Below are 144179 nucleotides of genomic sequence, written 5' to 3' on the forward strand. Positions count from 1 at the left end.
ATCTCACTGCAGGTAATTAGAGGTCGTTCTAACCGCAAGGTTAGGCAGGGAAAATAAAGCACACTGTCGCCGTGTGTCACGAGAGGCTTGTTCCCAGTACATTAGGGGCCGAGGTTAACAAAGGCTCTATGTTATCCGCTGTGATGCCCTCAGTAAACTCTGTTTCATGGCTTTCCCCCGATGGCTGAGCTGCTTAAATCAGTGAGCAGCACAGTCCGACCGATCGGCAAGGTTCCAGATTATGGTTGAACAATACAGGCTGTGGGCAATTAAAATCATCCAAGGGAAATGGTCAAAATACTCACCAGCTACAGACCACCTTTACACCCGCTACAGACCAGCTTTACACCCGCTACAGCCCCACCTTTACACCCGCTACAGACCAGCTTTACACCCGCTACAGCCCCACCTTTACACCCGCTACAGACCAGCTTTACACCCGCTACAGCCCCACCTTTACACCCGCTACAGACCAGCTTTACACCCGCTACAGACCACCCTTACACCCGCTACAGACCAGCTTTACACCCGCTACAGCCCCACCCTTACACCCGCTACAGCCCCACCTTTACACCCGCTACAGCCCCACCCTTACACCCGCTACAGCCCACCTTTACACCCGCTACAGACCAGCTTTACACCCGCTACAGACCACCCTTACACCCGCTACAGACCAGCTTTACACCCGCTACAGCCCCACCTTTACACCCGCTACAGACCAGCTTTACACCCGCTACAGACCACCCTTACACCCGCTACAGACCACCCTTACACCCGCTACAGCCCCACCTTTACACCCGCTACAGACCACCCTTACACCCGCTACAGCCCACCCTTACACCCACTACAGCCCCACCCTTACACCCACTACAGCCCCACCCTTACACCCGCTACAGACCAGCTTTACACCCGCTACAGACCACCCTTACACCCACTACAGCCCCACCCTTACACCCACTACAGCCCCACCCTTACACCCACTACAGACCACCCTTACACCCACTACAGCCCCACCCTTACACCCACTACAGCCCCACCCTTACACCCACTACAGACCACCCTTACACCCACTACAGCCCCACCCTTACACCCGCTACAGCCCCACACTTACACCCGCTACAGACCACCCTTACACCCACTACAGCCCCACCCTTACACCCACTACAGCCCCACCCTTACACCACTACAGCCCCACCCTTACACCCGCTACAGCCCCACCCTTACACCCACTACAGACCACCCTTACACCCACTACAGCCCCACCCTTACACCCACTACAGCCCCACCCTTACACCACTACAGCCCACCTTTACAACACTACAGCCCCACCCTTACACCACTACAGCCCCACCCTTACACCCACTACAGCCCCACCCTTACACCCACTACAGCCCCACCCTTACACCCACTACAGCCCCACCCTTACACCCACTACAGCCCCACCCTTACACCCACTACAGCCCCACCCTTACACCCACTACAGCCCCACCCTTACACCCACTACAGCCCCACCCTTACACCCACTACAGCCCCACCCTTACACCCACTACAGCCCCACCTTTACATCCACTACAGCCCACCTTTACACCCGCTACAGCCCACCTTTACACCCGCTACAGACCAGCTTTACACCCGCTACAGACCAGCTTTACACCCGCTACAGGCCAGCTTTACACCCGCTACAGCCCACCTTTACACCCGCTACAGACCAGCTTTACACCCGCTACAGACCAGCTTTACACCCACTACAGCCCACCTTTACACCCGCTACAGCCCCACCTTTACACCCGCCTGGAGAAGTGGCTTAATTTTTTTTTAATTAGTTTTTTATAGGATGTGGGCGTCGCTGGCAAGGCCAGCATTTATTGCCCATCCGTAATTGCCCTTGAGAAGGTGGTGGTGAGCCGCCTTCTTGAACCGCTGCAGTCCGTGTGGTGAAGGTGCTCCCACAGTGCTGTCAGGGAGGGAGTTCCAGGATTTTGACCCAGTGACGATGAAGGATCGTCCGATACACTTCTACGTCAGGATGGTGTGTGACTCAGAGGGGAACTTGCAGGTGGTGGTGTTCCCATGCGCCTGCTGCCCTTGTCCTTCTAGGTGGTAGAGGTCGCGGGTTTGGGAGGTGCTGCTGAAGAAGCCTTGGCGAGTTGCTGCAGTGCATCCTGTAGATGTTACATACTGCAGCCACGGTACGCCGGTGGTGGAGGGAGTGAATGTTTAAGGTGGTGGATGGGGTGCCGATCAAGCGGCTGCTTTGTCCTGGATGGTGTCGAGCTTCTTGAGTGTTGTTGCAGCTGCACTCATCCAGGCAAGTGGAGAGTATTCCATCACACTCCCGACTTGTGCCTTGTAGATGGTGGAAAGGCTTTGGGGAGTCAGGAGGTGAGACACTCGCCGCAGAACACCCAGCCTCTGACCTGCTCTTGTTGCCACAGTATTTAAGTGGCTGGTCCAGTTAAGTTAATGTCTAACGCCACGGCACTGCACTCCCTCGGCACTGCACTGTCGACCCAGTATTATGTGCTCAGTTACAGAGCAGTTCTTAAACATAAGAACATAAGAATTAGGAGCAGGAGTAGGCCATATGCCCCTCGAGCCTGCTCCGCCATTCAATAAGATCACAGCTGAGCTTTGACCTCAACTTCACTTTCGCGCCCGATCCCCATACCCCTTGATTCCCCTAGAATCCAAAAATCTATCGCTCTCAGTCTTGAATATACTCAACGACTGAGCCTCCACAGTCCTCTGGGGCAGAGAATTCCAGAGATTCACCACCCTCTGAGTGAAGAAATTCCTCCTCATCTCAGTCCTAAATGGCCGACCCCTTATTCTGAGACTGTGACCCCTGGTTCTAGACTCTCCAGCCAGGGGAAACATCCTCCCTGCATCTACCTTGTCAAGCCCTGTAAGAATTTTAAATGTTTCAATGAGATCATCTCTCATTCTTCTAAACTCTAGAGGGCTCTAAATGCAAGTCTTTCTTTTCTTTAGAAATTTAAGGCGTCTTTCTCAGGTGCTAAGCGGGGGCCTGAGCTTCCAATATGGTGGGCAGGAAGCGCGTGCTCATTCCGAGCCGCCATATTGGTGTAGGTAAAACAATATAGGCGTCCAAGGCCCATGGCTGGAAACAGGCGTTAGGCCCTTTTTGGATCTGAGGCCAATTTGTCACTCTTCCGTCACCTGCCTTAGCGATCGGTAAATCTCCTCAATGGCCTACCTGCGGGAGCAGGAAGACAGTGAATATGTGCTGTGCCATATTAACCTTTGATCGAGTTTTGTGTGAAAATCCATTGTCTCATTCGCACGCATTAACTTGCTCGTTTCATAATATTCCAAAGCTGGGCTCCGCTCTGATGTTTTACTGTGTTTGTTTTCAGTTTTACAGAGATTAAAGATCCTGTAGGCATCACAACCCACACACATTCTGTACACAGAAGCCACTGTGCCTTCGATGGTCTGTGGATTTTTTTCCGCTTTTTCCGATGTTGTCTGACAAATCGTTTAAAATCAATCACATGCCAACTGAGGCAAGGCATTTTTGTGGCTCTCTCTTATTTTTCCGCACTGGTTCCAACAAATACTTGCATTTATATATAAAGGGGGGAGAATTCGGTTGCTTTGCGCCTCCCGTTAGTGACCTCTTAGGGCGCTAACGGGGCACAAAGCCACTAGCGCCCGGGTGCGGCGCCGCCAACGCCTCCCGCGAAATTCAGCCGGAGTTTAGCGGCAGTGGTAACCGTTAGCGCCCTGCGGCGCTGCACCGCTGGCGATGACGTGCCCCGGCCGCGATCTTCGGCAGTGCCCCCTGACTTACCGCCGGACACGATGTCCGACGGGGTCAATTTCAATTTTTTCAATTTCAATTTTATTGGTCACATAACTAAATACAAGAAGTGTAATCTAGTCAGTGAAATGCTTTTTTCTTGACGAGCCGAGGCCACCAAGCAGCAAGAACACTTAGCTGTCTGGTACGCACGGAGCTCGCAAGGACGGCAGCCATCTTCATCGGCGCCATCACAAAAAAACACATACCGACATATACACGCATGCATACTTTAAATATAAATAAAGCAGACATAAAATAAATAAAAGACATAAAAAGACAGCACATAAAATGAACAAGCAATAATGTAAAAAAAGTAATTTCTACAGTAATTACATTGATATTTCTACCCAGGCTTCTAGAATAATCTCTGGTTACAGGGTGGCCGCACTGGGAGAGCATCGTGAGGAACTCACAACTTATAATTAAATAAATTTAATTAATTAATTAATAATAAAATTAAATAAATAAAGTGCCCCCTCAGTCTTTCTCGATGTTTCCATCTTGGTTTCTCTCGATGTTTCCCCTCTCTCTCTCTCGATGTTTCCTGTCTTTCTCGATTCTTCCTCTCAGTTTTTCTCGATGTTTCCCCTCGGTTTCTTCCACACACCTGGCCTGCACATTACCCTGGCTGTCCAACTCAGGGGGGGTCTACCTGCGGCCGGGGTGGCGCTAATAAAGGCAAGGTGCCGGGCGGCCATTTTTGTTGCTGGCCGCCTGCCAGCACCTGCCCCCATTGCCGACCCCGGCCTCCTGACCAGCCCCCCCAACATGGAGTGCCGGCTTCTCTTGAATGCCGGGCTCTTTTGCCGGCACTCCCGATCCCTGGTGGTCCAGCTGGGCCCCGGGTCGCGCTGCACAAGGCCCCTCCCCTTTAAGAAGGGGAGGAAGGCCTGCAGTACTGCGGCACGATATTCCCTCGTAGTGCCCCGTAGAGGGAGGCAGGGCGCTTCCAGTAGCACCCGCTTCCTTCTTGGGGCGCTACCGATGAATTTTGGCCGCGGGGGTGCTAATTTTTTCGGGAAAGTTAGCGCCCCAAAGGGGGGTTGCGACTCAATTGTTCCCCCATAGTGCCTTCAACATAGAAAAAATAGTTCCAAGGTGTTTAACAGAGGCACTCGTTAAGAAGGAGTCTGAGCAATGTTTCTGTTAAACTGCGCGGCCGCGCAGCGGCCCGGAGCTCCCGCGCAGCTGGCCCGCCAGCTTTTAAACGGGAAAACCGCACACGTGCGGAAATTTGAAACGGGTCGAGCAGCCCCTTAAAGGGGGCCACGCACCCAAAAAAAAAATGAGAGGATACTTTGATGCTGAGCCAAAGGAGATAGTCGGAGGGGCGACCAAAAGGTTGGTCAAAGGGGTGGGTTTTAAGGATGGTTGTTAAAGGTAGAGAAGAAGTTGGAGAGGCGGAGGAGCTGAGGGAGGGGATTCTAGAGCTTGGAGCCTAGATGGCCGTGTGGAGCGTTGGAGGGAATGGACAAGAGGCTGGAGTTAGAGGAATGGAGAATTTAGCGGGTGGGCGGTTTTAGGGCTGGAGGAAGTTAGCGATCAGGCAGAACCAAGCCAAGGAGTGAGTTTAACATGAGGATGAGAATTTTAAATTTCAGACACTGGGGGGGTTACTGAGAACCAATGTAGGTTTGCGAGGACAGGTGTGATGGGCAGACTGGACTTGGTGCGGGACAGTAACACGGGCAGCAGAGTTTGGATTAGCTGAAGGTTACAGAGGGTGGAGTATGGGAGGCCGCCCAGGAGAGCAGTGTATTAATTGTGTCTGGAGGTGACAAGGCATGGGGAAGGTGTTCAGTAGCAGGTGGGCTGAGGTAGGGGTACAGGCAAGCAGAGTTATGTAGGTGCAAGTCGGCAGCCTTGGTGATGGAGAGGATATGAAGTCAGAAGCTCATCTCAGGGTCAAATAGGACACCGAGGTTGCAAAGGATCTAGCTCAGCCTGAGATTGTGGCCATGGAGGGGTGACGGCGAGGGTACGGAATCTATGGCGGAGACAAAGATGGTGGCTTTGCTATTCTCAATGTTTAGTTAGCGGAAAATTTCAGCTCATCCAAGACTAGATCAGGACAAAGCAAAAAGGAAGTGAAGGGCTGAGAGAGGTGACATGGATGGATATGAGTGTTACTTCCGGTAAATTAATTCAAAGTAGGTTCTCATGAGCGATTTGGACTTGATTTGACTCACCTTGAGTCACCTGCTGTCCATCGTGTCAGCTGTGGCTCAATGGATAACCCTCTTGCCTTTGCGTCAGAAGGTTGTGGGTTTCAAGTTCCTCTCGAGAGACTTAGAATCATAGAAGCCTGTGCCAGCTCTCTTCAGCTAGTCCCACTCCCCCGCCCTTTCTCCGTAGCCATGAACATTTTTCTCCGTCAGGCACTTATCCAATTCCCTTTTGAAAGCCACGTGCCTCCGCCACCCTCTCGGGCAGTGCATTCCAGATCCTAACCAATCGCTGCGTAAAAAAGTTTTCCCTCATGTCGCCTTTGGTTCTTTTGCCAATCACCTTAAATCTGTGTCCTCTGGTTCTTGACCTTTCCATCAATGGGAACAGTTTCTCTCCATCTACTCTGTCTAGACCACTTATGATTTGAACACCTCTATCAAATCTCCTTTCAACCTTCTCTGCTCCAAGGAGAACAACCCCAGCTTCTCCAGTCTATCCACGTAACATAGAGATAGGAACAGGAGTAGGCCATTCGGCCCTTCGAGCCTGCTCCGCCATTCAATGAGATCATGGCTGATCCTCGTCTGAGATCATAGCTGATCTTACCAGTTCAGTACCCCGTCCCCGCCTTTTCTCCGTAACCCTTAATCCCCTTAGCCTTCAGAAATATATCCAATTCTCTCTTGAAAATATTTATTGAATTAGCCTTCACAGCCCTCTGTGGCAGGGAATTCCACAGGCTCACCACTCTTTGAGTGAAGAAATTCTTCCTCATCTCTGTTTTAAATGATTTGCCCACTATTTTTAGACTGTGGCCCCTGGTTCTGTGCTCCCCGGCCATTGGAAACATTCTCTCTGAATTCAGCCTGTCCAGGCCTGCCATAATTTTATATGTTTCGATGAGATCCCCTCTCAATCTTCTAAACTCCAGTGAGTACAAGCCCAAACTATTTAATCTCTCTTCGTAGGTCATTCCCGCCATTCCAGGTATCAGCCTGGTGAATCGCCGTTGCACTCTTTCCATGGCAAGAACATCCTTCCGCAGATGGGGCGACCAAAACTGTACACAATACTCCAGATGCGGTCTCACCAGCACCTTGTACAGCTGTAGTAAGGTATCCCTATTCCTATACTCGAACCCCCTTGATATGAAGGCCAACATACCATTTGCCTTCTTAATCGCCTGTTGCACCTGCATGCTCTCCTTCAGTGACTGGTGCACAAGAACACCCAGGTCCCTCTGCACTTCCCCATCTCCCAATCTATTGCCATTTAGATAATAATCTACCCTCCTGTTTTTACCCCCAAAGTGGATAACCTCGCATTTATCCACATTATAGTGCATCTGCCACGTATCCGCCCATTCCCCCAACCTGTCCAAATCGCACTGTAGCCTCCTGACATCCTCATCAGAGCCCACCCCTCCTCCTAGTTTAGTGTCGTCAGCGAATTTGGAAATATTGCATCCAATTCCCTGATCCAGATCATTTATATATATTGTGAACAGCTGGGGTCCCAGGACAGATCCTTGCGGCACCCCGCTGGTCACTGCCTGCCACTCTGAAAACGAGCCGTTTATTCCAACTCTCTGTTTTCTATCCGCCAGCCAGTTCTCTATCCACGTTAATACTTTGCCCCCAATCCCATGAGCCTTAATTTTGCATGACAATCTTTTGTGTGGAACCTTATCGAAGGCTTTCTGGAAGTCAAGGTACACCACATCCACTGGCTCTCCCCCATCTATTTTACCAGTTACTTCCTCAAAAAATTCCAGCAGATTAGTCAAACACGATTTACCCTTTGTAAATCCATGTTGACTCTGTCCGATCCTTTCCCCATTTGTCAAGTGCTCCGCTATTTTATCCTTAATAATGGACTCTAGCATTTTGCCCACAACCGATGTAAGGCTTACTGGTCTATAATTCCCTGCTTTCTCTCTACCCCCCTTTTTAAATATTGGGGTAACATTAGCTACCCTCCAATCCACGGGTACTGTTCCCGAGTCAATGGAGTTCCGGAAGATGATCCTTAGAGCATCTGCTATCTCCAGGACCACCTCCTTAAGTACCCTAGGATGTAGTTTATCAGGCCCCGGGGATTTGTCGGCCTTCAGTCCCCTCAACTTACCCAACACCATATCCCTAGAGATACTAATTTCTGTCAGCTCCTCCCTCTCATTAGTCCCTATGTTTGCCGATATTCCTGGGAGGTTATTTGTGTCCTCCTTTGTGAATACAGAACCAAAGTATGAGTTTAATTGGTCTGCCATTTCCTTATTCTCCATTATATATTCTCCCGAATCGGACTGCAGGGGACCGACTTGGGATTTTACCAGTCTTTTCCTCCTGATATACCGATAAAAGCTTTTGCAGTCTGTCTTTATTTTTGCTGCAAGTTTACTTTCGTATTCTATTTTCCCCTTCCTGATTAATCCCTTTGTCCTCTTCTGCTGTAACTGAAGTCCCTCATCCCTGGAACCATTCTTGTAAATTTTTTCTGCACCCTCTTTAAAGCCTTCACATCCCTCCTAAAGTGCGGTGCCCGGAACCAGTGTTTTATAAAGGTTCATCATAACTTCCTTGCTTTTGTACCGTGTTTGCGTGGGTTTCCTCCGGGTGCTCCGGTTTCCTCCCACAGTCCAAAGATGTGCAGGTTAGGTTGATTGGCCATGATAAAAATTGGCCCTTAGTGTTAGGGGGATTAAATACGTGGGGTTACGGGGATAGGGCTTGTGTGGGATGGCTGTGGGTGTAGGGACCGGGTGCTAGGGTTTGGATGATCAGCCATGATCTCGTTGAATGGCGGAGCAGGCTCGAAGGGCCGAATGGCCTACTCCTGCTCCTATGTTTCTATGTTTCTATGTTTCTATGTACTCTATGGGCTTGATTTTCATTGAGCCGTGGAGTCGGGCTTGGAGGCGTGCGGGGGGGTTAAAATCGCAAAAACTGGCGGGCGGGACCCCCGCCTGGTTCCCGACTCCGAGCAATTTTAACTCAGGCGTGTCTGATGGTCCCGACTCCGTCCCGCATCCAACAGGCGGGACTGGTCTTTAAGGCCCTTAATAACCACTAAATGGCCTCTATAATCCTATTTTAACAGGCCCTTGCAAATTTAACTCTTTTCCCACGTAAAACACGCCTGGTGGGAAACACGAATGTGAAACCTGGCGGGAGCACTATTGGATTGCTGACTGTCAATTGCAGGTCAACCATTAAAGAGGAGATTTGATCAGCCATCATTTGCAAGTGGCAGGACTTAGTGGTCTCAGGCCTGGGGCAACTTTTACAAGGCTTAACCACACCTGTGGAAGGTTGGAGCCTCACGCCCATCTCCAGTGTGGCCTCCTGGGAAATCCTTCACCACCTTCACTCAGCGCTTCCTCAATGGAGGCATATACCAGAAGCATGGGAGCCATTTATTTCCTTCCCTTCTGGGCATTAGAGGAGCTCGAGCACCAGCCGTGGCACCAGCAGAACCATGAACAACAGCAGCACCAACAGCAGCAGCATCAACAGGAGCGCCAAGCTGCTGCTCACCCACCTGAAGCTGCACAGGCCAGAAGGGGCCAGCGCATGGAAGCCCGTCGGCGCAGGAGATACCCCCCAAACAGGGTCTACAGACACAGGGTCAGCTACCTCAACATGTCTGAGCAGCAGTGCCAAAGGCGGCTCCAACTTTCGCGCGAGGTAGTGACTGACATCTGCGCAATGCTACAGCAAGACCTGCTGCCCAGAGGACCAGGTGGACAAGCATTACCAGTGGCCATCAAAGTCACCACCGCACTCAACTTTTTTGCCTCAGGCTCATTCCAGGGATCAGCAGCAGACATCAGCGGCATTTCCCAGGTGGCTGCACACACTTGCATCACACAGGTAACCGATGCCCTCTTTGCCATCGCGCACAATCACATTCATTTCACCAAGGATCAAGCAAGTGTCATGGCGCGAGCGGTTGGATTAGCTCATCTGGCAGACTTTCCAAGGGTGCAGGGCGTCATTGACTGCACACATGTGACCCTTAAGGCACCCCATCGCAATCCAGGTATTTTTGTCAACCACAAGGGCTTCCACTCCCTTAACGTTCAGCTGGTGTGTGACCACAAGAAGGAAATTTTGCATGTTCGTGCCATGTACCCTGGCAGTTGCCATGACTCCTTCATACTGCATCAGTCTAGTGTGCCTCCGCTATTCAGTCCACCAGACCAACTTCACGGATGGCTACTTGGAGACAAGGGCTATCCCCTGAAGACGTGGCTGATGACACCGTTGAGGAGACAATCCAACGAAGCTGAGGAGAGCTACAACTCCAGTCACATGTCCACCAGAGCCATAATCGAGCAAACCATCGGTTTGCTGAAGATGCGCTTCAGATGCCTGGATAGATCAGGTGGAGCCCTGCAGTACTCAGCAGCCAGGGTCTCCAGGATCATCGTGGTTTGCTGTGCACTTCACAACATGGCACAGCGTCGTGGCTTGCAGATTCCTGAGGACCAAGTGGCTCCTCACATATCCTCCTCAGATGAGGAGGAGGAGGAGGAGGAGGAGGAGGGTGAAAACGAACATCCTGCAGAGGCCCATCAACCAGCGGCAGCATTACGCCGGGTGCTCCGGTTTCCTCCCACAGTCCAAAGATGTGCGGGTTAGGTTGATTGGCTATGATAAAAATTGACCCTTAGTGTTATGTGGGGTTACAGGGATAGGGTGGGATATGTGTTGGTGTAGGGGTTACGGGGATCGGGTGGGATATGTGTCGGTGCAGGCTCGATGGGCCGAAATGGCCTCTATCTGCACTGTGGGGTTTCTGTGATTTCTGTGATTATGGGGATAGGGTGGGATATGTGTTGGTGCAGGGGTTACGGGGATTGGGTGGGATATGTGTCGGTGCAGGCTCGATGGGCCGAAATGGCCTCTATCTGCACTGTGAGGTTTCTGTGATTCTGTGATTCTGTGATTGCTGCCCGGGATGCAAGGAACGCACTCATCCTGGCCAGATTTGCTTAGCTAGTCAATCAAACACTTTTGCCTCGCTGCTTCTTACCAGAGCATTGACAATGGCCAAGAACCAGAGGATTCCAAGCACTCTGACCACCATACTGACAGTTGCAAGTATTCCTAAGGCCTCAATGTGGAAGTCCCAATAGCGAAATAACAGATGCCACAAATGCAACATTTGCCATCAGAATTTTATGTACAATTACGACGTGATGGCATTTTTACACTAAACACAAAATTCCACCCAAGTGACTACCCTTGTGACTATTTGTGCTTTATCTTTCTCTTACACGTGCTCCTACGTAGTGCTTCCCCTGTGGCTTCAGCAGATGTGGAGGCCCCTTGCTCACTTTCCTGCTGCTCCTGTCTCGACACCGTTGGTGGGCGTCCTCTGGGGTTGCGAGTCTGTGAGGGCTCGTCAACAGTCTGCTGCTCCTGCGGCTGTGCAGGGGTTGAGACGTCTATCTCACTTGAGTGTGGACTGTGGTGGGGCTCTGACCGAGGGCTCTGCAGTGGCATGGAAGTGTGAGCGCCTGGGGAGGAGCCCCCACTTCCTTGAGATATGCCACCAACCTCCCTCTCATGGGTCAGGTCCCCCTCAGCGCCTGTAAGTGGCTGGATAGCACCTTGCTGCACATCAGGGGGGGCCATGGGGACCCGTATCTGCAATGGCAGTCCTACTCCGAAGGACTTCCATGAAGGTCTGGTTTCCCTGTTCAATAGATGCCCATCGCTCCTCAACAGATGTCATTCCATTCTGAACAATGACCATGTTTTCCATACCCTGGTGACTAAGCTCCTCCATGGCCGTAGCTCTCCCCTCCTCTACCATAGCCATCCTCTCCTGTATGGTAGCCAGCCTTACCACGGAGGTAGCAATCGTTTCCACGGAGGTAGCCATCCTTTCCGTGGTGATGCGTTCATGCGCCAATGACTCCACAAAGGCACTGCTCATGTTCGCTATGGACTCCTCCATTCGCTCCACGCTTGCAGCGACCCTAGAGACAAAACCTGCCAGAGACTCCTGCATCTGTGCCTGGAGTTCCATCACCTCTGATCTTATGGATGGACCCAAAGGCAGAGGGTCGACATGCTGCTGAGCCAAGCTGGCAGAGTCCTGCGCCCTCCGACTAGGACTCTCCACTGCTGTCCCTGTCTCCACAATCTGCTGATGCTCACTTGTGAGCTGTGATACACCAGGTGACAACACTACTCTATGTCCCGAAAGTCCCACCGAGGTGTGAGTGTCTGCGCTGGTGCTGGGTGCGCTGAATTCTGGTGACGCTGCGCCCTCAGAGGTTGCAGCTTCCTCTGAGGAGTCTGGCTGCTCAACCTCTTCTTCCTGGCTAGGGGGGACAGATGCTTGTGATGGTCCTGTGGGGGAGTAAAGGAAAGAGCCAGAGATGTGATGCAAAGGCTACATGCGCATAGCTTTTTGCAGATGCTCATAAATCCATCTGTTACAGCTTCACAATCATTATCAGCGACTCATGCAATGTCAAAGAGAGAGATGGGAAACTTTTCTGTCACCAGCTTGCTGTGTTGCACCCGTCTGTCTGTCCCCCATGCGCGAATCATCCTCAATGCCCATGATTTCCAGGGCGGCCTCCACCCAGGGGGTCAGGTGGGCTACTGAGGGTGGCCCTCCTCCTGTCCTGGCTCGCTCTCTTTTGTTGTGAGCTCTCTTTTCCTGCAATGAGGGAGACAAGTGGAGGTTGAGTGAGAATGAAGGAGTGAGTGTAGAGATTGCACAGCATAGATACTTAGAAGGAGACAAAGATGGAGTGAGGTTGCAAGACCAAGGGCCCTCCCTGTGTGTTGTCAGTTGTGTTCAAAGCATCAGAGTGATAGGAAGTGTGATGAAATATTCCATTCATCACTGCCTGTGACTGTGGTCGGTTTCAGTGTCATTTCCCTTCCTCCCAGTCCTCATTGTATTATTTATTGGAATGTGCTGGAATGTGCTGTATGTAGGGCTCCACCCATACCTGGCCCCTTTTGTAAGCTAGCTCAGTCTGGCCTCAGTCTCCAGAAGGAAGATACCTCTCTCTCTTACGTGTTACTTTCTAAGTTAATAAAAGCCTTGTTTTGTTTCGCTAACATCGAGTCTCGGAATTATTGAGGCACATCAATTTTATTAACTTATTTTTCAACACTATGGATCAACTCCTGAAACCCGAACGTTTGGATTTGGATCAACATGCTCCGGACGCATCAGCACGCTTCGGACACTGGTTTGAGTGTATGGAATTCTTCCTGGACAATTCCGCAGCCGTCAAAGACGCTACGGACGCTGCGAGGATGAGACTCGGAATTCTGCGGAATTGGGTAAGCCACCGGGTTTACCCCCTCATCCAAGACGCCGATACGTACCTGGCCGCCTGCGACATCTTAAAGGTGCACTACCAGCAGCCTACGAATGAGGTGTATGCTAGGCATCTGCTCGCTACTCGCGCACAGCGACCTGGGGAATCAGTGGAGGAGTTCCTAAGCACCCTGAAAATGCTTGGCAAAGACTGCAAGTGCCGAGATGTAAAAGCCGCAGTGTACACTGACGAGCTTGTTCGCGATGCCTTTATCACAGGCCTCAGCTCCACTTACATCCGGCAAAGACTGCTGGAAAAAACGGGGTTGGATCTGAAACAGGCTGCGGACACCGCACGATCCCTGGATGTGGCCCAGAGAAACTCGGACGCCTACTCTTCAGCCCGCGCCGTCCATGCCGCCACATGTGCACCGAGGGCGCCGCCATCTTGGAAGGCATCTTCCCCGCCCGGCAGCCCGACACCGGCGGGGCCCCGCTCTCCCCCCAGAAGCCCTACGACAGCCGCGACGCGTCAGGGACCCAACTGCTACTTCTGCGGGCAGCCAAAACACACCAGAAACCTGTGCCCGGCGAAAGGCACCACCTGCTTTAAGTGTGGTAAGAAGGGGCACTTCGGGAAGGTGTGCAGAGGGAGCCCCGCTGGAAAACCAACCGCCGGAAAACCCGCCACCGCCGCGTGTGCGCTGTGGGAGCGGCCATCTTGGACGCCATCTTGCCCGACCTCGTGGGGTCCGCCATCTTATGAGCAGACAGCGTGGACGCCATCTTGTATCGATCAAGGCCCTACAGTGGCATCGGTCACAGTGGACCAGACCAGGCCGCACCCGCTATCCAAATCAATGGTGGACATCGAGGTAAACGGGTGCCGGGTTAAATGTTTAATTGACAGTGGAAGCACAGAGAGTTTTATCCACCCTGAACTGGCACAACAACTCTCCCTAAAGGTGGTCCCTGCTCAGGGTACCATCTCTATGGCTGATAAAACCCAGACATCGACCATTCTGGGTTACTGCACGGTACAATTGGGCGATAACGGAACTGTATACGATAATTTTAAAGTATTAATCATGAAGAACCTATGTGCGAGCGTGATCTTGGGCCTGGATTTCCAGTGCAACCACCAAAGCATCACGCTCAAGTACGGTGGGTCCCAGCCGCCCCTCACAGTGTGCGGTCTGGCTACCCTGAAGGTAAAGCCGCCTTCGCTATTCGCGAACCTTACCCCTAACTGCCGGCCAATAGCGACCAAAAGCAGGAGGTACAGCTGGGAGGACAGGCGGTTTATCGCGACCGAGGTAGACAGGCTCCTGAAAGAGCGCATTATTGAACGCAGCAACAGCCCGTGGCGCGCCCAAGTGGTAGTGGTAAGGGGTAGCGAGAAGAAACGGATGGTGATCGACTATAGTCAAACGATCAACAGGTACACCCAACTAGACGCCTACCCGCTACCCCGCATATCAGAAATGGTGAACCAAATCGCCCAATACCGGGTGTTCTCCACCATCGACCTCAAGTCAGCGTACCACCAGCTCCCTATCAGACCAGAGGACCGCCCGTACACCGCCTTCGAGGCGAACGGACGCCTCTACCAATTCCTCAGAGTCCCCTTTGGGGTGACGAATGGGGTCTCGGTTTTTCAGAGGGAGATGGACCGCATGGTCGATGACCACCACTTGCAGGCAACCTTCCCCTACCTCGACAACGTCACCATCTGCGGCCACAATCAGCAGGATCACGGCTCGAACCTCGAGAGGTTCCTGGAAACCGCACAAAAACTCAACCTCACCTACAACGAGGACAAGTGCGTTTTCAACATCACGCGCCTCTGCATACTAGGCAGCGTGGTGGAGAATGGGGAAATCGGACCAGACCCCGACCGATTGCGCCCCCTACGGGAGCTGCCCCTGCCCAACACTCCCAAAGCCCTGAAAAGGTGCCTGGGGTTATTTTCTTATTATTCCCAATGGGTCCCCAACTACTCCGACAAAGCCCGCCCCCTCTTGAAAGCATCCGCTTTTCCGCTCTCTGCTGAGGCCCACGTCGCCTTCAAAAGCATTAAGCAGGATATTGAGCGGGCCACGCTACAGGCAGTGGACGAGAACACTCCATTTCAAGTGGAAAGTGATGCATCTGACTTCGCCTTGGCGGCCACCCTCAACCAGGCGGGGCGGCCCGTAGCTTTCTTCTCGAGGACCCTCCAAGGCCCCGAGATCAGACACTCCTCCGTGGAAAAGGAGGCCCAAGCCATCGTGGAGGCAGTGCGCCACTGGCGCCACTACCTAGCCGGCAAACGCTTCACCCTACTTACCGACCAGCGGTCGGTAGCGTTTATGTTCAATAATAAACAGAGGGGGAAGATTAAAAATGATAAGATTCTTAGGTGGCGGATCGAGCTCTCCACCTTCGAGTACGACATCATTTACCGGCCAGGGGCCCTTAACGAATCCCCTGACGCCCTCTCACGAGGGATGTGTGCCAGCGCCACCGGGGATCGGCTACAGACCCTCCACAACGACCTCTGCCACCCAGGGGTCACGCGGCTGTTCCACTTCATAAAGTCCCGTAACTTACCCTACTCGATTGAGGAAGTTCGGTCTCTGACCAGGAACTGCCGCACTTGCGCTGAGTGCAAGCCTCGGTTCTACCGCCCAGATAGAGCCCACTTAATCAAAGCTACACGGCCCTTTGAGCGGCTCAGCTTAGATTTCAAGGGCCCCCTCCCGTCCGTCGACCGCAATGTTTACTTCCTGAACATTGTGGACGAATACTCCCGGTTCCCATTCGCCTCCCCCTGCCCAGACATGACCAGCGCCACGGTCATTAAATGCCTCAACAGCCTGTTCTGCCTGTTCGGTATGCCGAGCTACATCCATACGGATAGGGGGGCGTCCTTCATGAGTGAAGAGCTACGCCAGTACATGCTGTCCAAGGGGATCGCCACGAGCCGTACCACCAGCTACAACCCCCGGGGTAACGGCCAAGTGGAGCGAGAGAACGGGACAGTATGGAAAGCAGTCGCTCTAGCTCTAAGGACCAAGGGCCTCCCTATCTCCCGCTGGCAGGAAGTCCTTTCGGATGTGCTCCATTCGATACGGTCGCTATTGTGTACGGCCACTAATGCCACGCCTCATGAACGAATGTTTGTCTTTCCCCGGAAATCCACCTCAGGCGTATCCATGCCGTCATGGCTCTCCACCCCAGGTCTGGTACTCGTGCGAAGGCATGTGAGGGGCCACAAGATGGACCCTCTCGTGGAGCCAGTACACCTACTCCACGCCAACCCCCAATACGCATATGTCCGGCACGCCGACGGAAGGGAGGACACCGTGTCCATAAAAGACGTCGCCCCAGCCGGCATCGACAACAACCATGGCAATAGCAGCAACAACGATCACAGCAACTCTTACCCACCCACTACTCTTTCAGCACCCCCGGAAGAACATCGACCAACAACACCCCCACCAACTACCCCTTCAACAACCCTGGCGGCACCCCCGGCAGAGACCCAGGAGGCTACCGGGGACACCCAGCCGACACCCGCGGCACCACAACAGCCACGTCGGTCGCAGAGGACTATCAAACCCCCGAACAGACTAAATCTATAGAAGGGGTGAATGTGATGAAATATTCCATTCATCACTGCCTGTGACTGTGGTCGGTTTCAGTGTCATTTCCCTTCCCCCCAGTCCTCATTGTATTGTTTATTGGAATGTGCTGGAATGTGCTGTATGTAGGGCTCCACCCATACCTGGCCCCTTTTGTAAGCTAGCTCAGTCTGGCCTCCGTCTCCAGAAGGAAGATACCTCTCTCTCTTACGTGTTACTTTCTAAGTTAATAAAAGCCTTGTTTTGTTTCGCTAACATCGAGTCTCGGAATTATTGAGGCACATCAGGAAGTGTGAGGGTTGCATTGGGGAATAGTTATGTGAATGTGAGCATAGAGAGAGAGGGAATGGGTAAGGGTGCATGGATGTCAGTGTCAAGTGGGATGTGGAGGAAGAGATTGCTAAAGCTGAGTGCTGGTGAGGAAAGGCAATGGGGATCAGATTGAGGGTGATGGGAAATTCATACTCACTTTTCCAGTGCGCTGAAGGTCATGAAATCTTTTCCTGCACTGTATCCAGGTTCTGCGGGTGACTCCCAAGGAGTTGACCTCCTCAACCACCTGCATCCACACTGCCTTGGTCTGAGTGGGAGGCCTCTTCCTCCCTGATGAAGGGAACAGCACCTCCCTGTTGGCCCGAGCCCCATCCACCAATGCCTGAAGTGCCGCCTCGTCAAAACGAGGAGCTGCTCTTGCCCTCCCGCTTGTCATCTTTCCTGCAGGTCCCTCTGACACCAAATGGAGAAAGCTTGGAAGCCTGCAGAAGAAGCAAGGCTTGCTGTGGACCTTAAATGCAGCAGCAATGATGATGTCATCGGAGGGGATTTCAGTAATGAAAAACCCATTTTCAAAGGCTTCCCACACATTGGAAATCAATTGGCCAATTGAGTTAAAATTGCATCAATCTCCCACATCCATTTAGATTCATGTGGGAAACACGAAATTCGGATAACACGACAACAGCCCACACCTGAGTTAAAATCCAGCCCTGTGCCTTTATTTATGAAGCCCAGTATCCCGTATGCTTTTTTAGCCACTTTCTCAACCTGCCCTGCCACCTTCAATGATTTGTGCACATATACCCCCAGGTCTCTCTGTTCATGCACCCCCTTAAGAATTGTACCCTTTAGTTTATATTGCCTCCCCTCGTTCTTCCTACCAAAATGGATCACTTCCCTCTTTTCTGTGTTAAATTTCATCTGCCACTTGAGCACAAAGATCTGACGCTCCAGTGCAGTACCGAGGGAGCGCTGCACTGTCGGAGGTGCCGTCTTTCGGATGAGACGTTAAACCGAGGCCCCGTCTGCCCTCTCAGGTGGATGTAATAGATCCCATGGCGCTATTTCAAAGAAGAGCAGGGGAGTTTTTTTTTATTTGTTCATGGGATGTGGGCGTCGCTGGCAAGGCCAGCATTTATTGTCCATCCCTAGTCGCCCTTGAGAAGGTGGTGGTGAGCCGCCTTCTTGAACCGCTGCAGTCCATGTGGTGAAGGTGCTCCCACAGTGCTGTTAGGGAGGGAGTTCCAGGATTTTGACCCAGCGACGATGAAGGAGCGGCCGATATATTTCCAAGTCAGGATGGTGTGTGTGACTTGGAGGGGAACTTGGAGGTAGTGGTGTTCCCATGCGCCTGCTGCCCTTGTCCTTCTAGGTGGAAGAGGTCGCGGGTTTGGGAGGTGCTGCCGAAGAAGCCTTGGCAAGTTGCTGCAGTGCATCTTGTAGATGGTACACACTGCAGCCACGGTACGCCGGTGGTGGAGGGAGTGAATGTTTAAGGTGGTGGATGGGGTGCCAATCAAGCGGGCTGCTTTGTCCTGGATGGTGTCCAGCTTCTTGAGCGTTGTTGCAGCTGCTCCTGGCATGCTCTTTTGTCCTGGGGCCAATATTTATTCCTCAATCGATATAACAAAAACAGATTATCTGGTCATTGTCACATTGCTGTTTGTGGGAGCTTGCTGTGCGCAAATGCGCTGCCGCGTTTCCTGCATCACAACAGTGACCACACTTCAAAAAGTACTTCATTGGCTGTAAAGCGTTTTGGGACGTCCAGTGGTCGTGAAAGGCGCTATAGAAATGCAAGTCTTTCTTTGAAAAGAATCAAAGATGCCAAAGGAATTATGAATCAACCACAAAATATTTTAATACGATAAATCCATCTTGGACCTTCTCCTGGTGTAACTCCTCAAGGAAAATCTTTTCTATCAACTATCCAAAAAAGCATCAACCCAACCTTTTAAAAAAGGTCCATTTTTATTTACTTCACAGAATTCCTGGCTGAAAAGCAAGATATTCCTGACAGCGAGGCTCTGTTAAATTGGGAAACTGCTATCCAATGGACGGCTCCTGGCGTGGTGCTGGTCAATCCCCGGACCGAGTGAAGCAACATCAGCTGGGGGGCTACAACTGATCTCGGTGACACCCGCCACCCCCCTCCCCCACCGCAATAGAAAGGGGAAAATCAAACGAGGTTCCCACCCCCAAATCACTCTCCGGAGACACCTCCTGCAAAGTGCGTACTCGGGGATGTCTGGCGATAAAACCAGCGGTCTTGGCTACCGGAACAGGCCGCGGACACTCAGGCCCAGTAATGCCATGGCGCCGTGCCCCTTCTTTGGGCGCTAAACGGGCGCCGAATCCTCCAATATGGCGGGCAGGAAGTGCCTGCTCATTACGAGCTGGAAGAGCGCTGCCTGCCATATTGATATAGGTGATAAAAATAGGTGTCCCCTGGAACAGGTGTCCCATCAGGTGTTGGCAGCTCGCCCTTTGATGATACCGAGACCCCAGTACCAGGTGCGCCTCGGGCCAAACCATCCAGGTGCAAGCCTGTATTCACCAGCAGATTAATTAAGAACATAAGAAATAGGAGCAGGAGTCAGCCATTCGGCCCCTCGAGCCTGCTCCGCCATTCAATGAGATCATGGCTGATCTTCTGCCTCAACTCCATTCACCGGCCCTATCGCCATATCCCTTGATGCCCTTACTGGTCAGAAATCTATCGACTTCTGTTTTGAATATACCCAATGACTGAGCCCCCCGCCCCCCGCCCGCCTTAGTGTCCGATTCCCGCATATAGAATGGCCACTTCAGCGAGGGCGGCAGAAGGCTGAGGCACTCGCCCAATTGAGAGTCCCGGGTAGGGAGGGGAGAAAGTTAAGCAACAAGTACACCATCGGCAAAGGAGGGAGGGGGGTGGGGGGGGTGTCTTCCCCGAGCTGGAAATGGCTAACTCAACATGGGCAGGTTAACAAAAGAGAGCCTGTTTCTTCGCCTCGTCACGTCGGCGGTGGCGATAATGAAGAGCAGACCCCCAAACTCATGCCTATTCAAAGCCCACATTCCTTGAAATAAAAACATTTCCACAGCCACGAACAACTTGACACCGGGATTTGCTTGGCAGGGAAGTGGGCAGAGGTTTAAAAGTCCTGGACAGCGCGTTAAAAAAAAAAAAAAAAATTTTGACTGATAGCCAGCTGAAGGAAGAAATGTGGAAGGTCATTCATGGACTGCGGGCTCTCTCAATGGAACTTATTATATGCTGATGGCTGCAGTACTCCAGCCCACAGCAAAAATAAACATGCAGTGCCTCCGTGCAGGTCGCTGCTAACCTTTCCTGGGTATTCCTTTCAAAATCACTATCGCCGCTTTGAAAGAACCAACGTATGGAATGAATTATTTTCTCATTTCTGCAGTAGCACTGTAAATAAATAATACCCTGGAAGGCAAGGTAGCTGCGTGAACTATAAAGTGTCGATTGCTTTTAACTTCTCCCGGAGCTGCCAACTCTCCATATGACTATTATTCTTTTATTATGACCTTGTGCGCCATGCATAGGGCATAGTTGGGGTGGTATGTATGGTTGTGTCACGCCAATTTTCTTTTTCCAACATTCGACCACTGTATTTGCTCATGTACAACTGTACAATCTCATTAAAGGGGCCATGCACCCAAAACAAAATTAACGGGAACGTTGTTTATGACTCCTAATTCTGGTCTCCCCTGCGAGTGGAAACAACCTTCTCCACCTCTATCGAACCCCCTCCATAATCGTAAAAGACCTCTATCAGGTCACCCCTCAGCCTTCTCTTTTCCAGAGCAAAGAGCCCCAGCCCGTTCAATCTTTTCCCGCCTTCTCCAGTGCCTCTATATCCTTTCTATAATACGGAGTCCAGAACTGTGCGCGGCGCTCCGAGTGTGGTCTAACCAAGGTTCGATACAACTTTAACATAATGTCTCTGCTTTTCAATTCTATCCCTCTAGAAATAAACCCTAGTGCTTTGTTTGCTTTTTGTATGGCGCCTTTCAGACCTGAGAACATCCCAAAGCACTTTACAGCCAATTAAATAATTTTGAAGTGTAGTCACCGTTGTAAGGTAGGAAACGTGGCAGACAATTGCGCACAGGAAGGTCCCACGAACAGCAATGTGAAAATGACCAGATCGTCTATTTTAAATGTTAATTGAGGGATAAATGTTGGCCAGGATACTGGGAGAACTCCTGTGCTCTTCTTAGAATAGTGCCTCTGACTCAATAGGTCCTGGGTTCAAGTCCCACGCCAGGGACTTGGGCACATTAATCTACGTTGACACTCCAGTGCAGTGCTGAGGGAGTGCTGCACTGTCGGAGGTGTCGTCTTTTGGATGAGACATTAAACCGAGGCCCCGTCTGCTTTCTCAGGTGCATGTAAAAGATCCCACGGCACTATTTGAAAAAGAGCAGGGAAATTCTCCCCGGTGTCCTAACCACCTCCCTTGAGATTCAACGGCATTACCATCACCGAATCCCCCACCATCAACATCCTGGGGGGTCACCATTGACCAGAAACTTAAGTGGACCAGCCACATAAATACTGTGGCTACAAGAGCGGGTCAGAGGCTGGGTATTCTGCGGCGAGTGTCTCACCTCCTGACTCCCCAAAGCCTTTCCACCATCTACAAGGCACAAGTCAGGAGTGTGATGGAATACTCTCCACTTGCCTGGATGAGTGCAGCTCCAACAACACTCAAGAAGCTCGACACCATCCAGGACAAAGCAGCCCGCTTGATTGGCACCCCATCCACCACCTTAAACATTCACTCCCTCCACCACCGGCGTACCGTGGCTGCAGTGTGTACCATCTACAAGATGCACTGCAGCAACTCACCAAGGTTTCTTCGGCAGCACCTCCCAAACCCGTGACCTCTTCCACCTGAAGGACAAGGGTAGCAGGCCTATGGGAACACCACCACCTCCAGGTTCCCCTCCAAGTCACACACCATCCTGACTTGGAAGTATATCGGCTGTTCCTTTATCGTCGCTGGGTCAAAATCCTTGAACTCCCTCCCTAACAGCACTGTGGGAGCACCTTCACCACACGGACTGCAGCGGTTCAAGAATGCGGCTCACCACCACTTTCTCAAGGGCAACTAGGGATGGGCAATAAATGCTGGCCTCACCAGCGACGGTCACATCCCATAAAAAATGAATTAAAAAAACCTGGCCAATATTATTCCTCGACTACCACCTAAAACAGATTATCTGGTCTTTATCATATTGCTGTTTGTGGGGGCTTGCTGTGCGCAAATTGGCTGTCGCGTTTCCTACATTACAACAGTGACTACATTTCAAAAAAGTACTTCATTGGCTGTAAAGCGCTTTGGGGCGTCCTGAGGTTGTGAAAGGCGCTGTAGAAATGTAGAGCACATATACCAGAAACGCTGTCTACGGAGGTCACGGTCCATCATCAAAGACCCTACCCACCCCAGCCACAGTCTGTTCGCCCTCCTGCCATCTGGGAGACGCTACAGATGCATTCGCACTCGTACGACCAGATTTAGGAACAGCTTCTTTCCCAGGGCTGTCATCCTACTGAACTCCACAAATAAACTCTAAAGCCTGCACATCTGCCAATGCACTTTATTATGGTTATGTTTATGTTAATATACTACAAGCCAAATGTATGTTGAATGTTTAAATGTCTTAATCCAAATGTACACTCTCGGGAGCCGCAAGCCTACATTTCTTTGTACTGCACTTGTGCACTAACAATGACAATAAAAGTTGATTTGATTTGATTTGATTTGATTTTTTATTTTTCCAAATGAAGGCATCCAAACTGCCCTGCTTGTCTTATGAGGAAGCTGCGGGGAGTTATCTGCCACGTCACATTAAACCGCTCCGCTGCAAACCCAGCGGCGCGCGGTGAATCCACGCCACAGTCCTGCTAAGCTCTCCTGCCGGTTTAGCGGACACAGCTTCAATGTGCCTCTTACAAAGGCTCACGGGCCGAGAGCTAGCGTATCTGGGTCCTGGCCTATTTTCCAACCCTTATTATTGCACTTCTGAGAGATTTAAGGCAGGAATGCGTCGGAAGGGCCAAGGAGCTTTGGCCCCATTGCTTATTCAGATAAGGAGTGGAGAGGCTTTGCGGGAATATAATAAGTGATTTTAAAAGGCCGTAAGACAAAGATCCAATCTGGCCCTTCACTTGTGATATAGGACAATGTTCACATTATCCAGCACAAACTTTCACCCGCAGTTTATTTTACATTCAAAAACATCTTGATCTGATTATGAAAATTACAGAAATAATTGAAGTTCTGCTTTTATCGGGTTAAACATGAAAAACTTTTCTACAAAAATGGTTCCCATATTGTTTCCTCCATCCCACATTTCCGACCACGGAATCCATTTCATGTTCTGTGTACTCATATCCTTCTGGTTTCATTCCACAAAGAGCTTAGGAAATAAAAGAGAGACTTGACTTTCTATAGCGCCTTTCACGACCACCGGACGTCTCAACCAAGTGCTTTACAACCAATTAAGTACTTTTTTTTTTGAAGTGTGGTCACTGTTGTAATGTGGGAAACGTGACAGCCAATTTGCACACAGCAAGCTCCCACAAACCGCAATGTGATAATCTGTTTTTTAGTGATGTTGATTGAGGGATAACTATTGACCAGGACACCAGGGAGAACTCCCCTGCTCTTATAGTGGCCGTGGGATCTTTTATGGCCACCTGCGAGAGCAGACGGGGCCTCAGTTTAATGTCTCATTCGAAAAACAGCACCTCTGACAGTGCAGCACTCCCTCAGCACTGCACTGGAGAGTCAGCCTAGCTTTATTTGCTCAAGTCCCTGGAGTGGGACTTGAACCCACAACTTTCTGACGCAGAGGCGAGTGTGCGACCCACTGAGCCACAGCTGACATGGCAGCTTAGGGTCAGAATCTGCGACTGCGCTCTTTGCGGCCTAACTCTGTGCTAGAAGGACACGTGGTAAGAAATGTTGATTCCACCTGATTGCTGTTCCACACATGAAGAAATTGAAGAAAACCTCAGCAACCATAAAAGTCTTCGCCCAGAACTAGTACCATGAAGAAAAGACGTCAAGTGATGCCCTGTTTTCTAGTGCGGACTGCCCTGGCGGGAAGGGGGTGCGTTTGTTTGGTCTGTGGCGCGTTATTGAAACCCGCGGTCCAAGTTCACCCAAATGGAAACCAGAACTCAGGGCAAGCGTTTTCAGTGGGATTTTTTTCAGTCTTCTCCCATCTTCTCAGAAGCTGCACCTATCACTTGCTTCTTTTTTTCTACAAGGACATTGAAGCCAACTGTGGTCCCCATATCACTGCCCTGGCAAAAATATGGGAACTCAATACAGACTGGGCACTGAACGTGATACCTTCCTGTCTTTAGTGTCAGTCACCAAGACCTAGTGGATATATTTGGCTTGGAGACGGTGCAACAAAGGTTCACTAGATTGATCCCTGGGATGAGAGTGTTGTCCTACTTAGAGAGATTGAGTAGATTGGGTCTATACTCTCTGGAACATAGGAACAGGAGGAGGCCATTCAGCCCCTCGAGCCTGTTCTGCCATTCAATAAGATCATGGCTGATCTGCGACCTAACTCCATCCACCCGCCTTTGCCCCGTATCCCTTAAAACCTTTGGTTAACAAAAATCTATCAATCGCAGATTTAAAATTAACAATTGACCCAGCATCAATTGTCATTTGCGGAAGAGAGTTCCAAACTTCTACCACCCTTTGTGTGTAGAAGTGTTTCCTAATTTCACTCCTGAAAGGTCTGGCTCTAATTTTTAGACTCTGCCCCCTAGTCCTAGAATCCCCAACCAGCGGAAATAGTTTCTCTCTCTCTACCCTATCTGTTCCCCTTAATATCTTGAATACTTCGATCAGATCAGCCCTTAATCCTCTAAATTCCAAGGAATACAACCCTAGTTTGTGTAATCTCTCCTCGTAACTTAACCCTTGAAGTCCGGGTATCATTCTGGTAAACCTACGCTGCACTCCCTCCAAGGCCAATATGTCCTTCCTAAGGTGTGGTGCCCAGAACTGCTCCCAGTGCTCCAGGTGTGGTCTAACCAGGTTTTGTACAGCTGCAGCATAACTTCTACCCCCTTGTATTCTAGTCCTCTACATATAAAGGCCAGCACTCCATTAGCCTTTTTGATTATTTTCTGGAGTTTAGAAGAATGAGTGGTGATCTCATTGAAAAGTAGAGGGCTTGACGGGGTAGATATTGTTTCCGTACCTGGAGAGTCTAGAACTAGGGGGCACAGTCTCATGATAAAGGGTCGGCCATTTAAGACCGAGATGAGGAGGAATTTCTTCACTCAGAGGGTGGTGAATCTTTGGAATTCTCTGCCCCAGAGGGCTGTGGATGCTGAATCGTTGAGTATATTCAAGGCTGAGATCGATAGATTTTTGGACTCAAGGGGAGTCAAGGGATATGGAGATCGGACGGGAAAGTGGAGCTGAGGTTAAAGATCAATCATGATCTTATTGAATGGCGGAGCAGGCGCGAGGGGCCGAATGGCCGACTCCTGCTGCTAATTCTTATGTTCTTAGTTCAAGGCATAGAACTGGTGGAAAGAAAAATCACTAGGCTAATCCCTACTGTCAAAAGGTTGAGTTAGGAGGAAAGAAACTAAGACAGAGCCTTATTGAAGTATAAAAGAGAGATGAGGTGTCTCTGGAGTACAGCGTCAAGGTATGCCAGGATAATAGAACAAGGGTCACAGGTTAATACTGTATGAAAAGAAAATTTCGAACATATGCCAGCAAGAATTTCACACAAAGAATGATGAAAAACTGGAATAGTCTTCCTGATAAGAACATAAGAATTAGAAGCAAGAGTCGGCCATACGGCCCCTCGAGCCTGCTCCACCATTCAATAAGATCATGGCTGATCTTCGACCTCAACTCCACCTTCCCGCCCGATCCCCATATCCCTTGATTCCCCGAGAGTCCAAAAATCTATCGCTCTCTGTCTTGAATATACTCAACGACTGAGCCTCCACAGCCCTCTGGGGCAGAGAATTCCAAAGATTCACCACCCTCTGAGTGAAGAAATTCCTCCTCATCTCAGTCTTAAAAGGCCGACCCCTTATCCTGAGACTGTGACCCCTGGTTCTAGACTCTCCAGCCAGGGGAAACAACCTCTGAGCATCCACCCTGTCAATCCCCCTCAGAATCTTATATGTTTCAACAAGATCACCTCTCATTCTTCTAAGTATATAGGCCCATTCTACTCAATCTCTCCTCACAGGACAACCCTCTCATCCCAGGAATCAATCTAGTGAAGCGATTAGTGTAGTGTTGATAGAGTAGTGGAGGCAAAAACCTAGCGCTCGTTTGGGGAGTCAGTTAGATACCATGATGGGGTAATGTGGGTCTCTTCTCTGGATGGGTGCGCTAACATGGGCCAAAAGACCTCCCCCATCTGTATCTATCTAATGATCTTGTGATCTGTGTGGTTCAGTTCCACACTGAGCTTACTCACCGAGCCTGATGGAGGAGTTCTATTCACATTAATATTTTAATATTTTTATCAGACTGACAAGTGTAGCAACAAGTCGGGAAAGGGACAAAACCCCTCACAGGTATGGATTTCAGTCATTACCGAGAAGAAGGTAGTATGGTGATAAGGAGGTGGAGGCAGTCTTACTTCCCTGCTGAGAAAAAGTACTTTGCAGGGTAGATAGCATAGGAATTGCTAGACAAAAAAAAGCCCAGGTCCATCTAGTTCGCCTTCTACCACCCTCATATTCACCTGATCCAATGATAATGGAGCTGTTGACTGATCACGGCGATCAATCTCTATCAGTGGGTCTACAACAGACCCAGACATGAGGCGAGGAAAACCCCCAGCGGTGGAGAGCTTTGGGAACCACAGGTCCAAAGTCACCTGCTCCTCTCCGGAGCAACACTAACTGCTTCCCCCCATCTCCCGAGGAAGCCTGTTCCACAGATTGACCACTCGCTCACTGAGATATTGTTTCTGCAGATGAGTTTTGAATTTACCCCCTTTTCAAGCGCAGGGCGTGTCCTCTGGTTCTGCTGTTCTGGACAGGGTGAGACAGCTTGTCACAGTCGACATTATCCAGTCCCTTTAGAATCCTAAAAACAACAATCACATCATTAGAAGGCAGATGGGATGCTTTCCTTTATTAGCCGAGGCATAGAATGCAAGAGCAGGGAGGTTATGCTTGAACTGTATAAAACACTAGTTAGGCCGCAGCTAGAGTACTGCGTGCAGTTCTGGTCACCACATTACAGGAAAGATGTGATTGCACTGGAGAGGGTACAGAGGAGATTTATGAGGATGTTGCCAGGACTGGAGAATTTTAGCTATGAGGAAAGATTGGATAGGCTGGGGTTGTTTTCTTCGGAACAGAGGAGGCTGAGGGGAGATTTAATTGAGGTGTATAAAATTATGAGTGGCCTCGATAGAATGGATAGGAAGGACCTGTTTCCCTTAGCAGAGAGGTCAATAACCAGGGGCCATAGATTTAAAGTAATTGGTAGGAGGTTTAGAAGGGAGTTGAGGAGAACTTTTTTCACCCAGAGGGTGGTGGGGGTCTGGAACTCTCTGCCTGAAAGGGTGGTAGAGGCAGAAACCCTCGTTGCATTTAAGAAGCTCTTGGATATGTAGGATTTCGCAATAATTTCGAAATTTTCTACAGCTCCGAAGATTTATTTTTAATTAGCGAATACCTGGGTAGAATACACCTTTAAAAATCCAGGGATCAAAAATGGCCATCAGACCTCGTGGCAGAAGACACAACACAGCCTGTGTGCTGTGAAAAGGAAAATCAAAGATGGCTGACAAAGGATTTTTTTTTTTAAAACAGCCCCTGAAGTAGTAAGGTATTTAAACCGTCAATCAAATGCGGTTTGGGAAACTGCTACAATGTTGACTCAAAAGATTAAGTGCTTGAGACTGTCAGCATGAACAAAGGAACTTTGTTTACACGAAGGCTTTACAATATTGACTTAAGAGATCAAGCACTTGAGACTGTCAATCAATTGCGGTTGGGTGTGGCCACAGGACAATCAGATTGTTTACACTAACCTCCAAGGGCTGTTTACTCAGCAATTAAGGAAATAGACATGTTTTCTTCAAACGGAGACAGCTTTATTCAACCCATCACAACGAATGGGGATATATTCAAAAACCCATCACAAGGGAAATGGGTAATTTATCCAAAACCCATCACAATGAATGGGACAGATCAATTCCCTTTTGTATAGCACAGATACATCCGGATTTGGGCGGGAAGATTTCGGCTCCAAATGGGGTATAAGATAGCTTCTCAGGAAGCCATCTCGCACTCTCTCTGCAGCCTCGCCTCTGTGCCCTATCTACAACACAGGAGCCTGCCCAAAGGAGTGAAATACCAGCAGTTACTTTTAAACACTGGGGTATCTCCATTTCAGGGTGGTGAAGAATCTAAGACCGCAGGGGCACGGAGCTGGCGTTTCACTGGTGAGCATAGTTTTTCTGGCCCAGCACATGGCAACTTAGATAGGTATTTAGGGGTGGGAATTAAGGGGGATTTTGTTAAAACTGTAATTTTAGTCAATTTTCCCTCGTTGTGTCCGTTTTCTCCTCCCCTGTTAAGTAACAGTGTTGCACTAAGCAAAAGAGTGCTGTAGTGGACACTAAGTGTACTGTGAGAAGGAAAGTGCTGTATTTAAGTAAAAGAGTGTTGCACGAAGCAAAAGAGTGCTGTAGTGGACACTAAGACCTAGAAATTCGGTGGGCTGCACCACCAGTTAACGCCTAAAGAGGGCACTCAGTGGCTTTAGCGCCACTCGCCGCGCTTCCCGCGATATTTAGCAGGGCGCTAATGGTGGCGTTAGCCTGTTGCGCTGCGCCACCACCGATGACATCATCAGTGTGTGCAGCGCCCCGATACCGCCCCGATCGCGATATTTGGTCGTGCCCGCCTCTGTAACGCCGATCGCAAATCGCGCCCGGTTCATGGGGCCTACCTGTGGCGGTAGTGGTGCAAATTAAGGTGGAGGTGCGGGGCGGCCATTTTTTTGGTGGCCGCCTGCCAGCACCTCCGCCCCCGGCCTCCTGATCCCCCCACCCCCCCAGGGAGTGCCGGCTGTGTCCCGAGAGCCCGGCACTTCTCCTCAGTGCCGGGCACTTTTGCCAGCACTCGCGATCGGTCATCGCGCTGGTGCAGGCCCCTCCCCCTTAAGAAGGGGAGGAAGGCCTGCAGTACCGCAGCGCGCCGTGCCGCAGCAGGTGGCGTTGCGGCACGTTGCGCTGCGATATTCAGTTTCAGCGCCCCAAGAGGGATGCGGAGCGCCTCGAGCAGCGCCCCACGTCCCTCTTGAGGCACTCCAACTGAATTTCCGGCGGGCGCAACTGCTCCGTACGCAGCGGTAATTCCGGCGCCCAGGCGAGCTTGGCGCCCCATTTGGGGCTCCGCCGAATTTCTAGGCCTAAGTGTACTGTGAGAAGTAAAGTGCTGCACTTGTTAAAGGTGCTGTATTTAAGTAAGAGAGTACTGTATTAAAGGTGCTGTATTTAAGAAAAAGAGTGTTGCACTAAGCAAAAGAGTGCTGTAGGGGACACTAAGTGTACTGTGTTAAGTAAAAGTGCTGTATCGAGCACAGGTGTGTTGTATTCATTATTTTAAGTTGTTTTCTTTTTGGTTCAATAAATACTGGTCTGTTTTGCACCCAACCACAAGTCTCGTTTCTGTCTACATCGCTACCGAATAAGTCCGGCGGTCAGAACCACTTCGAAACTGCACGGGGCTCTGGAGCAGCTCAGAGGCTTCTGACTGGCCAGAGACAATAACCCCATCCCCGCTAATAATTCCTACAGATATGCACTCGAAGCGCCATAACCTGCAGGGCTACGGACCAAGAGCTGGAAAGTGGGATTAGGGTGGGTGGCTCTTTGTCGGCCGGCATGGACACAATGGGCCGAATGGCCTCCTTCTGTGCTGTAATTTTCCGTGATTCTATGAAGGATTTGCTTTTCTCCTTCTGTGAGAATGTTGTTATGTCTGGCTCTCAAAACCACAGCTGCAGGGATATGAGGCAACAGATCTCATGGCAGCATTATTTAATCAGCTTGTACACTCCAAGAAAGGTTTCAAATGCCTACAGTTTAAAGAAAGAAAGACTTGCATTTCTATAGCGCCTTTCACGACCACTGGACGTCTCAAAGCGCTTTACAGCCAATGAAGTACTTTTGAAGTGTAGTCACTGATTAGAAGGATGTTCCCAATGGCGGGGGAGTCCAGAACCAGGGGTCACAGTCTAAGGATAAGGGGTAAGCCATTTAGGACAGAGATGAGGAGGAATTTCTTCACCCAGAGAGTGGTGAACCTGTGGAATTCTCTACCACACAGGGCAGTTGAGGCCAATTCATTAAATATATTCAAGAAGGAGTTGGATATATTTCTTAAGGCTAAATGGATCAAGGGATATGGGGAGAAGGCAGGGACAGGGTACTGAATTTGGATGATCAGCCATGATCTCAGTAAATAGCAGAACAGGCTCAAGGAGCCGAATGGCCTACTCCTGCTCCTATCTTATATGTTTCTATGTAATGTGGGAAACGCGGCAGCCAATTTGCGCACAGCAAGCTCCCACAAACAGCAATGTGATGATGACCAGATAATCTGTTTTTAGTGATGTTGATTGAGGGATAAATATTGGCCCGGACACCGGGGAGAACTCCCCCTGCTCTTCTTCAAAACAGCGCCCGTGGGAACTTTTACGCCCACCTGAAAGGGCAGATGGGGCCTCGGTTTAACATCTCATCCGAAAGACGGCACCTCCGACAGTGCAGCACCGCCCTAGATTTTTTGTGCTCAAGTCTCGGGAGTGGGGAGTATGCACCCGCGACCTTCCGACATCAGAGGCGAGAGTGCTAGCCACTGCGCCACAGCTGACACTAGCTTAGCGCGTGGAAGGACTAAAAGAAAGAAATTGTACACAATTGTTCAGCCAAGTTCGGTGATGTCTGTAAACGAGGAGACTCCTTTGTTCCTTTTATCTGAACTGCATTTTCTGGCTGTGATCGAAAACCATCATTTACTGTCGGGTGCACATCGTCAGGCCTGTGAGATCATGTCTGAGTGAGATCCTCCGAGATAATCTCGCAAGCAACCACCAAATAACCACATCGACTGAGGGAGGCACATTTTTAAAACTTAAACATGTACCTTCTGCTCATTGTGATCATGGGAAGCAGTGAGTGCCTGTATGTTATAAGTAGAACGGCACATTGACGTGGGCGACGAGCAATAAAGTCCAACAGGTTGTGCCACGTACACCTTTCAGAGCAGTTGCCACGAACAAGAACCAAGATTCTAGCCAAAGAATCAAGTACAATAAACCCTTTGAGATTTTAATATGTTTGCCCAGTCTCTACTTCAGTCCAATCAGAGTGAATTTGTTTCTCTGAGTCAGGTCACAAATGCCGCACCTTCCCAGTGAATTGAAGCATTAAATTCCCACCATCGCTGGAGGTTACCAGAACCCTTGTGACCCATTCAAGAACATAAGAGTTAGGAGCAACTCCAGCACTCCCGCCTGATTATTGAAACATATAAGATTCTGAGGGGGCTCGACAGGGTAGATGCTGAGAGGATGTTTCCCCTCGTGGGGGAATCTAGAACTCGGGGGCACAGTCTCAGGATAAGGGGTCGCCCTTTTAAGATGGAAATGAGGAGGAATTTCTTCTCTCAGAGGATCGTGAATCTTTGGAATTCTCTACCCCAGAGAGCTGTGGAGGCGGAGTCACTGAATATATTCAAGGCGGAGATTGACAGATATTTGAGCTACAGGGGAGTCATGGGTTATGGGGAGCGGGCGGGAAAGTGGTGTTGAGGCAAAGATCAGATCAGCCATGATCTTATTGAATGGTGGAGCAGGCTCGAGGGGCCGAATGGCCGACTCCTGCTCCTATTTCTTATGTTCTTATCTCCATATCCCTTGATTCCCCTAGAGTCCAAAAATCTATCGATCTCTGTCTTGAATATACTCAATGACTGAACATCCGCAGCCCTCTGGGGTAGAGAATTCCAGAGATTTGGTGCTAGTGGCCATAGTTCCGTTAGATTTAAGGTAGTTATGGAAAAGGACAAGGATAGACCAGGAATAAAAATTCTAAATTGGGGAAAAGCTAATTTTGCTAAGCTCAGAGGGGATTTAGCCATAGTGGACTGGAAACAGCTACTTGAAGGTAAATCAGTGTCAGAGCAGTGGGAGGCATTCAAGGAGGAGATCCAGAGGGTTCAGACCAAATATGTGCCCTTAAAGAAAAAAGGTGGGACTAACAAACCTAGAGCCCCTTGGATGTCTAGGGACATATAGGGTAGGATAAAGAAAAAAAGGGAGGCATATGACAGATACTGAGGGCTAAATACTGCAGAATCTTTAGAGGAGTCGGCAGAAAGTGCAGGGGTGCAATTAAAAAGGATATTAGGAAAGCAAAGAGAGAGCATGAAAAATTCTTGGCAAGTAAAATCAAGGAAAACCCAAAGATGTTTTATAAATATTTTAAGAGTAAGAGGATAACTAAAGAAAGGGTAGGGCCTATTAGAGATGATGAGGGTAATCTGTGTGTGGAGGCGGGAGACGTCGGTAGGGTTCTTAATGAATACTTTGCGTCTGTTTTCACAAAGGAGAGGGGCGAAGCAGACATTGCTATCAGGGGAGAGGAGTGTGAAATATTAGATGAAATAAACAGTGAGAGAGGAAGTATTAAGGGGTTTAGCAGCTTTAAAAGTGGATAAATCCCCAGGCTCGGATGAAATGTATCCCAGGCTGTTAAGCAAAGCGAAAGAGGAAATAGCAGAGGCCCTGACCATCATGTTTTAATCCTCTCTGGCTTCTGGTGTGGTGCCGGAGGACTGGAGGACTGCTAATGTGGTACCCTTGTTTAAAAAGGGAGAAAAGGATAGACTGAGTAATTACAGGCCAGTCAGCCTAACCTCAGTGGTGGGAAAATTATTGGAAAGAATTCTGAAGGACAGGATAAATCTTCATTTAGAAAGACACGGATTAATCAAGAATAGTCAGCATGGATTTGTTAAGGGAAAGTCGTGTCTGACAAACTGGATTGAATTTTTTGAGGAGGTAACAAGGAGGGTAGATGAGGGTAGTGCGTTTGATGTAGTGTATATGGACTTTAGCAAGGCTTTTGATAAAGTTCCACATGGCAGACTGGTCACGAAGTTAAAAGCCCATGGGATCCAAGGCAAAGCGTCAAGTTGGATTCAAAACTGGCTCGGAGGCAGGAAGCAGAGGGTAATGGTTGATGGGTGTTTTTGTGACTGGAAGGCTGTTTCCAGTGGGGTTCCGCAGGGCTCAGTACTAGGTCCCTTGCTTTTTGTGGTATATATCAATGATCTAGACTTGAATATAGGGGGTATGAGTAAGAAGTTTGCAGATGATGCTAAAATCGGCGGTGTGGTTGATACTGAAGAAGGAAGCTGCAGACTGCAGGAAGATATCAATAAATTGGTCAGGTGGGCAGAACAGTGGCAAATGGAATTCAATCCGGAGAATTGTGAGGTAATACATTTGGGGAGGGCTAACAAGGAAAGGGAATACACATTAAATGGTAGGACACTGAGTAGTGAAGAGGAACAAAGGGACCTTGGAGTGCATGTCCACAGATCCCTGAAGGTAGCAGACCAGGTAGATAAGGTGGTTAAGAAGGCATATGGAATGCTTGCCTTTATTAGCTGTGGCATTGAATACAAGAGCAGGGAGGTTATGCTTCAACTGTATAAAACACTAGTTAGGCCTCAGCTAGAGTACTGCGTGCAGTTCTGGTCACCACATTACAGGAAAGATGTGATTGCACTAGAGAGGGTACAGAGGAGATTTACAAGGATGTTGCCAGGAGTAGAGAATCTTAGCGATGAGGAAAGACTGGATAGGCTGGAACAGAGGAGGCTGAGGGGAGACCTTATTGAGGTGTATAAAATTATGAGAGGCCTAGATAAAGTGGATAGAAAGGATCTATTTCCCTTAGCAGAGGGGTCAAAAACCAGGGGGCACAGATTTAAAGTAATTGGTGGAAGGTTTAGAGGGGATTTGAGGGGAAATTTCTTCACCCAGAGTGTTGTGGGGGTCTGGAACTCACTGCTTGAAAGGGTGGTAGAGGCAGGAACCCTAACCACATTTAAAAAGTACTTGGATGTGCACTTGGGATGCTCTAACCTGCAGGGCTACGGACCAAGGGCTGGGAAGTGGGATTAGGCTGGATAGCTCTTTGTTGGCCGGCACGGACACGACGGGCCAAAATGGCCTCCTTCCGTGCTGTAACTTTCTACGATTCTATAAGATTCACAACCCTCTGAGGGAAGAAATTCCTCCTCATCTCAGCCATAAAAGACTGACCCCTTAGCCTGAGATTATGACCCGTAGTTCTAGACTCTCCAGCCAGGGGAAACATCCTCTCAGCATCTACCCTGTCAAGCTCTCTAAGAATTTTATACATTTCAATGTGATCACTTCATTCTTCTAAACTCCAGAGAATATAGGCCTCAATCTCTCCTCATAGGACCACCCTCTCATCCCAGGGATCAGTCTGGTGAACCTCGGTTGCTCCGCCTCCAAGGCAAGTATATCCTTTCTCAGGTAAGGAGGCCAAAACTGTGCACAGTGCTCCAGGTGTGGTTTCACCAAAGCCCTGTACAATTGTAGCAAGACTTCCTCACTCTTATACTCCCCTTGCAATAACTGCCAACATGCGATTTGCCTTCCTAATTGCTTGCTGTACCTGCGACTTTCTGTGTTTCAGATATCAAAAGAACAACTTTTATCAAAAGCCACCAGACACTTGGTGGCCTTTGCTGATGATTTTTGCTTGGCTTAATTCAGTTTCTGCTTTTTGTCAATGACCTGGTGCTGTAACTCAAACAGGACAACGTCTTTGTTGGTGACCACTCTAACAACTTGCTAATTGTGCACCTGAAAAACAAGCACTGACCCGATCACTTCAGGCAGATTACAGGGCATGTGCTGGTGAATGGTTATGTTGTCGTCGTCAGCACTGCGAGAACTGAGTCAATAACAATCAAGTGTGTTTTTTTTTAATTGTGGATGTCACCGGCCAGCATTTATTGCCCATTCCTAATTGCCCTTGAGAAGCAGGTGGTGAGCTGACTTCTTGAATACAACTGTAGATTACTAAGTCATTTAAGAGTCAACCACATTGCTGTGGGTCTAGAGTCACATATAGGCCAGACCAGGTAAGGACAGTAGATTTCCTTCTCTAAATGACTTTAGTGAATCAGATTTTGATACTAGCTTTTTTTCAAATTCCAGGTTTATTTAATTGAATTTAAATTCCCCAACTACCATGGTGGGATTTAAACTTGGGTCTCTAGATCATTAGTCTAGTCCAGTAACATAACCACTATGCTACCATGCCCCTTGGCACTGCCAGCTTAATATTGCTTTACTATAAACATTGAAATCTTTGATTTTCTAATCACAGATGATCTACATTGGGGCAAAGAAGAGGTGGTGATGGCTGGAGAGGTGGTAAAAGGGTGAGAGTCCTAAGAAAGGCTTTCAACCCAGTCCTAGCCCTCTTTAGTACGTTATAGAGAAGTTCCATCTCTTGCAATCCCAAACCTATAAAGCCAGCCCACATTGTACAGCATCAAAGAGATATAGCCAAGCTCTCAGTCCTGCTGAAAGTTATGACTGGCACGTAACGAGAAGAAATGCAATCCTTAAGCCAGATGTCTATGCTGCAGCTGCATTTCAACATGCTGAATCGATCCAAAAAGCACACAAAGAACTCCTGCGCTGAAACCCAACACTCCTGCCTGTGAAACTCTCCATGACACCATTATTACCTGGAAATTTGTCACTTGTATTTAAAAGTTTAAACAAGAGTTAGCCATGTTTTGCAGATCAGGGTTGTTGTTGGTCCATCCATTTGGAAAATGGAAAATACGTGACGTGACATGCGATACTTTCCATTTTTGAGTCCAGGCCAAACATTTCAGCATTAGAAATCCATTCAGGACAAAACCCCTTCCCCTCCATTTAATCTTTCTTGCACTTACATTCACGAGATGCAGAGATTCAGCAGACAGTGGCCCAGAAATTCAGGTCGGGGGCTTCCCGTGGGTGCAAGCCTCCGACCTGCACTTACCTAGCGCGCCGGCCGTTGAGCTGTGGACCCGCGTGGGATTCTGATCCTGGGCCTGCTCCAGCTGCCGGCGCGCAGTGCTTGCGTATCCCAGGGCGCAGTTAGTTCGAAGCGTCCCCTGGGATCACGTGGGCCATGGAGAGCCAATGGTAGCAGGGAATCTCTATTCATAGATTTGACAGGAAGAGCTGTCAAATCTATGAATACAGTTCAGCCCCAAAACATAACTAAAACTTCAAATACATTTTTTTTTTAATCACATTTTTAAAATAATTATAAATTACATAAAATAACTATTTTAAACAATAATTAAAATGTTTTAAAATATTAATTACAGTCTCTAACAGGGCTAAAAATAAACTTACCTTTCTTTAAAGTATTTAAAAATAATAAACCTGTGGAAAAAATGTTTTCATTTAACTTAATTCACCACTTACCTTGTTAAAAGCAGGCCTTGCGACTGCTTTTTATAAGCGTAGCTGCTGGAGACTTACCCTCCCGGAGAAACCTGGGGAAGAACCGGAAGTTCCAGGCGCATGCGCTGCCTCTCCGGCGCACGCGTTCGACCTGTGAACCCCTTCCTTTAAGGGAACGGAAGTTCCGGTTTCCCGCGCATGCGCAGTGCATGCACGAAACCGGCACTTTCGTTGGGCCCATGCGTGAGTACCCAGCGCGTACTCACCCGTGGGGACCCGAAGTTCTGGCCCAATATGTTTTCATTGAGACTGAAAAAAGGTTACCTTGACTACACCGCAATAGCACCGAACGAAAGGAGAGTAGCGCGCTTACGCACACAACAGACTACACCTTTGGTAATGTCAAACAAAAACAGAAAATGCTGGAAATACTCAGTGGGTCCAGCAGCATCTGTGGAGAGAGAAACAGAGTTAAGGGTATACTTTCCTTAGAGGCGGTGCAACAAAGGTTCACTAGGTTGATTCCTGGGATGACAGGTTTGTCCTATGAGGAGAGATTGAGTAGAATGGGCCGATACTCTCTGGAGTTTAGAAGAATGAGAGGTGGTCTCATTGAAACATTCAAGATTCTGAGGGGGATTGACAGGGTAGATGCTGAGAGGTTGTTTCCCCCTGGCTGGAGTGTCTAGAACTAGGGGTCACAGTCTCAGGATAAGGGGTCGGCCATTTAAGACTGAGATTAGGAGGAATTTCTTCACTCAGAGGGTTGTGAATCTGTGGAATTCTCTGCCCCAGGGGACTGTGAATGCTGAGTCTTTGAGTATGTTCAAGGCTGAGATCGATAGATTTTTGGACTCTAGGGGAATCAAGGGATATGGAGATCAGGTGTAGGTTTCTCAAAATTCCCACATTCCCCAAAGTTATTAATAAAGGGACCCTGAAGGAAATGGCTTCTGGACCTTGTGGCAGAAACCTGCAAGATTGAAAGCAGGACCCTGAAAAACAGCAGGTCAAGTTCAAAAAAAGGCTTTGGAAAACCTGACATGCCCAGGCCTGTGGGAGACTTGTTATTTTTGAAGCCAGACAACTAGATGATGCAGTATACGCATTCTTCATTTTGAAACAAATCAACTCAGGAAAGACTTAATCTTGAACCCATCAAACCTTTGCATAAATAATCGCTTACAGTTCAAACTGGCTACCAAGCCAGGAAGATACCGATTCACGTTATGCATAACAAACACCGAGGCATTAAAGACCATTTAGCAACGGGGCAACCACCCAAAAAGCAGTTAAGGTGAACGACTATAATCACCTTAGACGAGCTCGCCAAAATTAGACAAAGAACTAGCCTTGATTTGGCACGCAGATAACAACCTCCAAAAGAGTATAATTGTAGGCCCACTGATAACCGAGGAGGGGGGCAAAGCGGAGACAAACTGCTACGGAGACGAGCAAGCAGAGAAGGGCAGTGTGGTGAAGCGTTGGGGACAAGCAGGTACACGCTCAGGTCCGGGGTTACTCAAAATGCAAAGAAGCAGCACGGAACATCGCGGCGAGGAGGCACGGTGGGGCAGGCTCGACCGAAGATGACTAGGCCGCAACCGCAGCCTTACACGAGGAACGACCACGAGCACTGTGGTAACAAAGGGCCGGGTAAACCATACCTTCAGATCATTACCACTGCACAGGTAATGATCTAGGCTACCGCGACCAAGCCGACACCGAAGACAGTCAACTGAACCCCAACCGCAACAAAACCTCGATGACCAGACCACCACCAGATGAACAAAAACTCGAAGTTTTCCACTCTACAAGATAAAGTACCCAACAAAGACTTTACTCCCTATCTCTAACGGAGAAAAGAGGGTACTTTAATTAGACAAATCCACCACCTCGCCCTGGGACCACGTGGCGACGGCAGGCCTCAAAGGACACAAAGAGCGAACCCCAAAACCGCAACCGGCTTAATTGACAGGATTCGACCTGTCAATAAACCCTCATTGGTGAGCATAATCCCTGGCCCCTCACAGCACAATTTAGTTAGATATTGGGGGTGGGACAATGTTAGGGGGATTATTAATGTGATTTTTCCCTTGTTGTGCAGTGCGTTCCCCATTCTTAATTAAGTGTACCTTTATATGCCTGTAACTATTCCAGTAATTTTCAGTGTTGTAATTTTATTGTGCCTTTAATAAAATACGGTTTTCTTGCACCAAACCAGTTGTCTACTCCAATTTGTATCGCAGCCTGTGCCTAAGTCCGGTGTCTAGAACCACAGGGGTGTGGGAGCGATTCGAACCGCTCAAAAACTGTCGGGGGCAAGCTGACTGCGGACACCAAAACCCCTACAGGGCGGGAAAGTGGAGTTGAGGTCGATGATCAGCCATGATCTTATTGAATGGCGGAGCAGACTTGAGGGGCCGTATGGCCGACTCCAGCTCCTGTTTCTTATGTTCTTAAAGTTTCAGGTTGATGACCCTTCGTCAGAACGGTAATGTCAATCCTCGCAATTACACCGCCATCTTACTTTACAATATAAACTAAATGGTACAATTTTAAAGGGGGTGCAGGAACAGAGTCCTGGGGGTGTATGTGCACACATCTTTGTGGCAAGACAAGTTGAGGAGGCTGTTAAAAAAATGCATACGGGATCCTGGACTTTATAAATAGAGGCATGGGGGGTGATTTTGCCAGTGGAGGCGTGTTGAAGGTGGGACAGCTGCTTGTTGGGTTTTAGTCCCGCCTCCATCGACTTCTGGCCAATCCACGCTATTTTCCCTTGATTGACCTTGTTAAACCCGCCCAGTGAGCTTAGCAGGCCAATTAGGGGAAAGCCGGTGACAGAGAACGTCAGCGTATGACATTTCATCTGTCAAAAATTTTTGACTGATGAATTCTCATCGTTTGACAGCTTTGAGAAGCTGTCAAACACCGACATTCTCTGTTGTTTGGTGAGTTCTTGTACTCAAGGTTCACCAAACCCTCCTGTCACCTTTGGTTCTTCTGCCAATCACCTTAAATCTGTGTCCTCTGGTTCTCGACCCTTCCGCCAATGGGAACAGTTTCTCTCTATCTACTCTGTCCAGACCTCTCATGATTTTGAACACCTCTATCAAATCTCCTCTCAACCTTCTCTGCTCTAAGGAGAACAACCCCAGCTTCTCCAGTCTATCCGCTTAACTGAAGTCCCTCATCCCTGGAACCATTCTTGTAAATCTTTTCTGCACCTTTCTAAGGCCTTCACATCCTTCCTAAAGTGTGGTGCCCGGAATTGGACACAATACTCCAGTTGAGGTCGGACCAGTGTTTTATAAAGGTTCATCATAACTTCCATGCTATTGTACTCTATTCCTCTATTTATGAAGCCCAGGATCCAGTAAGCTTTTTTAACCACTTTCTCAACCTGCCCTGCCACCTTCAATGATTTGTGCACATATACCCCCAGGTCTCTCTGTTCATGCACCCCCTTTAGGATTGTACCCTTTAGTTTATATCGCCTCTCATCATTCTTCCTACCAAAATGTATCGCTTCACACTTTTCTGCGTTAAATTTCATCTGCCACGTGTCCGCCCATTTCACCAGCCAGTCTATGTCCTCTTGAAGTCTATCACTATCCTCCTCACTGTTCACTATACTTCCAAGTTTTGTGTCATCTGCAAATTTTGAAATTGTGCCAAGTCCAATTCATTAATATTATATCAATAAAAGCAATGGTCTTAGTACTGACCCCTAGGGAACACCACTGTGTACCTTCTGCCAGTCCAAAAAACAACCATCCACCACTACTCTCTGTTTCCTGTCACTTAGCCAATTCCATATCCATGCTGCCACTGTCCCTTTTATTCCATGGGCTTCAACTTTGCTGGCAAGCCTATTATGTGGCACTTTGTCAAACGCCTTTTGGAAGTCCATGTACACCACAGCAGTCAGTGTCGGCAGCCTATTTGCCATTGGAGGCATCGCTCGCTCCTAATCCTGTCCTAACACGATGTCCACGCATCTGCGCTCTCCCGCAAGAGTTACTGGAGAGGGATCAGAAGCCGGATTGCATTCTAACTCTGTCTCAGGGACATTGAGAGCAACTCAGCCTAGAGCGGTGAGCGAACCTGAGACTTTCCTGCCCTGTCTGATTCAGTACTGCACGAAGCAGTGTCTTTACTTACTAAATCATGGGAGCGGACGATATTACTTAACTTTAAAAATAACAACAGAAAATGCTGGAAAAACTCAGCAGGTCAGGCAACATCCATGGAGAGAAATTTGAGTTGACGTTTCGGGTCGAACCCTTCTTCAAAACTGGAAAGAAAAGAAAATAGATCTAAGGCAGGGCTGCGATCGGACAAAAGAATTAAAAGAAACAAAAGAAGTAAAAGAGACAATAAAAGGTGTTCAAAGCTAGACGAGATGGTAATAGGCTGAGATTAGGTGTGAAGTGTACTGGCAAGGCAAGAGATAGCTGCCAGGTGTGAGAGAGAAACAAAAAGAAAGGGGGGGGGGGCGGGGGGGGGGAAGGAGTGGAAAAATTTCAAGGAAAAATGTGTAATAGCGGCCGAGGTTATGATCTGAAATTGTTGAACTCGATATTGAGTCCGGAAGGCTGTAAAGTGCCTAATCGGAAGATGAGGTGCTGTTCCTCGAGTTTACGCTGAGCTTCCGTGGAACAATACAAGAGGCCAAGGACGGTGAGGTCCGAGTGGGAATGAAGCGGTGAATTAAAATGACAGGCGACCGGAAGCTCGGGGTTCTCGTTACAGACTGAACGGAGGTGTTCCGCAAAGCGGTCACCCAATCTGCGTTTGGTCTCCCCAATGTAGAGGAGATCGCATCATGAGCAGCGAATACAGTATACTAGATTGCGAGAAGTACAAGTTATTAACTTTAATTGGGTGATTTGTGATTGAGTTATGTGTGTTGCCACCTGCATTATTGGCCCAGAAATTCGGGTCTCCACGGGTGAGTACCCCAGGTCCAATGGAAGTGCCTGTTTCGTGCATGCACTGCGCATGCGCGGGAAACCGGCACTTCCGTTCCCCTGAAAGCAGGGGTTCAGAGGTCGAATGCGTGCGCCGGCGAGGCAGCGCGTGCTCATCAAACTTATGTTTTTTTTGCAGGTTTTCCCGGGAGGGTAAGTCTCCAGAAGTTAGACATGTAAAAAGCAGTCGTAAGGCCTGCTTTTTACAAGGTAAGTGGTGAATTAATTAAAATTAAAACATTTTTTCCACAGGTTTATTATTTTTAAATACTTTAAAGAAAGGCAAGTTTATTTTTAGCTCCGTTAGAAAATAAAATTATATTTTTTTTAATTTAAATTATTGTTTAAAATAGTTATTTCATGTAATTTATAGTTTATTTTAAAAATGTGATTTTTTTTAAATGTATTTGAAGATTTAGTGATGTTTTGGGGCTTATAGTATTTATAGGTTTGACAGCTCTTCCTGTCAAACTTATGAATGAAGCATTCCCTGCTACCATTGGCTCTCCATGGCCCACGTGATCCCAGGGGACGCTTCGAACTAACTGCGCCCCTGGGATACGCAAGCACTGCGCGCCGGCAGTTGGAGGAGGCCCAGGATCGGAATCCCACGCGGGCCCACAGCTCAACGGCCGGCGCGCAAGGTAAGTGCAGGTCGGGGGCTTGCACCCGTGGGAAGCCCCCGACCCGAATTTCTGGGCCAATATATTGAAAACATAGACAGAATGCCATATTGGTCAAATTTGTATTATACAACAGAAAAGTCACGTTTTTCTTATACCAGTGTGCATTTATTCCTATTCTCATTCTTAAATGCTTTCCACTCTCACATGGTTGTGCGCATTGCAGGATCACGCATTCTGTACCAATCTGGGAATGAGAACGAGAGACCAGTTCATTAAATTCTACATTACCTCAAATCAATCTAGGAAAAGAGGAGCAGAGGAATTAGTGAAAGAAAAACACAGATATTTAAACAATTGTTAGGAAGAACTGCAAGTCGTATGTTCAATAAAGAAGGATACGGGGCTGGATCTGATTCTGGGATACAAGGCTAGATCTTTTTCTCTGTTCATTCACGGGATGCGGGCGCTGATGGCAAGGTCAGCATTTATCGCCCATCCCTACCTGCCCTCGGGAAGGTGGTGGTGAGCTGCCGCCTTGAACCGCCGCAGTCCGTGTGGATTCTGGTTATTCGTAGCGGTTTTGATACAACTGAGTGGCTTGCTGGGCCATTTCAGAGGGCAGTTAAGAGTCAACCACATTGCTGTGGGTCTGGAGTCACATATAGAATCATGGGGGAAAAATTCAGTTGCTTGCGCCTCCCGTTAGCGTCCTAAGAGGGCGCTAATGGGGCACAAAGCAACTAGCGCCCGGGCGCGGTGATGTTTGCGCCGCTCGCGAAATTAACTAGACATTTTGCGGCGGCGCTAAACAATACCGCCATGATCTCCTGCGCCGGCAGATCGTGACGTCAGTCGAGTGCGCAACGCCCCGGTAGCGCCCCGGACCGGATATTGAGTGGCGCCCCCTGCCTTACCGCCTGTCGCTAGCAACGACAGGTTGAGGGGAGCGTTTTGCAGTCAGGAAGGGACTGGGGGAGCGCGATTTAAAGGCGACCGCTTCCTGCCTTTTTTGTTGGTGACATTTTTGCACCACGCATTCTGAGAGAGAGAGAGAGAGAATTGAATTGAATTGAATTGAATTGAATTGAATTGAATTGAATTGAGAGAGAGAGAGAGAGAGACTTCTGGAGAGATTCAACGCTGTGTGAAGGAGTTTTGGGTACTGAGCAGCACTTTGCAGGTTCATTTTGATTTGCCCTTCCTTGCTTCGCCAGCGCTCTGAGGTAGCGCCTCGCTCCTCGGCCTTTGCGCCTTAAGACAGGTGTGAAGCGTCTGATTTAGCGCTCCAATCACCTCCGGGGCGATAAAAGCCAAGTTTGCCGTCGGAGGCGATAATTAGCGCCAAGCGCTAAACTTTGCGCACGGCCGATAATGGCGCCCCAAACGGGCGATACTGAATTTTTCCCACATAGAATGGTTACAGCAAAGTAGAAGGCCATTCGGCCCATCGAGCCCATGCCAGCTCTGTAGCTGAAGTGCTCGTGCAGTCCCACTCCCCCGCCCTTTCCCCGTAGCCCTATAAATTATTTTCCTTCGGGTACTTATCTAATTCCCTTTTGAAAGCCAATATTGAGTCTGCCTCCACCACCCTCTCAGGCAGGGCATTCCAGATCCTAAACACTCGCTGCGTAAAAAAGATTTTCCTCATGTCGCCTTTGGTTCTTTTGCCAATCACCTTAAATCTGTGTCTTCTGCTTCTCGGCCCTTCCGCCAATGGGAACAGTTTCTCTCTATCTACTCTGTCTAGTGTGATGAAATATATGCCTTCATCAGCCCATGTGTTTTACCTGCTTGTATTGTGTGAACCGCCCCCTTTTGTTCCTATTGTGTGTATTGGCTACGCCCCTGTCTTTTGCCATATAAAGGTCTCAAGAGCTGTATGAGTCATTCCTACCAGACGAACCCGATGTGGGAAGACCTGCAATGCTGCAATGTTCTTAGTGATTAAAAGCCTTCAGTTGAATCCTTGTCTTTGAGTTATTGATGGCATATCAATTTTAATCACTAAAACACCAAGATGGATCGACTCCTGAAACCAGAGCGCTTGGATCTGGACCCCCATGCCTCAGACGCAGCTACACAGTTCGGACACTGGTTCCAATGCTTTGAATTTTTCATTGCAAACTCATCCACCGCCATAGCAGCCGCAACCGCTACCGGAGACATGAAACTGGGAATCCTGCGAAACTGGGTGAGCCATCGGGTCTCCCCTCTCATCCAAGATGCCACCAGCTACGGGGATGCCTGCACCATTCTGAAGGCCCACTACGTGCGGCCAATAAACGAGGTGTACGCCAGGCATCTTCTGACTACTCGCACGCAGCGGCATGGTGAGTCACTAGAGGACTTTATACTAAGCCTAAAAGTACTGGGCAAAGACTGTAACTGTAAGGCCGTGTCTGCCATCGTGTACACGGAGGAGCTGATTCGAGACTCCCTTATTGCGGGCCTCAGTTCAAATTACATTCGGCAGAAACTGTTTGAAAAGGAGGGACTGGACTTAAAACAGGCTATAGATATAGCGCGATCGCTGGATATGGCCCAGAAGAACTCTGAATCCTGTTCCCCAGGCCACGCGGCCCACTCCGCCTCGTGCGCGCCGTGGGGGCCACCATCTTGGAAGCCATCTTCACCTCCCAGGTCTAAGGCCAGCCCAGCACCATCGGAGCCCCAGCCTCCACCCAGGAGCCCCACTACTGCCGCGATGCATCGGGGCCCGAAATGCTACTTCTGCGGCCAGGACAAACACTCCAGGCATCTGTGCCCAGCGAAGGGCACCACCTGTTTTAAATGCGGGAAGAAAGGACATTTCAGCAAAGTCTGCAGAGGGAACCCCGCCTCCAACTCCACCACCGCCGCGTGCACGCCGTGGGAGCGGCCATCTTGGAAGCCATCTTGTCCACCCTCATGGAGTCCACCATCTTGCCCCGACTACACGGACCTCCAGGACCCACTGGTGGCCTCGATCACAGTGGATCAATCCAGGCCGCATCCGTTGTCTAAATCGATGATGGACATAGAGGTAAACGGGAACAAGGTTAAATGCTTGATTGACTGCGGGAGCACCGAAAGCTTTATTCATCCTAGCCTGGTAAAACGACTTTCACTAACGATAGGCCCCATACAGGGCAAAATTGCCATGGCCGATAAGACTCATACCTCAAAAATTACAGGTTTCTGCGCGGTTATGTTGTCGGTAAAAGGCAATGATTACAGAGATTTTAAACTATTGATAATGCCAGATCTCTGTGTGAGCGTGATCTTGGGTCTGGACTTCCAGTGCCACCACCAAAGTATCACGCTTACCTACGGTGGGTCCCAGCCGCCCCTCACAGTGTGCGGTCTGGCTACCCTGAAGGTCAAGCCACCCTCTCTGTTCGCCAACCTCGCACCCAACTGTCGACCCATAGCGACCAAGAGTAGGCGGTACAGCTGGGAGGATAGACGGTTCATTGCGTCTGAAGTAGAAAGACTCAAGCGGGAGGGTATCATCGAATGCAGTACCAGCCCGTGGCGCGCCCAGGTAGTAGTAGTTAAGGGTAGCGAAAAGAAGTGGATGGTGATAGATTATAGCCAGACGGTTAATCTATACACCCAGCTAGACGCCTACCCTCTGCCCCGCATAGCGGATATGGTTAACCAAATCGTGCAATACCGGGTGTTTTCCACCATCGACCTAAAATCGGCATACCACCAGCTCCCCATTAGGCCAGAGGGCCGTCCATACACCGCCTTCGAGGCGAACGGACGTCTCTACCACTTCCTCAGAGTCCCCTTTGGGGTAACGAACGGGGTCTCGGTCTTCCAGCGGGAGATGGACCGCATGGTCGATGAGAACCAGTTAACAGCCACCTACCCATACCTAGACAACGTCACCATCTGCGGCCACGACCAGCAAGACCACGACTCGAACCTCGCGAGATTTCTGAAAACCGCCCTCAGACTCAATCTCACCTACAATGAGGATAAGTGTGTCTTTAGCACCACGCGCCTCTGTATCCTGGGCTGCGTGGTGGAAAATGGGGAAATCGGTCCGGACCCTGACCGATTGCGCCCCCTACGGGAGCTACCCCTACCAAACACTCCCAAGGCCCTGAAAAGGTGCCTGGGGTTCTTCTCCTATTACGCCCAATGGGTCCCCAATTATTCTGACAAGGCCCGTCCCCTCCTGAAATCAACGTCCTTCCCGCTCACGGCCGAGGCCCACGCCGCCTTCAACAGCATTAAACACGACATTGAGAAGGCCGCGCTGCGGGCAGTGGATGAAAACATCCTTTTCCAGGTCGAAAGCGATGTGTCCGACTTCGCTTTAGCAGCCACCCTCAACCAGGATGGGCGGCCCGTAGCCTTTTTCTCAAGAACCCTCCAAGGGCCCGAGATCAGGCACTCCTCGGTAGAGAAGGAGGCCCAGGCCATAGTGGAGGCAGTGCGGCACTGGAGGCACTACCTAGCCGGCAAACGCTTCACACTGCTTACCGACCAGCGGTCGGTAGCCTTCATGTTTAACAACAAACAGAGGGGGAAGATCAAGAACGACAAAATTCTCAGGTGGCGGATCGAACTCTCCACGTTTGAGTACGACATAATATATAGGCCGGGGGCCCTCAACGAATCCCCCGACGTCCTATCACGAGGGATGTGTGCCACCATCCGGGGGACAGGCTACAGGGCCTCCACAATGGCCTCTGCCACCCGGGGGTCACCCGGCTATTCCACTTTATAAAATCCCGTAACCTGCCCTATTCCATCGAGGAGGTCCGGTCTATGACCAGGGACTGCTGCACCTGTGCGGAATGCAAGCCCCGTTTTTTCAGGCCCGACCGAGCCCACCTGATCAAAGCTACACGGCCATTCGAGCGCCTGAGCTTAGATTTCAAGGGACCACTCCCCTCCACCGACCGCAATGTGTACTTTCTCAACATTGTGGACGAGTACTCCCGCTTCCCATTCGCCTACCCCTGCCCAGATATGACCAGTGCCACGGTCATCAAGTGCCTCGGCAACCTGTTTTGCACATTCGGCATGCCTAACTACATCCACACTGACAGGGGGGCGTCGTTCATGAGCGATGAACTGCGCCAATACCTGCTGTCGAAGGGGATAGCCACGAGTCGGACCACTAGTTATAACCCCCGGGGTAATGGGCAAGTGGAGAGGGAGAACGCGACAGTGTGGAAGGCGGTCACCTTAGCACTAATGTCTAAAGGCCTCCCCACCTCCCGCTGGCAGGAGGTCCTCCCAGACGTACTCCACTCGATAAGGTCGCTACTGTGTACTGCTACTAACGCCACTCCTCACGAGAAGATGTTTGTTTTTCCCCGCAAATCAACCTCAGGAGTATCCCTACCCTCGTGGCTCTCCACCCCAGGGACAGTCCTGTTACAGAAGCATGTGAGGGGCCACAAAATGGATCCCCTCGTGGAGGCAGTACACCTACTCCACGCAAACCCACAGTACACATACGTCAAGCACGCCGACGGGCGTGAAGACACCGTGTCCATAAAGGACCTCGCCTCGGCAGGAAGCGACGACGATGACCCATCACCACCACCCCCAGAAGAACCTCCACCATCCCCAGAGGTATCCTCACCACCCCCAGAAGTACCTGCAACACCCCCAGCACATGGGTATGTCCAGGAGGGCACCACGGACTCCCGGTCGGAACCCGAGGTACTGTTGTGACGTTCAGGAAGGACTATCACACCCCCGGACAGACTAAATCTGTAGAAGGGGTGAATGTGATGAAATATATGCCTTCATCAGCCCATGTGTTTTACCTGCTTGTATTGTGTGAACCGCCCCCTTTTGTTCCTATTGTGTGTATTGGCTACGCCCCTGTCTTTTGCCATATAAAGGTCTCAAGAGCTGTATGAGTCATTCCTACCAGACGAACCCGATGTGGGAAGACCTGCAATGCTGCAATGTTCTTAGTGATTAAAAGCCTTCAGTTGAATCCTTGTCTTTGAGTTATTGATGGCATATCATCTAGACCCCTCATGATTTTGAACACCTCTATCAAATCTCCTCTCAAACTTCTCTGCTCTAAGGAGAACAACCCCAGCTTCTCCAGCTTATCCACGTAACTGAAGTTCCTCATCCCTGGAACCATTCTTATATAGGCCCAGACCAGCAGGTTTCCTTCCCTAAAGGACATTAGTGAACCAGTTGGGTTTTGACGACAATCCAATAGTTCCATGGTCACCATTACTGATACTGGCTTTTTTATCCAGATTTATTTAATTAACTGAATTTAAGTTCCCCAGCTGTCGTGGCGGGATTTGAACTCACGTCTCTGGATCATTAGTCCCGGCCTCTGGATTACTACTGATTCTGGGATACAGAGCTAGATTTGATTCTGGGATACAGGATCCTGCAAAGTTAGGGTGTTGTGGGGAAGGCTTTGCAGATGAGCACGAGAGACAATTTAATTTAATGTATTGCAGGACTGGGAGCCAATCTAAGTCGGCAATCAGGGGTGATGGGGTGAGTGGGGCTCAGTGCACAGTACACATGGCTGAGCTTTGAACATACTGGAGTTGATGGAGCGTGCAGGATGGAACGTTGACAAGAGCAGGGGGGGTTCACCCCGGTGTCCTGGCCAATATTTATCCCTCAATCAACATCACAAACAGATTATCTGGTCATTATCACATTGATATTCTTGCCATGGAAGGAGTTCAGTGAAGATTCACCAGGCTGATACCTGGGATGGCAGGAATGACGTATGAGGAGAGATTGGGTCGATTGGGCTTGTACTCGCTGGAGTTTAGAAGAATGAGAGGGAATCTCATTGAAACTTATAAAATTCTGGCAGGACTGGACAGACTAGATGCAGGGAGGATGTTCCCGATGGTCGGGGAATCCAGAACCAGTGGTCACAGTCTAAGGATAAGGGGTAGGCCATTTAGGACTGAGATGAGGAGGAATTTCGTCACCCAGAGAGTGGTGAACCTGTGGAATTCTCTACCACAGAAGGCAGTAGAGGCCAATTCATTAAATATATTCAAGAAGGAGTTGGATATATTTCTTAAGGCTAAAGGGATCAAGGGGTATGGGGAGAAGGCAGGGACAGGGTACTGAATTTGGATGATCAGCCATGATCGCATTGAATGGCGGAGCAGGCTCGAGGGGCCGAATGGCCTACTCCTTCTCCTATCTTCTATGTTTCTATGTTTCTATGCTGTTTGTTGGAGTTTGCTGTGTGAAAATTGGCTGCCGCGTTTCCTACATTACAACAGTGGCTACACTTCAAAAAAGAAATTCATTGGCTGTAGAGGAGGTAACAAGGAGGGTCGATGAGGGTAGTGCGTTTGATGTATTGTAGATGGATTTTAGCAAGGCTTTTGATGAGGTCCCACATGGCAGACTGGCCATGAACGTGAAAGCCCATGGGATCCAGGGCAAAGTGGCAAGTTGGATCCAAAATTGGCTCAGAGGCAGGAAGCAAAGGGTAATGGTTGATGGGTGTTTTTGTGACTGGAAGGCTGTTTCCAGTGGTGTTCTGCAGGGCTCAGTACTGGGTCCCTTTCTTTTTGTGGTATATATCAATGGTTTAGACTTGAATATAGGGGGTATGATTAAGGAGTTTGCAGATGATATTAAAATCGGCTGTATGGTTGATAATGAAGAAGAGTTGTAGACTGCAGGAAGATCTGAATGGACTGGTCAGGTGGGCAGAATAGTGGCAAATGGAATTCAATCCGGAGAAGTGTGAGGTAATGCATTTGGGGAGGACTAACAAGGCAAGGGAATACACAATAAATGGTGGGACACTGAGAAGTGTAGAGGAACAAAGGGACCTTGGAGTGAAGGCCCACAGATCCCTAAAGATAGCAGGACAGGTAGATAAGATGGTTAAGAAGGCATACGGAATACTTGCCTTTATTAGCTGAGGCACAGAACATAAGAGCTGGAGAGTTATGCGTGAACTATATAAAACACTAATTAGGCCACAGCTAGAATACTGCGTGCAGTTCTGGTCACCACATTACAGGAAAGATGTGATTGCACTAGAGGGGGTGCAGAGGAGATTTACGAGGATGTTGCCTGGGCTGGAGAATTTTAGCTGTGAGGAAAGATTGGAAAACAGTGACAGGATCGGACAAAGTCAACATGGATTTACAAAAGGTAAATCGTGCTTGACTAATCGACTGGAATTTTTTGAGGATGTAACTGGTAAAATAGATAAGGGAGAACCAGTGGATGTGGTGTATTTGGACTTTCAGAAGGTCCCACATAAGAGATTAGCGTGTAAAGTTAAGGCACATGGGATTGGGGGCAAGGTACTGACTTGGATAGAGAACTGGTTGGCGGATAGAAAGCAAAGAGTTGGAATAAACGGGTCTTTTTCCGAGTGGCAGGCAGTGACTAGTGGGGTACCGCAAGGATCAGTCTTAGGACCCCAGCTATTCACAACATATATATTAATGATCTAGACAAGGGAACTAGATGTAGTATCTCCAAGTTTGCAGATGACACAAAGCTGGGTGGGCGTGTGTGCTGTGAGGAGGATGCCAAGAAACTCCAGTATAACTTGGACAGCTTGGGTGATTGGGCAGATGCATGGCAGATGCAGTATGATGTGGATAAATGCGAGGTTATCCACTTTGGTGGCAAAAACAGGAAGGCAGATTATTATCTGAACGGCAATAGATTGGGAGAAGGGGAAGTGCAACGAGACCTGGGTGTTCTTGTGCACCTGTCGCTGAAGGTAAGCATGCAGGTGCAGCAGGCGGTTAAGAAGGCAAATGGTATGTTGGCCTTCATAGCGAGAGGGTTCGAGTACAGGAACAAGGATGTCTTGCTGCAGTTGTACAGGGCCTTGGTGAGACCACATCTTGAGTATTGTGTGCAGTTTTGGTCGCCTTATCTGAGGAAGGATGTTCTTGCCATGGAGGGAGTGCAGCGAAGATTCACCAGGCTGATACCTGGGATGGCAGGAATGACGTATGAGGGGAGATTGGGTCGATTGGGCTTATACTCGCTGGAGTTTAGAAGAATGAGAGTGGATCTCATTGAAACTTATAAAATTCTAACAGGACTAGACAGGCTAGAAGCAGGAAGGATGTTCCAGATGGCTGGGGAGTCCAGAACCAGGGGTCACAGTCTAAGGATAAGGGGTAAGCCATTTAGGACAGAGATGAGGAGGAATTTCTTCACCCAGAGAGTGGTGAACCTGTGGAATTCTCTATCACAGAAGGCAGTTGAGGCCAATTCATTAAATATATTAAAGAAGGAGTTGGATATATTTCTTAAGGCTAAAGGGATCAAGGGATATGGGGAGAAGGCAGGGACAGGGTACTGAATTTGGATGATCAGCCATGATCTCATTGAATGGTGGAGCAGACTTGAGGGGCCGAATGGCCTACTCCTGCTCCTATCTTCTCTGTTTCTATGATAGGCTGGGTTTGTTTTCTTTGGAACAGAGGAGGCTGAGGGGATACCTTATTGCGGTGTATAAAATTATGAGGGGCCTAAATAGAGTGGATAGGAAGGACCTATTTCCCATAGCAGAGAGGCCAATAACCAGGGGGCATAGATTTAAAGTAATTAGTAGGAGGTTTAGAGGGGATTTGAGGGGAAATTTATTCACCCAGAGGGTGGTGGGGGTCTGGAACTCACTGCCTGAAAGGGTGGTGGAGGCAGAAACCCTCATCACATTTAAAAAGTACTTGGATGTGCACTTGAAGTGCCGTAACCTACAGGGCTACGGACCAAGAGCTGGAAAGTGGGATTAGACCGGATAGCTCTTTGTCGGCCGGCAGCAACACAATGGGCCGAAATGGTCTCCTTCCGTCCTGTAAATTTCTATGATTCTATGAAAGCGGTTTGGGACGTCCAGTGGTCGTGAAAGGCGCTGTTGAAATGCAAGTCTTTCTTTCATGACATTGGAGAAATCAAGTCAACATATGAGGGTTTCAGCAGCCGGGGGGCTGAGGAAAGCAATGTCACGGGAGAGGAAACGACCAGTCTAATGATGTGTAGGAGATGGGGTTTAAAATTCAGCTCTGGGTCAAACAGGGTACCAAGGTTTTCACATGGCACTGGCTCAGCCTGAACGAGTGGCCTGAGAGGATTGGAGCCAGTGGCGAGGGAGTGGAGTTCATGGTGAGGGCTGAGAACAATGGCTTCGGTCTTCCCAGTGTTCCAAGAAGGAAGCTGTGACTCTGCAAAACTTGATGCTATCCAGGAAGACCAAGGGAGTTGATTTTCAGTGTGCCGTGAGGCGGGCTTTTAGGCGTGCAGGGGGCTAAAATCCCGAATTCGGGGGTCCCGACACCATCCCGCCCAAAACCAGCCTCCACGTAAGTTTCAAAGGAGGCGGGTACCCGCCCCGCACTGGGACCCGCCGATCCGAGGCGGGAAGGGATTAGTGCCAATTAACTGCCTGTTAACAGGTAGTTAAACAGGCAGTTTTTAGCCTAATCCCTATTTTGAGGGGTGTCGTGTGAGATTCCCGACGGCTCCAAACCACGCCAGGTTGGAGGAGGCGGGCCGTCGGGTTGAAGGACTTGGAGGGGTCGAGATGTCGGTGTTCAGGTGAGTGATGGGTGCATGAGTGCAAAGGTAAGTGTGTTTGGTGTGTCTAAAGTGTGTAAAGAAGTTTAAATTACCTGTACTTACCTTTACAGCCTTCCTTCCTCCAGGCTGCGGGAGTCCATCATTCAGCCGGCACTGAAAGCAGAATGGCTGCGGTCTGTCAAAAGTGACAGCCTGCAGCTTTCAGTGCCGGCGTGATTTCTAACTGAGTCTGCGTTGAAGGACTCAGGTTAGAAGTAAGACTGTCAGTGTTTGACAGCTTCAAACAGCTGTGAAACGTTGATATTTCATCTGTCAAAACCTCTTGACAGATGAAATTTCAGTCTGTGACGTCACCTGTTGCCGGGTGGCCCTTAATTGGCCTGCTGAGCCCGCTGGGCCGGCTCAACAAGGTCAATCAAGGGAAAATCGCGTGGATTGGCCGCATCTCGATGGAGGCGGGACTAAAACCCGAAAGTTGTAGTCCCACCTCCTTCCCGACTGCTGAATGAAAATCCAGCCCCAACAGTGTGGAACTAAGGCACAGTCCCTCTAGTTCAGCAGAGGGTTAACAGCGACATTAACGTAGTAGATAGAAGGATGTCACATGAAAGCCTTGAGTTAGTTCCCCGATACCATGACACAAATTTTTAGGCTATTGTGTTTTACAAAAGGTGATGTAAGAAAACTACTAGACACTTGGTCTGAGTATTAAACAAAGCTTTAATCAAGTGTTTTTCAACATGGAGATCTAGTTGTGTCCTTCACTAGTTCCTGTTAAAGAATGTCCTGAGCAAGCTGGGCCCATGCCCGAGTATTTATACTCTCACTGGACAGCGCCACCAGCAGGCCGCCCAGTATCATTTCAGAAGTCATTTCCACATGAATGACAAGATTCATGTCAAAAGGTATTTTAAGTTGACCAAAAATTAACCTCTAAATTGCTGGCAGTCAATGAAAGGGTGAGCGTTAGGTCAGAATGCAGATGACTGAGAAGGTCGGCATTTCAGGCACGGTGGGAAACTAGGAATAGCTCTTGGAAACCGGACAGTATGGAAAGTTAAGAGGGCGGAAAAGGAGTGCAATGAGTCATCTAAGGTCTGGAGGTTGAACTGATGAAATATGCTTGAGCTTAGCCGGTGTGACAGGAAACCTGTACAAGTGGTAGATTTGTATAGGTACCTACAAATTTCCAAGGCATTTATACAAGCCTGTGTAGATTTACAGTTAATTCCTTGTACAATTGATTCCAAACGTCCTGGGAGATTTGCACAGGGCCGTGCAAATCATCACTCGTAAAGATTTTGTGCCACGCCGGCGTGAGGATGAACGACGGAGATGCAGATCCGAGTCCTGCTCTGCTCGGTTCCAGTTTCAGCCAATGTGAAGTGGCGAGCAGAGACTCGGGGGAGGTAGGTCAGAGGGGAGAGTCATGCCTGGCTCCTTCTGGAGATGCGCCACTGGTAGCCTGAGAGCAGTGTGTGCACTCCCCTCTGGCCCACAGAGGTGACAGATGGAAGAAGAAAATAAAATGGAAGATAAGAGGGGATGGGGGGGGGGGGAACTTATTAAAAGCCACCAAAATGTACCTGAGTTTCACTGTAGCTGTAATACTGTATCTCCAAATTTGCCGACGACACAAAGCTGGGTGGGCGTGTGTGCTGTGAGGAGGATGCCGAGAAACTCCAGGATGATTTGGACAGGTTGGGCGATTGGGCAGAAGCATGGCAGATGCAATATAACGTGGATAAATGTGAGGTTATCCACTTTGGTGACAAAAACAGGAAGGCAGATTATTATCTGAATGGCAATAGATTGGGAGAAGGGGAAGTGCAACGAGACCTGGGTGTCCTTGTGCACCAGTCGCTGAAGGTAAGCATGCAGGTGCAGCAGGCGGTTAAGAAGGCAAATGATATGTTGGCCTTCGTAGCGAGAGGGTTCGAGTACAGGAACAAGGATGTCTTGCTGCAGTTGTGCAGGGCCTTGGTGAGACCACATCTTGAGTATTGTGTGCAGTTTTGGTCGCCTTATTTGAGGAAGGATGTTCTTGCCATGGAAGGAGTTCAGCAAAGATTCATCAGGCTGATACCTGGGATGGCAGGAATGACGTATGAGGAGAGATTGGGTCGATTGGGCTTATACTCGCTGGAGTTTAGAAGAATGAGAGGGGATCTCATTGAAACTTATAAAATTCTGACAGGACTGGACAGACTAGATGCAGAAAGGATGTTCCCGATGGTTAGGGAGTCCAGAGCCAGGGGTCACAGTCTAAGGATAAGGGGTAGGCCATTTAGGACAGAAATGAGGAGGAATTTCTTCACCCAGAGAGTGGTGAACCTGTGGAACTCTCTACCACAGAAGGCAGTAGAGGCCAATTCATTAAATATATTCAAGAAGGAGTTGGATATATTTCTTAAGGCTAAAGGGATCAAGGGGTATGGGGAGAAAACAGGGACCAGGTACTGAATTTGGATGATCAGCCATGATGGCATTGAATGGCGGAGCAGGCTCGAGGGGCTGAATGGCCTGCTTCTGCTCCTATCTTCTATGTTTCTATGTTTCTATGTTTAGTTACACCTCATTTTTCTCTTGCAAAGATCGTTCCACAATTACCAGAGAGAATGCTTGAGTAACTGTGTTGGGCGGCGATCGATTCATAGTCTGTAAGGAGGAATAACTTGTTTAAAGTCTGCCTCAGAGGTCTTACCTACATGGTTAAGTTTAGTTGTCAATTAATCAATAACTATGAAAAATTGATCTACCAGCCTCAATACTTTTGCAACATTAAAACACATTAACATCTCTCCTAAAAGCTAGTTTATGAAGATAGGCAGGGTGAAATTGAATTTGGCAATGGTTACTAGGTCCCTTACTTCTGGATCAAAAGGCTGTACATTCGCAACAACCTAGTTGACACTCAGTGCGGTACTGAGGGAATGGTGCATCATTAAAGGTACCATCCTTCTGATTCGATGTCTTGTCCAGTGGTTCAGATGGATGTTAGACCCAACTGACGTAAGAAAACTACTAGGCACTTAGTCTGAGTATTAAACAAGGCTTTAATCAACTGTTTTTCAACATGGAGATCTAGTTGTGCCCTTCACTGGTTCCTGTTAAAGAATGTCCTGAGCAAGCTGGGCCCATGCCCGAGTATTTATACTCTCCCTGGACAGCACCACCAGCAGGCCGCCCAGTATTATTTCATAAGTCATTTCCAATGTATGACAAGATATGTCCAATGCTCTCCTGGATGGCTCCAGGCTCCAAGCTCTGTAAACTTTAGCTTGTCCAAAACTATGCAGCAAGTTTTGGTCTCCTTACCTAAGAAAGGATAGACTTGCCATAGAGGGAGTGCAGCGAAGGTTCACCAGACTGATTCCTGGGATGGCAGGGCTGTTGTATGAGGAGAGATTGGGTCAACTGGGCCTGTATTCACTAGAGTTTAGAAGAATGAGAGGGGATCTCATTGAAACGTATAAAATTCTGACAGGGCTAGACAGACTGGATGCAGGGAGGATGTTTCCCCTGGCTGGGGGGTCTAGAACCAGGGGTCACAGTCTCAGGATACGGGGTAGGACATTTAGAACTGAGATGAGGAGGAATTTCTTCACTCAGAGGGTGGTGAACCTGTGGAATTCTCTACCACAGAAGGCTGTGGAGGCCAAGTCACTGAATATATTTAAGAAGGAGATAGATAGATTTCTAGACACAAAAGGCATCAAGGGGCATGGGGAGAGAGCGGGAATATGGTATTGAGATAGAGGATCAGCCATGATCATATTGAATGGCGGAGCAGGCTCGAAGGGCCGAATGGCCTACTCCTGCTCCTATTTTTCTATGTTTCTATGTATCCTATTCCGCACCAGGTCCCGCTCATATATCACCCAGGTGCTCGCTGATCTACATTGGCTTCCAGGCCCCAATGCCTCAAATTTAAAATTCTTATCCTCGTGTTTAAAATCCCTTTATGGCCTCGCCCATCCCTATCTCTGTAGCCTTCTCCAACCGTACAATTCCCCCGAGATCTCGGACCTCTTGCACATCCCCTTTCCCCACCTCTGGCGGCCGTGCCTTCAGCTGTCTGGGCCCTAAGCTCTGGAATTGCCCCCCTAAACCTCTCCATCTCCCTCTCCTCCTTTAAGACCCTCCTTAAAACCATCCTCTTTGACCGAATCTTTAGTCACCCACTCCTAATATCTCCTGCTTTGGTTCAGCATTGATTTTTTTTTGTCTGATCAGGCTTCTGTGAAGCACCTTGTGACGTTTTTCTATGTTAGAGGCATTGCGCAAGAAAGAGTTGAAAGAAAGAAAGAAAGACTTGCATGTCTATAGCGCCTTTCATGACCACCAGATGTCCCAAAGAGTTTTACAGCCAATTTTTGAAGTGTAGTCACTGCTGTAATGTAGCAAACACGGCAGCCAATTTGCGCACAACAAGATCTCACAAACGGCAAAGCGATAATGACAACAACAACAACTTGTATTTATATAGCGCCTTTAACGTAGTAAAACATCCCAAGGCGCTGCACAGGAGTATTTTAAGACAAAGAATTTGACACCGAGTCACATAAGGAGAAATTAGGGCAGGTGACCAAAAGCTTGGTCAAAGAGGTAGGTTTTAAGGAGCGTCTTAAAGGAGGAAAGAGGGGTAGCGAGGCGGAGAGGTTTAGGCAGGGAATTCCAGAGCTTAGGGCCCAGGCAACAGAAGGCACGGCCACCAAAGGTTGAGCGATTATAATCAGGGATGCTCAAGAGGGCAGAATTAGAGGAGCGCAGAGATCTCGGGGGGTTGTGGGGCTGGAGGAGATTACAGAGATAGGGAGGGGCGAGGGCCATGGAGGGATTTGAAAACAAGGATGAGAATTTTAAAATCGAGGCGCTGCTTAAACGGGAGCAAATGTAGGTCAGTGAGCACAGGGGGTGATGGGTGAACGGGACTTGGTGCGAGTTAGGACACAGGCAGCTGAGTTTTGGATGACCTCAAGTTTACGTAGGGTAGAATGTGGGAGGCCGGCCAGGAGTGCATTAGAATAGTCAAGTCTAGAGGTAACAAAGGCATGGATGAGGGTTTCAGCAGCGGATGAGCTGAGGCAAGGGCGGAGACGGAGGTGGAAGTAGGCGGTCTTAGTTATGCTGCGGATATGTGGTCAGGAGCTCATTTCAGGGTCAAATATGACCCCAAGGTTGCAAACAGTGCGGTTCAGCCTCAGACAGATGTTAGGGAAAGGGATGGAGTCAGTGGCTAGGGAACGGAGTTTGTGGCGGGGACTGAAAACAACGGCTTCGGTCTTCCCAATGCTTGACGGGAGAAAATTTTTGCTCATCCAGAACTGTATGTCGGACAAGCAGCCTGACAATTTCGAGACCGTGGAGGGGTCGAGAGGAGAGGCACTGAGGTAGAGCTGGGTGTCGTCAGCGTATATGTCAGCGTACAATAACCAGATAATCTGTTTTTAGTGATGTTGATTGAGAGATAAATATTGGCTGGGACACCGGTAGAGAACTGCCCAGCTCTTCTTCGAAGGAGTGCTAGGGGGTCTTTTACCTTCACCCGAGAGAGCAGACGGGGCCTCGGTTTAACGTCTCATCCGAAAGACAGCACCTCCGACAGTGCAGCACTCCCTCCCTGGGAGTGTCAGCCTGGATTTTATGCTCAAGTCTCTGGAGTGGGACAAAGGCAAATGCAAGTTCTTGTTGCTGTTAAAGGTTAGGTAGCACTATTCAAATAAGAGTGTGGAATTCTTGAGGTGTGCTGGCCAACAATCCTCCTCACCCAATACCAGCTAAAACTGATTGGCAGGTCCTTCATCTTACTGTTGTTTATGGAACGTTCCTGGTGCTGAATGCCTGTTGCATTCTCTCTCTCTTAGGCAGTCCCTCGGAACCGAGGATGACTTGCTTCCACACTAAAAATGAGTTCTCAGGTGACTGATGAGTCCAATGCGGGACCTACAGTCTCTGTCACAGGTGGGGCAGACGGTGGTTGAAGGGGCAGTTGGGTGGGGTTCTTGGGTTGACTCTTGCTCCCGGCGAAGAGACTCGAGGTGTTCGGCGCCTTCCCGGATGCTTCTCCTCCACTTTGTGCGGTCTTGGGCCAGGGATTCCCAGGTGTCAGTGGGGATGTTGCACTTTTTCAAGGAGGCTTTGAGGGTGCCGTGAAGCATTTCCTCTGCCCATCTGGGGCTCTCCTGCCGTGTCGGAGCTCCGAGTAGAGCGCTTGTTTTGGGAGTCCTGTATCAGGCATGCGGACGATGTGACCCGTCTGTAGTGTATGTGCCTTTAAGAGCCCCATGTGTGCTGTAATGCCGGTAATGGCCACTCGGGCTATATAAGCCTATTGTGTTATATCCGTTAGTTCCCCTCCAGACTTTGTTTAGTAAACACCTGTCCAACCAACTCCTGTCTTCAGTGTCTCTATCAACACACAGACACAACAGTGGCGATGAAGTGGAAACGGACTTACCTACAATTCGGCAGCACCTCAAGGACATCGATTCCTCTGGCATCCAGAAGAATCAAGAAGTGAAAGAAGCTGTTGTTTCACCAGCTGGCCAAGCTGGTGGCAGGTACTGCGGTAATCCTTCCTGGGCGTCAGGCTGGGGCTCCAGTGGCTGGCTCTATGGCTGGGCCAAGCAGCGAAAGCGGAGGCAAGCAGTAACAGACGGGGAGGGAGCACTCGGGAGACGGCCGGCGCTGCAAGCAGGTCGGCGTTCAGACCTAGAGAGAAAGTCCGGCGGGAACGAGTCTCCAACTGTAAATAAATAAATAAATAAAAAAGAACGGAAACCGCGGGAAACAGTGTTGTCATCGGCAGCAGCGGCGGGAAAGCGCGGGAAGCGCCATATCTTTTCTGCAGAAAAGAAAGAAAAGCGCGGGAAGCGCCATATCTTTTCTAAGATGCCTAATTCTGGCAATATTGATGCTTTTGATAACGAGATAGAGGATTGGACCACATATCTGGAAAGAGTGGAGGTATATTGCACCGCAAATGGAATAGAAGATGAAAAAAAGCTTCAGTACTTCTAAATCTAATGGGCGCAAAGACATACAAGCTGTTACGAAACTTAATCACTCCAGCCGAACCAATGGACAAGAATTTTAAGGAGATTGTTGATACCCTACACTGCCAATTCGAGACAGGACTGGCAGATTCTCTACTTTCTGAGAAAGATTTAACACTGGACAAGGCTTTCAGTGCAAGAGGAGCTGCAGAGCTACAGCAAAAGCCACAGGACTTCGGCACCCATGAAATGACACGGGGTTTCGAGAGATGTTATCGCTGCGGCAGATCCACCCATGACCAGAGGGACTGCTGGTTCAAGGACAAAGCATGCAGGCAATGCGGAAAGATGGGACACATTACACGTGTATGCCGATCTGGAAACAAAAAATCCACTAACAGAAAAAAAATCAATAAGGAAAAGCACAGAAAGGTACAAATGATGACGGACAGTAGCTCCGAAGACCAGAAGAGCGATAGCGACTCCGGGAACAAGAGACTAAGCTCTCTCAAATTACATAATGTAATTGCCAAAGAAGATTACCAGACCATTTGGGTTACCCTCACAATAGCAGGGTCCCCAGTTAAAATGGAGCTAGATACAGGATCAGCTCTGACCGTCATAAATCGATGGGATTACGAGCGGCTATTTCCGCATATACCTTTAAAAGACACATCCATTATCTTGAAAACATATACGGGGCAGAAAGTATACCCCAAAGGAAAAATAAGGGTGCCTGTTGTATACAACGGCAAGGAAATACAGAAGTTGTATTTATACGTTCTACAAGATGGTGGTCCACCGCTGTTGGGACGTGAATGGATCAGGAAGATACGTTTAGACTGGCACTCCATTCAGGCACTGACGGTGACCAGTAAGGAAAAAAATGATGATGACGTCATACCTGAACGATTAAAAGACATCTTGGCCAACGCCAAGGAAGTGTTTCAAGAGAAACTAGGAACCTTGAAAGGCATCACCGCCTCAATAAAAGTGGAAGATGCAGCAATTCCCAAGTTTTTTAAGGCAAGACCGGTGCCATACGCAATTCGTCCAGCAGTCGAGGCAGAGCTGGAGAATTTGGAAAAGGCAGGCGTATTATCTAAAATAGATTGGAGCGAGTGGGCAACACCCATCGTCCCAGTCATGAAGAAAGCATTGAAGAATGATAAATCTGAAGAACAGAGAAAAATTCACATCTGTGGAGACTTCAAGGTGACTGTAAACCCGGTCCTTTACACGGTATAGTATCCTCTTCCGAGGATAGAAGATATTTTCGCCTCACTGTCCGGAGGGAAACGTTTCACCAAAATTGACTTGGCGCAGGCATATCTACAGATGGAGGTTGAAGAGGCCTCTAAAAAAAATCTCACGATAAATACACACAAAGGTCTGTACCAGTACAATCGACTGGTTTTCGGAGTAGCATCCGCTCCAGCTATCTGGCAAAGAGCTATGGAGCAAGTCCTCCAAGGGATTCTGGGGACTCAATGCTACCTAGACGACATCCTTGTAACAGGAGAAAACGACAACGAGCACCTTGCCAATTTGGAGCAGGTGCTCACTAGGCTGAGAGAACGGGGCCTACGAGCAAATCGCCCCAAGTGCGAATTTTTCCAAAATCAAATATCATATTGTGGCCACATAATTAATAAGGAAGGGTTGCATAAGTCACCTGAAAAAATTGAAGCAGTCATAAAAGCCCCAGCACCTGAAAATGTTTCACAATTAAGGTCGTTCCTAGGATTAATAAATTACTATCATAAATTTTTACCGAACTTATCAACTCTTCTACACCCTCTTAATGAACTGCTACAAACAGGAATAATTTGGAAATGGAACGAAGACTGTAACCGTGCCTTCCATAAATGCAAAGACTTAATCACATCCAAAGAAGTTTTGGCTCATTACAACCCATCACTGCCAATCAGACTGGCGTGCAATGCATCCCCTTACGGCATAGGAGCAGTATTAATGCATAAATTCCCTGATGGCTCGGAACGGCCGATAGCTTTTGCGTCACGCTCATTGAACTCAGCTGAGCGTAACTATGCCCAAATTGACAGGGAAGCACTCAGCCTGGTATGGGGAGTGAAGAAATCCAACCATTACCTACACGGACAAAAATTTACCTTGTTGACTGACCATCAACCCCTCATCTCCATATTCAACCCTAAAAAGGGTGTTCCCATTATGACAGCGCAAAGGCTACAGAGGTGGTCCCTTTTTCTAGGGGCACACCAATACAACATAGAATACAAAGGATCAAAACAGCATGGGAATGCTGACGGTTTATCGCGCCTACCGCTGCCAACGGTAGAAGAGGCACCTACAGTAGACCCAGTGGAGATGTTCCACTCAACCATAGTGGAATGTCTACCAGTAACAAATTCTGCCATTGAAAGGGAAACGAGAAATGACCCGACTCTCTCACGGGTCTACGATTTAACAGTGAAGGGATGGCCAGCACATGGCGAACCACTGTTGCTAGCATTCTCGCAAAGAAGAGAACAGCTGTCAGTGTGCTGAGGAACCTTGATGTGTGGATCCAGAGTGGTGATTCCACCCAAACTCCAGGATAAAGCGCTAAAGGAGCTTCACGAGGGGCATCTGGGTGGAGTAAAAATGAAGAACCTAGCCAGGGCGTTTGTATGGTGGCCAGGTATCGATGGAGACATCGAAGAAATGACCAAGAGCTGCCTAGGATGCCAGAAGGTCCAAAACGCTCCACCACAAGCCCCTCTACATCCATGGGAGTGGCCCTCATCTCCCTGGCAAAGGGTACACATCGACGTTGCTGGTCCATTTATGGACTCAATGTTGATGCACACTCCAAGTGGCCGGAGGTAATAAAGATGTCCTCCACCACCACGGAAAAAACCATCACAGTATTAAGGACCATATTTGCCAGGAATGGGCTGCCGGAACAGATCTGTTCTGATAATGGACCGCAATTTGTGTCCGAAGAATTCAGGAAGTTCTTAAAAAACAATGGGGTAAAGCACTACACGTCCGCCCCATACCATCCCGCCACCAATGGATTGGCTGAAAGGTTTGTCCAGACCTTCAAGAAGGCCATAAAGGCCATGGGTAATGAAGACATAAAACTTCAGCACAAGGTGGATAACTTCTTGTTCGCATACAGGAATGCAACACATATGGTTACCAACCAAACTCCCGCCATGATGTTTTTCAATAGAAACCTAAGATGCCGGCTGGATTTGGTCAAGCCCAACATCAGAAGGGACGTGGAGAACCGGCAGTTTCAAGGCATGAATGAAAGGCCAACTAGAACCTTCCAGATAGGTCAACAAGTTTTGGCCCGGGACTACCGTACCGAGAAATGGCAGCCTGGAACTATCTGCACACGACTAGGACCACTGATGTATACCGTGGACATCGGAGAAAGCATAATAAGGCGCCATGCTGACCAAATCATAGAGTCATCTGAAAAGGGACAACCTACACCACAACTCTATACGCCTAACGATGAAGTAGAGATACCCATATCTACCTCCGATCCGGTGATACTGGAACCCGCTGAACCCAACACTGGCATTCAAGCCGAATCAGCCTTGCCAAAAGAACCTACGACACCACCAGAAAATACTACACCACCGAGGCGTTATCCGGACCGAGTCAGGAAGCCTCCAGAGAGACTGACTTATAATTAATTAACTACAGCAATGTGTATATTATTTTTCTTATAACATGTAATTAATAATTACTTAAAATATGATGTACTGGTTAGCTAAAAGGGGAGGAATTGTAGTGTATGTGCCTTTAAGAGCCCCATGTGTGCTGTAATGCCAGTAATGGCCACTCGGGCTATATAAGCCTGTATATTGTGTTATATCCGTTAGTTCCCCTCCAGACTTTGTTTAGTAAACACCTATCCAACCAACTCCTGTCTTCAGTGTCTCTATCAACACACAGACACAACACCGTCCATTGGAGCTGATCGAGCGTGGTCAAAGCTTCGATGCTGGGGATGTTGGCCTGAGCGAGAACATTGACGTTGGTTCGCGCCTATCCTGCCAATGGATTTGCAGGATCTTGCGGAGTACTTAGATATGCACTTGAAGTGCTGTAACCTACAGGGCTACGGACCAAGAACTGGAAAGTGGGATTCGGCTGGATAGCCCCTTTTCGGCTGGCACAGACACGATGGGTCGAATGGCCTCCTTCTGTGCTGTAAATTTCTATGATTCTATGATTCTGCCACCCGAGGGGGCTGATGGGACCCCAGTTTAATGTCTAATCCCGATAAGCAGCCCACCTCAGTACTGCATTGGAGTGCCAGTCGAGATTATGTGCTCAAGTTCTGGAGTGGGGCTCGAACCCACAACCTTCTGACTCTGAGGCAAGAGGGCAATGGCTGACATGACGAAAGCAAGGATGAATATACAGTTTCTTAAAATTGTTTGCATATGGCAGAATCTAGGTTCCTCTAGAGCAGTGGTTCATCTTCATTCAAACTGGGGTGTTGGGAGCAGGTTCCTGTTGTGTATGTACCTTTAAGGGAATAACTGGTCTCAGACTGCAGTACCGGCAGTGACCACCCCTGTATAAAAGGCCCTAGCAGGCTTCTGTAGTTTTCAGTTTCCAGGTTGTCTCCATTCAGTAAAGACTTGTTATAATCGACTCCTGCAGTCGGTGTCTCAATTATACACGGACATAATACTGGCGACAAGTAAGAAACGAACTTACCTGCAACTCGGCAGCACCTCAGATGACGTTATTGAAGGTCGAAGCCAGAAGAAAGAAAAAAAATAAAAATAATCCAAAGTAACTCGAGAAACGGGTGTCGACCGTGGGCAACCGCCCTCCAAATCATCGAATTGAAAAGTGCAGGAGAGACTGTCGAGAGCCAGGCTTGGTTCTCCAGTCTGTGGTTTCCCAGCTAATCGGGCTGGTGGCAGGTAGTGCACTGATCCTTCCTGGGCTGCGGCGGGCTAGAGCTCAATCGGGTGGCTCTGCAACGGGGCCGGGCGGCGAGTCAGGAAGCAAAGAGAGAGAGAGAGGGTGGAGCACACAGGGCGCGGCCGGTGCTTCGAAGCCGGGCAGCGTTCGGACCTAAGAAGAGGGAGGGAAGTGCCCCAGAGGGTCCGCTCCACGACGGGAATGGTTCTTCAATTAACGGAGCAAATATTGAAGCGCGATAGAAAAATAAAAATACCGCGGAGAGCGGCGTTGGCAGCAACGATCGAGGAGGCGCGAAGACCATAGGGCGTCGCCATTACAGGATAGTAAAATAAATAAAATTGCCAGCAATAGTGTTGACAGCAGCGGCAGCGGCGGGAAAGCGCGGGAGGCGCCATCTTAACTCGGCGAGGAAGAAGGAAAAGCGCGGGAGGCGCCATTTTGATCCATCGGGAACGAAGGCAAAGCGCGGGAGGCGCCATCTTAGATTTTCAAGATGCCAAAGACTGGGGATATCACTGCCTTCGATAATGCAATAGAAGACTGGACCACGTATGTGGAAAGAGTCGAGGTATATTGCGAGGCAAACGAAATAGCCGATGAGAAAAAGGCATCGGTATTGCTAAATTTAATGGGCGCAAGAACGTACGTCCTATTGCGGGACCTGATTACTCCAGCCAAACCGAAGGCGAAGAGTTTTAACGAAATTGTTGCTATCCTACAGGAACACCTAAATCCTACACCGCTGCTGATAGCAGAAAGATTTAAATTCCACAGGAGAAATCAGCATAAAAATGAGAGCAATGCTGATTACCTTATGGAACTACGCAAGCTATCAAAGCACTGCCAGTTCGGAGCAGGACTGGCAGATACCTTACGGGACAAATTTGTCTGTGGACTCCTGAGTGAAGGAACCCAGAAGAGGTTACTCTCAGAGAAAGAGCTGACGCTAGATAAGGCTTTCAGCGTGGCAGTATCGTACGAAGCAACAGCAAGGGGAGCTGCGGAAATACAACAAAAGCCACAGGAATACGGCACCCACGAAATGACACAGGGATTTGCAAAATGTTATCGCTGCGGCAGAACAAACCATGACCAGAAGGACTGCTGGTCCAAGGACAAAATATGCAGGCAATGCGGAAAGATGGGACACATTGCACGAGTTTGCAGGTCTGGGAAGAAGACCAACGACAACAAAAATGCTACTAAGGAACCGTACAGGAAAGTACAAAAGATGACGGACAGTAGTTCCGAAGACCAGATGAGCGATAGTGAATCCGGGAACAAGAGACTAAGCTGACTCAAACTTCACAACGTAATCGCAAAAGAGGATCACCGAACCATTTGGGTCACCCTCACGATAGCAGGGTCCCAAGTCAAAATGGAATTGGATACAGGATCAGCTCTAACCTTCATGAATCGACGAGACTACGAGCGGCTATTCTCACACATACCCTTGAGAGAGACATCCATTGTCTTGAGGACGTATACGGGGCAAAAAGTATACCCCAGAGGAAAAATAAGGGTGCCTGTTGAATACAACGGCAAGAAAATACGGAAATTGTATCTCTACATTCTGCAAGATGGTGGACCACCGTTATTGGGACGTGAATGGATCAGAAAGATAAGTTTAGACTGGCACTCCATTCAGGCACTGACGGTGGCTGGTAAAAAGGATGACGACGTCACTCCTGGACGATTGTCAACAATCTTAGCTGACGCCAAAGAGGTATTTCAACAAGAACTGGGCACTCTTAAAGGCGTAACCGCCTCGATAAAAATAGAGGAGAATGCAATTCCCAAGTTTATCAAAGCAAGACCGGTACCATATGCAATTCGCCCAGCCGTCGAGGCAGAGCTGGAGAATCTGGAGAATGCAGGCGTGTTATCTAAAGTAGACTGGAGCGAGTGGGCGACACCCATCGTTCCTGTCATGAAGAAAACGTTAAACAATAAGTCTGAGGAGCCAAGGAAGGTTCGCATCTGTGGGGACTTCAAGGTGACGGTGAACCCAGTCCTTCACACTGTAGGGGGTTTCTCTTGCTCGTTCTGGTCTCCTGCCAGGCTTTGTGCAATAATTACCCTTGAGTGGTTCGACCCACTCTCCCCTACGGTTCTAGACCTTGGACTTAGATGCAGAGAACTGTAGTGCAGAGAAAGGACTCAATAGACCAGGTTGAATAGCACGAAATGGATGCTTTTATTTTTAAACAGTTTGAAGCATTACAAAATACATGTCATAGGCACAGATTAAAGTAACTACAATCATGCACAAATTTATGAGCTTGACTCTATGGAAATGGGGAACACACGGCACGTCGTAAAAGGGGAAACACATTACGATTTAACCTTACTCCCTCCCCTAAATACCTAAACTAAGTTTCGATTTGAGGAACTCGGGATCATGCTCACCACTATCAGAATCGCAAAAAGGGGTTCGCAATCTTTTAGCACAGCTTTCCGTCATCACGTGGACCTGGAAACTTCTGGCGCAGTCGATATTCTCTCTCTCTCTCTCTCGAGGCGGCGGGGTAGACACAGCCTCGATGAGCGCTCGTCAAGGTTGAGATCCACTATTGTGGATTTGGGTTCATGGAGCAGTCCCTGCCACCAATGTGATATTGAAGAAATGGATGCACGTGTCGAGGCCTTGCCTGGCTAGGCTCGGAATGTCCTTTTTATCCGACCTGGATCGTCGGTTTTTTCCCGAGGGTGTCTTCTCCTTCGGCCTGGGTCGTCGATGATCTCCCGACAACAGCACCCGGGCCACCCTCGTCGTCTTCCCGTCGTGGCCGAGCCTTGTCTGGCTGAACACCGATCGTGTCCCGAAATCGAAGTGCTGCCTTGCACTGAAAAGTCCGTCCGAAGCGTCCTCGAAAAGAAGAAACGTTTTGGTCGAATTCCGAAGAAGTGAAACGTGAACTTGATCCTGGATCTGTGTAACCGTAACCGCCCCTTTGATGGACTTTCAATCCATAGTTATACCCTTTTGGGACAGTCTTATCTCCCGCCAAATCATAGTCCTTGTAAAGTCTGTGGGTTGTATAGCGAAGTAATACACAGACTACAAGAGTAACTTAAACAGGACTTTACTATTCGAAGGTCAGGGCGAATCTGCCCAATAATTTCTGCCACAGCACTTATATACCGGTGTGGTCACCGTCGGTATTACAGTATACAGCAGCCAGGATAAAGTAGTGCCACACCTAAAATAGTTCTCTTAAAGGTGGACGGTTACATACAATAGTTCTCTTAAAGGTAGAACAGTTACATACACTACAATCCTCCCTTTTTAGCTTACAACATACTTATTCCCCATTAACATAACATCATAACATATCCAACTTCATGTTACAACAGTTCACAGAGGTAGTCTCTGCGGAAACAGTTCACAGATTCAGTCTCTGCGGGAAACAGTTCACAGATTCAGTCTCTGATCTTCTTGACTCGGTCCGGACCACGCCTCCGTGGTGTAGTCGGGTCACCTTGCTAGAGGGACTCATCCCATAGTCCTTCCCTAGACTTAACCAGCTTTACTTCCATCACTTCTGAACCAGCATTGCTGACTTTTTAAAACAAACAAAAACAGTTGGATTGCCTTGGGAAATTTTCCTACTTTCCAACTGATTTGGCTCCGTTCGGGGGACCACGTGTGTGGTTGGGTAGAGGTAATAATGGTTCAGATGGTTATCATCTTCTGCTTCGTCTTTTCCTTTTTTGCTTCTTGGAGACTCTCGGGGCTCCATTGTCAGCTGCCAGCTGTAACGCCACCATCTCCCTATGTTCCTTAGACTTTAAGTGATTCATCCTGATTTCGGCACTTTGGGAGTTCTCGGCACAAACTGGGCAGACCAGGTCCTCGTAATATTCAGTGTCACTCAACAGATCATGGTAATATTCGGTGTCGTCCTGAGCTAGGCCCGCGAGAGGGTCTTCTATTTCCTCCTTACCCAGCTGGACGTTAGCCGACTTTTGTTCCAAATCCCGACATCTGTCCTGAAGAGACTTCATCATGCGTTCAGATTCATCCCGCTTTTTCTGGGCTTCCTGCAAGTCTTTTACTAATGACCTCATTTGTGATTTCAATACTTCAACTTCATTCGGAGATTGATTGATCGGACTATTCAATCCCTCTACTGAAGTAGCTGTTTCAGTATTCTGTTGTTCTACATTGCCGTGCGTCAGCGTACTTTTGGCATCCAAGGGCTGTTCTGCTGCAGACTTCTCAGTCTGGGTTGCCACCTCAGCTCTTCCAATGACTTTTGAGAGCTCCCTTCCCTTTGAAGATTGAGGCTCGTATTTAAGTTTTTCCCATTTTAGAGTTTTAACCCTCAGCATATGAATGAGTTGGCTGACTGTTAACTCTTCTGCCATCATCCCTTTTCCATTAACTACAGGGCTGTTTATAACCTTGTCCTGGGGCTCCTTTGCTGCTTCTACTTCGCCATCATCCGCAGCCCCCATCATTCGAATTTCCACAAATGAATCGTCCGGTGATGCTGCACCCAACTTCAGTAGGAGCTCGGAAGTCATGTCGACCAACTCAGCTTTTTCTGCCTGCAACCTGCTAACCAGCGCCTTCAGTTGCGGCACATCTTGTTCCACCGGATTGGAGCACGCCCCTTCAGAAGCCGAATCAGCTTTGATTCGTTTGGCCTCCTCGTGCAGACGGTTTGTGTGCTCCTGCTCCCTTTTCTTCCCCAGCTGCTTCTGTTGTCTTTCCAGATTCTCCCATTCGGTATCATAGAACTTTTTCATTGCTTTCATCTCTTGCTCGAGACGGCAATTCAATTGTTCTAATTGCTGTCGTAATCTGAAATAAGTTTGCGTTCGAGCTCGATGTTCCTCAGTAATATATATGTCTGTAACTTGAACAGACTCAGAATTCTCTGTCAAGCTATGTTGTTGTTGTTCAGAGGAATTCTGTTCTGAAACTTTGTTCTCCTCTGGAGCATAAGCCTTTATGCCCACATTCGTTCTACCAACCTTAGTCAGCAAGTTCATTTTAGACTTGTCTTTCATGCTTGGGCTGGTCTTATCGTCATCCGTTTCAGAGTCTGAGCTGATTGTCTGCCCCGAGTCCTCACTCGTTATTGCTTTGAGGTAGTGCCATTCCATGTCTATTTTCTTGATCCACCCCCGTCCTAGAAGTGGTGGTCCTCCCTCAGGTAGTACGTATAAGTCCATTCCGGGGTGTTCTTTGCCCCTGTCTCTCACCTTGACTCTTATCTTTCCCATGGGGTATACTTTATGCCCCGTGTATGTCTGCAATACGAACTTGGTATCTCTCAAGGGTATATGTGAGAATAGCCGGTTGTAATCCCTTCGATTTATGACTGATAGGGCTGATCCAGTGTCCAATTCCATTCTCACTTGGACTCCGGCTATTTTTAGCATGGCCCAGATAGTTTGTAGGTCAGCTTCCTTACTCACATTATGAATTCTCAGACTACCCAGTTCCTGGCCGCTTGGGTCTGAATCTGAATTCTGTTCATCTGAACTCTTCTCAACCACCTTGTGTACTTTGTTGTACTTTTCCTGTGATGGCTTTTTTTTTGCAAGATGGCGGTTTCCCCGCGCTTATCTTCTTTCCCCGCCCCTTTCAAAATGGCGGTTCCCGCTTCTGTCTTTTTCTCCGCCTACTGGCGGCTTCCCGCCGTTTCCCGCGCTTATCTTCTTTCCCCGCCCACTTTCAAGATGGCGGTTCCCGCTTTTCTTCCCCTGGCAGGAGGGGTAAGCTTTTCCCTCGGGCGACGGCCGCTGGCTTTCGGGGTTCGCAGCCTGCTCTTCGGCTTCAGCGCGTTCCCTTCTCTCGGCCGGGCAACCGGCTCTGGGTACAACCCGTTGACGGCGAACGGTCTCAGCCGCTGGCTGGATCTCGCTCAGTCTCCCTCGCTCGGGCTCTGTCTCTCCGGTGCTGGGTACAACCCGTTGACGGCGAACAGTTTCAGCCGCTGGGCTGGATCTCGCTCAGTCTTCCTCGGGCTCTGTCTCTCCCGCTCGCGTGGCTCTCGCTCGCTCTCTCTCGGGCTCTGTCTCTCCCGTTCGCGCGGCTCTCGCTCGGGCTCTGTCTCTTCCGCTCGCACGGCTCTCAATCGCGCCTCCCAGCCCTCTCGCAGTCCGGTGCTTCCCTCCCCGGCTGCGGCTGAGTTCTCCGCGATTTATTTATTTTATCTCTTCCCGCGCCTAACAATCCCGGTCGCAGCGCTTCGTGGCCTCGGTCACTGTCCGACCTTTTTCACCCAATCGCTCCTCCCAGCCTCTCACAGTCCGGTGCTTCCTCCCCAGCTGCGGCTGCGTTCTCCGCGGTTTATTTATTTTTATCTCTTCCCGCGCCTTACGATCCGGTCGCAGCGCTTCATGGCCTCAGTCACTGTCTGGCCTTTTTCAACCCAATCGCGCCTCCCAGCTTCTCGCAGTCCGGTGCTTTCCTCCCCGGCTGTGGCTGAGTTCTCCGTGGCTTATTTATGTTCATATCTTCCCGTGCCTTACGATCCCGGTCGCAGCGCCTCGTGGTCGTGGTATTTGTCCGGCCTTTTTCACCGTCGTGGTCTAGTCGTCTCACGACGCTCCCCAGCCCGCTTGTACCGCGGCTTCTGCTCCACGCTGCCCCAGTCTCAGCGCCTCTGGGCCCGACTTCTGTCCGGCTCCTTTCCCCCTCGACCGTGGTCAAGTGCACCGCCCTTATCCTCCGTTTATTTGTTTCTATTTTCCCTTTACTCACAGTCACCGTGGCCGACTTGCTTCTCTTGTTGATCGGCTCACTCACCACCGTGGCAGAAGGGACAATCCGTGCCTGTTGCTGATGGAAGACTTCGTGTTTGAATCTTCCTCCTTTCTTGGTCTGCAGACTCGAGTTTTCTCTCAGCAAAACGACGAGGGCGGGTGCCTCTTCTCAACGCTCGTTTACTTCTTCATAAGTATTGTTGCCGCAGGGTAAGATCGAACTCGTCGCCACTGTAAAGTCTGTGGGTTGTATAGCGAAGTAATACACAGACTACAAGAGTAACTTAAACAGGACTTTACTATTCGAAGGTCAGGACGAATCTGCCCAATAATTTCTGCCACAGCACTTATATACCGGTGTGGTCACCGTCGGTATTACAGTATACAGCAGCCAGGATAAAGTAGTGCCACACCTAAAATAGTTCTCTTAAAGGTGGACGGTTACATACAATAGTTCTCTTAAAGGTAAAACAGTTACATACACTACAGTCCTGTCTTTGTATTAATTTTGGCGGGCAGAAATCTCTGCAGGGGCGCTTTGTCTTGTAACGGGAGCCGGTGATAACTTAACTGGCCTTCCTGGCCGATAATGTCTTTTAATGTCTTTTACATTGTCACCGTGACTCGGTTCGCATATTGATCGGTCTGGAGATTTCCCTTGATGGCTGTTAAACGGTTTCTCCTTTGTACATTAAATGGGTATAAGTGTTCATGCATTGTCCGCCCATATCTTGATGGGCCCCATCCTGTTTGCCTGAAACCGTCCTGTACTTAGAATCCATTGAATATGTATGCTGTTTCCCTGAGTTTCGGTTTCCCGATACTGGCTTTCGCGGGCTTACTGTTTTCAATCCACAAGCCTGTCTGGCTTGCAGTAACAGAAATCAAATGGTCCAGAAACTGATCACGAGGCCTGGCGGCCATTTTGTATGCCCTTTTATCAAAGGTTTTTCTGTGCAAGCTTACTTTGGTCAATAAACTGTCTTATTTTATCCTGTTTTCTTGCGTGATTATTGCTGAAAATTTCGAATCTTACAGGCCCCCCTGTGATACTGATAGCTTGCTAGAGGCATCAATGATCCTTGGTGAGCAAATTTTCCCTGATTCCCCACATCCAAACATTCCTGGCACTTAACTATCTATGACCCTCACGACACATGCAGTTCCCATTTCCGAAAAAAAACGAAAATTACTTTCTGCACATTTGGACAATCATAGGCAGCAGTTCTTAAACTATAACACATTCATCTGTCAGATGTGCAGGGGTTGATACCCTCTTGCACCACCTGCATACACCTTTTATTAATCCAAAAACTTAAGAACGACTAATAACATAACAATATTCATATGCTTAAAACAAAAAAATACGCAAATGGCCAAAATCTAAAAATGGAGGGACGCTTAACCTTCAATACTAGCAACTTAAAGTGGGGTGTCTTCTTCCCCCATTCGCACATAGCGTTCTCTCCATTCTCCTGTGTTCTCGTGCCTCTGGAGGCGTTTGCCTCTTTTGCAATGCACGAATAGCAAAAATATCACAATTAAAACCTGACACACTACTAGGATGTGGGATGCTATTCTAATCCAGGCCGGGACCTCTATGTTAGTGAACAAGTCCCACCATGGTGGGATGACTATGTCCAATATGTCTTTTCCTATCTCTAAAGTCTTCTGCTCCAGTGTGTAAAAATGTTTCTGTGAAACTATAACGGCTTTTAAAATCTTGGTGAGGTGTTCGGGAAGAGGGGGAATGACATAACCAAAATGCGCGACGAATCGTTACAAGTCCGTGAAATTCTCTTTGACAGTGAGGTGAACGGTGGAGGGTGCAGGAATGGGGACAATTCGTTGTTGTGCCACTTGAACCTCGGCCCTGGGTTTGAAACAGAAACTGCTATCACTGATCGAACACCACTCGTGTTGTCCGTAGCGGTAGTGAGGCGCTGCAGTGGTGACGCAGTATGTCCCACCCCCGATATATGCTACCTGCGGGGGCACATGGTCCTCTGCCATTGCCTCCATGGTGCAATTTATCGGCTTCGCGCTAGCGGTTCTGAACCCGCACTGTGGTTTCAAAAAGGCATTCAAGTGCTGGGGACACAGGATGATGTGTGCTCCCCGGCTCCGACATCCCGAGAGGTCGGTGCCTGTCATCGTACGCTCCCATCTGATGACGTAAGGCGGGACCACTGCGTAACGAATGTGTGCGCCCCCCTGAATGACTCCAATGTTCTCCACCCTGTATACCGGGGCGGGCTTTGCTGCGGGACCCAACACCGGCATTCTTACCACCATTCCCATGATAGTATGATTCGAACGTCCGCAGTCCACTGGGACTGGGTACACTTCTGCAGCTAGTCTGAGCTGGCACGGGCTTAATGCATTCTCAAAAGGGTGGAGCGCTTGCAAGTGCTTGTTGCTGATCCAGGACGGGACCAAACCCTGTTTTAAATCCTCAAGATTACTGCGGCCCTCGCCCAGTAACCACGCCCCGTATAGCACACAGGCCTCGTTTTGCGCAGCTTGATCGGACGCATTCCGATCCTCCTTAATGAGCGCATTTACCGTTCTCGCGTGTTTCTCCAGCTCAGCTATTATTTCCTTAAAGTGTAGTGTCATGGCCTGGTCCTCATGTAACTCAGAACCCACTACCTTATTTTCGTCTGTCAGTATGTTCCTTAACTGGGCTTTTAAACCGTTGATCTGTGTCTGCAGCTCCACGTTATCTAGAGCGTTGACGACAGATGTCCTGGTATTAAAAGCAGTGAATATGTCATTTACTGTACCCCTTCTTTGCCTCCCGACTCAATCCAAAACTTCTGGTGGTGTGGTGTATAATTTGTCTTTGTCGATGTCGGCAAAGTCAAACTCGTAAAACTGTCTAAACATTCGGGTTAACAGGACCTGGTATAATTGTTCCGTTTCTTTGGGACACCACTCCGGCAATCGTACCTCAGTGAGGTTTAAAATCACTGAGGCCACCGCGTAGTGTACCCCTTGGTACAGCACCTGACCGGTGGGTACCAATACTAAACCGTTCCCGGGTCCCTTGGTGGTGGTTGGGCACCCTTCTTTCTGGGCTTTTGCTACCGGAAGCGTGGGCAGGGGCTTGCGTGGGCGGGTGATGAGTTCAGTGGCGTTTACCGGAATAGGGGAGTATGGGGCTCCGCACGCTCGAGTGCTGACATCCCATCTCATCCCCTTTCCTTCATCCTGCCACTGCCTCTGGAAGAAGATGGATACGCCCTTGGGGCAAACGCGTTTTGAACCCCACATACAGACATATATTCCTTCATCTGGTTCCCACCATTTGTCCCAACACACACATAATTGTCCGTGAGTCCCCGTAATAGTCCGATGGGTATTATTACCCAGTCGCTCCCACTCGACCGTAGAGTTCTTCATGTCCTTTCCCAGCTTTCGCAGCCACCACCATCGCCTTAGTGGTACGTTCCCATTACACACCAGACAGATCCTCTTTCCCACGGTAACGCTGACTCTGGGTGCAAGGATCCTCACCCGAGGGCACGTTAACGAAGTCTCTTGGTAGGCAAAACTGAAATTGCTGGAGTATTCCGTAGAATTCGTCCCCAGCCAACCTGGCCATCTCCCCTGGTGGAAGTAGGTGGCGGTTTCCTCAACCTCTCGCTCCCCAGTCCCATCCATTGCGATGGGGGCAGTGTCCCCGGAACACCCGAAGATGATGACGTCCTTGGTGCGGCCTCAGTAGGCCCACCCGCACCCGATCGCCACGAACACGATGAGAATCTTTTTCATCATATCCCAGGTTTCTGTAACCAATAAAATGATGTAGCCAGGCTCCCAATAGGTGCTGGCCTAATTAAATGGACGCGCGGGTTCCTGGACCCCGCTCCCAAACAAGCACACATACCGGGCAGACTTCAAAATTGTACTCTTAACATTTCTTAACACCGTAAACTTTATATTCCTTAAACTATCATCATAATTACCTAACTTAACTTATGTACAGCGCCGCCCTCCGCCGGGCGGCCTACTGAATTCCTGTGAGGGCTGCAGCGTGCCACACCCTGCGGTGGGGCTGCACTGGCCTTCGGCTTTGATCCCCCGCAGCCTGTCGCTGTTGAACGGGAACCATGCCTTTCTGGGGCTGCTCTAAACCGAGGTTGGGAAAAATGGGGAGAATCTGGCCAAAACTTTCTGGGCTGGGGCGCTCGAGTCGACCTACGAGGGGCTGCTTTGGGTAAGGCTCCCGGGGCTGATGGACCGCGGGTTGGGACTGTCACCGTCACAGCCTGTGGTTCCACCACAGCTGCCGGCTCCAGCTCCCCTCCCTCAGGCTCCGCCCCCCTGGGGTCGGGATTTGTGGCTTCCGACTCCACCTCACCTGTCCCTACAGGTAGTGAGTCTCCGCCCCCATTCCCTACCTCCCCCAAGCTTGAGTCGAGGGCGGGATCGTCGTCCTCTGACTCTTCCTCCTCCGTGATTGGGTCTAAGGCGAGGTCGAGCTGTTCGGGCTCTTCCTCGTCCGAATCCCAAATTAGAGGGGAGACCTCCCACTCCGATGGGGTGGCCCCTCCCTTCACGCAGGCTACTGTTCCAGCCTGTGTGGTCTGTGGCTCTGTTACAGGCTGAGGATTTTTGTTCTCAGACCTGGTCCCTTTTGTTGGCCCTTGTGCACCCGATTTAAACAGTTTACACTGGTTAATGTGAAACCATTTGGTACGTCGGGGCACCTTCACTGCATAAACCATGGGGCTGGTCTTGTCTACAATGCTGTAAGGCCCCATGTACAATGGTTCAAAACTCCCTACCCTGGCGTAGTTTCGGACCATGACCTGGTCTCCGACCACCCACTCTTGTCGCTTACGAGGTTCCAGTAACAGTCGATTTCCCTGGTGCTGTCTTCCCATGTTCCCATCCGCCTGCCCATAAATCTGTTTCAGGTGCTCCAAAAGGGTTTGGACGAATTTGTCTCGCTTCACCTCTCGGAGCTGGCCCTCAGTGAGCACCGGGGCTAGTACATGGGTGGGTGTTCGCATGATCCTTCCAGTCATTAATTCGTGCGGGGAATACCCCGTACTTTTGGACTGGCTGGCTTGGATCCCCATGAGGACTAAAGGCAGGACCTCCGCCCATTTCTGGGGCGAGCCCATTGTCTCTTTCCTCAGCTTTTCCTTGAGGGTCCGATTCATGCGTTCAACAATCCCGGATGACTGGGGATTGTATGCTACGTGCCACTTCCCCTCAATGCCCAAGAGCATGAGGGCGTTCTGCATTACTTGACCGGTGAACTGACTCCCTTGGTCGGACTCTACAAAACGGGAGAGTCCCCACCGTGAGAACACTTCCCGAATCAAGATCTTAGCAGTGCCCAGTGCCGTAGCTGTTCTGCACGGGAAAGCTTCTACCCATTTGGTGAACACATCTACCAGGACAAGGCAGTACTTATATCCTCCCTGGGCGGCGGGCAGGGGCCCTATGTAGTCGACCTGAATCGACTGCCATGGTCCCTCTACCCTCCTGATGTGCCCCATGGGCACCTTCCTTTTGTGGGGGTCTGGGTTGTTTGCAGCGCACACGAGACAGCTTGTGCAGAATTCGCGGACATCATCCCGAAGTCCCGGCCACCATCCCGCCTGCTCTACCCGCTGCCAGGTAACCTCAGGCCCGGGGTGTCCCGCCCCTGGACCCTCGTGGGCCAGTTGCAGGAATTCCCTCCGGTGCTGCTGCGGCACAACCCACTGCTCCTCTCGGAACAGCATGCCTTCTTTGACTGAGAGGGCTGCCGTACTGTACGGACCCTCTAGCTGCTTGCCTTCTGTGATGGCTTTTAGGACTGTTTTTAGGGCGGGATCCAGGGTTTGGACGGTCTTTAGGTCTGGGGGCGGTGTCACCCCTGTGTTCCCTGGAATTCCCTCCCTGCCTTGGATCGCCGCCACAGGTCCGGGTCCATAGGGGTCCCAGAGAATGCCGTTGCGGGCACCCTCCCTGGCTAGCGCATCCGCCTGCTGGTTGCCCTGACTGCGGGGTTCTGTGGTGGAATGAGCCTTCACCTTATGGATGAACACCTCCCCTTCCTCTCCCACAGCTGCCAGGATCTTTTCCAGCAAGGGCTTAACTGTTAAAGGCCGCCCGTCCGCGGAGGTATATCCGCGGCGGGACCAGATGGCGAGGTACTCCGTACACGAATTGCATGTGAACATGCTGTCTGAGCAAATCGTGCATGGGGTTGGGAAAATCTCGGGGTGGGTAACCACATATGCCACCGCGGACAGTTCAGCCTGCTGTGCGCTCATAGTGCTGGGGAGCTTAATTGCCAGGGCAATGTTTGCCGCAGGGTCATAAACTCCACACTCTGTGAGTCGTTCGCCAGCAGATACAGTGCTAGAACCGTCTACGTAGATTTCGCGGCCTGTGGGGTGTATCCCGGCCCGTAAACCTATGTTGACCTCCCATACCCCTTCTACGGAACACCGATGGGCTGTTCCGGGATATACCATGTTGGCTGCGAGCTTTGGCTCGCAGAGGCCTTTAACTTTGAGATCCATCTGGGAAAGGAGGAGGGTCCAGCGCGCAATCCGAGCGCTGCTTACGGTCCCATCCTTAATCCTTCCATCCAGAAGCATCTTTGTGGGGGTGTGATGGGTGAGGAGCGTGATGGGAGAGGTTCCTGTGAAGATCACTGATCTGTTCACAGCCCAATGCGTGGCCAGGAGATGCCGTTCGCAATTGGAGAAACTCCTCTCTACATCCGTGAGCACCCTGGAGGAATAAACTACCGGTCTCAGCTTGCCGTGCCGCTCCTGGAGCAACACGGCGCTCAGGCTGTCCCCACTAGCGGCTACCTCCAGGAAGAACTCCTCTCCCCCATCTATGGCCCCTAGGGCTGGCGCGGTCTGCAGATCTCTTTTCAACTTCTCGAATGCTGCCTGGCACCCCTCATCCCAAGACCACTCGACTCCCTTGTGTAAGAGTCGGAGTAGCGGGGCTGCTGTGGCAGCATAGTCCTCGATGAAATCTCTGCAGTACCCGGTCAATCCCAAAAAGGACCTTACACCCGTTACTGTGTTGGGGATCGGCAGATCTTGTACTGATTCCCTTCTGGCCTTATCTATGGCTCTTTCTCCAGCGCGGATGGCCAGACCCAGGAATTTGACTTCCTGCTGGCCGATCTGTGCTTTCTTTGGGTTTACTTTGAAACCCTTCCTTTCTAACAGTTCCAATAATTCGGCTAATAGTGGGCCGTGCTCCTCCCTTGTGTCCATGAACAGGAGTAGGTCGTCCACATACTGCACTATCTGATTGGGCTGGCTAAATTCTTTTAAACTCCCTGCCATGCATTGATGGAAAAGTTGGGGCTGTTGTGAAAACCCTGTGGCAAGCAGTTCCAAGTGTACTGTTGCCCTTTGAAAGTAAAGGCAAACTTGTACTGATCCTCCCGCCGCAGCGGAATGGACCAGAAACCGTTCGAGATGTCCAGCACCGTGAATGTGGTCGCCGATGCTGGAATACTCCCTATTAGGTCTGCAACTGCTGCTACCGTGGGCGCGCAGGCTGGGATGTTACTATTGAGGACTCTGTAGTCCACCGTGGCTCTCCACGAATAGTCCGGCTTCTTTACCGGCCATAAGGGGGAGTTCACGTGAGTGGCTATTGGTCTCAATACGCCCTGCTGCACCAATGAAGATATTGCGGTCTCCATGTCGGGTTCTGCCTCCTTGGGGAAATTATACTGCTTTTGGGGTCGGATCATGGGGTCCCCGTCTACGCTGACTTCAAACCCAGTGACTCTCCCACAGTCGTGCTTGTGGGTGGCAAACGCGGTCAGATTTTCCGACACGCACGCCTGCAAGTCCGTTGGGACGTTCGCTACCATGAGCTCGAGATCGTAACCTCCTGACGGCTTCATGGTGCACAGGGCCCCCTTTTCTTCCCTCCCTGGGATTACGACTACCCAGTAATCTTGTTGTACGGGGACCCTTGGGTCAGAGCGATCATAACATGATCGATTTCTCACTCGAAATGGAGAGCGAAGAAATTGACTCAGAGACTAAGGTCCTGAATTTAAACAAGGGGAATTATGATGCCATGAGACGGGAACTGAGTAGGTCTGATTGGACAACGTTCCTGGGAGGACTGGAGGTAGATAAACAATGGCAAACATTTAAAGATAGAATGACAAAATTGCAAAAATTGTTTATACCAATCTGGCATAAAAGGAAATCTAAAAAGGTGACTCAACCGTGGATAACAGGGGAAATTAGAGACAGCATAAAATCCAAAGATAGGGCGTATAAAATAGCCAAAAAAAGCGCCAGAGCGGAAGATTGGGAACAGTTTAAGATAGAGCAAAGGAGGGCAAAGGGCATGATCAAGAGGGGCAAAATAGCTTACGAAAACAAGCTGGCGGAAAATATAAAAACTAACTCCAAAAGCTTTTATAAATATATCAAAAGGAAAAGACTGGTGAAAACCAAAGTTGGTCCATTGCAGTCAGATACGGGGGAATATATAATGGGAAATAAGGAAATGGCAGATCAACTAAATGCATACTTTGGGTCAGTCTTTACGAAGGAAGACACAAAAAACCTCCCTGGGATATCGGGAAAAATAGGGACATTGGCAAAGGAGGAACTGACGCAAATCAATATCTCTAAGGATATGGTGTTAAGGAAGCTAAAGGGATTGAAGGTGGACAAATCCCCAGGGCCTGATAACATGCATCCTAGGGTACTGAAGGAGGTGGCCCTAGAGATAGCGGATGCACTAAGGATGATTTTTCAGAATTCATTAGACTCGGGAACAGTGCCGATGGATTGGAGGGTAGCTAACGTTACCCCACTATTCAAAAAGGGGGGTAGGGAAAAAGCAGGTAATTACAGACCTGTAAGCCTTACATCAGTTGTGGGCAAAATGCTGGAGTCCATCATTAAGGATGAAATAGCGGAGCACTTAGCAAATGGGGACAGGATAGGACAGAGTCAACATGGATTTACAAAGGGTAAATCGTGCTTGACTAATCTATTGGAATTTTTTGAGGGAGTAACTGGTAGAATAGATGGGGGAGAGCCAGTAGATGTGGTGTACCTGGACTTCCAAAAGGCCTTCGATAAGGTCCCACATAAAAGATTAGCATGGAAAATTGAGGCTCATGGGATAAAGGGGAAAGTTTTGGCGTGGATAGGGAACTGGCTGTCAGATAGAAAACAGAGAGTTGGAATAAACGGCTCATTTTCTGAATGGCAGGCAGTAACAAGTGGGGTACCACAGGGATCTGTCCTGGGCCCCCAGCTGTTCACAATTTACATTAATGACCTGGATCAGGGAGTCGGATGCAGCATTTCCAAATTTGCAGACGACACTAAACTAGGAGGGGGGGTGGGCTCAGAGGAAGAGACCAGGAAGCTCCAGAGCGATTTGGACAGACTGGGCGATTGGGCGGATAAATGGCAGATGCACTATAATGTGGACAAGTGCGAAGTTATCCACCTTGGGTGCAGGAACGGGAGGGCAAATTATTATTTAAATGGCAATAGATTGGGAGAGGGGGAAGTACAGAGAGACCTGGGTGTTCTTGTACACCAGTCACTGAAGGCGAGCATGCAGGTGCAACAGGCGGTCAAGAAGGCAAACGGTATGCTGGCCTTCATAGCAAAAGGGTTAGAATACAGGAACAGGGATACCTTGCTGCAGCTGTACAGGGCACTGGTGAGACCACACCTCGAGTACTGTGTACAGTTTTGGTCGCCTCATCTGAGGAAGGATGTTCTTGCCATGGAGGGGGTGCAGCGGCGATTCACCAGGCTGATACCAGGAATGGCGGGAATGACCTATGAGGAGAGACTATGTAGTTTAGGGATGTACACACTGGAGTTTAGAAGATTGAGAGGGGACCTCATAGAAGTGTATAAAATTCTGACAGGTCTAGACAGACTGGATGCAGAAGGAATGTTTCCCTTGGCGGGTGAGAACAGAACTAGAGGACATAATTTAAGGATAAGGGCTAAACCATTTAGGACAGAGATGAGGGGGAATTTCTTCACTCAGAGAGTGGTGAACCTGTGGAACTCATTGCCACAGAGGGCAGTGTACGCCAGCTCATTAAATATATTTAAGAGGGAATTAGATATATTTCTACGGGCAAAAGGGGTTAAGGGTTACGGAGAGAAGGCGGGGACGGGATACTGAATTAAAGGATCAGCCATGATCTCATCGAATGGCGGAGCAGGCACGAAGGGCCGAATGGCCTACTCCTGCTCCTATCTTCTATGTATCTATGTATCTATGTACCTTACCTAAACCGCTCTCGGCTCCCCAGAGACAGTGATTTCTCAGGTCCACGAGGATCCCGTGTTCCACCAAGAAATCAGCCCCGAGGATGCCTTTTCCACCCCCCTCACTCCACTTCAATAGGATACACGTCCATGTGGTGTGGAGTGCTCCCAAATGAATGGAGAGCGGGATGGAGTACGCGCCAGCCTGTTCTCTGCCTGTGAAACCCGCTACTAAGAATGGAGCCTGGGTGGACAGAGGTGAGGCAAAAGGTCTAGCTGTGTGGATCACAGTACACGAAGCTCCCGTATCCAACAGGTAACTACCCTTTTCCCTTTCCACCTCCATTTCCACCACAGGTCTTCTCCAGGCGTCATAGCGGAGCGGACACAAGTAGACGGGCTGCGCAGGCGTCAGTCATTTAGGTGCTTCGGTTGGGGTCTCGGGAGCGATAGGGCTGTTGGCGACCGCTACCTTCCCCTGCGAGGTCATCAGAGACCTCATAGTCTCCAAGATTGACTCAATCGTAGCGGGATCCACAACCGCACCACCTCCTGTTGTTGGGGCAGGGGCTACGGTTGGGTTCTGGGCTGGTGCTGGGGCAGCGGTCTGGGCTTGGGCTTGGACTGGTGCTGGGGCAACGGTCTGGGCTTGGGCTCGGGCTTGGGCTGCGGCGAACATTCTCTCTCTCTTATCCTTCCATGGATTTCTACAGTCCTTGCGCCAATGACCCTCCTTCCCACACCCGTAACAACTGCTGTTGACTTGGGGAGGGCGATTCCCCTCCTGATGCCATTCCTTTTTAGCAGAAGCTGCGGGCCTTGCCTCATGTACCTTTCCTTTTAAAACAGGCGTTTTCCTACCCTTGTTGTTCCTGTAACTGATCGTGAGCTGATCAAGTACTAGTTCCTCCGTGGAGCGGGCGTTAGTGGGGTCAAACCATGCTTTGGCCTGCTCCCTCACTATTGGCAAGCAACCTGCTACCAGGCACCGGAGCCAATGAGCCCTTTGTTCATCATTTAGCGCGTTCCGTTCCGGTCCTCCCGGGCAGCTGCGCCGATACATGGGCCACAACCTTCCGGCGAAAACCCGTGGGGGTTCTCCCTCTAGCTGCACTGTCTTTTCTAAACGGAGGAACGGAGTTCCGTCACCCTCCCCTATAATCTCCAGGATCTCGTCCCGTAACAACTCATATTCCCTGTGCCCTCTCTTGCTCTCGTCAGGGAGACACTGGAGGAGCGAGCTGTCCAGGGAGAACAGCAGCATCTTAGACTGTTCAGCCCCGTCGCAGTCATTAACTGCTGCGGTCTGCTCCACGTCCCTAAAATGGATGGAGGGATCTCCTGACTCGGAGAGTTTTGGGATGTGACTTATCATTGCCCTCAGCTGTTGTGCGCTGTGGGGCATTATGATCTGATTCACAAGGGGTCCGTCCTCGCCATTGTCTTCATTCGGACCGAGCCTCCGGTGTCGAGTTGGACACATCGGCGCCGGCCCCGACTCTACTATCTGGTGTTGTTCTACCTCAAGAATCTCTTCATCTACCGTCTCCATTTCCTTCCCCGGAGTCCAAGACTCATCATAAGCAGGAGGCGCAGAGGGTTCGGGGGTTGGTTCCTGAACTATCTCTTGTGGAATCGGTCTTTTGGATTCCTTGGCTAGCAATAGCTGGCTCGCTGGTGGGTTTATGAGACACACCAACCCGTTTGCCTTGGCTAGGGCCGTTCTCAGGTCCTCTTGCTCCCGGCGGCAAGCGCTGTGGTCGGTGCTCTCAGATCTATCCTCCATGGCCATCTTATATGCTGCCCTGGCTCCCAGAAGTTTTTCCTCTTGGGTCTCTATTTGCTTAGCTAGACGGAAACACCTCTCTCTCATTCTACCTTCACAGGCCTTGGCTTCAATGACCTGACATTTTAAATACTCTACCCGGGTTTCGTGGCAGCGAGTTGTGGAGTGGCGTTCCTGATTCAGCGCGTTAAGCGATTCAATCAGTTTTTGACCTCCCGCAACCTTTTCCTCTACGTCTGTAAGCAACCCTTTGATCTGGGCTGTTTGTGCTGCAACGACTTGGTCCAAAAGCTGGACTTGCTTCTTGTAGCACATCAGCCAGACCGCCTTTTCTACAGATTTCTTATGCTCTTTACCCTCTGTCCACTTGATGGCTGCGTCTAGCGGGCGCCTATCCCTTAATAGGTCAGATATCCATTGTTTTGTGAGGTTGACTTTTCCAAAAACATAATCCGCTATTCTTTCATCCATCACATTTCGTTTATTCAGACCTTGATCTAACACACTACTTTCCTGCTGCCAAGGTCCTGCCGCGGTCGCCATTTCTGTAGGGGGTTTCTCTTGCTCGTTCTGGTCTCCTGCCAGGCTTTGTGCAATAATTACCCTTGAGTGGTTCGACCCACTCTCCCCTACGGTTCTAGACCTTGGACTTAGATGCAGAGAACTGTAGTGCAGAGAAAGGACTCAATAGACCAGGTTGAATAGCACGAAATGGATGCTTTTATTTTTAAACAGTTTGAAGCATTACAAAGTACATGTCATAGGCACAGATTAAAGTAACTACAATCATGCACAAATTTATGAACTTGACTCTATGGAAATGGGGAACACACGGCACGTCGTAAAAGGGGAAACACATTACGATTTAACCTTACTCCCTCCCCTAAATACCTAAACTAAGTTTCGATTTGAGGAACTCGGGATCATGCTCACCACTATCAGAATCGCAAAAAGGGGTTCGCAATCTTTTAGCACAGCTTTCCGTCGTCACGTGGACCTGGAAACTTCTGGCGCAGTCGATATTCTCTCTCTCTCTCTCGAGGCGGCGGGGTAGACACAGCCTCGATGAGCGCTCGTCAAGGTTGAGATCCACTATTGTGGATTTGGGTTCATGGAGCAGTCCCTGCCACCAATGTGATATTGAAGAAATGGATGCACGTGTCGAGGCCTTGACTGGCTAGGCTCGGAATGTCCTTTTTATCCGACCTGGATCGTCGTTTTTTTCCCGAGGGTGTCTTCTCCTTCGGCCTGGGTCGTCGATGATCTCCCGACAACAGCACCCGGGCCACCCTCGTCGTCTTCCCGTCGTGGCCGAGCCTTGTCTGGCTGAACACCGATAGTGTCCCGAAATCGAAGTGCTGCCTTGCACTGAAAAGTCCATCCGAAGCGTCCTCGAAAAGAAGAAACGTCTTGGTCGAATTCTGAAGAAGTGAAACGTGAACTTGATCCTGGATCCGTGTAACCGTAACCGCCCCTTTGATGGACTTTCAATCCATAGTTATACCCTTTTGGGACAGTCTTATCTCCCGCCAAATCATACTCCTGTCTTTGTATTAATTTTGGCGGGCAGAAATCTCTGCAGGGGTGCTTTGTCTTGTAACGGGAGCCGGTGATAACTTAACTGGCCTTCCTGGCCGATAATGTCTTTTAATGTCTTTTACATTGTCACCGTGACTCGGTTCGCATATTGATCGGTCTGGAGATTTCCCTTGATGGCTGTTAAACGGTTTCTCCTTTGTACATTAAATGGGTATAAGTGTTCATGCATTGTCCGCCCATATCTTGATGGGCCCCATCCTGTTTGCCTGAAACCGTCCTGTACTTAGAATCCATTGAATATGTATGCTGTTTCCCTGAGTTTCGGTTTCCCGATACTGGCTTTCGCGGGCTTACTGTTTTCAATCCACAAGCCTGTCTGGCTTGCAGTAACAGAAATCAAATGGTCCAGAAACTGATCACGAGGCCCGGCGGCCATTTTGTATGCCCTTTTATCAAAGGTTTTTCTGTGCAAGCTTACTTTGGTCAATAACCTGTCTTATTTTATCCTGTTTTCTTGCGTGATTATTGCTGAAAATTTCGAATCTTACAACACAGTACAATATCCTCTTCCAAAGATAGAAGATATCTTCGCCTCACTATCTGGAGGGAAGCGTTTTACAAAAATTGACCTAGCACAAGCATATTTGCAGATGGAGGTTGAAGAATCCTCTAGGAAGTATCTCACGGTAAACACTCACAAAGGTCTTTACCAGTATAATCGACTGGTATTCGGAGTAGCATCAGCTCCGGCGATATGGCAAAGACCGATGGAACAAGTCCTGCAAGGGATTCCGGGGACTCAGTGTTACTTGGACGACATCCTAGTGACAGGTGAAGATGACAGTGAACACCTTGCCAACCTAGAGCAGGTGCTCACTAGACTACGTGAACATGGGCTACGAGCCAATCGCCCCAAGTGCGAGTTTTTTAAGAAACAGCTATCGTATTGTGGCCACGTGATTGATGAAGAGGGGTTACATAAGTCCCCTGACAAAATTGAAGTGGTAGTTAAGGCTCCAGCGCCTGAAAATGTGTCGCAACTGAGGTAATTCCTCGGATTGGTGAATTACTACCATAAGTTTTTGCCGAATTTGTCCACAATTCTGCATCCACTGAACGCCCTACTACGAACGGGAGTAGCATGGAAATGGAGCGATGAATGTAAGTGGGCCTTTCAGAAGAGTAAGGACCTAATCACTTCAAGAGAAGTACTGGCTCACTACAACCCATCACTACCGATAAGACTGGCGTGTGATGCGTCTCCCTACGGCATTGGGGCGGTACTGTCACATAAATTCCTTGATGTTTCAGAGAGGCCGATAGCTTTTGCGTCACGCTCGTTAACTTCAGCCGAGCGTAACTACGCCCAGATTGACAGAGAGGCCCTCAGCCTGGTGTGGGGGGTGAAGAAGTTCAATCACTACCTGCACGGTCAGAAATTTACTCTACTTACTGATCATCAACCTCTTGTCTCCATTTTCAACCCTCAGAAGGGCGTACCGATAATGATGGCACAACGGCTGCAGAGGTGGTCCCTTTTCCTAGGGGCACACCAATATGACATCGAGTACAAAGGAACTAAACAGCATGGGAATGCTGATGGATTGTCGCGTCTACCGTTGCTTACGGTGGAAGAAGAACTGGCAGTGGATCCAGTGGAGTTATTCCACTCGACTATAGTCGAATGTCTCCCTGTGACGAATGCAAACATAGAAAAGGAAACACGAAATGACCCGACACTCTCCTGGGTCTATGATTTAACGGTGAAGGGATGGCCAGCACATGGCGAACCACTGCTGCCAGCATTCTCGCTGAGAAGAGAACAGCTGTCAGTGTGCAGAGGAACCTTGATGTGTGGATCCAGAGTAGTAATTCCACCCAAATTGAAGGATAGAGTGCTCAATGAGCTTCATGAGGGTCATCTGGGAGGGGTAAAAATGAAGAACTTAGCCAGAGCGTTTGTGTGGTGGCCGGGAATCGATAGAGAAATCGAAGAGATGACCAAGAGCTGTACAGGATGCCAGAAGGTCCAAAACGCCCCACCACAAGCCCCTCTACATCCATGGGAGTGGCCCTCATCTCCATGGCAAAGGGTGCACATGGATTTTGCTGGTCCCTTTATGGACTCGATGTTTTTAATTGCGGTGGATGCACATTCAAAGTGGCCAGAGGTAATAAAAATGTCCTCAACCACCACAGAAAAAACTATCACAGTCTTACGAACCATATTCGCCAGGAATGGGCTGCCTGAACAGATTTGCTCTGACAATGGACCACAGTTTGTGTCTGAAGAGTTCCGGAGGTTCTTAAAGAACAATGGTGTTAAGCATTACACATCCGCCCCATATCATCCAGCCACTAATGGATTGGCCGAGAGGTTTGTTCAAACATTCAAGAAGGCTATCAAGGCAATGTGTAATGAAGATATACCCCTACAACACAAGGTGGATAACTTCTTGTTTGCCTACCGGAATGCGACACATGCGGTTACCAACCAAACTCCAGCCATGATGTTCTTCAATCGAAGACTACGATGCCGCTTGGATTTGGTTAAGCCAAACGTCAGAAGAGATGTGGAGAACAGGCAGTTTCAGAATATGAATGAAAGGCCGACCAGGAGTTTTAAGATAGGTCAACCAGTTTTGGCCCGGGACTACCGCACAGAGAAATGGTAGCCAGGAACGATCTGTACACGGCAAGGACCTCTAATGTATACCGTGGACGTTGGAGAGAGCGTTGTAAGACGCCATGCTGACCAGATTCTAGAGTCACTGGAAAACGTCAACTCCACACCACGATCTGATACACCTGGCGATGAAACCGAAGTACCAATTGCATCTACCGCAGAATCGGTGATATTGGAAGCAGACGAACCAAACAACGACATTGATCCCGACTCAACCTTGCCAGAAGAACCTGATATCCCAAAGAGGCGTTATCCAGACAGAATAAGGAAGCCTCCTCAAAGACTGAACTTATAATTGCTTAACTTCAACCAATGTATCTAGCAACCTGATGCGGTATCAACAATACCAAAGACTACGAGATGGACTTATATGAAGTAGGCTTTTATTGACTAAGAACTAGAGCATGCCTCTGCTAGTGAATCCATCCTAAGAGCTCCCGGGGGAAGAGTGGTGAGTCACCTTTATACCCGGGCTTAGGGGTGGAGCCAGGGGCTGAGACATGCCTGGACTTGTACAGGGTTAACAGTGGTTTACCACACAGGCATGTACAGGTTAACAGTGGTTTACCACATTCACCCCTCGTTTAAAAAAGAGTCCGACGGGGTGAAGTGTTTCAAAAGTTTGTATACGAAAGTCTCTCCGGGGGTCTTGTCTGCCGTAATGATCTTCGTGGTGCCGGTTGCGGCGGTTCTTTGCCCGCGGCCGCTTCTCGCGTGGGACGGAGCACTGGCGTGTCGTCCTCTCGGGGTAGGGATGGCACCGGCATGTCGTCAGTTCGTGGTAGACACCCCGGTGGTGCATCGTGGGTAGTGGTGGTGGGTGGAGGTAGTGGATGGTGATCGATGGTGTTTCGGGTGGTACCTGAGGGTGCGAGGTCTCGAATTGAGACTGTGTCCTCCCGCCCGTCAGGATACGCCACGTAGGCGTACTGTGGGTTGGCGTGGAGGAGGTGAACCTTTTCGACCAGGGGTTCCGTCTTATGGCTCCTCACGTGTTTCCTGAGCAGGACGGGTCCCGGAGACGTCAGCCATGGCGGTAGTGATGCCCCGAGGTGGATTTCCTGGGGAAGACGAACATCTTCTCGTGAGGGGTGGCGTTTGTGGCAGTACAGAGCAGTGATCGTATGGAGTGGAGCGCATCGGGGAGGACATCTTGCCAGCGGGAGATTGGGAGGCCCTTGGATTTTAGGGCAAGCATGGCAGTCTTCCACACAGTTGCGTTCTCCCTCTCTACCTGTCCGTTACCCCGGGGGTTGTAGCTGGTAGTCCTGCTCGTGGCTATGCCCTTCTCGAGCAGGTACTGGCGCAGCTCGTCGCTCATGAACGACGAGCCCCTGTCGCTGTGGATGTAATTGGGGAAGCCAAATATGGCGAACAGGTCGTGGAGGCACCTGATGACTGTGGCGCTGGTCATGTCCGGGCAGGGGATGGCGAAGGGGAAACGGGAGTACTCGTCAATAATATTGAGGAAGTACGTGTTGCGGTCAGAGGAGGGAAGGGGCCCCTTGAAATCGACGCTGAGACGTTCGAAGGGGCGGGTGGCTTTAATCAGGTGTACCCTGTCTGGCCTATAAAAATGCGGTTTGCATTCGGCGCAGACCTGGCAGTTCCTGGTCATGGTCCTGACCTCCTCGATGGAGTAAGGCAGGTTGCGAGCTTTAATTAAGTGGAAGAACCTGGTGACCCCCGGGTGGCAGAGATCATTGTGGAGGGTCCGTAGCCTATCGACTTGTGCGTTGGCACATGTCCCACGGGATAGGGCGTCTGGGGGCTCATTAAGTTTCCCGGGCCGGTATAAGATATCGTAGTTGTAGGTGGATAACTCGATCCTCCACCGCAATATCTTATCATTTTTGATTTTCCCCCTTTGTCTGTTGTTAAACATAAATGCTACTGACCATTGGTCAGTGAGCAGGGTGAAACGTTTACCAGGTAATGCCTCCAGTGCCGTACAGCCTCCACTATCGCCTGGGCCTCCTTCTCGACTGAGGAGTGTCGAATTTCGGGGCCCTGGAGGGTCCGTGAAAAGAAGGCCACGGGTCTCCCCGCCTGCTTAAGGGTTGCGGCTAGGGCGAAGTCGGATGCATCGCTCTCCACTTGGAAAGGGATGGACTCATCCACTGCGTGCATTGTGGCCTTCGCAATGTCCTCTTTTATGAGGGTGAAGGCCGCACGGGCCTGTGCCGTCAGGGGGAAGGAGGTTGACTTGATGAGGGGCCGGGCTTTGTCCGCATAGTTGGGCACCCACTGGGCGTAGTAAGAGAAGAACCCTAGGCATCTCTTCAGGGCTTTTAGGCAGTGGGGGGGGGTGGGGGGTGTAGTTCCAGGAGGGGGCGCATTCGGTCGGGGTCGGGGCCGATGACTCCGTTTTCCACCACACAGCCAAGAATAGCGAGGCGCGCGGTGCGGAACATACATTTTTCTCTGTTGTATGTCAGATTCAGCCGTTGGGCCGTACGGAGGAATTTTTCTAGGTTGGCGTCGTGGTCCTGCCGGTCCTGCTGGTGACGTTGTCTAGATAGGGGAAGGTGGCCTGCAGCGCGTTCTGGTCAACCATCTGGTCCATCTCCCTTTGGAAGACCGAGACCCCGTTGGTGACGCCGAAGGGGACTCGGAGGAAGTGGTAGAGGCGACCGTCAGCCTCGAAGGCCGTGTACTGGCGGTCCTCAGGCCTGATGGGGAGCTGGTGGTATGCCGACTTCAGATCAATCGTCGAGAATACCCGGTATTGTGCTATCTGGTTGACCATGTCAGATATGCGGGGAAGTGGGTATGCGTCTAATTGCGTGTATCGATTGATCGTCTGGCTGTAATCAATAACCAGGTGCTGTTTTTCGCCGGTCTTTACTACCACCACTTGGGCTCGCCATGGGCTGGTGCTGCCCTCGATAATCCCTTCCCTCAGGAGTCTTTGTACTCCTGATTTAATAAAGCTCCTATCCCCGGCACTGTACCGCCTGCTTTTAGTAGCAATTGGCTTGCAGTCTTTGGCGAGGTTAGCGAACAACGGGGGGGGTTTGACCTTCAGGGTGGACAGGCTGCATACTTTGCGTGGCGCCGTGTTTAAATTCTGCTGGCTGCAGACTGTAAGTGGGGGCAGGGGCCCGCCATATGCCATCGTGACGCTCTCCAGATGGCACTGGAAGTCTAATCCTAGCAGTACAGGAGCGCAGAGCTGTGGCAGGACGAGGAATTTAAACTCTCTGTACTCCACGCCGTTCACTGTCAGAGTCGCTACACAGTAGCCGCCGACATCCGCCATATGGGACTTTGAGGCCATAAAGACCTGGTGGCGTGTGCGCATAACCGATAGGGAGTAGCGTCGCACCGTGTCGGGGTGGATGAAGCTCTCTGTGCTTCCGCAGTCGAAAAGGCAATTTGTGGCATGGCCATTTACCTTTACGTTCATCATGGACCTGGCTAGTTGATGGGGCCAAGATTGGTCCAGGGTGATGGAGGCCATCGTCGAGGTCGGTGGGTCACTGTAGTATTCGCCCGCGCCGAGGGCCTGGTCCCGAGATGGTGTCCAAGATGGCGGCTCCCCCTCGGCTGGTGGTGTCCAAAATGGCGGCCCGCACGGCTCACACGTGGTTGGTGGGGTCCAAAATGGCGGCCTGTACGGTTCACACGCGGCGCTGCTGGAATTGGGGGTCGATTTCGCCTTGCACACTCTCACGTAGTGGCCTTTCTTGCCGCATTTGGAGCAGGTCGCGTCCATTGCTGGGCATTGCTGTCTGGGGTGCTTGGCCTGGCCGCAGAAGTAGCATTTCTGGCTTCTGGTCATTGCAGCTGTAGTTGGGCTGCTGGCGGCTTGTGGCCTTACCGGGTCCCAAGATGGCTGCTCCCATGGCATCCACGTGGCCATCCGGTCAGGGGGGTAGGCATCCATGTTCTGGAGGGCCACGTCTAACGAGTTAGCGAGGGCCACCGTCTTCTGCAGGTCGAGCCCCCTCTGTTCCAGCAGCCTCTGCCGAGTATAGTTGGACCTGATGCCGGCTACGTAGGCGTCTCGGATCAGGTCTTCCGTGCATTCCTTGGCCGTCACCGCTTTGCAATTACAGTCCCGGCCGAGGACTCTCAGTGCCAGTAAATATTCAGCGCCCGATTCCCCGGGGCGCTGTTTTCGGGTAGCCAGGAGGTGTCTGGCGTAGACCTCGTTAACAGGCCTCACGTATTGTTCTTTTAGCGTCGCGATGGCGACCGCGTAAGTAGTGGCGTCTCGGATGATCGAGTCGACTCGGTGGCTCACCCGTGAGTTCAAGACAAGCCGTTTCGCGTCATCTGTAGTGACAGTAGTGCTGGAGGCCTCCAGGAAGGCTTCGAAACAGCTCAGCCAGTGTTCAAAGTTATTGACTGCATCTGCTGCTTGAGGATCCAGGTCTAAACGTTCCGGCTTCAAGATTTGCTCCATGTTGAAAATTAGTCAATAAAATTGATGCGCTATCAACAATACCAAAGACTACGAGATGGACTTATATGAAGTAGGCTTTTATTGACTAAGAACTAGAGCATGCCTCTGCTAGTGAATCCATCCTAAGAGCTCCCGGGGGAAGGGTGGTGAGTCACCTTTATACCCGGGCTTAGGGGTGGAGCCAGGGGCTGAGACATGCCTGGACTAGTACAGGGTTAACAGTGGTTTACCACACAGGCATGTACAGGTTAACAGTGGTTTACCACACAACCGTAATTGTAATTAGTTATTATTTAGTTGTTAAATGAATGTTATGTACTGTTTATCTAAAAGGGGAGGAATTGTTGTGTATGTACCTTTAAGGGAATAACTGGTCTCAGACTGCAGCACCGGCAGTGACCACCCCTGTATAAAAGGCCCTAGCAGGCTTCTGAAGTTTTCAGTTTCCAGGTTGTCTCCATTCAGTAAAGACTTGTTATAATCAACTCCTGCAGTCCGTGTCTCAATTATACACGGACATAATGGCCCAGTAATTCCGTTCCAAACGCGTGAGTACGGTTGGGGTACTCACGCGTCTGGCCAGAGGAAATGCCGGTTTTCAGCATGCACAGCGCATGCGGAGAAAACCGGCATTTCCTGTCCTCTGAACGAAGGGGTTCAGAGGCACAGCGCGTGCGACTGCACAGGCAGCGCGTGCGCAGTGAACTTTGTCGATTTCATTCATGGATTCAGTGAGGTTAAGTCCTTACAACTTACACATGAAAAAAGCATGTGTAAAGTTGCTCCAGAGGCTGCGGAGGAAGATATATTTTATCGTGAAGCTTCTGAAAGGCAATATTTTTGTTTGGGAAAGGGAGGAAAGTTATTTTAAGAAATGCTAAGGTAAGTTTTAAAGTTTAATTTTTTTTTTTTAAACGGGTTTTCAGTACTGTAGGTAGAAGGAGCAATTGTGGCTGTGTGAATTGAATTTGCTGTGTTTATTAAATGTGAAAATGACTGTTCTAAAATGAGTAATGTAACATTTCCAACATTTTTAAGAAAGAAACTGTTCATCAGTAATATATTCTTTTAAGTAATTATGTATGTATGTCCGTATATATTCCTTTACGTATATGTATATATTCCTTTACTTATGTGTGTGAATGTATGTATTTAATTATGATTTTCCAATAAGTTACTTTCTCTGAAAGTCATAATTAAATACATACATTCATACACATAAGTAAAGGAATATATACATACATATACGCAAAGGAATATATACAGACATACATACATAATTACTTAAAAGAATATATTACTGATGAAAAGTTTCTTTCTTAAAATGTTGGAGTCATTTTCACATTTAATAAACACAGCAAATTCAATTCACATAGCCACAATTGCTCCTTTTACCTACAGTACTGAAAACCCGTTTTAAAAAACAAAAATAAACTTTAAAACTTACCTCAGCATTTCTTAAAATAACTTTCCTCCCTTTCCCAATGTGGTAAACCACTTTTATCGTTCACTATCGTTACACTATGGTTATCACTGTTTATATCGTTACACTATGGTTATCACTGTTTACACTGTTGTATCACTACACAAGGTCACCTCTTGTCACGCTGTTATACCTGGGCTGACCACAGCTGACTCCGCCCATGGCTCCGCCTGCTTGCCCAGGTATAAAGGTGGTCGACTGGCTGGTATTCCTCCTTGTTGGATCCGATCACCCACGAGGGTGGGCTCTGTCATTTAGCCAATAAAAACCTATAGTTACTATCTTAACTCGTCGCTTTTCATTGGATGAATTGATAGGTATATCAATTTTATTGGCTAAATTTTGAAACGAGTGGACCGGAGCAGCCAAACGACCAGCCAAACGGCCAGCTACAACAGCCACAGCAGCCGGCCTGGCTGCGAGCCCTCCGACCGCCGTACTTGGATCTAAACCCACAGGGAGCGAACTCAGCCCTCGACTTCAAACACTGGCTGAGCTGTTTCGAATCCTACCTGGGAGAATCCGGCGTGCCTCCGGGATCCAAACTAAGAGTTCTGACCGCCCAAGTGAGCCCTAAAGTATTTGCATTCATCCAGGACCTTACTACATACAAGGACGCCCTCAATCTGCTGAAAGAGCAGTGCCGGAGCCCGGTAAATTCTATGTATGCCAGACATCTCCTAAGATCCCGCTCGCAACAGCCAGGATAGTCTGTAGATGAATTTTTACGGGCGCTACAAACACTCGGCAGGGACTGTGACTTTAAAGCTGTAACGGCGGCAGAAAATACTGAAGGGAATATCCGCGATGCCTTTGTGAAAGGCCTTCGGTCCGACTACTCACGGCAAAGACTGCTCGAATCAAAGGACCTCGACCTGAATACAACTGCAGCCCTCGCTCGCTCTCTGGAAGTGGCCCATCGGGACCTCGAGGCGTATTCCAGGTACTGTGCTGCGCGACCCTGGGACTCGGGCCCGACCCCAGCCGCAATACCCCTCGCACCGCCGCCTCTGGGACCTACCTCAGCGTCGGCGTCCCAGAACCGATCGGGACCGCCACCCCCGGTACCGGCTGCGACATCGGAGCCCCGCGATCGGGCCGCCGGTTGCTTCTTCTGTGGCCAGGCGAAACACCCGAGGACGCGCTGCCCTGCAAGAAACGCGACCTGCTCCGATTGCCACAAGAAAGGCCACTTCGCGAAGGCCTGCAGGGGGAGAGCCACAGACGCCAGCAGTGCCTCATGCGAGTTGTGGGGGCGGCCATCTTTCATCAAGGCCACAGATGCCAGTATCCCCTCGTGTGAGTCGTGGGGCGGCCATCTTTGATCAAGGCCACCGACGCCAGCAGGGCCTCATGTGAGTTGTGGGGGCGGCCATCCTCTCCGCCATTTTATTCAACGTCGTGGGCGCCGCCATTTTGTCCACCACACTCATCCGCCACCTTGTCTCCAGACCCGACCACCGCCTCACCCGCAGACTACAGCAGCTCGCTCAGCCATACACTAGCCTCTGTCACACTGGACCAAGCTCGCCCACATCACCTGTCCAAGTCCATGATGGACATCAAAGTAAACAGCCACGCCACGACCTGCCTGTTCGACAGCGGAAGCACGGAAAGTTTCATCCATCCCGACACGGTGAGCCACTACTCCCTCACTGTCCGGCCAACGCGCAACCGGATCTCGATGGCGTCGAGGTCCCATTCTACAGACATCAGCGGCTACTGTGTTGTGACCCTGTCGGTTAGGGGCACGGAGTATAAAGATTTTAAACTCCTCGTCCTGCCCCAGCTCTGCGCTGCCGTCCCACTAGGGCTGGACTTCCAATCCCACCTTCAAAGTGTCACTTTGGCATACGGTGGACCCCTCCCCCCACTCACAGTCGACAACCAGCAGCCTTTAAACCGCCCACCGCGTACCACCTGCGGCCTATCCACCCTCAAGGTCCCGCCCCCCTCCCTGTTCGCTAACCTCACCCGCGACTGTAAACCCGTCGCCACCAAGAGCAGGCGGTACAGCGCCGGGGACAGAGCTTTTATTAGCTCTGAGGTGCAGCGTCTCCTGAAGGAGGGCATCATCGAGAGGAGCAACAGCCCCTGGCGTGCCCAGGTCGTAGTCGTTAAGACCGGCAATAAAAACCGCCTGGTCATCGACTACAGCCAAACCATAAACCGGTACACCCAGCTGGACGCATACCCACTTCCCCACATATCTGATATGGTCAATCAGGTTGCACAGTACCAGGTATTCTCCACCATCGACCTTAAGTCGGCCTATCACCAACTCCCTATCCGCCCTGAGGACCGCCAGTATACCGCCTTCGAGGCGAATGGCCGCCTCTACCACTTCCTTAGGGTTCCCTTCGGTGTCACCAACGGGGTTTCGGTCTTCCAAATGGAGAAGGACCGGATGGTTGACCAGAACGGGCTGCAGGCCACGTTCCCTTATCTAGATAACATCACCATCTGCGGCCGCGACCGGCAGGACCACGATGTGAATCTGGAGAAATTCCTCCGTACGGCCGAACGGCTGAACCTCACTTACAATAAGGAGAAATGTGTGTTTAACACCTCGCGTCTTGCCATCCTCGGCTGCGTAGTAGAGAACGGAGTCATCGGCCCCGACCCCGAAAGAATGCGCCCCCTCATGGAGCTTCCCCTCCCCCACTGTCCAAAGGCACTGAAGAGAACCCTGGGGCTCTTCGCTTACTATGCCCAATGGGTGCCGAATTATGCGGACAAAGCCAGACCCCTCATGAAGTCCACCTCCTTCCCCCTGACGGCAGAAGCGTGCGCAGCCTTCTCCCTCATAAAGGGAGACATTGCTAAGGCCACAATGCACGCGGTAGATGAGTCTATCCCTTTCCAAGTGGAGAGCGATGCATCCGACTTCGCCCTAGCTGCAACCCTTAACCAGGCAGAGAGACCTGTGGCCTTCTTCTCAAGGACCCTCCAGGGCCCTGAGACCCGACACTCTTCGGTCGAGAAGGAGGCCCAGACGATCGTGGAGGCAGTACGACGCTGGAGGCATTACCTGGCAGGCAAACGATTTACCCTCCTCACTGACCAGCGTTCGGTCGCTTTTATGTTTAATAACAAGCTGAGGGGCAAAATCAAGAACGACAAGATCTTGAGGTGGAGAATCGAGCTCTCCACCTATGATTATGATATCTTGTACCGGCCCGGTAAACTGAACGAACCCCCAGATGCTCTATCACGAAGTACATGCGCCAACGCGCAAATTGATAGACTGCAGACCCTCCACAACGACCTCTGCCACCCCGGGGTCACCAGACTTTACCACTTCATTAAGGCCCGCAACCTGCCGTACTCCATCGAGGAGGTCAGGACCATGACCAGGAACTGCCAAACCTGTGCCGAATGCAAACCGCATTTCTTTAGGCCGGACAGAGCAAGCCTGATCAAGGCCACCCGCCCCTTCGAGCGCTTGAGCATCGATTTTAAGGGGCCCCTCCCGTCCTCTGACCGTAATGTGTACTTCCTCAACATCATTGATGAGTACTCCCGTTTCCCCTTTGCCTTCCCCTGCCCAGACATGACCAGTACCACGGTCATCAAATGCCTGAACGACCTCTTCGCCTTGTTCGGGTTCCCGAACTATATACATAGCGACCGGGGCTCATCCTTCATGAGCGAGGAACTTCGCCAGATCCTACTAGCGAGAGGCATTGCTGCAAGCAGGACCACCAGCTACAACCCCCGAGGGAACAGCCAGGTGGAAAGAGAGAACGCGACTGTCTGGAAGGCCGTTCTCTTAGCCTTAAAGTCTAAGGGCCTGCCAACCTCTCGCTGGCAGGAAGTCCTCCCGGCAGCGCTGCATTCCATCCGGTCACTGCTTTGCACGGCCATTAACGCCACCCCCCATGAACGAATGTTTGTTTTCCCCAGGAAGTCGACTACGGGAACCTCGCTACCAACATGGCTGACTTCTCCGGGGCCCGTCTTGCTGCGAAAGCACGTGAGGGCCCATAAAATGGACCCCCTGGTCGAGAGGGTGGACCTCCTGCACGCCAACCCCCAGTACGCCTATGTGGCATACCCAGACGGGCGGGAGGACACAGTCTCCTTACGAGACCTTGCACCCTCGGGCACCCCTGAGACACCACCGTTACCCCCCACCACCCCCCCAAATCCAGCCCAGGTAGACGGCATGCCGGAACCCCACGAGCCTTCGCCGACCACGCAGACACCAGCATTAACATCGGATACTGCATCACCGCCACCGCTGCTGCGCCGATCAGAAAGACTTACGAGGCCTCCGGACAGACTGACATACCCGAACTGGTAGCACACTTCACCCCGCCGGACTCAAATCTAAACAAGGGGTGAATGTGGTAAACCACTTTTATCGTTCACTATCGTTACACTATGGTTATCACTGTTTATATCGTTACACTATGGTTATCACTGTTTACACTGTTGTATCACTACACAAGGTCACCTCTTGTCACGCTGTTATACCTGGGCTGACCACAGCTGACTCCGCCCATGGCTCCGCCTGCTTGCCCAGGTATAAAGGTGGTCGACTGGCTGGTATTCCTCCTTGTTGGACCCGATCACCCACGAGGGTGGGCTCTGTCATTTAGCCAATAAAACCTATAGTTACTATCTTAACTCGTCGCTTTTCATTGGATGAATTGATAGGTATATCACCCAAACAAAAATATTGCCTTTCAGAAGCTCCACGATAAAATATATCTTCCTCCGCAGCCTCTGGAGCAACTGTACTCATGCTTTTTTCATGTGTAAGTTGTAAGGACTTAACCTCACTGAAAGCATGAATGAAACCGGCGAATTTTACTGCGCACGCGCTGCCTGTGCAGTCGCACGCATTCTGCCTCTGAACCCCTTCGTTCAGAGGACAGGAAATGCCGGTTTTCCCCGCATGCGCTGTGCATGCTGAAAACTGGCATTTCCTCTGGCCAGACGCGTGAGTACCCCGACCTCGCATCTGCGACTGAGGGTCCAAGGAGGTGCATTGTGCAAGAGGTCATCGTCGTACGTATCCTCACACTGTTCCCTTTCGGGAACTGTATGAAGTGGTGGAAGGATTTCTGGCCACATTAACGCTCCTTCCGTGACCATAACCATCTTCATACCAACTATTAGGGTGGTTAGTCCTATGGCGTGAGGGTTTTACGGGCTCCCACAACCCATCTGAGGGGGGGGCCACCCACACCCGCGGACGCAAGTATCCCGCTGGATGTCCACCCAGAATTTATAGTTGGAGCTCCGACTCCACTTGCCGGGACTGTCTGGAGCGGGGCTCGAAACCCTACTCCTTCTGGCCCAGCGGCGGGGATGTTTACCGCTACGCAAAAGGCCCACTCCGCGCAAAAGGTGACACCCATACGTTTCCTGCACCTTTTCCCTCCCCGTGACTGGAGCCCTATGCTGCCACTTGAAAGACCAAGCTATCATCTGTCCTTTTTGCAGCGCCTTGGACTTCTCATTACCAATGATGAGCAGGCGCTGCGCCTCCACCTCATTGAGGAGATTGCTGAGGTCATCATCAGTTCAATTGTGAGTTCTTTTAATGCCGTAAATTGTGCTCATTCCAGCCATTTCACGTTGCTAATCTGAGTGGGCCTTTGGCGTAGCGGTAGCATCCCCGCCGCTGGGCCACACGGCGTAGGGTTTCTAACCCCGCTCCAGACACTCCCGGCAAGTGGAGTCGGAGCTCCGGCTCTAAATTCTGGGTAAACATCCAGTGGGATATTTGCGTCCGTGGGTGTGGGTGGCGCCCCCCTCGTATAGGTTGTGGGAGCCCATAAAACCCTCCCGCCATAGGACTAACCACCCTAATGGCTGGTACAAAGATGGTTACGGTCACGGAAGGAGCGTTAATCACGGCCAGAAATCCTTCCACCACTTCATACAGTTCCCCAAAGGGAACAGTGTGAAGACACGTACGACGACGACGTTGCTAATTAAATAAATGGAATGAAAAAAATGCTTTCAGGGCTTTTAAAAGTCTTTAAATCGCTTTAATTCTGTTTAAAACTACTTCAGATTCTTCAAAATAATGTAAATGTTTTTTAAAGTTTATAAAAGTTACCAAAAGCTTCTTAAAAATACCAAAAACCTATTTAAAATGCTGCTCTACATGGAAAAATGCTTTGCAGCTTGTGAGAAACACTGGGGCCTAGAAATTCGGTTGTGGGTTCGCCAGGGCTTTAGCGCCGGAAATTTAGCACCGGCGCTAAGTCCCCCTGCGCGCGCCAAAAATTCAGTAGCGCCGCGCCGTTGAGCATCAGGGACGCCTGGAATTGCTGTTTTAAAATGTTGACTCCCGGGCAGCGTCTGACGTCACGCCGCCCAGGAGTGCAGCCAGCGCGAAGCCTGGAGCGCGCTGTGCAACTGAGACAGGCCCCTTGAGGTCTCATTTTAAAAGGACACGCCCCCAGTGTTTCTCACGCCCCCAGGCCTAGAAATTCACTCGGCTTAGCGCCCCATTTGGGGCGCTGGAGGGCCTAGCGCCGGAGTTATGGCCAGTTGGCAAATTCAGTGGGGCCCTTCCGTCGGCGTTACACCGGTTGTGCTGCGCCGGCCCCGATGACGTCATCGGTGTGCGCAGCGTCCCGGTTGCCGTGGTGACGGGCCCCAGCGCCGAAATTGAGTTGCGGCCGCCTCGCCCGTGGCAGCCGCAACTAAGACTTTGGCAACCGAGTCTTGCAGGAGTTAGCGCCGGCGCATTAAGGTCGCGCGGTGGCCGGCCGCTTTCCCGCCAGCCGCCTGCCCGCACCTCCCTCCCCGGACTCCTCCACCCCCCCCCGCGGAACAGATGCGTCTGGCCTGCAAGCCCGGCACTTGTCCGAGGTGCCGGGCTCATTTTTCTGAACATTTGAACGGCCAGCGGGCGGGTGCAGGCAGCTCCTCCTTAACTGAAGGAGGAGGCCTGCACTTCCCCAGCCTGCCGCACCGCATCGGGTGCCGCAGCGCCGGAATTGCGCCGCAATGCGGCACTCAGCGCCCATTTCGAGGCGCTGACACCCTCTAGTAGCGCCGGCAGCCGTTTGGGCGCGGCGCTACTGAATTTTTGGCGCGCGCAGGGGGACTTAGCGCCGGTGCTAAATTTCCGGCGCTAAAGCCCTGGCGAACCCACAACCGAATTTCTAGGCCCCAGTGTTTCTCACAAGCTGCAAAGCATTTTTCCATGTAGAGCAGCATTTTAAATAGGTTTTTGGTATTTTTAAGAAGCTTTTGGTAACTTTTATAAACTTTAAAAAACATTTACATTATTAGGGAGCGCTGCACTGTCGGAGGGGCAGTACTGAGGGAGCGCTGCACTGTCGGAGGGGCAGTACTGAGGGAGCGCTGCACTGTCGGAGGGGCAGTACTGAGGGAGAGCTGCACTGTCGGAGGGGCAGTACTGAGGGAGCGCCGCACTGTCGGAGGGTCAGTACTGAGGGAGAGCTGCACTGTCGGAGGGGCAGTACTGAGGGAGCGCCGCACTGTCAGAGGGTCAGTACTGAGGGAGCGCTGCACTGTCGGAGGGGCAGTACTGAGGCAGCGCCGCACTGTCGGAGGGGCAGTACTAAGGGAGCGCTGCACTGTCAGAGGGGCAGTACTGAGGGAGCGCCGCACTGTCAGAGGGGCAGTACTGAGGGAGCACCGCACTGTCGGAGGGGCAGTACTGAGGGAGTGCCGCACTGTCGGAGGGGCAGTACTGAGGGAGCGCTGCACTGTCGGAGGGGCAGTACTGATGGAGCGCCGCACTGTCAGAGGGGCAGTACTGAGGGAGCGCCGCACTGTCGGAGGGGCAGTACTGAGGGAGCGCCGTACTGTCGGAGGGGCAGTACTGAGGGAGCGCTGCACTGTCGGAGGGGCAGTACTGAGGGAGCGCCGCACTGTCAGAGGGGCAGTACTGAGGGAGCACCGCACTGTCGGAGGGGCAGTACTGAGGGAGTGCCGCACTGTCGGAGGGGCAGTACTGAGGGAGCGCTGCACTGTCGGAGGGGCAGTACTGATGGAGCGCCGCACTGTCAGAGGGGCAGTACTGAGGGAGCGCCGCACTGTCGGAGGGGCAGTACTGAGGGAGCGCCGTACTGTCGGAGGGGCAGTACTGAGGGAGCGCTGCACTGTCAGAGGGGCAGTACTGAGGGAGCATCGCACTGTCGGCGGGGCAGTACTGAGGAAGCGCCGCACTCTCGGAGGGGCAGTACTGAGGGAGCGCCGCACTGTCGGAGGGGCAGTACTGAGGGAGCGCCGCACTGTCGGAGCGGCAGTACTGAGGGAGCGCCGCACTGTCGGAGGGGCAGTACTGAGGGAGCGCCGCACTGTCGGAGGGGCAGTACTGAGGGAGCGCCGCACTGTCGGAGGGGCAGTACTGAGGGAGCGCCGCACTGTCGGAGGGGCAGTACTGAGGGAGCGCCGCACTCTCGGAGGGGCAGTACTGAGGGAGCGCTGCACTGTCAGAGGGGCAATACTGAGGGAGCACCGCACTGTCAGAGGGGCAGTACTGAGGGAGCGCTGCACTGTAGGAGGGGCAGTACTTAGGGAGCGCTGCACTGTCGGAGGGGCAGTACTGAGGGAGCGCTGCACTGTCGGAGGGGCAGTACTGAGGTAACGCTGCACTGTCGGAAGAGCAGTACTGAGGGAGTGCCGCACTGTCGGAGGAGCAGTACTGAGGGAGCGCTGCACTGTCGGAAGAGCAGTACTGAGGGAGTGCCGCACTGTCGGAGGAGCAGTACTGAGGGAGCGCTGCACTGTCGGAGGGGCAGTACTGAGGGAGCGCCGCACTCTCGGAGGGGCAGTACTGAGGGAGCACCGCACTGTCAGAGGGGCAGTACTGAGGGAGCGCTGCACTGTAGGAGGGGCAGTACTTAGGGAGCGCTGCACTGTCGGAGGGGCAGTGCTGCGGGAGCGCTGCACTGTCGGAGGGGCAGTACTGAGGGAACGCTGCACTGTCGGAAGAGCAGTACTGAGGGAGTGCCGCACTGTCGGAGGGGCAGTACTGAGGGAGTGCCGCACTGTCGGAGGGGCAGTACTGAGGGAGCGCCGCACTGTCGGAGGGGCAGTACTGAGGGAGCGCCGCACTGTCGGAGGGGCAGTACTGAGGGAGCGCTGCGCTGTCGGAGGGGCCATACTGAGGGAGCGCCGCACTGTCGGAGGGGCAGTACTGAGGGAGCGCCGTACTGTCGGAGGGGCAGTACTGAGGGAGCGCTGCACTGTCGGAGGGGCAGTACTGAGGGAGCGCCACACTGTCAGAGGAGCAGTACTGAGGGAGCGCTGCACTGTCGGAGGAGCAGTACTGAGGGAGCGCTGCACTGTCGGAGGAGCAGTACTGAGGGAGCGCTGCACTGTCGGAGGAGCAGTACTGAGGGAGTGCTGCACTGTCGGAGGAGCAGTACTGAGGGAGCGCTGCACTGTCGGAGGAGCAGTACTGAGGGAGTGCTGCACTGTCGGAGGAGCAGTACTGAGGGAGTGCTGCACTGTCGGAGGTGCCGACTTTCGGATGAGATGTTAAATCAAGGCCCCGTCTGCTCTCATGTGCACGTAAAAGGTTCCATGGCACTATTTCGAAGAAGAGCAGGGGAGTTCTCCCCGGTGTCCTGGGGCCATTATTTATCCCTCAATCAACACCACTAAAACAGATTATCTGGTCATTATCACATTGCTGTTGGTGGGAGTTTGCTGTGCGCAAATGGGCTGCCATATTTCCGACAGTACAATAGTGACCACACTTCAAAAAGTACTTCATTGGCTGTAAAGTGCTTTGGGACGTCGGGTGCTGTATAAATACAAGTGTTTCTATCGTTGAGAGTTGTGTATCGCCTCACAGACTAAAGACAGTTGTTTAAAAAAAAAAATCTCATTTGTAACATAGTAAGTACATTTCTGTTATGGGAGAATTTGGACAGCTCTGTCAAAGAGCCGGCACAGACGCGATGGGCCGAACGGCCTCCTTCCGCGCTGCATCATTCTCTGATTCTACGAATTCCTTTTTTTTTATTCCGACGCCTTTTTAATGAAGTTGGAAAGCATTAAGCGTTCATGGTTTCGGTGCGCAGTCAAGCGATCGTGCATCGTGACTCTAAGCTGCGCTGAGCCAAGAGGTTGGGAAGTATTGCCCTGGAGGATTCCGTGCCATATTTCAGTCTGGCCAAACGCTAGCTCCCTGCTGTCTCGCTGATCCGAATAACAGGAAGTGAAGACTGCTCTAGCCCCACGAGGCGTAATTTGAAGGACGATGCTGCTGATGATCGGCAGGGATCAAAACCTTTCACTTCTAAGTACAGATATGTCTCAAGGTATTTATCTTCCAGTAGGCAGTTCTTGCACAGTAAATGCCACAACCTGACTTCATTTCCCACCCATCCCCCCCCCGAATTCTTCTGCACCCTTTAAATTGTTGCAATTTTTGGCTTCCACGTGACCTGCAAAAAATAAATTGTCTGAATTCCAGCCGTCAATGTTAATCTTCATAAGGATGTGTAGCCATCAGGAAATGGGAGCATGAAGGGTGTCATGTGATACTTTTTTTTTAAACAAGCTGACATATTAGAAGATTATTGGGGGCCTGTTTGACTTTCTGCAATGAAACACACGGTGAGTCTGTTTTCATTAAAGGGAGACAGTCCTGTTGTCGAGATCTAAGAGATCCCTCCAGAGCAAACCTCCGCACGGTAGGCGGCGAACTCTGGCAATGATAGGAAAGATAGATTGTTCATAGGTCACCTATATGAAGCTCATGTGAGTGCTGGCAGGATGCTCATCATGGGAGGCATCACAGCCAGCCCTTGACTCACCTGACGTCCATCGTGTCAGCCGTGGCTCAGTGGGCAGCACTCTCTCTCTCTCTCTCTCTCTCTCTCTCTCTCGCCTCTGAGTCAGAAGGTTGTGGGTTTCAAGTCCCACTGCAGAGACTTGAGCACAACAACCTAGGCTGACACTCCAGTGGAGTGCTGTGCTGTCTTTCAGATGAGATGTTAAACTGAGGACCTTTCTGCTCACTCAGGTGGATGTAACTATCCCACGGCCACTATTTCGAAGAAGGGCAGGGGAGTTATCCCCGGTGTCCTGGGGCCAATATTTATCCCTCAACCACCATCACTAAAACAGATTATCTGCTCATTACCACATTGCTGTTTACGGGAGCTTGCTGTGCGCAAATTGGTTGCCGCGTTTCCTACATTACAACAGTGACTACACTTCAAAAAGTACTTCATTGGCTGTAAAGCGCTTTGGGACGTCCTGAGGTTGTGAAAGGCGCTATATAAATGCAAGTTCTTTCTTTTACACAGGTGCACGCTCCAGTGCGTATAATGATCACCTTACCGGATTCCACTCACCCCCACCCCACCCCACCCCAGCCACCCCCACCCCACCCCACCCCAGCCACCCCACCCCCACCCCACCCCAGCCACCCCCACCCCACCCCACCCCCACCCCACCCCAGCCACCCCCACCCCACCCCCACCCCCACCCCACCCCCCACCCCCACCCCATCCCACCCCATCCCACCCCACCCCACCCCAGCCACCCCCACCCCGTCCCAGCCATCCCCACCCCATCCCACCCCACCCCCACCCCATCCCACCCCATCCCACCCCACCCCCACCCCATCCCACCCCACCCCACCCCCACCCCGCCCCACCCCACCCCCACCCCACCCCACCCCAGCCAGCCCCACCCCATCCCACCCCACCCCAGCCACCCCCACCCCATCCCACCCCAACCCCACCCCATCCCACCCCACCACCCCACCCCACCCCATCCCACCCCACCCCCACCCCGCCCCACCCCACCCCCACCCCATCCCACCCCACCCCACCCCAGCCACCCCCACCCCATCCCACCCCACCACCCCACCCCACCCCATCCCACCCCACCCCCACCCCATCCCACCCCACCACCCCACCCCACCCCATCCCACCCCACCACCCCACCCCCACCCCATCCCACCCCACCACCCCACCCCACCCCATCCCACCCCACCCCATCCCACCCCACCACCCCACCCCCACCCCATCCCACCCCACCACCCCACCCCACCCCATCCCACCCCACCCCACCCCACCCCAGCCACCCCCACCCCATCCCACCCCACCCCCACCCCACCCCAGCCACCCCCACCCCATCCCACCCCACCCCCACCCCATCCCACCCCACCACCCCACCCCACCCCACCCCACCCCCACCCCACCCCATCCCACCCCACCCCCACCCCGCCCCACCCCACCCCCACCCCATCCCACCCCACCCCACCACCCCACCCACCCCATCCCACCCCACCCCCACCCCATCCCACCCCACCACCCCACCCCCACCCCATCCCACCCCACCACCCCACCCCACCCCATCCCACCCCACCACCCCACCCCATCCCACCCCACCACCCCACCCCCACCCCATCCCACCCCACCACCCCACCCCACCCCATCCCACCCCACCACCCCACCACCCCACCCCCACCCCATCCCACCCCACCCCACCACACCACCCCATCCCACCCCACCCCACCCCACCCCACTCCACTAATTCAGGGCCAATTGTATTGCTCACAGCTGCTCCTCAGGGACCTGCCCAGGATTGGACCTGGCCCCTTCCTGTCTGCATCACTCTGTACTTCACAGTGCTGCCTTCGTCTATTTACCCAGTGGAGGTCCAAACACTTAGTTGAGATAATCTAGAAATGTGTAACTTGTTACTCATTTTTATCTGTGGACTTGCTAGGAATTAGACTTCCTGCCTGTTAGGGAAGGCTTTGCAAAGATTTCAGCCCAGGATAGTTTCTTCAATTCTCCCATCAGTCAAGTTGTTTTAAATAAGCTGTACTGCAGATATCACATGCCATTTCTATTTATAAGGGTCTGTCAATAAATAACACATGGATCACAGATTGAAAACTTACACAATCCCCGGCCAGATGGACCTTATCAATTCGATGTTTGATGAAAGGCAAAATCAACAAAACAACGATTTTATGCTCAGCTGGCCAATATCAAAAAATATTCCGGCCAACTGTAAACAAAGTTGACAAAATGCTAGCTTCTAAAAAGGAATACTGTGGCTTTAAGTTCTAGAAATTTACAATCAAAGCCTAAGCACAAGGAATCTTTCTTTAAAGAGCTATTACAAGAACAACCGGTATTTATATAGCACCTTTAACGTAGTAAAACGCCCCAAGGCGCTTCACAGGAGCGATTATCAAACAGAATTTGACACCGAGCCACATATTAGGGCAGGTGACCAAAAGCTTGGTCAAAGAGGTAGGCTTTTACGAGTGCTTTCGTAGCGAGAGGGTTTGAGTACAGGAACAAGGATGTCTTGCTGCAGCTGTACAGGGCCTTGGTGAGACCACATCTTGAGTATTGTGTGCAGTTTTGGTCACCTTATCTGAGGAAGGACGTTCTTGCCATGGAGGGAGTGCAGCGAAGATTCACCAGACTGATACCTGGGATGGCAGGAATGACGTATGAGGAGAGATTGTGTCGATTGGGCTTATGCTCGCTGGAGTTTAGAAGAATGAAAGGGGATCTCATTGAAACTTATAAAATTCTGACAGGACTAGACAGACTAGATGCAGGAAGGATGTTCCCGATGGTCGGGGAGTCCAGAACCAGGGGTCACAGTCTAAGGATAAGGGGTAAGCCATTTAGGACAGAGATGAGGAGGAATTTCTTCACCCAGAGAGTGGTGAACCTGTGGAACTCTCTAACAAAGAAGGCGGTGGAGGCCAGTTCATTAAATATATTCAAGAAGGAGTTGGATATATTTCTTAAGGCTAAAAGGATCAAGGGATATGGGGAGAAAGCAGGGACCGGGTACTGAATTTGGATGATCAGCCATGATCGCATTGAATGGCGGAGCAGGCTTGAGGGGCCGAATGGCCTACTCCTGCTCCTATCTTCTATGTTTCTATGTCTTAAAGAAGGAGAGAGAGGTAGAGAGGTTTATGGAGGGAATTCCAGAGTTTAGGGCCCAGGCAGCTGAAGGCACGGCCGCCAATGGTGGAGCGATTAAAATCGGGGATGCTCAAGAGGCCAGAATTGGAGAAGCGCAGAGATCTCGGGGAGTTTTAGGGCTGGAATAGATGACAGGGATAGGGAGGGGGCGAGGCCATGGAGGGAGTTTAAAACAGTGATGAGAATTTTAAAATCAAGGCGTTGCTTAACCGGGAGCCTATGTAGGTCAGTGAGCACAGGGGGTGATGGGTGAACAGGACTTGGTGCGAGTTAGGACACGGGCAGCCGAGTTTTGGATGACCAAGTTTACCTCGGGTAGAACGTGGGAGGCCGGCCAGGAGTGCATTGGAATAGTCAAGTCTAGAGCTAACAAAGGCATGGATAAGGTGATGGAGTTCCCATGCACCTGCTGCACTTGTCCTTCTAGGTGGTGGAGTTTGCGAGTTTGGGTTCAATCCTGTGCTTCTCAGTTGTCTAATAACCAACTGGTGACTTTTTTTTTATTCATTGATGGGATGTGGGCGTCGCTGGCTAGGCCTGCATTTAGTGCCCATCCCTAATTGCCCTTGAGAAGATGGTGGTGAGCTGCCTTCTTGAACCGCTGCAGTCCATATGGTGTAGGTACACCCACAATGCTGTTAGGAAGGGAGTTCCAGGATTTTGGCCCAGCGACAGTGAAGGAACGGCGATACAGGTCCAAGTCAGGATGGTGTGTGGCTTGGAGGGGAACTTGTAGGTGGTGATGTTCCCATGCGTCTGCTGCCCTTGTCCTTCTAAGTGGTAGAGATCGCGGGTTTGGAAGGTGCTGTTGAAGGAGCTTTGGCGAGTTGCTGCAGTGCATCTTGTAGATGGTACACACTGCAGCCACGGTGCGCCGGTGGTGGAGCGAGTGAATGTTGAAGGTGGATGGAGTGCCAATCAAGCGGGCTGCTTTATCCTGAATGGTGTCGAGCTTCTTGAGTGTTGTTGGAGCTGCACTCATCCAGGCAAGTGGAGAGTATTCCATCACACTCTTGACTTGTGCCTTGTAGATGGTGGAAAGGCTTTGGGGAGTCAGGAGGTGAGACACTCGCCGCAGAATTCCTAGCCTCTGGCCTGCTCTTGTAGCCACAGTATTTACATGGCTGGTCCAGTTCAGTTTCTGATCAATGGTAACCCCCAGGATGTTGATAGTGGGGGATTCAGCGATGGTAATGCCATTGAATGTCAAGGGGAGATGGTTAGAGTCTCGCTTGTTGGAGATGGTCATTGCCTGGCACTTGTGTGGTGCGAATGTTACTTGCCACTTGTCAGCCCAAGTCTGAATGTTGTCCAGGTCTTGCTGCATATGGACACAGACTGCGTCAGTATCTGATGAGTCTCGAATGGTGCTGAACAGTGTGCAATCATCAGCGAACATCCCCACTTCTGACCTTATGATGGAGGGACTATCCTTGGTGAGGGAAGTTCAGTGTGTTTTCTTTGAGGTTGCGTTAAGTCTACGATGACTGGGCTATCAATAGAACATTGGAAACAAGTTGATCTTCTCTTCAAGACTTGACAATCTGATGCCCGAGCTAGGAAGGCCTGCAGTAGGCCAAGGCACTGCTCAGATTCACCAGTCAGCCTGGCTGATTGATTTGAGGTAAGATTTGTCACTGGGGTTGTGGGGAGGGGAGTTAGAACATAAGAACATAAGAAATAGGAGCAGGAGCAGGCCATTCGGCCCCTCATGCCTGCTCTGCCATTTAATGAGATCATGGCTGATCCGATTTTGGCCTGAACTCCACTTTCCTGCCCGCTCCCCATAACCCTCGACTCCCCTTTTGCTCAAAAATCTGTCTATCTCAGCCTTGAATATATTCACTGACTCAGCTTCCACAGCCCTCTGGGGCAGAGAATTCCAAAGATACACGACCCTCTGAGAGAAGAAATTCTTCCTCATCTCCGCCTTAAATGGGCGACCCCTTATTCTGAAACTATGCCCCCTCGTTCTAGATTTCCCCACGAGGGCAAACATCCTCTCAGCATCTACCTTGTCAATCCCCCTCAGAAACTTATATGTTTCAATAAGATCCCCTCTCATTCTTCTAAACTCCAATGAGTATAGGCCCAACCTGCTCAACCTTTCCTCATAAGACAACCCCTTCATCTCCGGAATCAATCTCGTGAACCTTCTCTGAACTGCCTCCAATGCAAGTATATCCTTCCTTAAATAAGGAGACCAAAACTGTGCACAATACAGGAAACTTTGGTTTATCCGGAGGTTAACTGTCCGGAATGCTCGAGCCACCGGCAAAAATCAGGAGCCGTTTCGTTAGTTTTTTTTTCTTTTAGTTGCTTTTTTTTCACCAGTCAGGCTCTGCAAGGTCTCGCTGAAGCTGTTGCTAAGCTACAGAGACGCTTGCAAGGTACGGCCGACTGTTTAGAAGCTGTTGCTAAGCAACAGGGTTTGTTGCCAGATACGGAGCTCAAAATCTCCGTATGTTTCAACATTAGCGCTGGTTTGTCCGGCAGTTTTGATGAGACGGCAACAGCGCGGTCCCGTCGGTGCCGGATAGCACAAAGTTTCCTGTACTCAAGGTGTGGTCTCACCAATACCCTGTACAGTTGTAGCAAGACTTCCCTACTTTTATCCTCCACCCCCCTTGAAATAAAGGCCAACATTCCATTTGCCTTCCTAATTACTTGCTGCACCTGCATGCTATCTTTTTGTATTTCATGTACGAGAACATGAGTTGGGGAGATAGAGCTCCCTCAGCTCCAGATAACTTAGCAAGCCAATGCCACAAGGTCCTAGCTGGGAAAAGAGCGCAACGTTAGCATGCTTTGTGCTGGTGAGCTGCATGGTTTTAGATGGTTAAGGCCGAGTGATGCTCCAATACCTATGAGGAGATCCATAAGCAATCATTTTTGCCAACCTCTGTCTGAGCTTTTGGGCTTAGGGAAGTGCAGTATGTTCCTACGCACAGTGAATACTCCACATCGGGCAAACAGAAACTTTAATTATGGGTAATTTGGTTGGAATACTCTTAACCGTGGTAATGGGTTTATGCCAATGTCTTAACCAGCTCGCCAAAATAATACAGGAAACTCTTTTTTATCCAGCACCGACGGGACCGGCGTGGTGCCGGTTTATCAAAAAGTCCGGATTACAGGGAGGTATAGTTAAAAGGTACGAGAGCTCCGTACACAGCAACAAATCCAGGCTTCCCTGTTGCTTAGCAACAGGTGCAAGAAGCCCGGCTACAGACCAAGCGTCCCTGTTGCTTAGCAACAAGTGCAGGAACCCCCGATTACACAGCCACAGATCCAGGAACGGCCACTAATATGAAGAAAAACTTAACTGAACCTACTCCTGAATTTTCCCGGTTAACCGAGATTTCCGGTTGTTTGGGTGCTGGTAAATCGAGAGTTTCCTGTACTTCATTCTGCCGAGCCTGCCCGCATTTACATTTTTTATCAATGGTAGGGATAAACACCAACTTGATTTTAACTTCCCGAGAACTCACCCAATGGATTATGTGATAAATACAGACCAGGACGGTCCTACATTAGATGACTGGTCAAGCTGAATTAACAAATCGCTGCCAAGATGCCGATAGGGTGGCTGTAGTGTCAGCTCGGCGCTCCTGGGTTAGGGAAGGGAGGAGTTCAATCAGGGTTCCCACTATTGATTGCTGTCCAGCAAATTCCATTGGAAAGCACATGTGAGTGACATTAGAACGTAAGATCATAAGAATTAGGAGCAGGAGTCGGCCATTCGGCCCCTCGAGCCTGCTCCGCCATTCAATGAGATCATGGCTGATCATCCAAACTCAGTACCCTGTCCCTGCCTTCCCTCCATATCCCCTGATCCCTTTAGCCTTAAGAAATATATCTAACTCCTTCTTGAATATATTTAATGAATTGGCCTCAACTGCCTTCTTTGGCAGAGAATTCCACAGGTTCACCACTCTCTGGGTGAAGAAATTCCTCCTCATCTCTGTCCTAAATGGCTTACCCCTTATCCTTAGACTGTGACCCCTGGTTCTGGACTCCCCGGCCATCGGGAACATCCTTCCTGCATCTAGTCTGTCTAGTCCTGTTAGAATTTTATAAGTTTCAATGAGATCCCCTCTCATTCTTCTAAACTCCAGCGAGTACAAGCCCAATCGACCCAATCTCTCCTCATACATCATTCCTGCCATCCCAGGTATCAGCTCCACATCCCTTGCTTCCCCTAGAGTCCAAAAATCTATCGCTCTCCGCCTTGAATATACTCAATGACTGAGCCTCCACAGCCCTCTGGGGCAGAGAATTCCAAAGATTCACCACCCTCTGAGTGAAGAAATTTCTCCTCATCTCAGTCCTAAATGGCCGACCCCTTATCCTGAGACTGCGACCCCTGGTTCTAGACTCTCCAGCCAGGGGAAACATCCTCCCTGCATAGAGTCATAACGGCATGGAAGGAGGCCATTCGGCCCATCGAGTCAGCGCCGGCTCACTGCAGAGCAGTCCAGTCAGTCCCACTCCCCCGCTCTAATCCCCGTAGCCCTGCATCTACCCTGTCAGTCCCCCTCAGAATCTTATATATTTCAATGACGTAAGCATCAGGCTTAAGAGGTCTTGCTCCCCACAGTCTCCCAAAAATTAACTTTCTAGACTTGCGTATAAGGAATGGTCCACCTGGAGGGGGAGATCACCTTGGGAGAAAGGCATAACCACCTGAAAACACTGAATTATTTGATCTCATCTGAGGAGGGTTGAGTGAGGTGATTTTGGCTAACCGAGGAGTTAGTGACAGAAATAGGCCAATTGCTAGCTCCATATTTGGAAGGTCTCTCATTGACTCCAGCTGTCCTGCATGAAGTTTTTTCAAAAGTGTTCTAACCTTTGCTTTGGAATCTTTCCAGACACCTAGAGGAAATAATCCAGAACTTCGGGTCCCCACGGGTGAGTACGCGCTGGGTACTCACGCGTAGGCCCAACGAAAGTGCCGGTTTCGTGCATGCACTGCGCATGCGTGGGAAACCGGAACTTCCGTTCCCTTAAAGGAAGGGGTTCACAGGCCGAACACGTGCGCCGGAGAGGCAGCGCGTACACCTGGAACTTCTGGTTTTTTACAGGTTTCTCCGGGAGGGTAAGTCTCCAGGAGCTACGCTTTTAAAAAGCAGTCGCAAGGCCTGCTTTTAACAAGGTAAGAGGTGAATTAAGTAAAATTAAAACATTTTTTCCACAGGTTTATTATTTTTAAATACTTTAAAGAAAGGTAAGTTTATTTTTAGCCCCGTTAGAAACTGTAATGAATTTTTTCAAAAATTTAAATTATTGTTTAAAATAGTTTTAAAATGTGATTTTTAAAAAATTTATTTGAAGTTTTAGTTATGTTTTGGGGCTGAATTGTATTCATAGATTTGACAGGTCTTCCTGCCAAATCTATGAATGCAGATTCCCTGCTACCATTGGCTCTCCATGGCCCACGTGATCCCAGGGGACGTTTCGAACTAACTGCGCCCCTGGGATACGCAAGCACTGCGCGCCGGCAGTTGGATGAGGCCCAGGATCGGAATCCCACGCGGGCCCACAGCTCAACGGCCGGCGCGCTAGGGAAGTGCAGGTCGGGGGCTTGCACCCGCGGGAAGCCCCCGACCCGAATTTCTGGGCCATTGGCATTCAGTAAGGCAGCATGTCCACTGCTCTACAGCATTGACTAGCTTATTCACTTCCTAAAGAAAAAACTGGCCATACACCAAACTTTCGGGGGGGTGAAATTGGGTCTCGCCCCATTTGGGGCGCTAACTTTTGAAATTTTGAAAATTTAGCGCCAGGCGCTAAGGATTCTAAACTTCTACTAAATTGGGTTTTAGCGCCCCAGGAAGGAAGGGGGCGCCAAATCAAGCACTAATGACCTCGGTGGGCCGCTAAAGGGACGCTACCAGCAGAGCACTACTGAATTTCAGGTGCAATGCATTCAGCAATGATCCTTCACACTGGTTCCTTCCAGCTCTTAAAGGGGAGGTTGCATCATTGTACAGATGCTCATTTTCAGCATTGCTGACTTTGAGGCAACCTGCGAGCGAGTGAATCCCCTGATGGCTGTGGCTGTTTCCACTCCCAGGGAGCGAGCTCGTCGGTTCACAGACGTGGCATTGGTGGCTGGAGTGGAGCGAAGGAGGGCAGTGCTGTTCCCGGCCACTGGAAGGAGGCCATCGCCTCAGTTGTTCAGGGCAATGTGGAGGGAAGTGGCCCAGGAGGTCTCGGCCAGTAGTGCGGTGGAGCGCAGCCTGACACAGCACCGCAAGAAATTCAACGACCTCACTCGGGTGGTCAGGGTGAGTACATGCTTCAACAGCTCTCCTACATACCAGCATCTGAAGCTCAGTCTGTGCACACTCCGCAAACAACCACACCCCCACCGCTCACCCACCAAACATCTTCACCTACTCAAACTCACATCCACATCTCACGCCTTGCCTACAATCACAGCTATTCAACGATGGCAGGCATATCTCCCAAACACATAGCTGGATTCTGACTCAAACACATTTGTTTCTCTTGCAGGTCAAGATGGCCCACAATAGCAGGGAGCAGCAGAGAACAGGCGGGGGTGATGCACAGCTCTCAGACCTTGAGGAGCGAGTGCTGCGACTCATTGGGCACCAGGTGGTGGGCGCCATGGTCGTTGGCAACACCGACCCCGTTGGGGGCAAAAACAGTATCTTCAGCCCCTCTCCTTCTCTCATCCCACCTCCCCCTCACACCACAAACCTTTCTCACTTTCCAGCTCCAGATACTGTCTGCATTCCGTGCTCCATTCCTGCCCTCCTGCCCTCACCTTAACGCGGGTCTTGTGCCTTTCTGCTTTCAGATAATCAGCAACCAGATGACCAGCCTGGAGCCCCCCACTGAGAGTGAGGCAGGAGAAGAGGAGGAGGAGCAAAGCACCGCGGCCACCGCATCGCTCACCCACAGGCGCCACCTCAGATACTGGCACTACGCCACCTTTAGAGGCAAGTTTAGCAGAGGGGTCTGCACTGGGTGATGCACCGGGGACGAGCGGGCTGCAACAAGGCCAGGGGGAAAGGGTAGCTCGAGAACCAGCTCCCCGGAGGGCGAGTTCTGCTGCACACGACTCCGATGAGGACCTCGATGCGGAGGCGCTCACGAGAAGGGTGATGGCCATGCACACCGAAACGACAGGTGCAATGGCAAGGGTGCTACAACTGTACAGGGTATTGGTGAGACCACACCTGGAGTACTGTGTACAGTTTTGGTCTCCTTATTTAAGGAAGAATATATTTGTTCAGAGGCGATTCACTAGGTTGATTCCAGAGATGAGGGGGTTGACTTATGAAGAAAGGTTGAGCAGGTTGGGCCTATACTCATTGGAATTTAGAAGAATGAGAGGTGATCTTATTGAAACATAAGATACTGAGGGGGCTCGACAGGGTAGATGCAGAGAGGATGTTTCCCCTCGTGGGGAAATCTAGAACTCGGGGGCATAGTTTCAGAATAAAGGGTCGCCCTTTTAGAACTGAGATGAGGAGGAATTTCTTCTCTCAGAGGGTCGTAAATCTGTGGAATTCTGTGCCCCAGAGAGCTGTGGAGGCTGGGTCATTAAATACATTTAAGGTGGAGATAGACAAATTCTTGCAAGATAAGGGAGTGAAGGGTTATGGGGAGCGGACGGGGAAGTGGCTTTGAGCCCAAGATCAGCCATGCTCTTATTGAATGGCGGAGCAGGCTCGAGGGGTCAAGTGGCCTATTCCTGCCCCTATTTCTTATGTTCTTATGCCTGAGAGCCTCTCGGCAATGGTAAGGAGCGTGGAGAAATCCGCCTCCAATATGGAGCCCATCATTTCCACTGTTCAGAGGATAGTGGACTCCCAGAGAGAGTGTGCGGATCCAGACCTCATGACGCGTGTCATGGGCGATGTGGCAGATTCCATTGCAGCACAGGCAGAAGTGACGCAACATCTTAGTGCACTAATGCAGTGAATGGTTGCTGCCTTCGAGTCTCAGCCTGCTCTCATGCAGTCTCAGCTTGGTGCCACGAAAGCCCTGACTGCTGCCATCTTCGCTGGGTCCAACACAGTCCACCGGGGATCTCACGGTGTCACAGCAGGCCAGCAATCTGTGCTCCAGCAGATTGGTAGGGATGCTGAGGTGCTGCCCCGGGGGAGTGGCAGTGGGTCAGAGGAGCAGGAACCTGCTGTCCTCTCTCAGGATGACAGCATTCCTGATCCCACCACTGCCACTCTGCCATTGCCCTTGTTGCGGCCTGTCATCCAGCCAGCCCAGACTGCTGCCGCCCATGCTGAGGTGGTGCAGTCTACAGCCGGGCCTTCCAGGCCCAGAGCTGGTCGAGGGCGTCCTGCAAGACCATCTGTAGTCTCTGGCGCCGACACTCAGCAGCCTTCCACCAGCCCTGCTGCAGCCACTGGGGAGACACCACGTCGGAGCACTAAAGTAGGAAAGGGGACTATAAAGAGGGGAGGCAAGGGTTTGCACAAGCATGATTAGTCAATATTGTTGTTGTATGCTCCTCAATCACCCCTAACAGCCCTTCCCCTTCGCCTGGCACCTTCCCGTGTAAGCGCAGGAGATGCAACACCTGCCCTTATATCTCCCCCCTTCCCACTGTCCAGGGCCCCAAACACCCCTTTCAGGTGAAACAGCGATTTACTTGTAATTCTTGCAATCTAGTATACTGTATTCGCTGCTCACGATGCGGTCTCCTCTACATTGGGGAGACCAAACGCAGACTGGGCGACCGCTTTGCGGAACACCTCCGTTCAGTCCGTAAGGGTGACCCCGAGCCTCCGGTCGCCTGTCACTTTAATTCACCGCTTGACTCCCACTCTGATCTCTCTGTCCTCGACCTATTACATTGTTTCAATGAAGCTCAACGTAAGCTCGAGGAACAGCACCTCATCTTTCGATTAGGCACTTTAAAGTCTTCTGGCCTCAACATTAAGTTCAACAATTTCAAACTATAACCCCTGCCCCCATTTTTCATGCTGTATGATTTTGCCATTCCCATGTGCAACATTTTATCTTTCCTGCCTCTTTCAAAAGTACAGTATGTTCCTTCAATGCCCTCCTGTCTCTGCGCCTGCTTAATATCTGTTACATCTCCAGCTTTTTCCAGTTCTGATGAAGGGTCCCAGACCTGAAACGTTAACTCTGTTTCTCTCTCCACGGATGCTGCCTGGCCTGCTGAGTATTTCCAGCATTTTCTGTTGTTGTTTCAGATTTCCAGCATCCGCAGTATTTTGCTATTATATTAGTGTTTGTTGTTGTATATATGTGGTTAATGGTTTTTGATAAATTTATTACTGGAATGTTGCAGATTTGCCGCTGTGTCTGATTTCAGTTCTGGGATGTGCTCCGGAATCACAAAGTGATGGAATGATGGTGATGGGCTCAGCAACCGGAACGAGGACTCGAAGTCACTGGAAACCAAGTCTGATGAGGCGGTCACGGACCGACCTTGCAGAACAGCGATTGAGTGGCTGCCTCCTCCGTCGCTGCTGTTCGTCCTCCTGTTCCTCCTGCTCCTCCTCATCCTCCTTCTCCTCCTGAGGTGGTGGAGTTATGCCTGGTGGCAATGGCTGTGCCCTCATAATGGCCAAGTTGTGCAGCATGCAGCAGACGATGACGAAAAGTGGCACCCGCTCAGCCGGGTACTGGAGGGCTCCTCCCAAGCGGTCAAGGCAGCGGAACCGTTGCTTGAGCACTCCGATGGTCTGCTCGATGCTGTTCCCGGTAGCAGCATGGCTCTCATTATATGAGTGCTGAGCAGGAGTGGTGGGGTTGCGGAGGGGAGTCATGAGCCAGGTGGAGAGCGGATAGCCCTGGTCTCCTAGCGGCCAGCTGCAAGCTTGATGTGGTGGCTGGAATAGAGCTGGCACACCGAACTGGCGCAGGATGAAGGCATCGTGGCTGCTGCCAGGATAGCGGGCATTGACGGCCAGGATTCGGCATGTGTGGTTGCACACCAACTGCACATTAAGTGAGTGGTAGCTGACGTAAGAAAACTACTAGGCACTTGGTCTCAGCATTAAACAAAGCTTTAATCAACTGTTTTACAACATGGAGATCTAGTTGTGTCCTTCACTGGTTCCTGTTAAAGAATGTCCTGAGCAAGCTGGGCCCGTGCCCGAGTATTTATACTCTCCCTGGACAGCGCCACCAGCAGGCCGCCCAGTATCATTTCATAAGTCATTTCCACATGAATGCGGTTACGGAATACCTCAGGATTGTTCTGACGTGCCTGCAAAGCAACGTGGGTGCAGTCAATGGCGCCCCGCACCATCGGGAAGCCTGCTATCCTGGCAAAGCCACATGCACGCTCGCGCTGCTTCTCTCAGGTCATGGGGAAGGAAATGTAGTCCTTTCTCCTTCTGTACAGAGCATCTGTGACCTGACGGATGGAGCAATGGACGGCAAACTGGGAGATGTTGGAGATGTCGCCTATCGCACACTGGAATGATCCGCTGGCGTAGAAATTGAGGGCGACGGTGACCTTGACGGCCACTGAGAGAGCCGTGGTGGTCCTGATCTCAGGCTCGAGGTCTGTCTGCAGGTGGTGGCAGAGCTCTGTGACCACCTCCTTGCTGAAGTGGAGCCTTCTAACACACTGGTTGACATGAATCTTGTCATTCCTGTGGAAATGACTTGTGAAATGATACTGGGCGGCCTGCTGGTGGCACTGTCCAGGGAGAGTATAAATACTCGGGCATGGGCCCAGCTTGCTCAGGACATTCTTTAACAGGAACTAGTGAAGGACACAACTAGATCTCCATGTTGAAAAACAGTTGATTAAAGCCTTGTTTAATACTCAGACCAAGTGCCTAGTCGTTTGCTTACATCACTGGTCCTCAAGTGCAATTCAAGTAGAACTGCTGCCGGAATACCCTGGGTGGGTAAGGCCTCCTGTTGAGAGCCCTCTGGCCACATGTTGCATTCTTTCTCTGTGCCTCAGTTGCCTCCGACGTTGACGCTGGAGGGCGCGGTCCAGTGCCACTACAGCCCCCCATGAAAGGATCCAAATATTGCAACTTCAAATCTCCCCTCAATGATACTGAAGAATCTTTAAGTGCCAGAACACTCGTTAAAATGCGAAACGCCCGATTCGGTCAAAAGGCCTCTTTGCTAATGTGAAACTAACAGCGCAGCATTGTTGGCCGACGAAATCTAATACCGGATACTTTAAATAGCGCTCCTCCTCCAGGGGACGTCCGACTGAAAGCCGCCTCCTCTACCTGTCGTTGTTAACGGCAGGCGCACAAGTGGGGGGGGTGGTGTGGGGGGGGGGGCGAGAGTGAACTTTTCATCCGGGTCGCTACGCACGGCAATGACGTCACGATCTCCGGGCGCAGGAGATCGGGTCGCAGGATATCGTGGCGCAACGTCTTCCCGCTGCCGCAAAACTCCCGCCGAAGTTAGCGGGAGGCGTTGATAGCGCCGCGCCCGGCTGCAAACCCATTTGCGTCCCATTAGTGCCCCCCGGAGGCGCAAAGGAACCCAATTTCTAGCCCCTAGGTCTTTTAGCTGTGGGTTTACCCATATGGAGGCATGGGCACAGACTCGGGGCAAATTTGACTGATGTAGGTTCTATGCAAAAAAACATTTTCCTGACTACGCCGAATATACAAGGTCAACAGGTGACTCCTTCATTCTTAACCATTGCCTCATTTGTTTGCAAAGCACTCTTGCTAGTTATGGCTTGAAACATGACTCATGATTTCTCTATACCATGCAGACTGGAACTTCAACCAAGTATCTGTTCAATCCATTATGTGTACACTTCTTACAGGGCTTGACAGGCTAGATGCTGAGAGGCTGTTTCCCCTGGCTGGAGAATCTAGAACCAGGGGTCACAGTCTCAGGATAAGGGGTCGGCCATTTAGGACTGAGATGAGGAGGAATTTCTTCACAGAGGGTGGTGAATCTCTGGAATTCTCTGCCCCAGAGGGCTGTGGAGGCTCAGTCATTGAGTATATTCAAGGCTGAGATCGATAGATTTTTGGACTCTAGGGGAATCGAGGGATATGGGGATCGGGCGGGAAAGTGGAGATGAGGTCGATGATCAGCCATGATCTTATTGAATGGCGGAGCAGGCTCGAGGGGTCGTATTGGCCGACTCCTGCTCCTAATTCTCATGTTCTTATGAAACAAGCAACAACAATAATAGGTTGCATTTATATAACACCTTTTAACATAGTAAAAGCGAGTGGGCTTTGTGTTCTAATCAAAGGTTGTAAATTCTTCTTCAGTGCTTCATACCCTCACTATTTGGAGGGAAATCCATTTTGGCATCGCTGAGGAATAAATCCAGGTTCTGACTATGGAGGAGGAATGCCAACATATTACACCAGCGGTTGATGATTTAGTCCTCCACAACTGTCATCAAATCGCAGAAATTCACTACACATTGGAAGGCCATTTGGCCCATCATGTCTGTGCCGGCCGACAAAGAGCTATCCAGCCTAATCCCCACTTTCCAGCTCTTGTTTTTTTTTTATTCCTTTATGGGATCAGGGCGTCGCTGGCAATGCCAGCATTTATTGCCCATCCCTAGTTGCCCTTGAGAAGGTGGTAATGAGCCGCCTTCTTGAACCGCTGCAGTCCGTGTGGTGAAGGTGCTCCCACAGCGCTGTTAGGGAGGGAGTTCCAAGATTTTGACCCAGCGATGATGAAGGATCGGCGATATACTTCTAAGTCAGGATAGTGTGTGACTTGGAGGGGAACTTGGAGGTGGTGGTGTTCCCATGCGCCTGCTGCCCTTGTCCTTCTAGGTGGTAGAGGTCACGGGTTTGGAAGGTGCTGCCGAAGAAGCCTTGGCGAGTTGCTGCAGTGCATCTTGTAGATGGTACACACTGCAGCCACGGTGCGCCGGTGGTGGAGGGAGTGAATGTTTAAGGTGGTGGATGGAGTGCGAATGCCAATGCCCTGCAGGTTACGGCACTTCAAGTGCATATCCAAGTACTTTTTAAATGTGATGAGGGTTTCTGCCTCTCCCACCCTTTCAGGCAGTGAGTTCCAGACCCCCACCACCCTCTGGGTGAAAAAAGTTCTCCTCAACTCCCCTCTAATCCTTCGACCAATTACTTTAAATCTATGCCCTCTGGTTATTGACCTCTCTGCTAAGGGAAATAGGTCATAAGAACATAAGAAATAGGCACAGGAGTCGGCCATTTGGCCCTTCGAGCCTGCTCTGCCATTCACCAACATCATGGAGTTTAGAAGCTTGAGAGGGGATCTCATCGAAGCCTATAAAATTCTGTCAGGCCTGGACAGACTAGATGCTGGAAGGATGTTCCCGATGGTCGGGGAGTCCAGAACCAGGGGTCACAGTCTAAGGATAAGGGGTAGGACATTTAGGTCTGAGATGAGGAGGAATTTCTTCACCCAGAGAGTGGTGAACCTGTGGAATTCTCTGCCACAGAGGGCGGTGGAGGCCAATTCATTAAATATATTCAAGAAGGAGTTGGATATATTTCTTAAGGCTAAAGGGATCAAGGGATATGGGGAGAAGGCAGGGACCGGGTACTGAATTTCAATAATCAGTCATGATCTCATTGAATGGCGGAGCAGGCTCGAAGGGCCGAATGGCCTACTCCTGCTCCTATCTTCTATGTTTCTATATGGCTGATCTTCTACCTCAACTCCACCACCCTCTGGGTGAAAACAGTTCTCCTCCACTCCCCTCTAATCCTGCTACCCATTACTTTAAACCTATGCCCCCTGGTTATTGACCTCTCTGCTAAGTTCTATGTTTTTTTTCCCTCCAGTCAACTCTGCCTTCTGAATGGTCTTTTGGTGAATTATAAGACTGAATTGTGGCTTGTTCAGGTCCTTGTGCTGGCGGCCAATGGCTGAAAGGCTTCATCTATGAACGGAGGTGAGTTATAAAGCAATTAATAGCTTGATTGATGCAGTTAATGCTTTCACTGGGAAAATATTCTTAAATCTATTTACGGACCATTAAGTCTATTAGTCGACTCTTTGAACGTACGTAGCCTAAATGTGTACTCTTAATCTCTATTTGCTCTTCAACCCCTTTTAGCTTTGATCAGTTCTACAAATGGTTTCTCTCCCACCCTGACTCTGCCGGTTCTGATGAAGAGTCCCACCCAAAACATTCTTCTGTCCTCTTTTTTTTTCAAATGCCAACCAACCTGCTGTGTATTTACAACAGCTACATGTTTTTAATCCCAGACCTTCATAAGGTTTAGATTTCAATAGGTCGCTTGTGCTCCACCTCTGGAGTGATCTAGTTTTATGTATTATTAGCTTTAATGGGACGAACAGATTGGTTGTAAGCAATATGTTTGGGATGTTTCGTGCTACATATGTGATGGCTCCAGCAATGGTTTAATTCCGCTGGTTTGATCCTCCCACACACACCATGGCTGGAACTATTTACTGATTCCGTTTAACAAACAGATACATGGATAAACACATGCGCGCAATCAATCACTGACGGCCAAAGGACAGCGGGGCTGCAAAAACACCGGCTGCAGTTCATGACATCAGGGTGATGCAACACATGACCATCTTGTAGCAAGACGTTGACCTAATTCATGAAAACACCTCATGAAATTGACATCACATAACCCCCAAAGCACCCCCTTGACACTGGGATTAAGAGACCCTTGCGCAAACCTTTGATATTAAAAAAAGACTTGCATTTCTATAGCGTCTTTCGCATCCCAAAGCACTTTACAGCCAATGAAGTACTTTTTGAAGTGTAGTCACTGTTGTAATGTGGGAAACGCGGCAGCCAATTTGCGCACAGCAAGCTCCCACAAACAGCAATGTGATAATGACCGGATAATGTTTTTTGTGTGACGTTGATTGAAGGATAAATATTGGCCCCAGGACACCGGGAGAACTCCCCCCGCCCCCTGCTCTTCTTCGAAATAGTGCCACGGGATCCTTTAGCTCTATCTGAGAGGGCAGGCGGCGCCTCGGTTGAACGTCTCATTCGAAAGACGGAATAACATTATATGAGCTAGAAGCCTGACATCCTGTGGGTTGTACAGTCCAAATTTACGCAGTAGCTTATCTTTCAGTAAACTGCTGCTCAGTGTTGTTTATTTTCTACGTAATATTTTGTGCCGGCCATTAAAATTTGGCTCGACGTTGTAAACAGTTTTTGTGTTATTTCCCCAGAACTGATCAATAATCTGACTACTGTATTATAAAACACTGCCATCGTGTGGCCACTGGACAGAGTTGCACAATTTTAAACTGTTCCAGCATCGACAGGCTCGTATTAACTTCTCTGAGTTTAACAACTGAATATTAAATATGGATTTTTCACTGATATCTAAATATGGAGGACCTACCAATCTCTCAATTTCTGACCAGGATAAAGTACATTTAAAGTCGATGGTCAGGGACTGCAAACGGCATCTGCAGAATGGAGAGATTGGGAGAGAGCCCCAGTAAATGGGGGGATTGGGGGAGAGCCCCAGTAAATGGGGGGATTGGGGGAGGGCTCCAGTAAATGGGGGGATTGGGGGAGGGCCCCAGTAAATGGGGGGATTGGGGGAGAGCTCCAGTAAATGGGGGGATTGGGGGAGGGCTCCAGTAAATGGGGGGATTGGGGGAGGGCCCCAGTAAATGGGGGGATTGGGGGAGGGCTCCAGTAAATGGGGGGATTGGGGGAGGGCTCCAGTAAATGGGGGGATTGGGGGAGGGCTCCAGTAAATGGGGGATTGGGGGAGGGCTCCAGTAAATGGGGGGATTGGGGGAGGGCTCCAGTAAATGGGGGGATTGGGGGAGGGCTCCAGTAAATGGGGGGATTGGGGGAGGGCTCCAGTAAATGGGGGGATTGGGGGAGAGCTCCAGTAAATGGGGGGATTGGGGGAGGGCCCCAGTAAATGGGGGGATTGGGGGAGGGCTCCAGTAAATGGGGGGATTGGGGGAGAGCTCCAGTAAATGGGGGGATTGGGGGAGGGCCCCAGTAAATGGGGGGATTGGGGGAGAGCCCCAGTAAATGGGGGGATTGGGGGAGGGCTCCAGTAAATGGGGGGATTGGGGGAGGGCCCCAGTAAATGGGGGGATTGGGGGAGGGCTCCAGTAAATGGGGGGATTGGGGGAGGGCCCCAGTAAATGGGGGGATTGGGGGAGAGCCCCAGTAAATGGGGGGATTGGGGGAGGGCTCCAGTAAATGGGGGGATTGGGGGAGGGCTCCAGTGAATGGGGGGATTGGGGGAGGGCTCCAGTCAATGGGGGGATTGGGGGAGGGCCCCAGTAAATGGGGGGATTGGGGGAGGGCTCCAGTAAATGGGGGGATTGGGGGAGGGCTCCAGTAAATGGGGGGATTGGGGGAGGGCTCCAGTAAATGGGGGGATTGGGGGAGGGCTCCAGTAAATGGGGGGATTGGGGGAGGGCTCCACTAAATGGGGGGATTGGGGGAGGGCTCCAGTGAATGGGGGGATTGGGGGAGGGCTCCAGTCAATGGGGGGATTGGGGGAGGGCTCCAGTAAATGGGGGGATTGGGGGAGGGCTCCAGTAAATGGGGGGATTGGGGGAGAGCTCCAGTGAATGGGGGGATTGGGGGAGGGCCCCAGTAAATGGGGGGATTGGGGGAGGGCTCCAGTAAATGGGGGGATTGGGGGAGGGCTCCGGTAAATGGGGGGATTGGGGGAGGGCTCCAGTAAATGGGGGGATTGGGGGAGAGCTCCAGTAAATGGGGGGATTGGGGGAGGGCTCCAGTAAATGGGGGGATTGGGGGAGGGCTCCAGTAAATGGGGGGATTGGGGGAGGGCTCCAGTAAATGGGGGGATTGGGGGAGAGCTCCAGTAAATGGGGGGATTGGGGGAGGGCTCCAGTAAATGGGGGGATTGGGGGAGGGCTCCAGTAAAGGGGGGATTGGGGGAGAGCTCCAGTAAATGGGGGAATTGGGGGAGAGCTCCAGTAAATGGGGGGATTGGGGGAGGGCTCCAGTAAATGGGGGGATTGGGGGAGGGCTCCAGTAAATGGGGGGATTGGGGGAGGGCTCCAGTAAATGGGGGGATTGGGGGAGAGCTCCAGTAAATGGGGGGATTGGGGGAGGGCTCCAGTAAATGGGGGAATTGGGGGAGAGCTCCAGTAAATGGGGGGATTGGGGGAGGGCTCCAGTAAATGGGGGGATTGGGGGAGGGCTCCAGTGAATGGGGGGATTGGGGGAGGGCTCCACTAAATGGGGGGATTGGGGGAGGGCTCCAGTAAATGGGGGGATTGGGGGAGGGCTCCAGTAAATGGGGGATTGGGGGAGGGCTCCAGTAAATGGGGGGATTGGGGGAGGGCTCCAGTAAATGGGGGGATTGGGGGAGGGCTCCAGTAAATGGGGGGATTGGGGGGGGCTCCAGTAAATGGGGGGATTGGGGGAGGGCTCCAGTAAATGGGGGGATTGGGGGAGAGCCCCAGTAAATGGGGGGATTGGGGGAGAGCCCCAGTAAATGGGGGGATTGGGGGAGGGCTCCAGTAAATGGGGGGATTGGGGGAGGGCTCCAGTAAATGGGGGGATTGGGGGAGGGCTCCAGTAAATGGGGGGATTGGGAGAGAGCCCCAGTAAATGGGGGGATTGGGAGAGAGCTCCAGTAAATGGGGGGATTGGGGGAGGGCTCCAGTAAATGGGGGGATTGGGGGAGGGCTCCAGTAAATGGGGGGATTGGGGGAGGGCACCTAGAAAAAAGTCTACGGTGACCTGAGAGGTCTAAAATTATGAAAGGGTTTAAGGGTGGACGTAGAGACCTGTAGGGGCATCCAAAACTAGTGACTAAGATAGTCACTAATAAATCCAATAAGGAATTCAGAAGAAACTTCTTTACCCAGAGAGTGGTGAGAATGTGGAACTCGCTACCACAGGGAGTGGTTGAGGCGAATAGTATCGACGCATTTAGGGGGAAGCTGGATAAACACATGAGGGAGAAAGGAATAGAAGGGTATGTTGATAGGGTGAGATGAGTAAGGTAGGAGGAGGCTTGTGTGGAGCATAAACACCGGCATAGATCTGTTGGGCCGAATGGCCTGTTTCTGCGCTGTAACTCCATGTAAAAACACAGCAAGGTCTTTGACGTAAGAAAACTACTGGGCCCTTGGTCAGAGTATTAAACAAGGCTTTAATCCACTGTTTCACAACATGGAAGTCTAGTTATCCTTCACTAGTTCCTGTTTACAAAATGTCCCTGAGCAAGCTGGGCCCGTGCCCGAGTATTTATACTCTCCCTGGACAGCGCCACCAGCAGGCCGCCCAGTATATTTCATAAGTCATTTCCACATGAATGGCAAGATTTATGTCAGTTTTTTTTTAATGCAGTTGACTTCCCTTTTGTCTCGATAGGTTCTGAATGGTGCTGGGCTGTAGCTCCATGGATGCCAGCTGTCCTCTGACAACTTGCCATTTTTCATATACGAGTCCAGACTGTAAATATCTCAGTAAGATATTTGACCATGGAAGCATCACAGCTTGCCCCTCCCCTGTTATCTGCACGCGTGTAGTTTTCAGCACGGGGACGCTGGATAGCACGGATGTGGGTGTTTTTCCTCTGCTGTGGTTGCTGAGAGCCACGGGTTTGTTTTATTCATTCAAAGGAATATGGGCGTCGCTGGCAAGGCCGGCATTTATTGCCCATCCCTAATTGCCCTCGAGAAGGTGGTGGTGAGCTGCCTTCTTGAACCGCTGCAGTCCGTGTTATAGTTCCTTGTAGCAGTTTGTTACAACTGAGTGACTTGCTGGGCCATTTCAGAGGGCAGTTAAGAATCAGACCGGGTAAGTGGAGGTTTGAGAGATGTGTTTTTACGACAGTAAATTCATGGTCGCCACTACTGGTACTAGCTTTTTATTCCAGAACTTAAATTCCCCAGGTGGGTTTGAACTCCTGACCATTAGTCCAGGCCTCTGGATTACTCGTCTAAGATAATCATTAGGCTACCGCACCCCCTGTGATAATGACCAGATAATCTGTTTTCATTATATTGATTGAGGGATAGATAGTGGCCAAAACACTGGGGATAACTTTCCTGCTCTTCTTCGAAATAGTGGCCATGGGATCTTTAACATTCACCTGAGAGAGCAGACGGGGCCTCGGTTTAAGGTCTCATCCGAAAGACGGCACCTCCGACAGTGCAGCGCTCACTCAGTACTGCCCTTCCGACAGTGCAGCGCTCCCTCAGTACTGCCCCTCCGACACTGCAGCACTCCCTCAGTACTGCCCTTCCAACAGTGCAGCGCTCCGTCAGTACTGCCCTTCCGACAGTGCAGCACTCCCTCAGTACTGCCCTTCCAACAGTGCAACGCTCCCTCAATACTGCCCCTCCGACAGTGCAGCGCTCACTCAGTACTGCCCTTCCGACAGTGCACCACTCCCTCAGTACTGCCCCTCCGACAGTGCAGCGCTCCCTTAGTACTGGCCCTTCGACAGTGCCGCGCTCCCTCAGTACTGCCCCTCCGACAGTGCAGCGCTCCCTCAGTACTGCCCCTCCGACAGTGCGGCGCTCCCTCAGTACTGTCTCTCCGACAGTGCAGCGCTCCCTCAGTACTGCCCCTCCGACAGTGCAGCACTCCCTCAGTACTGCCCTTCCGACAGTGCAGCGCTCCCTCAGTACTGCCCCTCTGACAGTGCAGCGCTCCCTTAGTACTGCCCCTCTGACAGAGCAGCACTCCCTCAGTACTGCCCCTCCGACAGTGCGGCGCTCCCTCAGTACTGTCTGTCCGACAGTGCAGCGCTCCCTCAGTACTGCCCCTCCGACACTGCAGCACTCCCTCAGTACTGCCCTTCCGACAGTGCAGCGCTCCCTCAGTACTGCCCCTCTGACAGTGCAGCGCTCCCTCAGTACTGCCCCTCTGACAGTGCAGCACTCCCTCAGTACTGCACCTCCGACAGTTCAGCTCTCCCTCAGTACTGCCCCTCCGACAGTGCAGCACTCCCTCAGTACTGCCCCTCCGACAGTGCAGCACTCCCTCAGTACTGACCCTCCGACAGTGCGGCGCTCCTTCAGTACTGACCCTCCAACAGTGCAGCGCTCCCTCAGTACTGCCCCTCCGACAGTGCAATACTCCCTCAGTACTGCCCCTCCGACAGTGCCGCGCTCCCTCAGTACTGCCCCTCCGACAGTGCAGCGCTCCCTCAGTACTGCCCCTCCGACAGTGCGGCGCTCCCTCAGTACTGTCTCTCCGACAGTGCAGCGCTCCCTCAGTACTGCCCCTCCGACAGTGCAGCACTCCCTCAGTACTGCCCTTCCGACAGTGCAGCGCTCCCTCAGTACTGCCCCTCTGACAGTGCAGCGCTCCCTCAGTACTGCCCCTCTGACAGTGCAGCACTCCCTCAGTACTGCCCCTCCGACAGTGCGGCACTCCCTCAGTACTGTCTCTCCGACAGTGCAGCGCTCCCTCAGTACTGCCCCTCCGACACTGCAGCACTCCCTCAGTACTGCCCTTCCGACAGTGCAGCGCTCCCTCAGTACTGCCCCTCTGACAGTGCAGCGCTCCATCAGTACTGCCCCTCTGACAGTGCAGCACTCCCTCAGTACTGCACCTCCGACAGTTCAGCTCTCCCTCAGTACTGCCCCTCCGACAGTGCAGCGCTCCCTCAGTACTGCCCCTCCAACAGTGCAGCACTCCCTCAGTACTGCCCCTCCGACAGAGCAATACTCCCTCAGTACTGCCCCTCCGACAGTGCAGCGCTCCCTCAGTACTGCCCCTCTGACAGTGCAGCACTCCCTCAGTACTGCCCCTCCGACACTGCAGCACTCCCTCAGTACTGCCCTTCCGACAGTGCAGCGCTCCCTCAGTACTGCCCCTCCGACAGTGCGGCGCTCCCTCAGTACTGTCTCTCCGACAGTGCAGCGCTCCCTCAGTACTGCCCCGCCGACAGTGCGGCGCTCCCTCAGTACTGTCTCTCCGACAGTGCAGCGCTCCCTCAGTACTGCCCCTCCGACAGTGCAGCACTCCCTCAGTACTGCCCTTCCGACAGTGCAGCGCTCCCTCAGTACTGCCCCTCCGACAGTGCAGCGCTCCCTCAGTACTGCCCCTCCGACAGTGCAGCGCTCCCTCAGTACTGCCCCTCCAACAGTGCAGCACTCCCTCAGTACTGCCCCTCCGACAGAGCAATGCTCCCTCAGTACTGCCCCTCCGACAGTGCAGCGCTCCCTCAGTACTGCCCCTCTGACAGTGCAGCACTCCCTCAGTACTGCCCCTCCGACACTGCAGCACTCCCTCAGTACTGCCCTTCCGACAGTGCAGCGCTCCCTCAGTACTGCCCCTCCGACAGTGCGGCGCTCCCTCAGTACTGTCTCTCCGACAGTGCAGCGCTCCCTCAGTACTGCCCCGCCGACAGTGCGGCGCTCCCTCAGTACTGTCTCTCCGACAGTGCAGCGCTCCCTCAGTACTGCCTCTCCGACAGTGCAGCACTCCCTCAGTACTGCCCTTCCGACAGTGCAGCGCTCCCTCAGTACTGCCCCTCCGACAGTGCAGCGCTCCCTCAGTACTGCCCCTCTGACAGTGCAGCGCTCCCTCAGTACTGCCCCTCTGACAGTGCAGCGCTCCCTCAGTACTGCCCCTCCGACAGTGCAGCACTCCCTCAGTACTGCCCATCCGACAGTGCGGCGCTCCCTCAGTACTGTCTCTCCGACAGTGCAGCGCTCCCTCAGTACTGCCCCTCCGACACTGCAGCACTCCCTCAGTACTGCCCTTCCGACAGTGCAGCGCACCCTCAGTACTGCCCCTCTGACAGTGCAGCGCTCCCTCAGTACTGCCCCTCTGACAGTGCAGCACTCCCTCAGTACTGCACCTCCGACAGTTCAGCTCTCCCTCAGAACTTCCCCTCCGACAGTGCAGCGCTCCCTCAGCACTGCCTCTCCGAGAGTGCAGCACTCCCTCAGTACTGACCCTCCGACAGTGCGGCGCTCCTTCAGTACTGACCCTCCGACAGTGCAGCACTCCCTCAGTACTGCCCCTCCGACACTGCTGCACTCCCTCAGTACTGCCCTTCCGACAGTGCAGCGCTCCCTCAGTACTGCCCCTCCAACAGTGCAGCGCTCCCTCAGTACCGGCCCTCCGACAGTGCAGCGCTCCCTCAGTACTGCCCCTCTGACAGTGCAGCACTCCCTCAATACAGCCCCTCCGACACTGCAGCACTCCCTCAGTACTGCCCTTCTGACAGTGCAGCGCTCCCTCAGTACTGCCCCTCCGACAGTGCGGCGCTCCCTCAGTACTGTCTCTCCGACATTGCAGCGCTCCCTCAGTACTGCCCCTCTGACAGTGCGGCGCTCCCTCACTACTGTCTCTCCGACAGTGCAGCGCTCCCTCAGTACTGCCCCTCCGACAGTGCATCACTCCCTCAGTACTGCCCCTCTGACAGTGCACCACTCCCTCAGTACTGCCCATCCGACAGTGCGGCGCTCCCTCAGTACTGTCTCTCCGACAGTGCAGCGCTCCCTCAGTACTGCCCCTCCGACACTGCAGCACTCTCTCAGTACTGCCCTTCCGACAGTGCAGCGCACCCTCAGTACTGCCCCTCTGACAGTGCAGCGCTCCCTCAGTACTGCCCCTCTGACAGTGCAGCACTCCCTCAGTACTGCACCTCCGACAGTTCAGCTCTCCCTCAGAACTTCCCCTCCGACAGTGCAGCAGTCCCTCAGTACTGCCCCTCCGAGAGTGCAGCACTCCCTCAGTACTGACCCTCCGACAGTGCGGCGCTCCTTCAGCACTGACCCTCCGACAGTGCAGCGCTCCCTCAGTACTGCCCCTCCGACACTGCAGCACTCCCTCAGTACTGCCCTTCCGACAGTGCAGCGCTCCCTCAGTACTGCCCCTCCAACACTGCAGCAGTCCCTCAGTATTGCCCTCCCTCAGTACTGCCTCTCCGACAGTGCAGCGCTCCCTCAGTACTGCCCCTCCGACAGTGCAGCGCTCCCTCAGTACTGCCTCTCCGACAGTGCAGTACTCCCTCAGTACTGCCCCTCTGACAGTGCAGCGCTCCCTCAGTACTGCCCCTCCGACACTGCAGCATTCCCTCAGTACTGCCCCTCCGACAGTGCAGCACTCCCTCAGTACTGCCCCTCCGACAGTGCAGCGCTCCCTCAGTACTGCCCCTCCGACAGTGCAGCACTCCCTCAGTACTGCCCCTCCAACAGTGCAGCGCTCCCTCAGTACCGGCCCTCCGACAGTGCAGCGCTCCCTCAGTACTGCCCCTCTGACAGTGCAGCGCTCCCTCAGTACTGCCCCTCCGACAGTGCAGCGCTCCCTCAGTACTGCCCCTCTGAAAGTGCAGCATTGTACACCTCCATATTACATCAGGTGGCATATTTAACACAGAAACATAGAAGATAGGAGCAGGAGTAGGCCATTCGGCCCCTCACGCCTGCTCCGCCATTCAATGAGATCATGGCTGATCCTCCAAACTCAGTACCCTGTCCCTGCTTTCTCCCCATATCCCTTGATCCCTTTAGCCCTAAGAAATATATCTAACTCCTTCTTGAATATATTTAATTACGGCCGGCCACTGCCACTGCCCCGCTCTGTGTCTCGGGCCGAGCGGTTGTCAGGCCCGGCCCGAGTGACCCCAACTCAGCTCCCGCTCCGGCGGGCCGCCGCAGCTGCCACGCTCGCTGTTGAGTAAAAGCAGTGAAAAAAATGGCGGCGACGTTTCAGGAGGCTGCAGGATTAGGTCCCACCCACACACGGAATGAAACGCCCCCCGTGATGCACCGATTGGTCAACCATCACGTCAGTCAACGCTAATGAGCAGTAGGATTGGTCAACCGCTAATGAGCAGATTTTTGAACGTTTTTTGTATACTGCCTGATCAATTTTTGTCTGACCAAAAAGTAAATATGCCTATGAAACTCCCCTAATCCTAAGCTTTCTTTTGATATAACCTATGTGTAGGTACGCTCTATAACTTTTGAGTGTATTACGGACAGACAGACAAACAGACAGACAGACATACAGACAGACAGACAGACATACAGACAGACGGACGGATCCTTTTAGATATATATATAAGATGAATTGGCCTCCACTGCCTTCTGTGGTAGAGAATTCCACTGGTTCACCTCTCTCTGGGTGAAGAAGTTCCTCCTCATCTCTGTCCTAAATGGCTTTCCCCTTATCTTTAGACTGTGACCCCTGGTTCTGGACTCCCCTGCCATCGGGAACATCCTTCCTGCATCTAGTTTGTCTAGTCCTGTTAGAATTTTATAAGTTTCAATGAGATCCCCTCTCATATTTATCTTGTAAGCCAACAGGGGGGGCTTAATTTTTTTTGTGACCATCTGTTGCTGCATAGTCTTGATTGACACATGAAATGTGGTTACGTTAGTGATAGCATAACACTGCTAAACTTATCATGTAATGAGTATATTTATAAACGATGGCACTCGATATAACAGATATCCCCAATGGTTACGATACTGTTCTAACAGTGATTCACATTAACATCAAACATTATTCCGCTAGAATGGTATGTTCTAACTGCATGGTGTTCCACAAGCCGTATTTAAAGTACACTTGTCAAGATCAAGTCGTAAAACAGGGCGATTCAAATTAAAGTAATAACATTTATAAATATCAGGAGTGGTGGTTAAAACAAATGCAGTTTGCCTGCCATTATTCTAACCACACAGCATTTTGTTTATTTTTACAGACCTGTTCATTTTGCATCTGTGATCCGACAAACTACACGCCTATGGTTTGAATAATTCATGGTTAAAATTGTCCTTTACTGCAGCCTTTGAGTAGGAAAGTCTATCTACCCTTGCGCTTGCCTTTGTTCTGACTGGAATAGTGGCACCAATGTCGAGTTATGACTGAGTGCTGCTGTTGTCGTGTTGTTCTTTACAGGTGCTATCAGTAATACAAAAAGAATAACAGGAGGGTTGCTGCACTATTACAAAAGCCGAATGCTGCGGATTCGGGAAATCCGAAATAAAAACAGAAAATGCTGGAAACGATCAGCAGGTCAGGCGGCATCCGTGGAGAGACAAACAGAGTCAACGTTTCGGGCCGATGACCCGTCGTCAGAACTGGAAAAAGTTAGAGATGTAACGGGGGAAAAATTCAGTTGCTTTGCGCCTCCCGTTAGCGCCCTGAGGGCGCAAAGCAACTAGCGCCCGGGCGCAGTGCCGCCAACACCTCCCGCGAAATTCAGCGAGAGGTTAGCGGCGGTAACCGTTAGCGCCCCGCGGTGCTGTGCCGCCGCCGATGACGTCATCGCCGTGCCCAGCGCCCCGCTCACGCCCCGGCTGCGATCTTCGGTAGCGCCCCCTGACTTACCGCCGGACGCTATGTCTGACGGGGTCAGGGGTGCCTAACTGCGGCCAGGGCAGCGCTAATTAAAGGCGAGGTGCCGGACGGCCATTTTTGTTGCTGGCCGCCTGCCTCCTCTTCGGCCCCACCGCGGACTGCCGGCTGCGCTCCCTGAGCTCTTTTGCCGGCACTCCGGTCCCTGGTGGCCCAGCTGGGCCCTGGGTAACGCTGTGCAAGGCCCCTCCCCTTTAAGAAGGGGGGGAAGGGCTGCAGTACCGCGATGTGACGTGCCGCGATATTCCCTCGCAGCGCCCCAAGAGGGAGACGAGGCGCCTCCAGTAGCACCCTGCTTCCCTCTTGGGGCACTACCGATGAATTTCGGCCACAGGGGCGCTGATTTTTTCAGGGCACTAAAAGGCGACCAACAGGTTTTAAGCAAGTACAGAGGCGGGGAAAGGGGGGAGGGGAGGAAAGAACAAGAGGGGAGGTCTGTGAGAGGATGGAGGGCCGGAGAGATTAAATGACAAAAGGGATGATGGTGTGAGGCAAGAGGAGATGGTAATGGAGGAGGTAAAGAAACAAAAGATGGGCCTAGGTGTGACTGGGAATGGCAGAATCATGAGCAGCAGGTGCTGTCCGGAAAGATGGGAGCAGAGGTTATGGTCTGAAATTGTTGAACTCGATGTTGAGTCCGGAAACATAGAAGATAGGAGCAGGAGTAGGCCATTCGGCCCCTCGAGCCTGCTCCGCCATTCAATGAGATCATGGCTGATCATCCAAATTCAGTACCCTGTCACTGCTTTCTCCCCATATCCCTTGATCCCTTTAGCCTTAAGAAATATATCCAACTCCTTCTTGAATATATTTAATGAATTGGCCTCAACTGCCTTCTGTGGTAGAGAATTCCACAGGTTCACCACTCTCTGGGTGAAGAAATTCCTCCTCATCTCTGTCCTAAATGGCTTACTCGTTATCCTTAGACTGTGACCCCTGGTTCTGGACTCCACGCCATCGGGAACATCCTTCCTGCATCTAGTCTGTCCAGTCCTGTTAGAATTTTATAAGTTTCAATGAGATCCCCTCTCATTCTTCTAAACTCCAGTGAGTATAAGCCCAATCGACCCAATCTCTCCTCATACGTCATTCCTGCCATCCCAGGTATCAGCCTGGTGAATCTTCGCTGCGCTCCCTCCATGGCAAGAACATCCTTCCTCAGATAAGTTGACCAAAACTGCACACAATACTCAAGGTGTGGCCTCAAGGAAGGCTGTAAAGCACCTAATCGAAAGATGAGAGGCTGTTCCTCGAGCTTACGTTGAACTTCATTGGAACAGTGTAGGAGGCCGAGTGCGGAGAGGTCAGAGAGGACCTGCTGAGTATTTCCAGCCTTTTCTGTTGTTATTTCAGATTTCCAGCATCCGCAGTATTTTGCTTCTGTACTGGAGTTTAGCTTGGAAACTGGGCCGAATCAGAGAAATTAGATACGTTTTAATGCGAGACTTATATATAATTTAACATCTTAACTGCAGGAAGACTGACAGGTGAATTGTCTTCTACATAAAGCATTTATTTTTAATTCGTTCGTGAGCAACAGGAAATAAAAAAATAGTTTAAACTTACCAGTGTCTGTCAATCAAGCTGTGTTACATTGCTTTGTAATTTGCTGGACAGAAGCAATCTGGAATCTGATAGTTTGTGTAAAATTGTCTTCAATTGTCATCATGATGTTCTGCTCCAGTGCGGTTGTAAATAAAGAATGCTGTCACCACCAACATTATGTTATCTTTGAGATGTTAAGTACTCAGGATGACGAAATATACTCAGGCCCGTACAGTCCCAGATCCAATTACTACCATGAGGGAGAAAGACTCCCTATGACACAGAACAACCAATTTTTACCTTGACATTTAACGGCATTACCATCACCGAATCCCCCACCATCAACATCCTGGGGGTCTCCATTGACCAGAAACTTAACTGGACCAGCCACATAAATACTGTGGCTACAAGAGTAGGTCAGAGGCTGGGTATTCTGTGGTGAGTGTCTCACCTCCTGGCTCCCCACAGTCTTTCCACCATCTACAAGGCACAAGTCAGGAGTGTGATGGAATACTCTCCACTTGCCTGGATGAGTGCAGCTCCAACAACACTCAAGAAGCTCGACACCGTCCAGGACAAAGCAGCCCGTTTAATTGGCACCCCATCCGCCACCTTAAACATTCACTCCCTCCACCACCGGCGCACCGTGGCTGCAGTGTGTACCATCTACAAGATGCACTGCAGCAACTCGCCAAGGCTTCTTCGGCAGCACCTCCCAAACTTGCGACCTCTTCCACCTAGAAGGACAAGGACAACAGGCGCATGGGAACACCATCTCTGCAAGTTCCCCTCCAAGTCACACACCATCCCGACTTGAAAATATATCGCCAATCATTCATCGTCACTGGGTCAAAATCCTGGAACTCACCTCCCTAACAGCGCTGTGGGAGCACCTTCACCACACGGACTGCAGCGGTTCAAGAAGGCGGCTCACCACCACCTTCTTAAGGGCAACTAGGGATGGGCAATAAATACTGGGCCTTGTCAGCGACACCCACATCCCAGGAACGAATAAAAAAACACTTTGACTGAAAAGAAACGCCACTGTTTAAATCAAGCTTCATGGCTTTTTCTCACGAAAAATGAAATGGTCACTCTTCCATCTCAGTGGGCAACTTTCAACTTCCGCGGGGGGCGTAAATCAGGCGGTATCGGATCGGCCGCCATTGTACACCCCACCCAATTGTCCTTACCATTGTAGTCTTGTATGATGGACGGCCAATCTGATACCGCCAGTTGTATGCCTCCCGCCAAAGTTGAAAGTTACCCATCAGTGTGTAAAAGTTTTTTTTGAATTTTTGAAGTAGCACGAGAGGTCATTTTCAAGCTGAGATCCTGACTGAACTGACAAATTGGTGGGATAGCCAAGTTCAAAGGAAGACTTCATGTTTATTCAGTGAAGTGAAGTTAAGCTTCGCACCTTCAAAGGACCAGCAGTTCGTTGCCTACTGCTCAAGTGTCCCTTTTTAAATGGGGTGTTGTAATATTAAACAGTGCTGCTGAGGATAGCAGGAGCAGCACACAGGGCACCCAAACCAGCAAAATCAAATCTTATTCCAATTCTGCAGAAAGAAAAGAACTTGCACCTTATAGAAACATGGAAACATAGAAGATAGGAGCAGGAGTAGGCCATTCGGCCCTTCGAGCCTGCTCCGCCATTCAATGAGATCATGGCTGATCATCCAAATTCAGTACCCTGTCCCTGCCTTCTCCCCATATCCCTTGATCCCCTTAGCCTTAAGAAATATATCCAACTCCTTCTTGAATATATTTAATGAATTGGCCTCTACTGCCTTGTGTGGTAGAGAATTCCACAGGTTCACCACTCTCTGGGTGAAGAAATTCCTCCTCATCTCAGTCCTAAATGGCTTACCCCTTATCCTTAGACTGTGACCCCTGGTTCTGGACTCCCCCGCCATCGGGAACATCCTTCCTGCATCTAGTCTGTCTGGTCCTGTTAGAATTTTATAAGTCTCAATGAGATCCCCTCTCATTCTTCTAAACTCCAGCGAGTATAAGCCCAATCGACCCAATCTCTCCTCATACGTCATTCCTGCCATCCCAGGCATCAGCCTGGTGAATCTTCGCTGCACTCCCTCTTATACAGCACTTTCCACGATCTCAGAATGTCCCAAAGTGCTTCACAGCCAATGAAGTACTTCTTCAAGTGTTAGAAAAAATGTTCAAGTAAATCGAGGTGCTGCCTGCTTTGGCGAATCAGTTGTTAATAGTCAGAGTTAAAATTCTGAATCATTCTCTCTTCCTGAGCTTGCAGATATCGCAGAAGAAACTTACATTTATTTCACAACCTCAGGACATCCCAAAGCGCTTTACAGCCAATGAAGCGGAGTCACTGTTGTAATGTAGGAAAGGCAGCAGCCAATATGATCACAGCAAACTCCCACAAACAGCAATGTAATAATGACCAAATAATGGCCTAGAAATTCAGTGGGCTTTGCATCCAGTTAAGGCCCAAAGAGGGCCTCTGCGCCAGTAGAGGAGGTTGCGCTGATATTGAGCTCGGCGGTAATGGCGGCGGTAGCCGGTAGCGCTGCGCCGGCACCGATGGCGTCATCGGTGTGCGCAGTGCCCCGTTTCCGCCCTGATGCCGGCCCGACCCCCATATTCAGTTGCCGCCGCCTCCTCCGTGGCGGCCGCTCCTAACATCCGGAGACCAGGGCCTTACTGCAGCCTTAGTGGGGCGCATAAAGGTGGAGGTGCGGCTGGCCGCTTTTTCGGCGGCCGCCTGCCTGCACCTCCTTCCCCGGCCTCCTCCACCACCCCCCCCCCGCGGCATTGCCGGCTGCTTTCCGCGAGCCCGGCACTTCTCCGTGGTGCCGGGCTCATTTGCCGGCACAATCCAGCGGCGATCTCCCCGTTGCAGGCACCTCCACCTTAAGAGAAGGAGGAGGCCTGCAGTACCGCAGCCTGCCGCACCGCATCGGGTGGCGCAGCGGCACCTAGAGCGCTGAAATTCAGTTTCAGCGCCCCAAGCGGGGGCGGGCACACCCTGGAACAGCGCCCGGTTCCGACTTGGGGCGCAAAAAACTGAATATCTCACGGGCGCAACTGGCTCCGCGCGCAGCGCTAACTTTTGGGCGCAAGCCAGCTGGCGGGCCCAAACTGAATTTCTAGGCCAATCTGTTTTAGTGAAATAACAACAGAAAATGCTGGAAAAACTCAGCAGGTCAGGCAACATCCGTGGAGAGAAATTTGAGTTGACGTTTCGGGTCGAACCCTTCTTCAAAACTGGAAAGAAAAGAAAATAGATCGAAGGCAGGGCTGCGATCGGACAAAAGAAGTGAAAGAGACAAAAGTGGTAGAAGAGACAATAAAAGGTGTTCGAAGCCAGACGAGATGGTAATAGGCTGAGATTAGGTGTGAAGTGTACTGGCAGGGCAAGAGATAGCTGCCAGGTGGGAGAGAGAAGCAAAAGGAAAGGGGGGGGGGGGGAAGGAGTGGAAAAATTACAGGTAAAAAATTAATGGGGGCCGAGGTTATGATCTGAAATTGTTGAACTCGATATTGAGTCCGGAAGGCTGCAGAATACTTCCGATTAGGCACTCTGCAGCCTTCCGGACTCAATATCGAGTTCAACAATTTCAGATCATAACCTCGGCCCCTATTACTTTTTTACCTGTAATTTTTCCACTCCTTTCCCCCCCCCCCCCTTTCCTTTTGTTTCTCTCTCCCACCTGGCAGCTATCTCTTGCCCTGCCAGGACACTTCACACCTAATCTCAGCCTATTACCATCTCGTCTGGCTTCGAACACCTTTTATTGTCTCTTCTACCTCTTTTGTCTCTTTCACTTCTTTTGTCCGATCGCAGCCCTGCCTTCGATCTATTTTCTTTATTTCCACTTTTGAAGAAGGGTTTCGACCCGAAACATCGACTCAAATTTCTCTCCACGGATGTTGCCTGACCTGCTGAGTTTTTCCAGCATTTTCTGTTGTTATTTCGGATTTCCAACATCTGCAGTATTTTGCTATCGTATCTGTTTTAGTGATGTTGATTGAGGGATAAATATTGGCCCAGGGACACCGGGGAGAACGCCCCTGCTTGTCTTCTGAATAGTGGCCATGGGATCTTTTCAGGATGGCCTGAGGGCGCTCCGCTTCTTCCTTGAACAGAGGCCCAACCAGTCCCCATCCACCACCATCCTCCTCCGCCTGGCTGAACTTGTTCTCACGTTGAACAACTTCTCCTTTGACTCCACTCACTTCCTCCAAATCAAAGGTGTTGCCATGGGTACCCGCATGGGTCCTAGCTATGCCTGCCTTTTCATGGGATATGTGGAACACTTTTTGTTCCAGTCCTACTCGGGTCCCCTCCCTCACCTCTTTTTCCGGTACATTGATGACTGTATCGGTGCCATTTCCTGCTCTCGCCCTGAACTAGACAATTTCATTCACTTTGCCTCCAATTTCCACCCTTCCCTCACCTTCACATGATCCATCTTTGACTCTTCCCTTCCCTTCCTCGACTTCTCCGTCTCCATCTCTGGGGATAGGTTATTGACCAACATTCACTACAAGCCCACTGACTCCCACAGCTACCTGGACTACACTTCCTCCCACCCCGCCTTCTGTAAGGACTCTATTCCATTCTCCCAGTTTCTCCATCTCCGCCGCATCTGCTCTGATGATGCCACCTTCCACACCAGTGCTTCCGACATGTCTTCCTTTTTCCTCAACCGAGGATTCCCCTCTACTATGGTTGACACGGCCCTCGACCGTGTCCATTCTATCTCTCGCACTTCTGCCCTCACCCCTACCCCTCCCTCCCGGAACCACGATAGGGTTCCCCTTGTCCTCACCTTTCACCCCACCAGCCTCCACATTCAACAGATCATCCTCCGCCATTTCCGCCACTTCCAAAGTGATCCCACCACCAAATGCATCTTCCCCTCCCCTTTCAGCATTCCGTAGGGACCACCGCTCCCTCCGAGACACCCTAGTCCACTCCTCTATCACCCCCAGCACCCCTTCCCCTTCACCTGGCACCTTCCCGTGCAAGCGCAGGAGATGTAGCACCTGCCCTTATACCTCCCCCTTCTCACTGTCCAGGGCCCCAAACACCCCTTCCAGGTGAAACAGCGATTTACTTGTACTTCTTGCAATCTAGTATACTGTATTCGCTGCTCACGATGCGGTCTCCTCTACATTGGGGAGACCAAACGCAGATTGGGTGACCGCTTTGCGGAACACCTCCATTCAGTCCGTAAGGGTGACTCCGAGCTTCCGGTCGCCTGTCATTTTAATTCACCGCCCCATTCCCACTCGGACCTCACCGTCCTCGGCCTTTTGCATTGTTCCACGGAAGCTCAACATAAACTCGAGGAACAGCACCTCATCTTCCGATTAGGCACTTTACAGCCTTCCGGACTCCATATCGAGTTCAACAATTTCAGATCATAACCTCAGCCCCCATTACATTTTTACTTATATATTTTATCCACACCTTTGTTTTGGCCTTTCCTCCCCCCCCCCCCCCGCCCACTTTCTTTTTTTTTCTCTCTCCCACATGGCAGCTGTCTCCCATTCTGCCAGCACATTTCACACCTAATCAAGAGCCGTCTTTTGTCTCCACTAGTCCTACCACCATCTCGTCTCGTTTTGAATACCTCTTAATGTCTCTTCACTCCTCTTTTGTTCTCTCCCAGCCTGGCCTCTTAATCTATTTTATTCCCTGTGCCTCTTTAGTCTTGATAAAGGGTTTCAACCTGAAACGTTGACTCTATTTTCTCTCCATGGATGTTGCCTGGCCTGCTGAGTTTTTCCAGCATTTTCTGTTGTTATTTCGGATTTCCAGCATCTGCAGTATTTTGCTATCGTGGGATCTTTTCTGTCCACCTGAGAGAGCAGTCGGGGCCTCGGTTTAACGTCTCACCCGAAGGGCGGAAAACCGTGCTCCCTAATCTGAGCTCCGGACCAAATTCCACCCAGTCAACTCACTGCGGATTGAAGTGTGTCTCAATGTACTGAAAAGATATTAAAATGGAATCTTTAGTCACTCATCAAATGAACAAACTTCTGTGTTTTTTCTTTGTAAAGTAAAATGAAGCCGTGGCAATGGTGAAGGCACGACAAATGGCCTCAGTGTCTGCGCTCTGTGGGAGTGTTCCTCGCTCCTGATTGCTCCGTGGGAGTGTTCCTCGCTCCTGATTGCTCTGTGGGAGTGTTCCTCGCTCCTGATTGCTCCGTGGGAGTGTTCCTCGCTCCTGATTGCTCCGTGGGAGTGTTCCTCGCTCCTGATTGCTCCGTGGGAGTGTTCCTCGCTCCTGATTGCTCCGTGGGAGTGTTCCTCGCTCCTGATTGCTCCGTGGGAGTGTTCCTCGCTCCTGATTGCTCCGTGGGAGTGTTCCTCGCTCCGGATTGCTCCGTGGGAGTGTTCCTCGCTCCTGATTGCTCCGTGGGAGTGTTCCTCGCTCCTGATTGCTCCGTGGGAGTGTTCCTCGCTCCTGATTGCTCCGTGGGAGCGTTCCTCGCTCCTGATTGCTCCGTGGGAGCGTTCCTCGCTCCTGATTGCTCCGTGGGAGCGTTCCTCGCTCCGGATTGCTCCGTGGGAGCGTTCCTCGCTCCTGATTGCTCCGTGGGAGCGTTCCTCGCTCCTGATTGCTCCGTGGGAGCGTTCCTCGCTCCTGATTGCTCCGTGGGAGCGTTCCTCGCTCCTGATTGCTCCGTGGGAGCGTTCCTCGCTCCGGATTGCTCCGTGGGAGCGTTCCTCGCTCCTGATTGCTCCGTGGGAGCGTTCCTCGCTCCTGATTGCTCCGTGGGAATGTTCCTCGCTCCTGATTGCTCCGTGGGAGTGTTCCTCGCTCCTGATTGCTCCGTGGGAGTGTTCCTCGCTCCTGATTGCTCCGTGGGAGTGTTCCTCGCTCCTGATTGCTCCGTGGGAGTGTTCCTCGCTCCTGATTGCTCCGTGGGAGTGTTCCTCGCTCCTGATTGCTCCGTGGGAGTGTTCCTCGCTCCTGATTGCTCCGTGGGAGTGTTCCTCGCTCCTGATTGCTCCGTGGGAGTGTTCCTCGCTCCTGATTGCTCCGTGGGAGTGTTCCTCGCTCCTGATTGCTCTGTGGGAGTGTTCCTCGCTCCTGATTGCTCTGTGGGAGTGTTCCTCGCTCCTGATTGCTCTGCTGTGACCCATGCTAGAATGTACACCTGCATGGCCAGAAATCAAGCTTGGCTGCAATGCTCCTCATGACCAAATTACCCGTTAGCCTTACTACGTGAGTGCATACAGGAACATAAGAACATAAGAAATAGGAGCAGGAGTCGGCCATTCGGCCCTTCGAGTCTGCTCCGCCATTCAATGAGATCATGGCTGATCTTCTGCCTCAACTCCATTCACCGGCCCTATCGCCATATCCCTTGATGCCTTTACTAGTCAGAAATCTATCGACTTCTGTTTTGAATATACCCAATGACTGAGCCTCCACAGCCCTCTGGGGTAGAGAATTCCAAAGATTCACCACCCTCTGTGTGAAGAAATTTCTTCTCATCTCAGTCCTGAATGGCCTACCCTTTATCCCGAGGCTGTGGCCCCTGGTTCTAGACTCCCCAGCCAAGGGAAACATTCTCCCAGCATCCACCCTATCAAGCCCTGTAATAATTTTGTATGCTTCAATGAGATCCCCTCTCATTCATCTGAATTCAAGAGAATACAGGCCTAGTTTACTCAAGCTCTTCTCATACGACAGTCCCGCCATTCCAAGAATCAATCTCGTGAACCTTCGTTGCACTCCCTCTATGGCAAGTACAGGAAACTTTTTTTTATCCGGCACCGACGGGACCGACGTGGTGCCGGTTCATCAAAAATTCCGGATAACCGAATGCTATAGTAAAAGATACGGAGAGATGAGAGCTCCGTATAAAGCAACAAACCCTGTTGCTTAGCAATAGGTTCAGAACAATGGCCACAAGTTCCAAGCGTCTCTGTAGCTTAGCAACAGCTGCAGCCACACCCTTGCACAGCAACAGATCGAGGAAGGCTAGTACAATATGAAGTAAAACTTACCTGAACCTACTCCTGAATTTTGCCGGTTAACCGAGATTTCAGGTTATTTAGGTGCCGGTAAATCGAAAGTTTCCTGTACATCCCTCCTTAGGTAAGGAAGATTGACCACTTCAGCGAGGGAGTGGAAGGCTTGCCTTCGGCCAAGTGTTCGTAACCCCAGCATGAATCGATGCTTTTTCCCTGTCCTCCTTCTCAGATGTACTTTTGTATTTGAGAGATCCCAAAGTACCCTACAACCTAAAGAATGAAGATTTCAGCAGTGCGTCAGTGAATGGAAGCAGTAATATATGTCTTATGATCTTATTTTTCCCTCCAGGCTTTGGGATCTCCATCATCCATATCTGGGGTCTGTACCTAGGTAGGCGTCTCCTGGGTGAGTTGCTCAGAAGTGCAAAAGGGTTCAAAGAAAATAATTCCTTTGATGGAAGGCATTACTATGTGAAATGTTCAATAATGTATGATAGACCTTCAATTCCACTTGGTTTAGAAAATGCTGCTTATTTTGTTGTCTGGTTTTTCAGATGTCTATAGGGGAGCTTACATTTTAGTTCAAAACTACCCATTTCTGCAATTGTGCAATTAGCCTAATAATAGAATATTAATACTGACATTTATATATTTTTTATTCGTTCATGGGATGTGGGTGTTGTTGGTAAGACCAGCATTTATTGCCCAGCTCTAGTTGCCCTTGAGAAGGTGGTGGTGAGCCGCCTTCTTGAACCGCTGCAGTCCGTGTGGTGAAGGTGCTCCCACAGTGCTGTCAGGGAGAGAGTTCCAGGATTTTAGAAACATAGAAACAAAGCAAAATAGGAGCAGGAGTCGGCCATTCGGCCCTTCGAGCCTGCTCCGCCATTCAATATGATCATGGCTGATCCTCTATCTCAGTACCATATTCCCGCTCTCTCCTCATACCCCTTGATGCCTTTTGCGTCTAGAAATCTATCTATCTCCTTCTTAAATATATTCAGTGACTTGGCCTCCACAGCCTTCTATGGTAGAGAATTCCATAGGTTCACCACCCTCTGAGTGAAGAAATTTCTCCTCATCTCAGTCCTAAATGTCCTACCCCATATCCTGAGACTGTGACCCCTCGTTCTAGACCCCCCCAGCCAGGGAAAACATCCTCCCTGCATCCAGTCTGTCTAGCACTGTCAGAATTTTATACGTTTCAATGAAATCCCCTCATTCTTCTAAACTCTAGTGAATACAGGCCTAGTCGACCCAATCTCTCCTCATACGACAGTCCTGCCATCCCAGGAATCAGTCTGGTGAACCTTCGCTGCACTCCCTCTATGGCAAGTATATCCTTTCTTAGGTAAGGAGACCAAAACTGCACACAGTACTCCAGGTGTGGTCTCACCAAGGCCCTGTATAACTGTAGTAAGACATCCTTGCTCCTGTACTCAAATCCTCTTGCAATGAAGGCCAACATACCATTTGCCTTCCTAACTGCTTGCTGCACCTGCATGTTTGTGTTCAGTGACTGGTGTACAAGGACACCCAGGTCCCTTTGTACATCAACATTTCCCAATTTATCACCATTTAAATAATACTCTGCCTTTCTGTTATTCCTACCGAAGTGGATAACTTCACATTTATCCACGTTATACTGCATCTGCCATGCATTTGCCCACTTACTCAACTTGTCTAAATCGCCTTGAAGCCTCTTTGCATCCTCCTCACAACTCAATCCCACCTAGTTTCGTGTCGTCAGCAAACTTGGAAATATTACA

Source organism: Somniosus microcephalus, chromosome 8 (genome assembly GCF_052327205.1).
Source record: "Somniosus microcephalus isolate GS21.2 chromosome 8, FLI_Smic_1.0, whole genome shotgun sequence".
NCBI classification, from domain to species: Eukaryota; Metazoa; Chordata; class Chondrichthyes; order Squaliformes; family Somniosidae; genus Somniosus; species Somniosus microcephalus.